This window comes from Symsagittifera roscoffensis, chromosome 2 (assembly GCF_963678635.1).
Source record: "Symsagittifera roscoffensis chromosome 2, txSymRosc1.1, whole genome shotgun sequence".
NCBI classification, from domain to species: Eukaryota; Metazoa; Xenacoelomorpha; order Acoela; family Convolutidae; genus Symsagittifera; species Symsagittifera roscoffensis.
This window is the reverse complement of record NC_087063.1, coordinates 55,845,457-55,971,390: the sequence shown is the minus strand read 5'-3', so window position 1 is coordinate 55,971,390 and position 125,934 is coordinate 55,845,457. Positions and strand designations below refer to the sequence as shown.

At 38.0% G+C, this 125,934-nt stretch overlaps 1 protein-coding gene across 3 annotated transcripts; it reads left to right on the top strand.

The window, feature by feature from the left end:
• The first annotated feature begins 39,064 nt into the window (after window positions 1–39,064).
• Window positions 39,065–111,004, top strand: LOC134839241 (leucine zipper protein 1-like). Of its 3 annotated transcripts, XM_063854728.1 has the most exons (17): window positions 39,066–39,499; window positions 43,272–43,381; window positions 44,617–44,896; window positions 46,749–47,170; window positions 47,416–47,752; window positions 69,379–69,861; window positions 70,482–70,577; window positions 97,679–97,829; window positions 100,402–100,502; window positions 101,188–101,470; window positions 105,153–105,271; window positions 107,123–107,191; window positions 107,306–107,440; window positions 108,408–108,516; window positions 110,122–110,294; window positions 110,381–110,426; window positions 110,829–111,004. In XM_063854728.1, the coding sequence occupies exons 1-17, from the start codon at window positions 39,412–39,414 to the stop codon at window positions 110,887–110,889; spliced, it is 3,063 nt and encodes a 1,020-aa protein (XP_063710798.1). In that variant the 5' UTR covers window positions 39,066–39,411; the 3' UTR covers window positions 110,890–111,004. The 3 variants fall into 3 exon arrangements, with proteins under 3 accessions (XP_063710799.1, XP_063710798.1, XP_063710800.1); XM_063854729.1 differs by lacking the exon at window positions 107,123–107,191 and having other exon boundaries at window positions 39,065–39,499; XM_063854730.1 differs by lacking the exon at window positions 70,482–70,577.
• The last annotated feature ends 14,930 nt before the right edge of the window (window positions 111,005–125,934 follow it).

Here is a 125,934-nt window from a genome sequence, read left to right as displayed (position 1 = left end):
GCAGGAAACTATGCTGAATTTTGATGCGGAAACTGAATAACAAACAGCTCATATTATTGCAAAGCACCAAAAACTCCGACTGACTTTTGAATGTTCTTGAAATTTTTTTTGGATATTGACAAACTATGCATTTTAAACCGTATTTTAAGTCGTACTTGAATTTTAAAATCAAAACTGTTTATTGAGCTTAGAACCATTTAGTAGTTCGGGGTACCTCGTAACGCTTGAAAAATGGCGTTACGCTTCAGCATCACAGTAAAAACCGAGCAGTTTGAAATATTTGGTTCAGAACGATCAGACAGTCAAGTAAAGACAATGTTAAGCGCGACCCCAACCTTTCCACTGGTGGGGACACTGTAGGTCCTGCAATCGTAAACCAAATGAGTAAAGACGCTTTTTAAAAATGGTCTGAATAAAAAAACGACACCAAAATTAAATATTCCTCACTTTCTTCGAAAGTAGGAACAAGAATAAATTGGTCTAGAACTTAATTTGGGTTTCTGCGATTCGCAGAGGACGCTTGAAGAAAATCTGTTCAGCCTATCTAAGCATAGTTCGTTTCTGTTTAATTCCACATTCGAGACTGAGTTATTATTTTGACTGAAGCCCTTCCTTCGCGACTCCCGGCTTTTTGTCTCGCGTGCAAAAACATTACTTGGTGCTACTGATGCAGTCAAAGTTGGTGCGTTTTATGATAGACATGGAGCTATAGGTCAAGCAGCAGGTCGTCTGTAATTACTTACTTGCTATGGCAGGGAATCAACAGCTCGACCTGACAATCTTAAAAAGGAAGCCTCATCTTTAAGCTAAATCCCTCTCAATCAAAGGTATCCAGTTGCTGTGCACGTAGCAGAGAAGGTTCCAAACAATTTAGTTGAAGAAAAACTTCAAAAAATAATATTATTTTGAAATTGAAAAAAATGCAGTTTTTTTGACTTTTTCATTCAAGTTCAAATGCAATTGAAGTGGGTGAAAACAGTAAGAGAGAGCGATATTTTTTATAATAAAGAAACTCTAAAAGAATTTCAGCTGGGAGATCAGCATCTCAGTCACTTTCATCTTATTAAGACCAGAAGCTGAAAATTTGCATAACCAATTTATATTGACGAATTGAAGTATTAAACGCTTTTTAAAAATATCATGAAGAATTGCATGCTTTAATACCAAGTTTTAGTATTCAATTTGAACAAATATTTTTTAATGATTATGCAGTTGTTCCTTCTAACAAAAAACTAACTCATTGCCATTTATTCTGTTTTAAAGCGTTATATGGACCAGCAAATTCACTTCCAATCAATTTGGAATAATTTCTGAGCTTAAATTTTCTTACGTGCACGGTACGCGTTAGTAAAATTGCTAAATTATGCGTATTCATAAACCAAATTGAACAATGTGGCCATTTTGTTCAACTTGGTTAACGATTTTGCCATAATTTAGCAATTTTACTTAACGCGTACCGTACGCGTCTAAAGATTAAGCTCGTAAATTAGTCCAAATTGATTGGAGGCGAGTTTATTGGTCCAAACAACACTTTACAAGAAAAAAATGGCAATAAATTGTCTGTTCGAAGAAACGCATGCATCATCACAAATTGAATATTAAAACGCGGTATTAAAGCATGCAATTCTTAAGGGTTTGTTTTTTAAAGCAATTAATACTTTGGTCAATAGAAAATGTTTTGCAAAAAATCGCGATTTGGACTAAATAAGATGAAGGTGGCTGAGAAGTTGCTCTCCCAGCTGAAATTCTGTTAGAGTTTCAGCATTTTAATTTAACATTAATAAAAAATGTCGCTCTCTCTTACTGTTTTCATCCAATTCAATTACATATGAACTTTAAAATACCTTTTTTCAATTTAAAAACAATATTTTGTTTTTGTAATTTTCCTCCGACTGCATTGCTCGGAACCTTCTCAGCATTTTGTAAAGCAGCTTGTTAACTTTGACAGAGAGGAACCTTGCTTAGTAGTAATGCTTTCACTTTAAATTTGTCAGCTCGAAAGATTGATCCCCTGCCATGGCAAAGATAGTACGTACAGGGGCTTCGGTAAAAATAAAAACTAAGTCTGGATTGTGGAGTAAAAGAGAAACTGATTAAGCTTAAAAAGGCTGAACAGTTTTTCTTCATATGTCCTCTGCGAATAGCAGAAACCACAATTAAATTGTAAACCAACTTATTCTTGTTCCTACTTTCGAAGGAAGTGAGGACCATTTAAATTTGGTGTCGTTTTTCTATTCAAATCAATTTTAAGAAAAGTATTTCCTCATTTGGGTCCCAATTGCTGGACCTACAGGGCCCCCACCAGTGGAAAGGTTGGGGTTGCTGTTAACATTGTCTTTAGTTGACTGTCTGGTCATCCTGAACCAAATATTTCCAAACTGCTCGTTTTTTACTGTGATGCTGAAACGTAACGCCATTTTTTAAGTGATACGAGTTATCCCGAACTACTAAATCGTTCTAAGTTTAATAAACAACTTTGATTTTGAAATTCTTATACGACTTAAAATTTTTTGTTCATTTTTGATTTTATCAGTTTAAAATGCATAATTTGTGAATATCCAAAAAAAATTTCAAGAACATTTAAAAGTCAGTCGGAGTATTTGGTTTCTTTGCAATGAAACGAACCGTCTTGTTATTCATTTTCCGCATCATAATTCAGCATAAAAAGCAAAAATTGAGAAGCATCGACAAGAAATTTTTCTACTAGATTACACACGATTTCGTATTTTTGAGTATATTTCAGTTGAATAATGGGCACATCAATTGCATCGTCGTCAAAAGCGTAGAAAGCAACAGAAGACTTTTCGCATCGGGACGAAGCACTGATTGTTCCGACTGTCTTTTAAGGTCTATGGAGCAGTAATAACATGAAAAAATGAATGTAATAAATAAAATGAATTTTTTTTAATTTGTGATTTTTTTTTTGTGAATGTCAACCCCCACGCGCCAAATAAATATCAAACTGATAGATTTCCTGAAACAAAATAGCATGAAAAGTGCAAATTTTTTGAGTTTAATAGGTAATAGGTAGCAAAAGTGACATTATCTAGACGATGTTGAGATTCATTACAAAATTTCCGTTTTGCTCAGATGAAAACCAAGTTCCAATAACTGTCTGGTTGAATTTTACTAATGAGCTTTTTGCTCATTTGCGAGATAATTGTAATCATGGGTATCCAACTTGCAGTATTAATTGATAGAACTTTTGCTTTTATTGGAGGTTTTTTTACCTGCATAATCAGAATCTATTCATCTGTATCGAATCCCACCTAGTTTTTTTTCATTTCTTGATTAACAGAACCCAATTAATGTTTTACTTCTTTCAATAAAAAAGACTTCAGAAATCATTTCAATTTAGTTACTGTGGTTTTTATTTGTGGTCAACTTTGAATCGTAGGGTCGAAAATGTTTTCTTTCTTTGAGATTTTCAAGCTTTCATGTGACGTGGGCCAACTTACTTATTGTTATAATTAAAAAAAGAATAGTTTTTGAGCCGGGTGTTTTTACCCGTAATGCTTCGTGCAAGTGCAACACAATATTCATGCCAAATTTATCAAATTGGTTATGTGTACTTTTCCCTATAAACAATTCTGAAACATTTTTCAATTTTTTTGTTTTGGCGACAGAAATTAGAACGTCAATGCAGAAGTTAGAACGTCAACTGGTTTTTTTACGGTGTCATAATGCTAAATCAGTGATCCAAGTCTGTTTAGTTCAAGACAGATCCTTTTGTCAATCATTTCGTTTCATTTCAGTAGCAGGTGTTTGGCCTTCGGATTGTGTGCCACCTTCGGATTTCACCTAAAACATTGTCTCGTTTGATCTTACTTAAATCAGTTGTCTCCCTATCTATTCTCTTAATTCAAATATCGAATTAGTATTTTCAACATGGCGCAGTTAGCAGGCGCAAGTGGGCGAAAAAACCTACTTGGAATTGTTTCATTTTAGCCGGCAAAACATACGGAACCCCCCATGTTGTGGGATTTTTGGCTAAATCGCTTCCAATGGGGAATGGTCGCGAAACACTCTATAAACCCGACGAACCATTACTTCGCGGAATCGTTGAACGCATCGCAGATAGCGGCTTTACCGGAAGATGTGGACGGAAAAACAGATTGGCGGCGGAACAAACCCTACTTTCGAACCTATACCTTTACTTGGGCGAAACCGGACAGGAGGAGTTGCATAAACGATGACCACATTTGGAGTTAGGAGAACCACGCTACCCGAGGGTCGTCGATGCTATGGAAGGGGAATTTAAAAAGGAGTTGAACGAAACCTACGAAGTGTTCCAGTTATTATCTAGAACGCAAAGAATCGGGGAATCATTGGAGCAGTTACATGCTGTTCTTAGTGGATTAGCAGCGCGATGTGCATTTGGGACACTGGAGTCGAGAGTGTTGTGCTGTGTGACGTCTTCATTTTCAAAATGACAAATTGCGACGTACAAGACAAATGTCGGCCACAAAAACTCCGGAAGAGGCGTACAGGATAGCTTTATCGTACGAACGAGGAAATAAGTACGCTAAACCCTACGTTACAACCGCAGGCACAGCGTCGAGTAGTACCGGAGGCGGTGGAATTAGTATCAGGTCGGAGCCGATGGGAGCGATTCGGGGCAGTTATAGAAGTAATCAAGGCAATTCGTCGGTCGGAGTTATCCAGGGGCAAGCGAACCAGGAACGAGTCAAGTCGGAAGAAACGGATGACGAAGAATCGCATCACGAAAACTCAATGAGACTGGTAAATCTGACGGCAGAAAAGCGGAACTGATCATGGGATTCCGATAGTTCGAGGGGGGAATTATATGGCGATGGCTGTGAGAACGATAAATCATACTGAACTACGAGTAGCGGAGGCGAAACTACCCATCATGATAAACGGACAAAAAACCAGTGTGTGGATCGACAGCGGCTCGCCCATTTCCATATTCACCATCAACGAACTTCGAAGAACACTGGGCGCCGCAGGCATAAAATTGCAGGAGGTCAAAGCGCATGACCAAGAGTTTCGGGACTATGGGAATAACCCAATCAACTTACTGGGAACGATGAAGGTGGAGCTGGCATCGATTGGTTGGAGTACATCAGCCGTGCTAAAGATAATTGGAGGAGCTCGCCCATCTATCACCGGGAGAGATTTGATGTCCCACTTAGTATTGCAGTTAGTGCAGAGGAAGCCGGGCCAAGAAGTGATGTCAATACAGGAGACATTCGGGGATGAAGGAGAAAGTCAATTGGAAAAGTGGCAGGACTATTTCAGTAAGCTATTTTGTAACCTATTTGAACGGTTGAGGAAGATCCGTAATTATAAGGTTCAAGCTGTATTTTTAATAACTTGATTGCGATACAACAAAAAGTACGAAGAGTGCTAATAACGTTGCAAGATAAGGTCGACGGGGAAATCGATAAATTAATTAAACCGGGGCACATAGAACGTCTGGAAGACTGTTCCGAGAAAAACTTTGTATTACCGATTGTAATCACCGTGAAGAAAGACGGGTCGGTAAATTTGGCACTGGAGGTACGTGAATTAAACCAGCAAGTACATACAAACAAGTACCAAATGCCGAATATCGAAGAGCTAATGGACGCCGTCGGTCAAACAAGAAAGGGAAATAAGTCGGGTGAAATGTTCTTCTATGCTATGGACCTCACATAGCATACGGACAGTTGCCACTAAGTCAAGATACTAGCGTACATTGTAATTTTTCTTCGGTTGGCGGACGCTCAACCTGAACGTAAAGTTTCAAAACCGGATTTTACGGCTTGACCACAATGCCGGCTGAATTCCAACGGTTAATGGATTTCATTTTTTTGGAAAATCCGCAATCACATGCATTCATTGACGACATTTTAGTCGTTACAAAAGGATCGGAAATCGAACATATAGCAACCGAGGAGAAAATTTTTAGAAAGATAGATAAGGAAAACATGTCATTGAAAGTAACGAAGTGTAACTTCGCGAAACAGGAATGCGAGTGGCTTGGACGTGAGACTAATGCGGAATTGTCAGCACCGCTAAGACCACTACTAAGCCGAAAAAACGAGTATACCTAGACAACGGAGTGCCGGGACGCATTTGAAAATTTGAAACGACAGGTAGCCAACATAGTTAAACTTAGGCATTTTGATGTGCATAAAGATATTAGGATAGTGTGCGACGGAATTCATAATGGACTGGCGGCAGTACTAGAGCAACTAAGTACTGAGGACTGGAGACCAAATTCTTTTGAATCACGTTATTTGAATGACGCCGAAAAACGCTATTGAACAACGAACTAGAAATGCTCGCGGTCGTGTGGGGAGCGGAATATTTTCGGAATTATGTGTTGGGGCGAAAATTCCAAGTAGTAACAGATCATAAGGCGCTACTTACGTTTTTGAACGGCACTAACAGGAAGAATAAGACAATTTTCAGCCGGCCAACACGATGGTTCGATCGACAAATACTGTTCGACTTCGAGGTAGAACTTATGCCAGGGGGCAAAAATTGGTTTAGGGGACTCTCTATCGAGACATTCAAACAGCGAGGTTAAGCCAGTTTAAACGTTTGACAGTATGTTTACTGTCACTAAAATTAGGTCTATTTGAAGCGCACTCGTCGGATAGAAAACTAAACTCAAAAATTGCTCAACAAGTGTAAACAATGAAGCTTCAAATCGGAAATTAGCCAATGGCAATAGAATTGGCGAATCTCGAAAAAAAAAGCCGACGGTAGAGGGTGAGAAATCATGCTTGTAACATTCGCCCAAATACTACACAGCGACGGAGCGTAGAAAAGGTACCTATTAACGACTGGCAGGCGTCAGTTACCTTAATCCTACTCGTTTTTCACCGTCTCGACCTTGCCAGTTAATTTTCTGGTCTGTTTAGGGCTAAGAAAAAAGTTACTATTTTTAGGCCATCAGTCAAACGACTTTTGATCAGCTTTCGTTTACATGCGAACAAAACCACATAGTTGAGTCTCGGATCCTCAGACTACGTGATTGTCATTAGAAACACGGCTCGAACAACCTATTTTAACATGTTTTTGTGTGACAGTTCTATTTTAAATCCATTGGAGATGGATTGACCCTTTCCTCTTTCTAGCTACTCATATTCTAAAATATCAAATTATACCGTTGTTAATTCAGACTTCTACGACATCCAAGTAGCTACAAAGTTAGTTTTAAATATAGTCCCTTCAAATAAAACAGTCTCTGGGGGACCAAGCCTCCCCTCCCGTTATCTTCCTGAGTTAACGTTCTTACCTCTTCCAATTTGTGGCACGGGAGGGTTCCGTGGAATATTCCTTCCCCACTGAAGCTTCCTTCTCCACCAATTTCCGCTGCTAAGAGTCTTATCGTGTGTTGTTGCCACGATAAGAGGCTTCGTATTTCTCGTCTCTTGTGCGATCGTTTTCCACAATATTTGTCGTTGTTCTTTTTTTCGTCGTTTTTCGTCAAAATGGCCGTCTTTTTTGTATTTCTGAGAAATATCCACTCTTCAATCGAAATTTTGAAAATAAAAATTCTAGAATATTCCTACCCTCCTTCGCAATACTTTTTCTTTAATAAGGCCTTTATTCATCTTCTTTCGTGTCGCCGGAAGGTTGCGCTGTGCCATCTGGCAGAATGGCACATACTCCCCGGACAAGTCCCCATCAATGTCCCTATTGATCGCATAACACCGGGTTATCGTCAAGTAGTGTTCCAGTTCTCTGTAATCAATCTTACAAATCGCATAAAAAATTGAAATTTATCTACTCCACCTCAACTCACTACGTGTTCACAAATGGCATCATACTACATTTCACTGCCTTTCAACATTTTCACAAAATTCGCACCATGAGGAGTGTCCTAGATAAAATTTCTTTTCTGACTACTTAGGTCGTCTTGCCATAAAACTTCTTCTCGCTCTTTGTGATTAAAAAGTGGGACGTGGCACGTCCACGCACCCGTTAAAATTAACTTAACATCACTCACCAAGTATAATCAATTATTTATGCGGTCCTTTCTATATTAAAACTAAGAAAATGTGTGGCTAGGAAAGTTATTGAGTTACTCACCCTTCTCGAGCGAGTTTACTCAATCTTACCATGTCGCCACACAGTGAAATTGTGTCTTACACAGGTTAAAAACTTCAATCGTGTTTAAATAGGTAAATATACTCACCTATGTTCTATATATATACATAAATAGTATAACTAAAATTCTCTTTCAACAATTTTAACAATTGTAACATTTTTCAAAGTTTGGTTTGACCAAACTAAATCAAAACAAAAAGTTTAACAAGTTCAATAATCAAAACTTGGTTGATTGGTTCAAGTTTTAACACACAAAGACAATCAAGTTTTTTTTCTCCTTCTCTTCTCTTCTTTGCTCACGTCCTCACTTGTTCTCTTCGTTCATAATCTTCACTCCATCGCTTCTCCATCCTGGTCTTCAGCTTCGCTGTCTTCTAATACTTTCTCCAACATGTCCATGGAGTTGCGGGCCGTGCCCCAACTCTCCTGTTCCAACAGCCTCGGTTTGCAACAAGGTAGCAAGTCCACATTCACCTTTTGCTCCCGGTTCCTGTAAAAGCTGTTGTGAAGACATAGGCTCACATTTCTTTCTAGGTCAGCTCTTAAGACCTCTTTCTTCTCATCTTCAGTTACACAAGGCGCTCCAGCTACCCGCTTCACCGCCGTGGTGACCGCGTTTCTGTGCGTCAGGAATGCTCTCTTATAGGCTCCCGGTCCTATATCTAGCTGGAAAGATTGATAGGCTTCCGTGTTCCTCGACATGTGACGCTTCGCGCGTTCATACATCCATGATGTCATCACTGCACGGAACCAAGGCATCAATCTTTGCCTTGACCATATTCTTTCAATGGCTTTAGGTATTCTCAGAACCCTGCAGGTGGTTCTGAAAAGATCCAATTCACGACTCATCTTCACGTTGCTCAGCTGCTCAGGAGTCGGCACGGCCGTCTCCTGTTCACTCGTGTTCGCGTTAGCCTCCAACCATCTCACTACCAGCATGGCACTAACCACCACGATTGACAATTGTTGATTCTGATCGGGCAACCCCGTAGAGTACAACTCCTCCACGTCCCATACTAGCATCAGATTCCCGCGTTTGGGGTACCACAACGTCTGCGCCAAGCAGTGGCAAGGATACTCCCCATGGGTTCTCACTATGCTCCTTTGGGTCCGATACCCTGAGGGTCCCAGCAACCGTTCCACCTCCATCAGAATTCTGTGTAAGTCGTCTTTCTCTTCTATGGCGGAAATTCAGTGGGTAACGCTCCACTCGCTTTCTGCTTCTGGAACTCATTCACATTACCTTCGTTCAATCTCAGAAACTCTTCACCCACTACGTCTTGCAACTCGCCTTCAGATCTCTTCGGGACTGCCCGAAAGATCTTTGCCAACAAATCATATGACCTCTCCGACATTCTGGTTAACCTCACGCACTTTGGCACAGAGAAAAGTTGGTCAATCAACACCTGCTGTGTCCTCGCATCCATCACCACCATGTGTGTAGTATACCTACTACTGCAATATGGTGCGGAGCTTGAACCCACCAGATATTTTGAACCAGTAGGTTTATGATAGGCTTCACTATCTTTCAGATTCATTTCGTTCACCAGAGCTTCTCGCCAGCCCCCGATCTTCTGCTCTGTCTGCAATGCTCCAGGGAACACTTCCACGCTGAGTGACGTCACTAGCTCATGAGCACGCTCCAGGCGCTCAAGCGATTCTATCGAACTCGTCATGCTACAAAATCCCAAGGCTGTGATCAAGTTTACATCCGTCACCCCATGACAGTCCGCGACCAACTCCATGCCACTCTTATCCGACATGCTCAATCTTCCGTACAATCGTGCCAGTTGTCGATGCTGCTCGCTCAGCGTAATCAGGCAGTGTCCCAAGTTGAAAACATGTCCTTCCATCCCACTATGTTGAGCCAAGCATGTGCCTTGCTTCAACCAATTGCTCGATGGACTTTCCTCGGATAGCTCCGTGGATGGTTGCTCTTCCGCTTCGTCAACCTCATGGCCAGCAGATGGTGTATCATGGCCAGATCATGTAAACTCGCGTCATCATCCAGGTCTAACGTGATATCCGCCGTCATGTCCCAGATTAAACCGGCGTTAGGATGAGGACACCAAGAAGGCTTCATGAGTTCCCACATCGTTACTAGACTGGTTTTCAAGGGACCGTCCCAAGAACCACAATCAAAACTCACTTGCCCCTTTAGCTCGGTAACCGAGGGTTCGACCACTCGTTCTTCCAAGATGATTCCCAGCTTGGGTTGTTCCACCATCAGCATTCCAGTTTCTTTAATCCGTTCAACCCAGAAATTGAGTACTATGACTTGCTTATAGTCGAAGTACGCTTCCCTGGCTTCTTCATTCACGAAGGGATTATACGCCAACCCCGGTATGCCCGACACATATTGGAACGACTTCAGTTTCCCTAGTGTTGCAAAGTCTTTTTGTCCCGTGACTGCTTCACTCAACTCCCGGCTCACTTTCAATTCTTTGTTGGAATATCTTCTCACTTCTTCTAACTTGCGATAGCTCTCCATGTCATTCGACTCCTTATTTGGTACAGTCAACGGCATATCCTGATATAGTTCTAGGAGCGCCCTAAGGAAGTTTCTTTCGCAATCAACTTTCTTTTGCCGAATGATCTTTATACTTTCTCCCAAAACAGGAGTGGGGATACGATCCACCACGAACCTGACAAAGCAAAGGGCATCCTTACGCTTAGCCCATGCTATCGCAGAATCGTCTTTCGAAATCAACGCTCGCAGAGCTTCCATCAACTCCAGCTCCTGTTCACGTGATTTCGAATCGTTACTGGCTTCATATTCCGCCTTCTTGATGCCCATCAAGCACCAAGCCAACCGTACTTGCAGATCAGTTCTCATGCAAGGATGAGCCAGGTACGCTGCCACCGTCGCAGGTGCATGCATCGTCTCGTCGAAGTATCTCTGGAGGGCCGCCCTCCAAGAAATTTCTAGTAGTTTTTCCAATCCGATTTCGTTCGCTTCAGAGGACATTACCGTACCGTATTCTTTCCGATTTAAGTTTGAATTCTCCGTAAGCTCTTTCAGATATTCCTGCATGGCTCGCTTCTCGCTCCAAGCCATCAGGTGCCCTCTCGCGGAGTTTCTCGCTTTCAACATCTCCACATAACCCCCTGCTGGATCTCCCATGTGGACCGATTCCGGCACAGTGACTCGACTGTACTCGACCACATCGAGTTGTCCTTCCAGTTTCAACTTGGCCATGTTGGTCCGCGAGGGCCTGTAATCTTCAAGTCCTCCAGATCTACATTGACTGATGATCTCCATCTCTAATTTAGTGTCTGCCAGGGTTCGTGCTGTTTTCTTTGATCTCACGGCTGTCGTGGTCAGACCTGCCAAGAGCATAGGGGGTATCAGATTTTCTTTTTCTCCCCCTGTCAGTGTTGCACCATCTCCTTGCCCGCTCTCGCCTGAACGACCTGCGCTCGTTAAAGAGGCCACCACTGCGCTGGCTTTCTACTTCACCACTCTCGGGTTCACGGCTCGACTTCCTGTCTTCCCTTTTAGTCGCTTCAGCCCCTTCCTGGCTCGTCTGACAGGTAATTTCTTTGCGACCTGCTGATCACTATTTTCTCCAGGACCTCACGCATGATGGGTTGGTTCAATCCCACCTTCATTATGGACTGCGTCCCATATCGTCGTATCACGTCCCATGATCCTTCCATGAAATTCACTCGGCTCCAGGTTGCCCCTGTCTTGCCTTCTAATTCACTTTGATATCTCTCCCATTCCTCTTCCGGCAGCGTACTCAGGAAGGATACCCTCATTGATTCTTCAATTTTTCTCCTCCTCGGTGACTCATGGAGCAATCTTTGCGGATCCCTGCTTCGGCATTCTCTCGCCTGGCTTATTGGGTTCATCGGGGATAAGTCGGCCGACGCCTCCTTTGTAGGGGACATGAAAGACGATGGCGTCATTAGCAATAGACTCCCATCGACTTCCCCATCGTCGTCTTCACTGAACCGGTATTCTAGCAAGTCTCTCTCCAACGCTCCTAGGTCCGTCTCACCCGGTTTTCCCATCTTTCCCTCGATGTCGTTATCGTTATCGTCCTGATCCATCAATTCATCATCACCTGCATCAGGTTTCGGCTTGGGTCCTGAAGGGCCTTGTCGTGTGTCTATGCCCGAGTCCGGCCGAGCCGGTACGGTCATGTCTCCTGCGTGATAAAACAATTCATCGTTCACCAGGAATTCTACGGACTCCTCGCCATGTGGTGCCAGATCCTCTATTGTTATGTATGAGCCTCCTCTGCTCTCCTTTGCCACTTCCAGCATCACTACTTTCACTTCTCCTGACCACTTAAGTCTTGATAAGTCATCTGTGGGAGTAAACATTTCGTTCCACATTTCAGCCGAGACCTCTGGTCTCCTGGAAGGTAGTGCCTTGATCTTTTTCCTACTCCAAGCATCAGGAAATGAGAAGTCAAACGTGTGCGCGGCTGCAACATTCCAGCCGATGAAGTGCGGCTCCATCCCTTCACTCCACTTCAGCATTCTCTTCTCTGCATCACGAGCTGCTACGATGCGAGGGGCAATGATGGGAGATGTGACTCCCAACAACATCCTCCTTATCGGTGGATATCGAGGGCATTGGTCCGGCAGCTGCCTGGACCCAGAAAGCCACGCTTGCTGGTTCTCTTTCGCGTGTGCATAGGCCTCTGGTAAGAGTGGGACTCCCATAGCCGCTCCTGTATCCTTCACTACTGGTCTCAAATTCCAAAGCTTCGGGTTAAACTGGATGTGAGAAAGGTCCTCACGGCCCATTCGGCACTTGAAGTGGTTGTTGAAATCCATCAACACCCAACCTGGCTCCGCTATTCTTCCGAACAACCTATCGTCGCTGGCCAGCCCTCTCAGCTCCCTCTGCTCTACCCAATTCAGCACGGAACAGTCCACGACCGAGACCAGGTTGACATACAACACAGAATTCCTGTATGCCTTGACTTGCACGTCCGGGAACGCAAAAAACATCATCGGTCCATACACCACCGTTACGAATTCCCGCAGTCCGTGAATCAGAGCCAACGGATCGATCCGCATCATGACAGCCAGATCTTTCAGCAAGGGCATGCCACAATATTGCTTACACTCACCCGCATCCGTCGAGCCTTATCTTCTCCCGTGACGCTTCTGTTCTGTTGCAAGAGATATTGGAGCAGGAGAGTCCTCCAGTCTTTCATCTTCCTAAGCGATGCGGTTTTCAACTGCGCATTGAACTCACGACTTGGTCCCTGGAGTTGTTCAGGGTAACGCAACAGCACAAGCAAATCACCCAGTCGACCGTAGGTCATGGCAATCAGAGTCAGGAGTCCATCCAATCTCAAATCTGCCAACGCTTGGGTGAGGAGATTCGCCGGTCCCTTCACGAAATTTTCATGACCAAATGTCACGGCCAAATAAGGCTAATATCAGGCCAATCGACAAATTCCTGATGTCCTTGATGAAACTCGCGATCAGGTTCCGGGATGCCCTAGGATAGCACGTCGACAGGAAGGATGGCGTCCATCCCCTTCCCATTCCACCCAAGATGGCATCCGATCGTTCATACTGTGCCCTCGTGGCTAGCACGTCAGCTTGGAACTTGTCCAGCGACATCGTGTTTACGTCCTGCGTCAATTTCAACATCATGCCCCCAGCTAACTCCCGGGCATCAAACAAGTTCTTCAGATACACCTGTATCTCTTTTATCACTGCCGGCGCATGCTCGAACGCGTCCTCACCCAAGGTGCACAGCCTTGGTGACAAGTACAACCATACGTTGTTGTGCGGCTTCGTGCGCAAAGCCATTGCCATGAGATCTTCTTCCGCTGATGTCATGTTCTTCCTGACTGTCTTGCCCTGCTCAATCTCGGCATGATTCATCTGTCTGAACGAGAGATCATCAGCCACCTGTTGTACTAACAGATGATCGTCATCTACCCCTGGTCTTAACTTCAGCAATCTGGCAAAGTTGGACAGCTCCAACCCCAGAACCTCATCTAGCACCAACCAAGTTGTGCTACAATCTTTGAGTCCCTGTATGGCATTCGAAATGTCAGCCCAAACGGCGGGAAGCTCAGATCGGGACGGGTAGTAATTGTCCGGGTCTACTACTCTGTTCGAGGCCGGAATTATCACGTTGAACCTCCCCTCTGCTATCGTTGTGACCATCGTGTACACAAACTGAAGGGGTTCTGGCAATGCAGCGTACCCTGGTGACAACACAAAGACCACCTTCACTACATTTTGGGTGAAACGTTGTTTTACTGCTGTTTCTACCTCAGCCATCGCCGAGAGCAATGTCATTATCGCCTCCCCTATGACCTCGTTGCTCGGGATCTACCCATCCGTCAGACGTGTCAACAAGCCCATGCTTTGCAGATGATCATTTGAGCCTGCAACCACTATCACCTGCGGCTCCATGCTGACCACCCTTCGTACACTTATCATCATGCCTATTGCCTGTCCCCAGTCCAATTTAGGCGCCGTCAAGAAAATCACGTCGGGCCAAAAGAGAGAACGGGGCGTATAGAGATAATCGGAACTGGCCACAATCAGATACTTGGCAGCTTTCATATCTAAGGGATCATAAGCTGCAAACAGGCCGTCGCCTATTGGGGCCTTTAGTTTCCCATATCTCTTGTCATCTCCATCCACCGTGGTCGTTCGGGGGTAGTCCCTCGAATACTCGCCAGGCGTCTGACCGGGTGGTTTAGCAAATTGCCTGTACATCTTGTGATGCTTGTTATTGGGCTTGTTCTCTGCCTGAAAATTGCCCTTGCGAGCAGGTGGCGTCAGTTCCCGGGCTCTTTGTCGGACGTCCGTAAGAGACCGGGTGTTCAAAGGTCCAAAGGTATTGTCCTGAGGCAACCCATTCAAGTTTGCATGCCGGAGCGTAGTCGTAGAGCTGAACTGCTCCTGCTCTGCTATCAGCCATCCACGCCCGGTATCCGATATAGTCGCGACACTCTGGGACTTTCTCCGCCAATCATTTTCATTGCGTCCTCTCGACACGTCAGGGTATTCATATTCAACTTCGTTGACATGTCCGTCTTGTACATTCCCAATGATTAGGGTCTGATCGGTTCCAAAGCAGCACGCTGCCTGGTTCAACTCCCTCCGCTGGCACGGCGCTCGTAGACGGTCCTGCTGCTGAAGCAGGGTTTGCCGTGGCTGGCGGATCGTTCCTCCTAGACACGGTCTGGGAGTTATTCCTGTTCTGAACCACTGATCTCCCGAGTCGGCTTTCAAGCGGTTGTGTTCTGGGAGGAGGAGCAGCCCTAGCCTCTCTCTTACGTTTGAGCTCGGAGCGATGGGTGTGGCTGCAGCCGTCTCCATTGCCAAGGGCCCTAGGCGGTTGACGAGGGATTCGGGCACGCTTGCCCTTATTCTACTTCCTCCGGTCGAGCTGGTCCGAGCCAGAGAACTGGTCGCCCTCGACTCCTGCTCCACTTCCCTCAACTGCGTCTGAAATACATCATTCACCCAGTGTCTCCCTCGTTTGGTGTTGCAATGTATTCCATATCTGGTAAGTGCGATGTGATCAATCATGCGCAGCATGTTTTCGAGATCCAGAAGTCGCAACTCGCCAGGGTTGTTTCTCACCAGATTACGGATCATTTCGTTCCACCGTGTCACGTTGCCATTCATGAAATCTGCCACTGTGGTGCCCACCAGCGGGTTTTGTCGTATTGTGCACAGCACCACAAACCTGGGCCTGTACTTCTCCTTCAGTTCATTCAGGAGGCATACCAACAGAGGCTTCCACTTGCTCTCCGGAGTCACTGGGGCTCTCGAGACGCCGTTGGTTCCCAGCATTATCACCAGCGTATCCAGGTGATCCTCCCTCTGGAATTCCATCATCTTGATGACCTGAGCCACTGATGCTCCTCCAAAGGACAGAGTGGTAGTCTGACCATAGACGAAGATCTCATTCAGATCCCTCACCAAACTGTCTCCTATGATCAAGTGGCGACTCCCTGGGGGAATTACCTGGTCGCTCGTAGCGGGGTTCCAGCTCATGTCATTCAGGCAGGCTCGAGGATGCTCCGCAGCTACTTGCGTGAACTGGTGACGTGTCATCAGATTCTTCCTAATGTCTACCACGCGGGATTTTTGAAAGGTTCTGACACTACCGTGCGGGGTGCTCGCTTCGAGCTATTGGATGAATGATCACGACGTTGGGAAGGAACGATCCTACCCAATGTCCGCCCAGTGGTTCGGTTGATCTCATCCATTGTTGCTCTGGCCACTTGGTTGAACGGTTCTTGGAACTGAGGAGCGAGGTAGGTGTCAGAAGGGTCCGGTATTGTGTTTCTTTGACTGGAAGCAGACGGTTGTGTCTGCTGAGGAGCCTCGGACCCTCTCGATGCACGTAAATCCAAAGCCTCGGGCCCTCTCGATGCACACAGCTCCTGTACTCTTGTCCTGGGGCGTGTGTCGCTGGATCCCTCCGAGGATTTCATTGTCGCCAGAACTTCCTGTGACACTTGGCTCACCTTTGCCATATACAGCTTCTTCAGGTGCTTTATTTCATCCTCCTTGTAGGCCACCTGCAGATCTTCATATTTCTTCTTCCATTCGTGTCTTTCTCTAGCTATCGCCCTATACTCCTGGAGTTTGGCACACAGCTCGCTCTGATCTCTCTCCTTCTTCTCCAGCGTCTCAATCGTCTCCGACGTCTGGATCTCTGTTTCACTCACCCTCACCCTCTTCGGAGGAGGAGCAGCTGTTGGAGAGTCGACCGAATGTCTGGCCCATCACGTTGTCTCTTCGCTCCGATGAGTGGCTGCGCAGGTTGGACGGGTAAGGGCATCTCACCTAGCCGGTGGTCCCTCTGTTCACCTAGTCCTGGCTCACGAGCCAGGTCGTGGCCAGACATTTCTCCACGCCGCCATTTCATCAGTCGGTTTCGACCTCTCTCGGCGGTCCCGGACTCACCGAAGGCCAACATCAACACGACTTCTGTAGGGCGATTCCCTCGAACCTCTCGTCCTAATGCATTGAGGAGCGTGACCACAAACATCGCCAGCCCCGGGTCTTCTCGTGTAAAATCACAATCGATCAGCCGCTGATAGATCTCGTCTAGAGTCGCTCCTACACTCGCTGAGAGGAATTCTATTAGTTCGTTCGTGTCAACCATTTCTTATCGTGTTGATTCTTACTGTCGTGTAGTTTCTTCATGTCTCGTTTGATTCAATGGATTCAATAAACAATTTCTGATCAATCAAGATCTAAAAAACAAGTCGCGACTTGAAATCATCATTTTTGGATTAAACATAATTCAACTCTTTAATACTCTGCATTGAAATTCTCTTCTCAATTCTGATTTAAAAATTTAGCACCAAGGTGGATCGTCCACCTGTATCTTTGTCAGGGTAGCACAAAGGAGCGCTGTCACCTTGATGACCTGGAGTACTCTAGGTCTTTTATGACACGAAACATAAAACATATCATAACAATAACATAACACATAAACACATCAACATCTATATTATCACATAGAAACAAAATCCCTAATATTGTACCTAAAACCTAACCTAATCTAAAACTTGACACCAATTCTTATCAAGTAACTTGATAAAAACCACTTATCGCCAAACGCAATTCCTAGCATATGCTCAGATAGTATTTTTTATGTAAGTAAACCTCTATGTCAGTTTCTGAAAATATCACATGTACAAGTGCGTACAACTCTCTCGGAGGTAGCTTTCCCCTATTAGGATCATATACTGGTAACGAGAGAGAGGTCACTCCTCTCTCAACCAAAAAATCCCTATGTCGAGTCAAGGCCAATACCAAGCTCTTTGGATCTACGTGTTGCCTATCAGTGGCCTTGGTAACCAGGAAACACAAATAATTCCTACTTAATTCCTAATAACACTTACAACTATCCTGTCTACAACGAAATCCTCGCCGTACGGATTGTATTTCTTCTTGTTTTTTCCTCTCTTGCTCTGGCGTCTTTCCATGGTGAGTGGAAAGTCAGGCTGTATTCCTTTGTCAATTTCGATTTGTTCCGGGCAGTCGCAGTCTTGCTCGGCATAAGGTAGAGTTTCATCGTCCACCTCTACTCGCTCGGTCAACTCCAGATCCAATGGTAGGTCGCAATCGTCCACCACCTCATTCCCGTCGTTTTTGTCGCGAGTACCCCTTTCATTCACTTCACAAGTAGGATCCACTATCAAATAGTCTCCCTCTTGCATGTCCGCTGGGATGCACCAGTCCTCTGACGAGGCATTGTGTGGTTTGATATTTTTGTAATGAGCTGCTCTTTCAGTGCTCAATCGATAAAAACGACCTCCTTGGTGCACCTCTGTTATCTGAAATGGACCACGCCATTTCTTTAATAATTTCTTGGTTCCTTTTGGTGGAACCACTTCCTGGAACACCCAGACGTAGTCGCCAACTGAGTAGGCTTTCGCATCGGCTGTCCTTTTATCAAACCTCCTTTTGCTAATTTGCACCTGTTGCGTGTTCCTCCTGCATAAGTCATTGAGGTCCTGCTGTCTTCTAATAACATCCCGCACGTACATTTGCGGTGCTGTCCTCTTCCCCTCATATTCAGGGTAGAAAAACGTCAACGGGAGCGCTTTTTCGTGACCCGTTAGCATCATGTGCGGACTTAATCCCGTGGTGGAATGCTCCGTGCTGTTGTAAGCACCCATCACTTGCGGCAAGTGCTTGTCCCAGTCATCCATGTAACGCGAGCAATAGACTCTCAGCATGGATACCAGTGTGCGATTTTGCCTCTCGACTAGGCTATTCGTTTGCGGGTGATAAGTGGTCGAGTGGGCCTGCGCTACCTGCGACCTTTTCATTAACTCCTTCGTGAGATCACCCACGAATGCTTTGCCATTGTCCGATTGGAACGTGATGGGGCAGCCATGCCTCGCTATCCACACATTTATCAAATGATCGCATGTTTCTTCCGCCGATGCTGTCATGCAGGGTGCTGCCTCCGCATACTTCGTAAAATGGTCGATCATTACCAGCACCTGATTATAGCCCGTTGCTGTCATGCAGATCTTATGATGATCAATTTGCACCACATCGTTGAAACCTGACGACTCTATTGAATGTAGGGGGAACCTTAGTTTCCTAGGATCCTTCGCCTGCTGACATGACAGGCATGCGGCGATCCACTTCTCACAAGCCTTCTTCAATCCCGGCATTCGAATCGTTTCTGTATCCTGTTATACACTTTGTCCACGCCTTGATGGCCCATCTGATCATGTGAGCGAAAGAGCAATTCGGTCTGGTACAACTGTGGTAACACTATTGAATTGTATTTATAAAGGACCTTGTCCTCCTTTTTTCGTCTACAGGCTACGATCCCGACCTTATTCAGGTACAACAAGTCGTTTCGCTTCAGGTAGAATGGATTCAAGATCTTGTAGCTGTCTTCTTCCAAGTCTCCCTTGTCAGGTGCTCCATTCTCGATCCATCTCTTCAGACTGCTCGTCATTCTATCATTTCGTTGAGCCCTTAGGAGATCCGAGAGCCTGTACCTCGCTTTCAAATACGTCTTTACCACGTTCATTTGTCCACTCATTATCTCCGGAGCATGAGCATCGTCCATCAACTTGACACACCATATCTTTTTCAAAGGCGTCGCTTCCTGCACAGATGGTTCCAGATTGGTACGGACGACCGTACCATGTGGCAGCAATCTGGTTGGGCGTTTCGAGACTGCTATCAGCTCGAGCTCGTCTGCGGCATTATCTACTACAGTGCCCTCTTCATCTGAGGTGTATCTGTCCCTGTCTGGATCCTGATGCGTTTCTCTTTCCAGCCCGCGCTACTTCCAGTCTACCAATGAGGAGTGGATTGCGATCTCTGACATATCGGAATTGGAAGTTGTTTCAGATGTGTTGTCCCAGGACTGGGGCCTCGAGTCAACACTTGAGTTGACTGATTCCCCAACTTCATATTCCAAGTTGTCTGAGATGTTTCTCGACTCCCCGGACAAAACTCTGTCCATTGGTCGCTTTGAACCCGACTCCCCGGACAAAATTCTGTCCCTAGGTGGTCTCGTCAACCTCTCCCCGGACAAGTCGTCCTGCACGGGCTCAAAGGTGTCTGACTCCTCAGACAAGTCGTCCTTGACTGGCTCGAAGGTATCAGACTCCCCGGACATCGTCTCGTCCCCGGACGACCAATCTGGGCTAGGCTCGTATTCTTCTTTTGCATCCGTGAAATGCACTCTCCTCGCGAAGCTAGATTTCGACTTGATCCTGACTTCCTCAGTGGCTTGGGTTTGATTCAGTGTTCCATATTCAGTGAACGAAGTTCTCAACAAGACCTCCTTCGGCATCGAGCTCACCAGCTGGTTGACTATCGACCTGCAATCCCGTTCAACGCCTCGGCTGCGAATGGACACTGGCCTCTTCTCTGTTCTCTCGGTGACAGTCAACCGCTGCATGGTCTCCATCCACTCACGATCATGCCTATCCACTTCCCTGTCCAACAAGTCGCGGAGCTTTCCCATGACGTCCCGCGCCACGTTCACCGTCCTTTTCAATAGAGCCATGCTGTTTATACCCAGCCTGGTAAGTTCTTGCTGTACCAAATTGGATCGGACTAGCAGATCCAACGTAACAGGCTCGCCTCTGGCTAAAAGCTTTATCTCCGCGGCCGTTTCCACTGGAAGGTCAGGGTGTCCGGGTATAGGATGCCCTGACTTGTCTAACCACCTAGTAAGTGGTAGTTTGTCGTATGTTTCCTTGTAAAGAAATGAAAACCCGTCTTTGATTTCTGGTTGGTTAGCCTGTTTCGCCTCGAGAAGCTCATAAAATTCTGTCTTTTTACTGACGCTATCTGCGTTCTGGTGCTTGTCACGGGTACGGTGCTCTATGATCATGTGGTATCCATCCAGGAGCACGATCCAACGACCAATATATTTTTGGTCCATCGAATAGGTTTTCAGTCAGGCAAGGGCACGATTATCCACACGTAACTTGAAGGGAGCACTCCCCAAGTAGGCCCTGTATTTTTCCACGAAAGTGATCACCGCAAACATCTCCGCTTTTGGTGCGCCGTACTTCATTTCAGTATCACTCAGGACTTTACTCCCGTAGGCTATCGGACGAAGAACCGTTCTCCCATTCCACTCCTGCTCCTGGTGAAGTATGCCCGAAATCGCAACCACTGATGCATCCGTGTCCAGCACGAACATCCCCTTCTCTGTTGGCCGAGGACCGGTGCCTCACAAAGTTCACGTTTGATGTTTTCAAATAAAACTTGTGCCTCATCAGTCCAAGTGAACTTTTTGCCCTTGTTTCTCATCAACCGCTGCATGGGGTATAATTTGTCAGCATACCCCTTGATGAACTCTCAATAAAAATTAGCGAATCCCAAAAAACTCATCAGCTGTGTATCTGTCTTAGGTGCCTTCCAGGTCAGCACCGCTTCAATCGCTTCAGGATCTGGTCTCACTCCATGTTTGTCCACCAGGCGGCGCAGATACTTTATGGAATCTCTGAGGATTTCACACTTAGAGGGTTTACATTTAAGACCGGCCTGCTTCATGCGAGAAAACACCTCCTCCAACCTCTCTATGTGGTCTTCTAAGGTTGGTTTTGCAGTCACGACATCATCAACATAACACATGATGAGATTCCCGCATTTCTTAGCGACGCTCGTGAGTGCTTGGGCCATCAGTCGCTGGAATGTGGCCGTCGCGTTGCACAATCCGAACGGCATCCTCTTCCACTGGAACAATCCCAGCTCGCACGCGAAGCCTGTTTTCTCTCGATCTTGCTTTCTGAGTGGCACTTGCCAGAACGCAGAGCCCAAATCCAACGTCGTGAAGAACTTCGCGTCTCCCAGCTTGGATAGCATCGATGCGGGGAATCGGGCATGCGTCCTTTATAGTCACTGCGTTCAGATAACGGAAATCACAACAAAATCTGAGTTGTCCCCCTTTCTTTTTCGCCAAGACCACGCCACAAGCCCACGGGGACTTCGACGGCTCGATCATGTCGTACTCCATTAACATCTCGATTTCCTTCCTACACGCTTCTGACTTGTGAGGGGTCATTCTTCCCTATGAGGTACCGAGCCCTCTTCTATCTCAATCTCGTGTTCTACAAAATATGCAACCTATGTCGGCCTGATGTTTCCAAAAAAAACGTCTGCGTTCCGACTTAGCACCGCTCTGAGCGAATCTAGTTCCTTGTCTGATATTTTACCCTTCAAATGTTGTATCTCAGGTAGGACTGGTTTATTCGCTGCTAACTCTGTTTCTGTCGGCCTCTCAGGAAAGTTGGAACAACTAGACAGCCCATCATCTGTTTCCGTCTTCATTGAAAACAATTTCCTAGAAGATTTCAATTCATTCACTCTCTTCATTATACATTCTTGGTTCGCATGCAATGAACATTTAGTTACATCAAACTTTTTCAAGTTCTCCACACTCTGAAAGTCTGTGTTTAGAGGCAAAGCATAGCCAAGTTTCTTTTCCCTCTGTATTGTCACTGTTGTTGCTTCTGTGTTCAATAACACACTCACACAGAGTCCGCTCTGAGTGAGTGAGAAGCTTCTTCCTAAAATAGCCGAGCTTTTACTGTTTGGATTTGGTACCAGACACAACTGTCTGTCATTGCTGAGTTCATTCAAGTTCCTCATCCTAAACGTCGCTACTACGGCTTGGTTTGGTTTTAATCTAACTTTTCGATCCAGAAAAATCGGCACCTTGGCCTGGTTAATTAAGATCTTATTAAAGGGTCTCTTTTCATACTTTCTCTCAGGATCCTTGATCCTAATCAACCCATCATTGAGATCGATCGTGACATCAAAGTTGCGCACGAAATCCCTTCCTAAGATGAACTGGTCTGATTCGTCCAAATTCTCCACTACTAGGAAGCTCATCCAAAGATGTCTTCCTCCGAGCTGCAGTGAAATGATCGGGGTTCGTCCAGTCACATAGATCGCTCCCTGATTGGCAGCTGCCAACCTGATGTTTGTCGGTATGAGATCCGACCTTTCGAAACCCATGTCGGTCCAGGTTTTGACCGGCATGACACTAACCACTGCTCCCGTGTCTAGCAGTCCCTTTACTGAAAGTTGTCTGCCTTGCACGTCCAGCACGTGTGCGGCCAGATCGGTCTCGCAACCTATATGCACCGCATCTTGTTCGAGCATCGCGTTGTGTCCGATTCGTCTAACCTTCAGCTCCTCTTGACCAATGTATATCCGGCCAATTTGATCGTTCGCATCAGTTATGTGAGCTTTTGTATAGATATTGATGCCATCCACGTTCATTAGAATTGGATGAGGGCCATGGACATCGATATAATGTCCAACCACTTTCATCAGCCTCGGACCTCCCGTTATGAGCAGCGCTCGCACTGCCCTGGAGTCCAGTTTGGGATCTTTCTCCTTCAGGTAGTCGGCATAGATGTTCAGGTGGACTAGTGTAATCTCGGATGGTTCACTCAAGTTCTTGACCACCTGGTGCCCTGCGACTGAGATAATGGACATTATTTTCGTCCTCTCCTTCGTCATGCCGAAAGTTCTACCAGATATAACGTTCAATTTTAGTCCCTGATTCCTGGGTTCCTCTTTGTCTTCTACTTTCGTCGTTTTACCCAGAATATTAAAACTTTCCCGAAGATCTGTGCTCTCCAGCTCCGACCTTACCCATTGCTCCACTTCTTTTGTGGCTAGGTCCTGTTTGACATTCTGCAGCGCTGTCCTTGCCGCCAGGCCGTAATCCACCTTGAGTGGGCTAGACGAATCTGCCTCCAGGTTCGAGGCTAGCACCTCATCAGGCAGTGTCTTTACCTTTTTGGTCGTGAAGGTGCTCGGTATCGTCTCCTTTCTCCGAGACTCGGCCTCGTTCATCAGACGTGCTCGACTGGCCTTGACACCCGAAAGCGCCTCTTCGTGGCGGGGGTGTTTCGCGTCCGCCACTGCATCCCAAAATTGTGTACAATCCGACTTGAAGTGTCCCTCCAAATTACAGAAGAAACACTTCGGACCATATTTCATGATGAGCCCTCTGACATACTCTTCGTGATCCTCGTCGGTCGCGTCGGCGTCCTCGAGAAAGTAGCCTATTGCCTTCATGTTCTGTTTGTATGCAGAACACGCGGAAACGTGATGGTCCATCGAACCACAATTCGCACACGACCTCCTCTTATCCATGTCATCGCGAGGTTTGTACCAAATGGAATTCGCACCAGTGTTTGTCCCACTATAGTTACCATAATTGCTGTAACGGTTTTGCGCCCTCGGTTTTATGAGTAAATACTCGCGTGACTTCATGCGCAAATCATCGGGCGTGGGTACCTGGTCAAGTGACAGGGTGAAGTGTGTGGCCAACATCGTCTTCAACTCCTCACTCCTTACTCCGTCCATGAACTTCGAAGCAATCGCCAAGTTTCGCTCGGATACTCTCTCATCGGGATTGCTTCTCCTCCTAAGCAATTCAAGGTCGTCCAAAAATTTATCTATGGATTCGTCATCTCTTTGACGCCTCTTTTCGAACTTCACCATAGCCTGGTGCCCTTGTACTCCAGAGCCGAAACGTTTCAGCAGGAAGTCGAATATCTTGCGAGCGCTGTCTCTCTCATTGACTCTTTTCGCCATTACACAACTCAGTGCAGTACCCTCCAGGTTGCTCGTTAGCGCGCTGCACTCTTGTTTCTTGGAGAGACTCTCTTTCTCAAAGTGTAGCTTCATCACCTCTATGCAAGTATCAATGCAGCCATCTGACTCGTCTTTGTATGACTTCGGCTTTTTCAGTGTCCTTCTTGACCTCTCTCCTCTCTCGGTTGACTTCGAGAGTTTGGTGATGAATGTTTCGAGAGATCTGTTCAGAGGCTCAAACATCGAGGCATACATCGTTGTGTCCTGTGAGACTGTAGTCAGATCTGGTACTGAACCGACTTGTGGCACAGTTGGCAACCTTGTCTCCGGGGTAGCATCTGCCTCCGGCGGGACTGGGTTCGTCCAGCAAGGCCTCGATGGGGCTGCCCTTGGCCGCTCCTTGTTTCTAGGTTCGTAGTTCGTTCTCGAGCTTTGCTGGGCTCTGGCATTGCTGCCCGTACCATCTCCATTATTCGCATGGCGTGAGCGCTCCCTTTGGTTGGAACGCTCCTGCCAATTGCTCCCATTCAGGATCGCGTCAAGCTTCCGCATCATCAAGTCAGACTTGGCATCTAACCTTTTCTCCAGGCTAGTCATCGCGTGGGCGTAGGTACTGTCATGATCGTTCAACAATCGCTCGATCTCTTTCGTCATCCTAGCCTCTCTTTCCTGTGACTCCTTGTTTGCCTGTGCCAGGCTCTCCGCCAGGCATTGATCGGTGTTGCGAATCAATTGAGCCTGATCAACCCTCGACTGTGACGTCGCGTGCGTTAGTTCATCTCTCAGATTCTCTCGACCCTGGTGAGCTCTCTCGCAACCTGATCTATTGTCTTAGTCATGTCCCGTCTCAGTTCATCCAGACCATTCATTACGCCAGCGAACATGTCACTTATGTCGCCAGTGGCCCCAAATGACGGGGTTAGTCCCAAAGAAGATGAGGTCAACTGCGGCTGCAGCCTGGTGCTTGATGACGCACCGCCTTTTTGCTTGCTCATCGACGTCATCAATCTGTCGAACGTTGATGACGCTCCCATCGTTATCCCATCTGACATGGGCCTGGTCGGCGAGGCTGACGACGCCTTCCTGCTCATGTCGTTCCTTGGGCACGGTGTGAAGTTCACATCCGGATGGGTTATCTCCGGGTAGTCATAACTGGAAGATAAACCTTCAGTTCGTAGTGACGCCATGCGCTCATCCTACAAAGACTTCCAGCTCTTCTTGGCCTTCGAACCCGGTTGTTCTTCACTGGGGCTTATACTCGACATCATTGCGTTGTTGCTCTGCTTGGCCAGAGATGAGTGGGTATTAGCCGAATGTGAATATTCTTTCCTCCACCTATGACTCTTGGTCTCCGATTTGGACATTCCCTTGAATAACACTTTCTCTCGCGGCTCGACCTCGGAACGCTCCGAGGTCTCCTCCGTCCTCTCGACTTCCTCCCGCTCGAGGTCCTCGCTTGGCTCAAAGTCGGGTCGAATAAGCGTCCGTTCTCCTTCGTCAAAGGGGTCCACAGGCGTTTCGCTCGCGGTTCCGGCTTCGGCGCTCCGCCTTTGATCGCCATCGAGATTTTTCTCGCTCCTTAATTTCATTTCGCTCACTGAAAGATCAGGTTGACCTTTAGTCGATTCGTTTTCGGCAAACACGTCGGAGGCGCTGCTAAACGAGGACTAGCTACGCCTAATTTTAAATTTTTGCGTGCTGCCCTTGCTCAGCCTGGGAAATCTTAGTAGTCGATCCTAACGAGTCCCTGCGCTGCATGCTTTGTGACAAAAAACAGTATTCGTATGATTTAATGGCGATGCACACGTACCGCAAACAAGTTCAAGTTAAATTACTTAACGCTGCCTCTTCGATCTCGTAAGTATCAAGAATGTCTCTTAGGTTTCTCAATGACAATCTTAGTGACTCAGCTAGAGTTACACACACAGGGCCAGCTCAGTATTGATATAATGCTAGCTCAACCCTGTTGTATAGTATAACAGTATCACAAAATTTTCACAAGATATAATCAACACACAAAACACAATGGATAATCAAATAAGAATATCCTACAGGTGACAGCGACCTTTTGTCAGTATCAATTTATCGCCACAAAATTTATCAAGTCACTGCTTTGTTAAAATTAAACAATCTTTGATAAAAAGCAGTGATGATTCCGGAACAGATCAATAAAACTTAGTCTTAAAGAAAAAGACTTCCCTCAATCGGAACGATCCGAAAGAACAAAGCCCAGGACACAGTCCTCTCAAGTGGGTGTGTATTTGCCTAATACACCCACCGAGGTCTTCTGTTAGGTGCCCTGCGATTACCCGAGCTGTCCTACTAAGTAGCTCAAGGCAACCTCTGATCGAAAATTTCTATAGTCTAAGAAAAAGCTCTCCCACACCCGGACTGCTCCAAGTGCACGGGAGTAGGGAACAACTTTTCTTCTCAAGTGAGTGTGTATTTGCCTAATACACTCACCAAGGTCTTCCTTTATTTGTTCCCGGATTGCCCGAACTTTCCTATTAAGTAGCTCAAGGCAACAACACAACCAAAATCACAATAAAAAATAAAAAAAAATTTTTGTTCGGGTACTTCTGATACACCCGATCTAGAATCCAAAGTTGATCACGAATTTCCGGGTCAAAATGGGCTCTTATGATCCTAATAGGCACGCCTAATATCCTAATATGATCTTAATTAAATGGATATTTTCCGTTTCCCAAATTGCCACAGAAGGTTTTCTCAAGTTTCTAACAAGGAAGGTTGTTTAGAAGGTTTAAGACACTCCGGTGGGTTACTTCGGAGGGTTGTTAAGACACTTAGCCTACCTCGGAGGGTTACTTCGGAGGGTACCTTAATCACCCAAGTTACTTCGGAGGGTCCCCTTAGATTAACTAAGGAGGGTCAATAAGATGCTTAATATGCTCCGTAGGGTTACTTCGGAGGGTACCTCCAAAATTTTCAAATTTCTGAACCTCACTTAGAAGGGCCTTCAATTAACTTCAGTGAGCGTCAAAACAAGCTAAATTTTCTATGGTGGGGGCTGTTTTAACTTCTTTGGATGATCTCGTGGAAGTTTTCCACTAAGGAGGGTTGCTAAGGGCTTTAGCTGACTCCGGAGGGTTACCTCGGAGGGTTCCCCAAAAATCAAGAAAAAAGGTTTTGCTACCGCGATAAAGTCTCCAAAAGCGGTCCACCTGACTTAAAACTAGGTTGGCTGACACGGTCAACCTTCCCAGTAGGATAAAAAGGTGTTTTGATAAAATTTCCTGCCGCTCGGAGGGTTACCTGTAATTTGGACCCTCCGAACCAACAAATTCTAAAAAAAATTTTCTTTTCCGTCACTATCAACCCAAAAACGGTTGCGGTCCAGAAAAATGATCCAAAAATTCGACTTATGATACCAAAATTATCCCAATCGGTTGGCTAGTCTTTGAGAAATTGCCAAAAACGTGTTTATACAAACGGCCTTTTTTCACCACCTATATAGGTTCTGAGAAACTTTTTCCGCAAATCCTAGTGAAAGTGCCTAAAAATAATTGAAACGAGCGTAGTAGCCCCGTACAGCACTGGAATAGTGCAAAAATTTGGATCAAAATTTGTTTGGAGACAAAAATTTGGCCAATTACTATCAAATTTGGACCCTCCGATTCCTTCCTTTTCCAATGCTTAAGTCGTTAGCTCTATCTATGGAGCTAGTCGGAGGGTTACTCAAGAATTTTTCTGGCAGCCGAGCACGTTGTGCTAGCACGCTCCTAGCACAAAAAATTTATTGTTCTAACTGTAAAAACTCAAAAACTCAATCCCCAAAACAGATTGACAAAATTCAGAAAATTATCGAAATTTTGATCGAAAAATTTTGGTTTTTTCCAACTTTCACTGAGTCTTTTCTCACGCGCTTTCTTTAGTTAGGGGGATCGAACTAGGTAGCTACTCCCTATGTAAAAGCTTTTTGCTGTTCGGAAAAGCTCGGATATCCAAAAATTTGGGGGTCTACAGTTTGGTTGAAAATCGATAATTTTCGACAAAATTGGGTGTTTCTTGGGTCTAATTAGGAGAGAAGTAATATGTAATAAGGATAATAACCTATTAGTAGTCGTTAACGAATAGTATTATACCCTCCTTTGCACCAAAATACCCGAATTAAGACCCTTAACTCGGAAATTTGTAATCGATGGAGGGTACAATCGGACCGCGCCAATCGTGCCCCCCACAACTTAAGTTTTGATGAAATAGTACCCGAATGATACCAAAATTGTTTCAACGATACCCAAAAGTCGTTTTGGATGTTGTCCCCGATGTCCTTGTTGAGTGCGGAACACGTCGATCAGCTTGCCACTCTACCCTCCGGGCACCGGCAAAATCACCATTAACGTGCTTAAATACTCAAATTACACTCAAGTGAGGGTATCCAACCCTTCACCAAAACACACAATCTTTCTATCAGAAACGATATAAATCAATCTGAAACAACAACAAATAGGAAGGTCAGATCACATCTCGTCCGGAAATAACATATAAACTGTCACTTTACATTTTTTACTGTTTTTGGTCTTTTTTGGATTTTTTTACTGTTTTTTGTACTTTTTTGTTTTCAAATAAATTTCTTTTTGGCTTTTTCTTGGTTATACACTGTTTTTTTTTGGTTTTACGCTTTCTCTTTAATTGTTTTTGGTCCTGGGACCTCGGGACAAGCGGGCTCTAGATTTCCCACCTAACCCTCCGGCCCCCGGAATTTTCGGTGTTAACTAAGTTAAAAACCTAAATAGCACTAGACGGAGGGTTCGCACCTTCCCCCTAGTACAATAACGGTCATTAAGGCCTCTAACTCTGGCATACGCCCGGAGCGGAGGGTTCGTCGCTGAAACGCTTGCTGATCATGATGGTCTTATGCCTTTGACAGGCCCACCCAGGAGCGCCATAAAAACGTCTATGTAACATTCGCCCAAATACTACACAGCGACGGAGCATAGAAAAAGTACCTATTAACGACTGGCAGGCGTTAGTTACCTTGATTCTACTCCTTTTTTACCGTCTCGACCTTGCCAGTTAATTTTCTGGTCTGATTAGGGCCAAGTAAAAAGTTACTATTTTTAGGCCATCAGTCAAATGACTTTTGATCAGCTTTCGTTTACATGCGAACACAACCACATAGCTGAGTCTCGGATCCTCAGACTACGTGATTGTCATTAAAAACACGGCTCGAACAACCTATTTTAACATGTTTTTGTTTGACAGTTCTATATTAAATCCATTGGAGATGGATTGACCCTTTCCTCTTTCTAGCTACTCATATTCTAAAATATCAAATTATACCGGAGTTAATTCAGACTTCTACGACATCCAAGTAGCTACAAAGTTAGTTTTATATATAGTCTCTTCACATAAAACAGTCTCTGGGGGACCAAGCCTCCGCTCCCGTAATCTTCCTGAGTTAACTTTCTTACCTCTTCCAATTTGTGGCGCGGGAGGGTTCCGTGGAATATTCCGTCCCCACTGAAACTTCCTTCTCCACCAATTTCCGCTGCTAATAGTCTTATCGTGTGTTGTTGCCGGAATAAGAGGCTTTGTATTTCTCGTCTCTTGTCCGACCGTTTTCCACAATATTTGTCGTTGTTCTTTTTTTCGTCGTTTTTCGTCAAAATGGCCGTCTTTTTTGTATTTCTGAGAAATATCCACTCTTCAATCAAAATTTTGAAAATAAAAATTCTAGAATATTCCTACCCTCCTTCGCAATACTTTTTCTTTAATAAGGCCTTTATTCATCTTCTTTCGTGTTGCCGGAAGGTTGCGCTGTGCCAAGACAGCCAATAAGAATGCAGAAAATTGCATACGCCACCAGTCTTGTGATAAGTTATGCCGACGGTCACTCGGGTCTTAAAATAGATTAGTTGGAGCTATCACTACTTATACAAACAGGCGGACGGAATCTATTTATAGAACAGAACAAAACAAAATTATTTCAATGGACAAACTGATCAGGAAAATTCAGAAGCTTTTACAACGACACCCAAGTATTACGAGCAGTGAGGATGATGTGTAGGAATTAACAGGAGAAGCGACCTTGAATGCCAGCGCAACAGAAACAATGAGTACAAAATCAAACACCGTCTTATCAATTCCATCAAACTTTCCCGGCGAAATATTTTCAACGGTTAACCCAGTTAATACAATTATGTCGGTAAGTCCTCGAACTTGCAAAGTTGTCTCAAAAACTACAGCATTATCAGAATTTTTCAACCTACGGTTCATTGAATCGCAATATCCCTCAGACCCCCAGATCGAAGCTATTTATCAACTTATTAAATCTAAAGACCCGGATACTGCATCAAAATATATGCCATGAATCGATATTAGGCTCAATTTGTAAATGATTTTCATATTAATGATAATTGATTTTGGATGGACGATAAATTAGTTGTTCCAAATTCGTTACATACAGCTATAAACAATCGATTACATTATTACCAACATGGAAAAAGCAATGTATTTGCGGCGGCTAAGGATATTTGGTATCTTACAAGCACAGAAATATCGCCATCATGGCCGAAAATTGTCAGGAGTGCATACTCGCCGTAGGAATCTAAAACCTATGTGTTCTAAAGGAAATTTATGCAAGATACTTGAACCTAAAGAGCCGAATGAGGCGATTCAGCTAGATTTTTGGGGGCCTATCAATTACTTACAGGAATCGAAAAAGTATGTGATAGTAGCAGTGGATAGATTTTTGTGATGGACATCCGGGATGGTATGCAAAACAAACTGCTCCGATGGAACGAGCACTGGGAGCACTAAGATTTTCACCAAAAGCAACACTAAAAATAACGCCATTCGACGCACATCACGGCAGGGAGGCCAACACAGTACTCTGAAATCTGACTAAAAAAACCATCTCTAAAAAACTTGAATTAGTCGAATGATAAAAAATCTAAATCTGCATGTTTAGACGCCGAAGCCCAGAAAACTCCGAGGCCGGCGGACTTTCATTGGGGCATGAGATCGGACAACGAGTACGGGGGGACGCCGGGCGAAATCATTCGCTGATCCTAACCCAAAGGCAGGCTGTAAGTCAGGTAGATGAGCCAACGGCTACATCCTTTCAAGGACAGGGGCGACGAAACTGGACCATCCCGTACAGTGTTTCATCGCACTGGGGATTGGAATCTAAGCAGGTACAGGAAATTGAATACCAAAATTGTCGCGGAAAGTACGCACACACTGAAAATAAATCATGGTACCTTGCTTAGGAAATCCGAGGTTGCAGTTCGTAAGACCACTACTCCGAAAAAGCGAACAACAGGGCTCCCTAAGCCGCCCACGCCAGCGGGCTTACGCAAGAAAATTGCGATTGCAGAGTCTAAGAAGCGGAAAAAATCGGTTACGAAACGAGGCAGAGCGATCACTATAGGCGAGCAAGCACATCAGGAGTCGGAATCAGACAGCGAAATCCAAACGTTGGCTACAAGAAGGATCGGCAGAAAACTGCCATAGGCACATTTGCCCGAAATACAGGCAGAACCGAGCGACGGAAAAACTGAGACCATGCGCGAAGGACGAACCGAGACTGAGCGAGCGACACTAGAATTGGCGGGAGAGCAGAACGAGGAGGCGGGCACGTCGGCGATGGGGAAGGGAGCGGGAAAGCAATTAAAAAGAGGGGAACGGAAGCAAGAATCGGTGAAGAGGACGACACACAGGAGACGACGTCGAAAACAGTACCGGCGGCGGGCGAAAGGAAAAAGCGAGCGGCAAAACAACGGCTAGTCTCGTATTCGAGTCAAGACTCGGAAAATGATACGAATTCGAGAAAATCGAGCAGAAAAAGAACGGCAGTCACGAAAATGGGTGGGGTCATGATTGACCACATATCTCGAGGACGTATTCAAGAAAAAAGAGATGAGTGAAAGGGGCAAATAGGCGACGTTCAAAAACTTTAGCGGATGAAAAAAAAAATTGGTATGTTACACAGTTAGTGCCTTAGTCTCAGTGCTTTATGTCAACTAGGATCGGCGGGACCGAGCTAAGCTTTGCGTTCAAAAACTTTCATTGAGTACTTAAATTTATCCAAATCATTACCAGTGCAGTTATTTAAATCATTACCAGTGCAGTTATTCAAATTTTACAAGAGGGTAAGTCATAGTGCTAAATCAGTGATCTAAGTCTGTTTAGTTCTAGACATTTCCTTTTGTCAATCATTTCGTTTCATTTTCATAGCAGTTGTTTGGACTTCGGATTGTGTGCCACCTTTGGATTTCACCTAAAACATCGTCTCGTTTGATCTTACTTAAATCAGTTGTCTCTTTATCTATTCTCCTAATTCAAGTATCGAATTAGTATTTTCAACAACGGTACAAAATCTAATTGCTACAAGTTTTTTGAGACACTAGTGACAGACCATTTTTTTTCCTAAAGATAATTTTGTCTTCATTATTCTTGATTTGGGGAAAAAATTAGCTGTTACGTTTAAATACCCGGGTTGACCTCCAAGGACCGAGAATGCTAATCATACAATTTCATACACTTAGTCTATGGTAAAATGCTAGTCATTCAATTTTTATACATTTTTGGGAAAATGAGTTTAATCGAGTTTCAAAGGTATTTTATTGTTGTTTTGGTATCTCTTCCTAAAAAAAAGGAAAAAATGGTATGAAAAAAAAATAAATGCTAGTCATACAATTTCCATATATGGAAATTGTACGACTAGCATTTGTTCTTAATTTTTGTGAAAAAAAGCTTTGAATAATCAATGCAACTGCTGGCAAAACATGTAAGCATTTTTTGGGCTGCTACAATTGAGAATTCGAGTTTTTTTTTGTTTTCTATAAAAAAACACTATTCATACAATTTCCATACAATTTTCTAAACGTATGGACTTGTATGGAAAGTGTATGTCTAGCAACTTCTCATATATGGAAATTGTATGACTAGTATTTTTGGTCAACCCGTGTAGTTTATTGTTAACTTGCTTCAAAGCTACCAATAAAAATTTCAAAGCTCTTCCCGAGATTGCTCGCAACTTTTGCTTTCCAAAATGAATTGCTGCTCAGGTTTTTTTGTATGATATTTGTTGGCAAAAAATATATCAAATTTTGTTTTTATGAGCAGTAGATTTAATTTAACAATCAAAGTTGGTGAATCAATGACGAGACTGGAATTTGTTTTTTCTCTTTCTCGTCGAACGCAGCCCCATCATTGTTTTTGTTGTTGCAATGGATGGCCATCAGCAAGAATTTGGGATTTTTGCTTTTTCTATCGTTTTCATATTCCGTAATTTTTTTGAACGTCTGAAAGTATTTTCATTTTTTAAAAGTGCAACAAGTTTTTGCCAGTTTTTCAATACTCATTTGCTCCAACTCTTTTTCAATTGGTTTTTGAGCTTGCTGCAAGCTTCCGATACGCGGTATATAACACTGGTAACTATCGCACAATAGTTATTTCTAAATTGGCCAAAAATACAAATTTCTTATAGTTTTAGTTATTGTTAAAATCAATCAAGCATACAACTTTTCATTTTTTGATTTTGTGCTCAAGGCATCCAACACATTTTGACTGGAAAAAAACTGCACTTAAACTGCCAGTTTAAAACTTGAATCTATTTGACAAACAAGGCTGCCGGTAAATCAGGACAAAGCTCTGAGATTCGGTATGATCCTTAAAGCTGAAGACTATGTTTTTGATTCGAAAAAGTCTGATACATAATTGTTAAAAAAACGTAGAAAAGAAATCAGTTTTGGCTTCTTTTTATGCTTATCAATTCCATCAAACTTTCCCGGCGAAATATTTCCAACGGTTAACCCAGTTAATACAATTATGTCGGTAAGTCCTCGAACTTGCAAAGTTGTCTCAAAAACTACAGCATTATCAGAATTTTTCAACCTACGGTTCATTGAATCGCAATATCCCTCAGACCCCCAGATCGAAGCTATTTATCAACTTATTAAATCTAAAGACCCGGATACTGCATCAAAATATATGCCATGAATCGATATTAGGCTCAATTTGTAAATGATTTTCATATTAATGATAATTGATTTTGGATGGACGATAAATTAGTTGTTCCAAATTCGTTACATACAGCTATAAACAATCGATTACATTATTACCAACATAGAAAAAGCAATGTATTTGCGGCGGCTAAGGATATTTGGTATCTTACAAGCACAGAAATATCGCCATCATGGCCGAAAATTGTCAGGAGTGCATACTCGCCGTAGGAATCTAAAACCTATGTGTTCTAAAGGAAATTTATGCAAGATACTTGAACCTAAAGAGCCGAATGAGGCGATTCAGCTAGATTTTTGGGGGCCTATCATTTACTTACAGGAATCGAAAAAGTATGTGATAGTAGCAGTGGATAGATTTTTGTGATGGACATCCGGGATGGTATGCAAAACAAACTGCTCCGATGGAACGAGCACTGGGAGCACTAAGATTTTCACCAAAAGCAACACTAAAAATAACGCCATTCGACGCACATCACGGCAGGGAGGCCAACACAGTACTCTGAAATCTGACTAAAAAAACCATCTCTAAAAAACTTGAATTAGTCGAATGATAAAAAATCTAAATCTGCATGTTTAGACGCCGAAGCCCAGAAAACTCCGAGGCCGGCGGACTTTCATTGGGGCATGAGATCGGACAACGAGTACGGGGGGACGCCGGGCGAAATCATTCGCTGATCCTAACCCAAAGGCAGGCTGTAAGTCAGGTAGATGAGCCAACGGCTACATCCTTTCAAGGACAGGGGCGACGAAACTGGACCATCCCGTACAGTGTTTCATCGCACTGGGGATTGGAATCTAAGCAGGTACAGGAAATTGAATACCAAAATTGTCGCGGAAAGTACGCACACACTGAAAATAAATCATGGTACCTTGCTTAGGAAATCCGAGGTTGCAGTTCGTAAGACCACTACTCCGAAAAAGCGAACAACAGGGCTCCCTAAGCCGCCCACGCCAGCGGGCTTACGCAAGAAAATTGCGATTGCAGAGTCTAAGAAGCGGAAAAAATCGGTTACGAAACGAGGCAGAGCGATCACTATAGGCGAGCAAGCACATCAGGAGTCGGAATCAGACAGCGAAAGCCAACCGTTGGCTACAAGAAGGATCGGCAGAAAACTGCCATAGGCACATTTGCCCGAAATACAGGCAGAACCGAGCGACGGAAAAACTGAGACCATGCGCGAAGGACGAACCGAGACTGAGCGAGCGACACTAGAATTGGCGGGAGAGCAGAACGAGGAGGCGGGCACGTCGGCGATGGGGAAGGGAGCGGGAAAGCAATTAAAAAGAGGGGAACGGAAGCAAGAATCGGTGAAGAGGACGACACACAGGAGACGACGTCGAAAACAGTACCGGCGGCGGGCGAAAGGAAAAAGCGAGCGGCAAAACAACGGCTAGTCTCGTATTCGAGTCAAGACTCGGAAAATGATACGAATTCGAGAAAATTGAGCAGAAAAAGAACGGCAGTCACGAAAATGGGTGGGGTCATGATTGACCACATATCTCGAGGACGTATTCAAGAAAAAAGAGATGAGTGAAAGGGGCAAATAGGCGACGTTCAAAAACTTTAGCGGATGAAAAAAAAATTGGTATGTTACACAGTTAGTGCCTTAGTCTCAGTGCTTTATGTCAACTAGGATCGGCGGGACCGAGCTAAGCTTTGCGTTCAAAAACTTTCATTGAGTACTTAAATTTATCCAAATCATTACCAGTGCAGTTATTTAAATCATTACCAGTGCAGTTATTCAAATTTTACAAGAGGGTAAGTCATAGTGCTAAATCAGTGATCTAAGTCTGTTTAGTTCTAGACATTTCCTTTTGTCAATCATTTCGTTTCATTTTCATAGCAGTTGTTTGGACTTCGGATTGTGTGCCACCTTTGGATTTCACCTAAAACATCGTCTCGTTTGATCTTACTTAAATCAGTTGTCTCTTTCTCTATTCTCCTAATTCAAGTATCGAATTAGTATTTTCAACAACGGTACAAAATCTAATTGCTACAAGTTTTTTGAGACACTAGTGACAGACCATTTTTTTTCCTAAAGATAATTTTGTCTTCATTATTCTTGATTTGGGGAAAAAATTAGCTGTTAGGTTTAAATACCCGGGTTGACCTCCAAGGACCGAGAATGCTAATCATACAATTTCATACACTTAGTCTATGGTAAAATGCTAGTCATTCAATTTTTATACATTTTTGGGAAAATGAGTTTAATCGAGTTTTAAAGGTATTTTATTGTTGTTTTGGTATCTCTTCCTAAAAAAAAGGAAAAAATGGTATGAAAAAAAAATAAATGCTAGTCATACAATTTCCATATATGGAAATTGTACGACTAGCATTTGTTCTTAATTTTTGTGAAAAAAAGCTTTGAATAATCAATGCAACTGCTGGCAAAACATGTAAGCATTTTTTGGGCTGCTACAATTGAGAATTCGAGTTTTTTTTGTTTTCTATAAAAAAACACTATTCATACAATTTCCATACAATTTTCTAAACGTATGGACTTGTATGGAAAGTGTATGTCTAGCAACTTCTCATATATGGAAATTGTATGACTAGTATTTTTGGTCAACCCGTGTAGTTTATTGTTAACTTGCTTCAAAGCTACCAATAAAAATTTCAAAGCTCTTCCCGAGATTGCTCGCAACTGTTGCTTTCCAAAATGAATTGCTGCTCAGGTTTTTTTGTATGATATTTGTTGGCAAAAAATATATCAAATTTTGTTTTTATGAGCAGTAGATTTAATTTAACAATCAAAGTTGGTGAATCAATGACGAGACTGGAATTTGTTTTTTCTCTTTCTCGTCGAACGCAGCCCCATCATTGTTTTTGTTGTTGCAATGGATGGCCATCAGCAAGAATTTGGGATTTTTGCTTTTTCTATCGTTTTCATATTCCGTAATTTTTTTGAACGTCTGAAAGTATTTTCATTTTTTAAAAGTGCAACAAGTTTTTGCCAGTTTTTCAATACTCATTTGCTCCAACTCTTTTTCAATTGGTTTTTGAGCTTGCTGCAAGCTTCCGATACGCGGTATATAACACTGGTAACTATCGCACAATAGTTATTTCTAAATTGGCCAAAAATACAAATTTCTTATAGTTTTAGTTATTGTTAAAATCAATCAAGCATACAACTTTTCATTTTTTGATTTTGTGCTCAAGGCATCCAACACATTTTGACTGGAAAAAAACTGCACTTAAACTGCCAGTTTAAAACTTGAATCTATTTGACAAACAAGGCTGCCGGTATATCAGGGCAAAGCTCTGAGATTCGGTATGATCCTTAAAGCTGAAGACTATGTTTTTGATTCGAAAAAGTCTGATACATAATTGTTAAAAAAACGTAGAAAAGAAATCAGTTTTGGCTTCTTTTTATGCTTACATGCCAGGTTGGAGTACAAAAAAAATACATTTAGCTGCTCGCATTCTAAAAATAACACAAAGTGACTAGCCTCAACTCAAATTAGATCGCGCGTTAACTAATCCAAATCGCCCAAATTAGCAATTTCAAGATTTCAAGTTTTTGCAAAAAAGATCTAGGTGGTTTTATTTTAATTTAAGATCAGGGCAACCATTTTCAGATGGTATATCAACCATTCCAAACATACATATTCTGTGGAATACTTCTGCGTCTTCCGTGAAAACTTTTTTTAAATAAAAACAAAAGCATCTTCAGATTGATTTTTATTTCTTGACTTTGAGATCGACTTTATGTTTCCAGAAAATTGATTTTTGTAAGCAAAGCTTACTCCTGCATTTTTTGTGCCTATAACTTTCACGAGGTACTACCGCTGCAGCCGAAATCGGTCATAGGCTACGGCAGACCTGAAGCTAGGGGTCAAGCTTGTCCTCACTATTTTCGATTGCCATGGCAGGAGATTGAATGCCATTCTTGCAATGATATAACTCAAATTGAAGGCCATAAAACGGTGCAATGTGCCCCTAACGCACGACATAACTCGTGCTACAAACGCGCGTAAGCTGCTTTTTAAACCATCGTCTCAGAAATGTTTCCAAATTAAAATTATTTTAGTTGTAACGCAATTTTTTTGGTTTTAAAAATATTTTTATAGACGTTAAATACCTCACTTCATACTTTAACATAGCTAGAGGTCGAAAGATATTCACAATAAATTGACTTTTTTAAAAAATCTTTTAAAAATTACAAGTTTTTTAATCAAAATTACTCTAAAAATTTCAGAGGTAGTCACGAGCTCGGACACGAGCAGTTTTGTCCGTATGTATTAAAATTATACTAAAGCTACTAAACGTGTTCCGAAACCTTCAAAACATTCAGATTTTTCTAAACAACGATTAATATCAGAGAAATAAAAACAACGTATAATTGAACTATTATATTAAACACATCATTGTAGTACAAAAGCCAGCAATTTTTCTCGTTTAATGTACAAACAGATTTATCTGACACGCATGGTAAGAGTGACTCTCAAACGTAGGTAAGATACAAACTGCGTTTGGATTAGAAGCCAAAGCTCTCATAAAAATATTCAACTGATAGATTTTGCTCACCGCATTTGCACATTAGAAAACATAAAACTATTCATAAGCGGCTCAAACAGATATTATTATCAATCAATAAAAATCAATAAAAACTTAGAAAGAAAAAACAATGTACATAGCTTTTCTGGACGATTTTTTATCTACAAACTTTTGAATATACCTCAAAATGAGTAATAATAAAACTAAAGATGGAATTCTGAAAATAACGTTAACCTCAGCTCTCGAGTCATAAAAATCTAGTTGATTACAACTGCTGCAATTACAAATATGGAAGTTTCCTCTGGAAGGTGTCCAGAAAAAGGAGAAAAAATTGAAACTGTAGCCAGCGAACAAGATTGTCGTGACGATACAACAGGTAAATAACTGCGGGTCTTTGTTGCCTAATGCTATTTCCTCAATTCTTTGTGTTTTTCCTATCCAATCTGTTTAGTCGGTCAGCCATTTCAAAGTTTTGTCAAACTTCTGACATTTTTTTTCAATTACATCGTGTTTTACATCAACTACAATATTAAAGATTCGGCTGCATCGGATTGTTTGAAATGTTAAAATTTTGAAAGCTAGTCAATGCATAAGATCAGGAGAGCAGATATTTTTTGATCAAGCAATTCCTTTTTAACGATTAAAACCTTATTAAAAGTGAATAATTTTCCAGTTTATTGAACGAAGTATTTTTTCCAACTATTCATGAAACCGACAGAGATAAAAGAACAAATGACTTCTGGTATAGCCTGATTGAAATGTTGCTGCTCTTTTGGTGTTCTGCAATGACTAATTTCAACAACACAATGTTTGACCTAATTTCTTATATCAGTTTGAAAGAAGTTGATACCTTGATCTCATAATTAAAGCTACCTTCACCTGCGATCATTTTGGACTAGGGTATGGGAACTTAGGAAATGCTAGTTTGGAAATTTTTAGGCGCGCTAAGTTTCATTTGCGCATCAATCCGCTGCATATCCAACCAATCGGTCTCAGAAATCAACCCCCTATGGAAATTTAAGGGAGCTACCTACTACATTGCACTGAAAGAGGCAAAATATCATTGCATAGCCTTGAAATTTTTGTTCCGACAATCAAAAATGACGAAAAATTTTGCTTTCGGGTGTGTTTTGGTTTTTCTTTTCTTTTCTTTTTTTACACGCAAAATCAACCACCTCAAATAATCACCGTTGTTGAGTGGTCTATCATTTTAAAGCTCTTTCAGACGTGATGTGACTGAAATTAAAAAAACTTTCGAAATGTTTCCCTGTGTTGAGAAAACTGGTCTAAAGTTTTTGACTCTTAGTTCAATTTCGAGCGTAAAACGTCATCGAAGTAACGTTTGTTATATGGAAGTTAATTTTTTTGTTATAATTTGAGGCTCACAAAAACTTGGTTTTATCATCAAGAAGTCAAAATTTGGATGTTTTTTCAGCCTCTATTTGACTAAAAAGGTTGTTTTTTGGTAAAAATATTGTACAAAAAACCATAAAAAATAATTTCTTAAATTTTTTTGTACTTTTTTGTTTGGTATTAATTTTTTCAAACAATTTTGTCAATCATGCCTAATTCGCCAATTTTTTATGCAATCGTATGCTTCTCGAATCAAAACACCCGATAGCAACGACACTATATCGAAGAAAATTTTTTTTAGAAAAATTTTTTTAATGAATATCGTCGGAACATTCTGTGGTACTTGCACAGCAGCTGGCTATCTTTGTGGCTTGCTTTTTGTGAATTGTGAAAAGACACAAAAAGACTGCTGGTAAATCAAGGTGAAGCCCTGACTTTAAGGCCAATTGAAAAAATTTCGCTTAATAAATTGACAAATAATCGACAAAACAAAACGTTTTTTTTTTTTCATTTTAGTTCAATCTATATATCCCCCCAAACGCTATATAAAATACAAGCGTTGGCTATATTGTTTTGATGGGAAAAAATTGCTGGCCTCAATTGCAATTTGGGACGTATTAGTTTACCGCTTACGCGTGTCACAAGAACGCAATATATTGAGTGTTAATTATCCCAATTGACAAAATAGCAATAACTTTGCAAAAGAATCACAAGTGAGGTATCTTTTTAAATTTGAGCTATGTATTTTAACATCTTTAAGATGGCATGAAAAAAAACGTCAAAATTGCTTAATTAAAAAATTCAAAATTGTCTCAATAAAAAAACCACCCCAAGCATAAATATTCCCTTTTTTTTCCGAAAGTCCAAAGAATATTGGAGTTCATGAATAAAGGTTTGTTATCGGAAATCGTTAAAAATGACGGCTTCATTTGCCATAAAAAAAATGTTCGAAATCGATTATTATCCATTAAAATTCGAGGCGGGGTACTCCATAAAGAGCTAAACACAAAGCTAATGACAACTAGAGTGGCGGGAGTGCAAAATTAGACACAGTTTTGTAAAACAAAATTTGAAAAAAACCTAGCAGACCGACTTTTATGCGTGATCCGGGAAATTGATCTAGAAGAACGCTGAAAAATCATTTCATTGGACTAAAATACAGCATTCCAAAAATTTCTTCAAGAAAGAAAAACAAATTCAAAAGTCAAAAAAAATTTCGAATCAAATGAGCGCAAGGCAACAAAATCATTGCTTTAGAAAAATTCCGACAAAAACGCGTAGTTAAAAAGTCAAAAATTGAATGAATAAAAAACCACTCCAAGCACACACATTACGCAGTTTCCTCAAAAGTCGGAACAAAAAAAAAATTATACCCTTTCAATTACAGTGGGTATTAAATATTGCAAAACAGCCTTGTATTTCAAAACAATGCATCTTTTTCATAGTCTGATCGACTTATGTGAGGTTTTTAGCCAACTTACCGCTAAGAAAGTAAGCAGTTGCGCACTTCAGTTTCATGGATAATAATTAATTATAATGAAGAGTTTTGGTAACTGACTTTGCGTGGAAAACAAAAATAAAAAAAAGTAAATTTCACCCGGGTACAAATTTTCTCCCCATTTTCAATGTTCATATTAATAAAAAAAATTTGAGATTTTATGTAAAAACATATTAAGTACAAAGTGATAGATTTCGCGCCTATTAACAAATCAATTATGGCATAAAAGCATCCTTGAAACAATTTGGAACGATTTCTAAGACGGATCAAATCTCGCTTACGCGTTAATAGCGCGAAATTTATCGCGCGTTAATTGTCCCAAATTGGCCGAAATGGCAGTCTTTAAACCCCCATAACTTAAGAAAAATGATCAGAGGTAAAATATCTTTTCAAATCCAAGCTCAAGAAAACAATATCTTTCGAACGATATTAAAAAATTTCGTCAAAATGGCTAGTTAAAAAGTCGAAATTTGTCTGAAGAAAAAAAAACCCATCCCGAGCACAAATATTCCGTTACTTTCGTATCGACTTTCGTTACTTTCGAACAAAAAGTCAATATAGGAAGAGGGAAAGCATATTTCCCATACTATAACCTATTTTGTACTATTTTGGGATATCCATTTTTGGCTTACTGGCCCTTATATTTTTCTTTTTCTAAAAGCACCTTTGGCGCCAATATATATTAAATTTAAGGGTGGAGCGCGCGCCAAAAAAACACAATTTTTGGTTAAAATTTTCCAACATTGCTTAAAACCGCCTTTTTTGCCTGTTTTTTTAGAACTTTGCCGGTAAAAACAGGCCAATTATTTCAAAAATTTGCTCACTTGTCTTTATAGTGATTTGAAAAAAAAGTCGACAAAAGTTTCAAAGTTTTCCAACCCCCCTTCGAGAAAATCCTAGATCCGCCCCTGGTCTTTGTAGACATGATTCGATTCACATGTCAAAAAATGTTTAAACACAGGACAATGTAGCTCCTTTCCATTTCGTGGTTGAAACAACATGGAATGATAATTTTTTGAAAAAATTTTAAAGTTAGGCAAGAGTTTCGACAAGCTTCGTATTAGTTGAAACACTCGATCATATTGTCGCGTATTTATGGAGAGAAGTTATAACTATATGTCTAATCCGCACACACAACATTTGAAATACGCCACCATCATGGAGAAAGGCAATAACATATAATTCGAAAATAAATATTTAAAAATGATTCTACTTAAGTAAAATTTATACCAATATTCCAACGAATCATGACAATTCTGAGGTCGTTATTGAACAGCCCGAATGATTTTTTTTTCAGGTGAGTTTGCAGCCGAGGACTCCAATCGGACCAATATAGTGTTCTACTGGTTCCATCAAGACGACAACTCAGAACAAGATGTAGACGTCCGCATTTTCATCCCCGAAAATGTAACTCAATTTACAAAGGAATTTATGGGGGGATACTGGGACAATTAACGAAGTCTGTTAGAAAGTATATCAAAATTGGGGACCGGCCTACTTGCACGCGTGCCGCTTAGCATGCGGCTGTTAGCGCAATCAGCATGGAGTTATTTCTCTCATTTGCAACTAAAACTTGAAACCGATGCGGGCCGTATCAAACTGAGTAACCTTTGTAATTGCGCAAGCTAATAGTTATGAAAATTTATCAGCCAGGCAGGCCCGAAAATTTTATTAGGTCTTGGAACCTAAGTCTCTGTGAACTCACATGCGTAGTACTGAGTTTTGGATCTCTTTACCTACCCCACCCCCACCCCACCCTACGGAATTTAGTACCGCATAACGACCCATATAAACAATTAAAATCAATGATCAAGCATATAGTCGCAGCGAAACCCCCTTTGCAAAAAAAGGAAATATTTGGAGAGATCCCAGTTTAGTTAAATTTTTTTTTGTTAAAACCCGTTGAAGTAAAGTGAAGTTTTTTGTTTTTCGGTTCTTTCATTTCTTTTAGGGACATTTTAGAGCATGTTAGTATTTGTTTCTTCGAAAAAATCATTCACAAATATAATTTTTCTCTTTGAAAATTGATGTTTTGCAGGCTTTTTTCAGCGGTTAAGAAATTGAATTGAAAAAAAATAGAGCTCATAATTCAAGACAGATTAGTCATGTTGCAAAAAATGCATCTGTACTCAATAATATTTCAATAGCATAGGCAGGCTCTTTATTGAACTACGTATGGCTATGGATTTATCCATGGAACGCATCCATATGTAATCTGTCGCTCAATGTTAAGACGCTTAAAATTGGAAAAGACAAATATTTAGCAATAAATTTCTACTTTTCTACTGCAGGTGGGTCAATGATTCAAACTTTATTAATTTTTTATAAACGTGTCCGATAAATTTTTAAAGACATCAGAGATTTCTTTTAAAAATTTACCAGTTTATTAGTCACTGTTTTCATTTGGAGAAAACAACAACTCTTACACAACTATGACTTAAACTCGCTTTTGTAAAAAAAAGTTCAATTTAATATTTCAAATTATATGCTATTCAGTTTTAACAAATCTGCCTGATTGTTAATTTTTCTTGCGTTTTCCAAAATAGTTATTCCCAACAAATACCGAGGTAATTTTGTTTCACTTGCTATTTAAATCCCTCCATACAAAAAATGTTTTCTTATAAATAAAATCTCCCATTTAGGACTCGTACATCGGCCTCAACTTCGACCCAGTGGGTGAAGTGTATGAGTCATTGCCCTTCCCAGTCCCAACTGGCATTCACATTGGCCAACTGCAGATACTGAACAAAACAACACAAACAAAAACAGCAGCAACAACGACAACAACAATAAGAACAGCGAATAAAAAACAGGAAGTAGAAGAGGAACTAGACTATCAGCAGTATACTCTGACGCAACACCAGCTGGCACCTTTTGAGGTAACGAGGGAAAGGACCAGGATCATTGTCAAGTCAGACCCGAGTTAGTTCCGTCCATTCGCACTGTTTAATGCCTAGTCGAAATGAGCGCTCTTTTTCCTTTTTCTCCCACATGCGTTTTTTCACAGAAAATACTGTTCGCATTGTCCGATTATTATGAAATCTCACACGCGGGCTAATTAAGCCACGACAAGCATATATGGTTTCCATAATCAAACTTTTGAAACCACTCGTTAAACCATAAAACTGAAACAAGACTGCTCGTACCAGGGCGAAGCCCTGAATGTTCCGACTGCCTTTTGGTTTATGGAGCTGTAAATAACACAAAAAAAAGAATGAAATAAAATAAAATGAATTTTTTTCTTCTAAAATTTGACTTTTTTAATGAAAATCATCGCCCCAAACGTCATGTAAAGTACAAAAGGATAGATTTCGTTCCTTGTAACAAATCAATTATGGCAAATAAGCTTCTTTCAACCAATTTGGAGCGACTTCTAAGACGGATTAACTCTCCGCTTACGCGTTAATAGCGCGAAGTACAGTGCTGATTTAAATTAACCGGACAAAACACGTTAAACTTGAAATTTAAAACGCGTTTTTCTCAAATTGGGTTGAGTTAAGGAAAAAAAAACTTATGAAGACGAAACATGCTTAAAATTTAGCAGAATTAATATGATGTTATTTGTTTTGCGAAATTCGGGTCCGAAATTTTACCCCAAAAGTGGGTCATTTTGGCTTTTATTAGTTATTCAAAAATTACGCCAAAAATATCCAGTGGGCCCCTTACGTAGCCCAACAAACTTAAGTAAGGGTCTATTCTCCAAAACATTGTATAATTTAATTTATTTTTGTTTGATAGACAAAAAAGGTCGTTTTTACTATATAAAAGACCAACTTTTTATATAAAAACATTTTTTAAACGGTTTGCAATTTTTTTCTAGAGAATATACCCTTCTTAAAGTTTGTTGGACTACGTAAGGGGCTCACTTTGATATAATTGTATCTGTGATCGATACATGATTTTTTTTGGCGTAATTTTTGATCAACTAAGAAAAACCAAATTGACCCATTTTTGGGGTAATAAAATTTTGGGCCCGAATTTCGCAAAACAAATTACACCATATTAATTCTGCTTAAGTTTTAAGCAAGTTTTGTCTTCATAAGTTTTCACCTAAACTCGACCAATTTGAGGAAAACGCGTTATAAATTTCAAGTTTAACGCGTTTTGTCCGGTGAATTTAAATCGGCACTGTATATCGCTCGTTAATTGTCCCAAATTGGTCAAAATGGCCAAAATGGCAATCTTTCAACCACTGTAACTTTACGAAAAATGATCACAGATGAAATATCTTTTCAAATTTGAGCTCAGGACAACAATACCTTTCGAAAGATATAAAAAAATTCTGTCAAAAATGGCTAGTTAAAAAGTCGAAATTTGTCCGAAGAAAAAAAAACCCACGCCGAGCACAAATGTTCCGTTACTTTTGTATCGAAAGTCGGAACAAAAAGAGCCGAAACAGAGAGTGCGTTTTGTAAGAAAATGAGCAATCTAAGATCTGTTCAGCTGTGTCCTTGAATTACTTTTGCTCTCTTGGACGCACTTTTTTTCGCTTTTTCTTAGGCTGTGTAGTTTTGACTCAACCTGAAGTAGCGAGCACGGTCTATAGATAAACTCGATCCGTAGTCGGACACTTTCTAGCCACTTCATCGCGAGTCCTAGTTGCTACTTAACTTCTGTGCTCAAAAAGAAGTAACTGGTCTTAAAAACTTGAAAGACCTATTGTAATCCGCTACAAAAAAACTTCTACGTTGTAATTTTGCTTAATATCATTAGAATCAAAACTTTTCAAATTTTCATTGAATATGCCTTGCTATGGTTTCATTTTGATTGACAGATATGAAACCGATAGAATTGCCAGTTCCAAGGTCAAGTGCAGTGACTTTGTCGCCTGGAAAGACTGAGGTCAAGTGGAACCGAACAGCCGAATCTCTCTTTGAGCCGACTTTCCTAGCTTCTCTTACAACAAACGACACTAATCACGACGATTACGACTCGGGTTTCAGCAATGAGAGACGAAGAACTTCGGATTCCAGAACCGACACGCGAGACCCTCACGAAAGCACGCTTGGATCTATCGACGAAATTTTGAAAAAGTTTTCAAACATATCGGCATTGTCGATGAACGGATTCAACGAACACGAAAGCGAGCCGACTGAAAGTTACGCTCGGCTGCCTGATATTACCATAAATGGAAATTCCGAGCAAAAACTGGATATAAAACTGAATAGCTACAGAAGCAACAGCAAAAGTGACGAAGTAAGTGAGCAAATACATCATTTTTTTCCAAAATTCATTAAAAGAACTAACACTAAAGCGGCGCTTAAAATAGCTAAAACATATATTTTTAAATTGTGCTGTATGAGTGATTCTTGTAACGACTTTTGAACGCTTGTTCGATTGAGTTTTTCACACATTGAAATAGACTTGAGACTTTAAAATTGATTAGACGCTATTTTCGCCGTTTATTTTGAAACTTAATTCAAAAGTTACTGATGTTTAAGATCGCCTTACCTACCGGAACTGCTGCCAACAAGCAGCTATCCCTCTTGGAAGAAAAAATCTCTTCTCTTGAAAAAGCCAAAAACTCCCAATCAAATGAGATCATAATCCTCAAGACGAAACTTCTCGAAGCCGAAAGAATTCTGAAAGAACAAAGAGAGTTGAACCACCAAAAAACCGAGCGAGAAAATAGGTACCAGTCGTTACACGATGAGAACACTCGGCTAACTGAGGAACTTCGCAATTTGAAGTCAGAGTGTGAGAACACTTTAAGTCATAGCACAGCTCAAAAGTTGGCAACTGTGGAAAACTCATCAATGGCCATAATAAAAAGAATGGGTATGTATTTATTTTTAGATGTTTTGAATTTGAGTTCACTCACAAACAACAAATGAACCAATTCGACACGACCACAATTTTGATCCTGAAAGTTTGATATACAAAAAGCGACAAAAACAAAATTAAAAAATTTCAAATTTAAATTTTCAAAGCCTACTTTTTCCTTGATAGCCGGTTTTGGGTTAACAGTCTCAATTGAAGGCAAAACTACACAAAATAAAATACAGTAAAAGTCGAATTAGTTGTATAGACCCAGCCTATTTGTACCCGCACTCAAGTTTAGGCGTAAGTAATCGATTGTAGCGGATTGTTATGTTGATTTGAGTTACCAAAACTTAGGTGTTCCGAAGGTTTATAACGGATTTTAATCGTGATATTTTCCATGAGATTAGAATATTTTATAATCGATTACAATTGATTATAACTCGTACAAAAACCTCTTTTAATCAACTTGATCTATTATATTCGATAAAAATCGCTTACTTTGCCAAAAATTTTGTCACATTTAATGAAAAAAAGTTTTAATCAAATACTATGGCTTACTATTTTTTGTCTATGACAAAATCTCCTAAAGTGAAATGTTTTGTCACATTTAGTTTCAATTGATTTATAAATTTTTCAGTAACTTTATCAAAGATTTTTGTTCGTAACATATGAATTGAAAACTGGGATAAAAATAATAAAGTATACTCGAATATAATTAATGATGTTTGTATAGAAAAATGGAGGGCCTAATAGTCGAACATAATTGATTAAATTGCATTATAATTTGTTCTCAAAAGAGAGACCATAATCGATTATTAAATGATAAAAACAATTTTTTCTCAATTTTAGTAAGACTGGTTTCAAAGTCATAATATAATTGATTTTCAACACTTAAAACTGGAAGCATTAGCAAGCAAGAAGACCCTGCCATAAATTGTCTTCTAAACGAAAACGAAAAAATTCAGATCAATTTTCTCGATAGTGAGATCATTTTTTTGAAATGTATTTTTGGAAAGTGAGTTAAAACAATAATAAGTGTTCGCTGTGCAACTAGCACGAATGCCGACCACGGCACTGAATTGCAGAAAAAATAATCTAAGAGTTAAAAAAATATATAACAAATTTGGTTTGTTTGAAAATAAATTAAAGCTGATGAGCTCCAATCGAATTAGCAAAGTCATATCCGCACCGAGCGCCCATGGATCACAATCGATTATATTGTCATATAGATGCTAGTTCATACCAGCATCTATAAAATGAAAAAATAATCGATTGTAATCCATTAAAAATGGATTATAATCCTAATATTTTTTATCCCAATAAAATCCATTATAATCAATTATAATCGATTATAATGGATTTTTTCGAGGGTTTATTCATGAATTTTACAATTTTGTTCAAAATGATCTCATTTCCTGTTTAGTGTAGTTGCTACGTGTTATGTTTCATAAAATGTTACATTTAAGAAAAAAATTATACATTTTTTGTCTCAACTTTTTCTAATTCATCGCAGTTTAACAATTCATTTTACCTTTAGTTGGGGGGGGGGGGGTAAAAAGCTTGAGGGGGCGAGGGGATGAAGTTGAGACATGGCATTTAGTAAAAGACATGGCATAAATTCTGCAAACTTCTCGCAAAATTTGCAAAATTTTGCAAAAATAATCGAATTTAGTTCTAAAAATGAAATGGATTATAATCAATTATAGTAGATTATAATGGATTTTCTTTTCAAAATAATCGATTATAATGGATTATCTTGGCAAAAATAATCGATTTCAGTGACAAAAATAATAGATTATAATGGATTATAATGGATTATAATGGATTATATTTGTTCAAAAATAATCGATTATAATGGCTATATAATCAATTTCGTGGTCTGAATTTTAAATCCGTAATGGATTTTAATTGATTATTTTTGTCTCGGGAATCGATTATAATCGATTAGAATCCATGGGCGCTCGGTGCGGGTAACATGAATTGAAGCCTATTGAAAGTTTTTGGAATTGAGTAATTTTACAGATTGAATACATTCTCTGCTGTCTGAAAATAAATGGGTTAAACGGATAATTCAAGCCAACTTTTTGCCCTTGGGATTGTTTTTCCAACAATTTTTCCTTAAGAAATCCAGATTGAGACGGAAAAATCTTTAATAGATACCAGATTCAATGACAAACGGGCGTTTTTGATGTGCCTGATTTTGCGCTGAAAACCCTTCCAAAGCTGAAGTTTCGTGACGTATCTAGAAGTTGGGCGGAATATTAAGAAGTCTGGTAGTTAGGCAAACTCCAAATACGTTTCTGAAAACGGGCCTGTTATACTGGCTTCAAATAATCAACCAAATTTGTGAAAAAACCGTCTTTCATTTTTTCTGTAAGAGTTTTTCAGTACTTTTGTCATCTTCATGAGCGAAGTATCTACCGCAAACGGTGATTTAATGGTAGCTAGAGTCATTCATGAACTTCAAAGAGCACACGAAAATAAACGATTGTGGTAATATATCAGTAGTAGATATTGGAGCTAAAGTGGGGGGAGGTGGAAGACCCCCATGTTTTAAGATAGGGAATAGAGCATGCGGTCTTCCACCTATGTATTAAGATTGGGTAAAGAATCTACAATGTATTAGGATATGGAATACCAATGGTAAGGTTCCATGGCTTGTGTGATGGTAAGAGAATGGTAGGAAAACAATTTTTTTTGGATTTTGTGTGAAAGTGTCTAGTTTTTTCGCAAATATTTCGGCGATCGTTATCTAATTGTTAAATATCACTGGTTAATTACGTGAAGATTGTAAAATGAAGTACTTTTTTTAAGTTTTTTGGTACATGGTAAGTCAATGTTAAGAGTTTTTGGGCAAAAACTTGGATTTTTTATCAAAACTTTTGGGCAAAAACTTAGATTTTTTATCAAAACTTGGATTTTTTATCAGATTTTTTATTCCATGAAACAATGCTGAAAGCTACTGAAACTTCGAAAAAACCAAGGTTTTTGGAAAAAATTGCTAAAATTTGGATATTCCACAATTATCACTCAAAACAATAAATTATGATAAAATTTACCCTAATGCGAACTCAGAAGCAGGTTATATGAGTTTCTGAACATCAAAGGGAAAGCTCATAATGACTTCAAATCTACTGTACCTTCGCATGTATTGTTGCGTCTGATCTAATTCAAAAAATACTTTTACGTACAGAGTTTAAAATTGAGCTCAAAATGTAATTTAATTGTCATCATATTGAGACAATGATACAAAAATTTGAAAAAAAAGCATTTTCCACAATTTTTTCTCAAATTTTTGGAATACGATAAAGTTTACCTTAATTTGTGCTAAAAAGCGGGTTATATGATGCTCTAAACTTTAAAAAGAAAGCTCATAATAGCAAAATCAATATTGAAACTTCCGGAAAATAATGAAAAGAATCGTAATTTTTGACAAAGTAAAGTAAACATGAATCAAATATATCCAAAGTTTACAATTTTTATCCTTTTATTTCGATAATTAACTGGTTTTTGTCCAGTTTTAGATGAATCTCAAATCAATCGAATAAACAAAGAGCAATACTCATTCAATTTTCTAGATCAAACTCCATGATCCAAATCCTCCTCCGTTTTTTCTCAATGATTAACCCAAATTTAAACAAAACTTACAACTACAAAAATTTCAAATCAGTGATAAAAAACGTACAATTAACTGCTAAAATTGACTAAAAACGAGATAATTTTTTCTAAAAAGAATGTTAGCTGTTGATTGAAGTTCAACAAAATCTTCATCAGGACTGATGATTATCTCCCTGTTGCTTCTGCAACATAATTTTCATGATTTTTCGGGAAAAAAGTGTCATGTTCTAAAGTTTATTCTTGTTTTCTACTTATTAAATGTTTTCGGTCTTGAACTCACTTTGCAAGAAAATTTAGTCAGAACTGAAGAATTTAGGAGAAAATAGTATCAATTGAACGAACAATTTAATGGCAGAGACAAAATTAGAACTGATAACGTCTGATTAATACCATGTATTTTGTACATGTTTTCCTTCAGGTTTCCTTGTTCAGTTGCTACAGTAAACTGTTTAAGCAAAAATACGAATTTTGGGATGTATAACCGTCACTTTTCTTGCAAAATAGTTTTTAAAGCCCTTTTTATTCTTAATTTTTGTTTTCTCAAAAATGTCCGAGTGAGAAAGAATCGGTGCTAGTTAAAGCATTCAAAAGCAGATGTAAAAATTTAGAATATAAAGGTGTATTTTTAGATTGAACTTTAACAACAAATTAAGAGCGGCTCTATTTGTTATAAGCTGGAAACCTCCGAAGTAGAAATACGCAAGGGAACCTAGTTCCTAACAAATGCAACATCTAATTGCTTCTAAGAGAGCGCGTCTAAAAAAATCGATTCAGCAAACCTAATTTTCTAATTGAAAAAAAAAATGCAGCTAACAAGAACAAAATTTTACTGTTGAAATTTTTCATGTTAAATTTTTTATAATTATCGTCTGTTTCTGCTAAAGTATCATTTTGATTTAAAATTTTCAGCAAGCTCCATTATAATTTCTCCAAAAAGGTTTCCACATCAAGTTTTTCTAATTTTTCATCCAAAATAATGAAATGTAGATCTTGGAAGCCAGTTTTTGATTTCTGCTTCATGTATCATTGTCCAAAAGAAGTCGGCGTTGGGTTTACTTCACCAAAATTATCCTCAAAACACCTGAGTTCTCATATGAATATACCTAATATATCAAATGATAACAAATTTTCCAATGAATAACTCATAAATATAAATTTTTGAGGCTTCTTATGTTGGGTTTTTTCTCAAGATATAATTTATAAGCTAAGTTTTAGTAAAATTATCTCAAAACTCCTAGTGAATTAATTTGAGTTTGTTTCTCAATTTAGTATTTTCTCTGTTTTTGTTTCATAATCGATTAGAATCCATGGGCGCTCGGTGCGGGTAACATGAATGGAAGCCTATTAAAAGTTTTTGGAATTGAGTAATTTTACAGATTGAATACATTCTTTGATGTCTGAAAATAAATAGGTTAAACGGATAATTCAAGCCAACTTTTTGCCCTTGGGACATTTTCCAACAATTTTTCCTTAAGAAATCCAGATTGAGACGGAAAAATCTTCAATAGATACCAGATTCAATGACAAACGGGCGTTTTTGATGTGCCTGATTTTGCGCTGAAAAGCCTTCCAAAGCTGAAGTTTCGTGACGTACCTAGAAGTTGGGCGGAATATTAAGAAGCCTGGTAGTTAGGCAAACTCCAAATACGTTTCTGAATACGGGCCTGTTATACTGGCTTCAAATAAACAACCAAATTCGTGAAAAAACCGTCTTTCATTTTTTCTGTAAAAGTTTTTCAGTACTTTTATCATCTTCTATGATTATGATGTTTTAATGGTGTTTTAATGGTACGCAAACGGTGTTTTAATGGTAGCTAGAGTCATTCATGAACTTCAAAGAGCACACGAAAATAAACGTTTGTGGTAATATATCAGTAGTAGATATTGGAGCTAAAGTGGGGGGAGGTGGAAGACCCCCATGTTTTAAGATAGGGAATAGAGCATCCGGTCTTCCAGCTATGTATTAAGATTGGTTATAGAATCTACAATGTATTAAGATATGGAATACCAATGGTAAGGTTTCATGGTTTGTGTGATGGTAAGAGAATGGTAGGAAAACAATTTTTTTTTGGATTTTGTGTGGAAGTGTCTAGTTTTTTTCGCAAATATTTCGGCGATCGTTATCTAATTGTTAAATATCACTGGTTAATTTTGTGAAGATTGTAAAATGAAGTACTTTTTCTAAGTTTTTTGGTACATGGTAAGTCAATGGTAAGAGTTTTTGGGCAAAAACTTGGATTTTTTTTTCAAAAATTTTCAAAAAACTTCAAAACGCGATAAGATTTGTAATAATTCGACCAATTAACTCACTAGTTAGATAATTTTATTCCATGAAACAATGCTGAAAGCTACTGAAACGTCGAAAAAACCGAGGTTTTTGGAAAAAATGGCTAAAACTTGGATATTCCACAATTATCACTCAAAACAATAAAATATGATAAAATTTACCCTAATGCGAACTCAGAAGCAGGTTATATGAGTTTCTGAACATCAAAGGGAAAGCTCATAATGACTCCAAATCTACTGTAATTTCGAAAAAAAAATCCAGGTTTTTTGAAAAAAATTGCAAAAGTTTTAGGTTTTTGGAAAAAATGCAAAAATATCAGAATTTTAGCAAATGTATTGTTGCGTCTGATCTAATTCAAAAAATACTTTTACGTACAGAGTTTAAAATTGAGCTCAAAATGTTTTTTAATTGTCATCATATTGAGACAATGATACAAAAATTTGAAAAAAAAAGAATTTTTCCACAATTTTTTCTCAAATTTTTGGAATACGATAAAGTTTACCTTAGTTTGTGCTAAAAAGCGGGTTATATGATGCTCTAAACTTTAAAAAGAAAGCTCATAATAGCAAAATCAATATTGAAACTTCCGGAAAAAAATGAAAAGAATCGTAATTTTTGACAAAGTAAAGTAAACATGAATCAAATCTATCAAAAGTTTTCAATTTTTATACTTTTATTTCGGTAATTAACTGGTTTTTGTCCAGTTTAGCGAGAATTTGACTGAGAATCTCAAATCAATTGAATAAAAAGAGCAATACTCATTCAATTCTCTAGATCAAACTCCATGATCCAAATCCTCCTCTGTTTTTTCTCAATGATTAACCCAAATTTAAACAAAACTTAGAACTATAAATTTCAAATCAGTGATGAAAAACGTACAGTTAACTGCTAAAATTGACTAAAAACGGGATAATTTTTTCTTAAAAGAATGTTAGCTGTTGATTGAAGTTCAACAAAATCTTCATCAAGACTGATGATTATCTCCCTGTTGCTTCTGCAACAGAATTTTCATGATTTCTTGGGAAAAAAAGGCCATGTTCTAAAGTTTATTCTTGTTTTCTACTTATTACATGTTTTCGGTCTTGAACTCACTTTGCAAGAAAATTTAGTCAAAACTGAAGAAGTTAGGAGAAAATAGTATCAATTGAACGAACAATTTGTTGGCAGAGATAAAATTAGAACTGATAACGTCTGATTATTACCATGTAGTTTGTACATGTTTTCCTTCAGGTTTCCTTGTTCAGTTGCTACAGTAAACTGTTTAAGCAAAAATACGAATTTTGGGATGAATAACTGTCACTTTTCTTGCAAAATAGTTTTTAAAGCCTTTTTTATTCTTGATTTTTGTTTTCTCAAAAATTTCCAAGTGAGAAAGAATCGGTGCTAGTTAAAGCATTCAAAAGCAGATGTAAAAATTGAGAATATAAAGGTGTATTTTTAGATTGAACTTTTAGAACAAACTAAGAGCGGCTCTATTTGTTATAAGCTGGAAACCTCCGGAAGTAGAAATACGCAAGGGAACCTAGTTCCTAACAAATGCAACATCTAATTGCTTCTAAGAGAGCGCGTCTAAAAAATCGATTCAGCAAACGAATTCAAAGTGCAAACTGTAACAATTGAAAATGTTTGCGAAATTTTTCAAGCAAAAGACTTCATAGTTCTACCTAATTTTTTAATTGAATAAAAAATTGCAGCTAACAAGAACAAAATTTTACTGTTGAAACTTTTCATGTTCAATTTTTTACAATTATCGTCTGTTTCTGCTAAAGTTTCGTTTTGCTTTAAAATTTTCAGCAAGCTCCATTATATTTTCTCCAAAAAGGTTTCCACATCAAATTTTCCTAATTTTTCATCCAAAATAATGAAATGTAGATCTTGAAAGCAAGTTTTTGATTTCTGCTTCATGTATCATTGTCCAAAAGAAGTCGGCGTTGGGTTTACTTCACCAAAATTATCCTCAAAACACGTTTTCATATAAATATACCTAATATATCAAATGATAACAAATTTTCCAATATAAATATACTTTTATATAAATGAATTTTCATATAAATATACCTAATATATCAAACGATAACAAACTTTCCAATAAATAACTAATAAACATAAGTTTTTGAGACTTCTTATGTTGGATTTTTTCTCAAGATATAATTTATAAGCTAAGTTTTAGTAAAATTATCTCAAAACTCCTAGTGAGTTGGTTTCTCAATTTAATATTTTCTCAGTTTTTGATTCATCCAATAAATTCCAAAATAAACCAAGTTGAACAAAATTTCACTTAAAAATTGAGTTTAGATTAAAAATACGTATCATTTCAACGAACATTCAATGATCCGATACAGAACTCATACTATAAATGTTTTGCTAAAAATCCTTAAACGATTCTTCAACCTGATAACTGTATGTTGCTGTTTCAAACCCGAGTTTCTGTAACGAAGTAAATTTTTGGTTGAGAATGATGTATATCATTATCTTGAAATCTTCGGAGATTAGCGAAAACATACAGTTTTTCATTTTTTTTAGGTCAGTTATCAATTTTTTTCTGAAACAGTCGAAAAATTAGCATTAAAGCATAACTCTTAACAAATCAACCCTCAATGTCTGCTTAAAAACGCACTACCCCAAGAACACTTTCTCGTGCAATTAACAAGGAAAACTTTTAAATGCTAACTTGACAAAACTTGATTTCAATTAGTCGATGTTTTATAAATTTCCAGTTTCTTAAAACTTTTTAACAAAGTCTCAAGCACTTAGTAGCGTATGTTACGTACTTTTACAAATTTATCACAACAAAATCTCCAAAAGCTTGCAAACAATGGACTTTCTACTGTAGATTAAAGATTTTTGGATATACTTCCACTAAAATTTCACGAAATTTTGAACTCGATTGGTGCTGGTTTATCATCAATCAGAACTTTTGAATAAAAAATAAAGGATAGCTCATGAATTGTGATGACAAAGCTATAATTTTAACTACAATTTTCAATTTTATCATTTTTGTATAGACTTTTTAGATACAGTAAAAATTAATATTCATAGTGATTTCTATCTTTTTCATAAAGAACTATTAAATTTACTTTCTCTCGGAATTTGATCGGAGACTGCTGAGCACATAATTTATTATTATGTTGACAAGAAGAATGCTTCTTCTTGATATGATAAGGAGTTCCTCGTTGCTATAAGTATAAAAGTTACAGTTCGAACACTTTAAAACACCACAGGTTCTACCACGTCTTGACGCATCTCTACCTGTGTATTTTCTGCCACATTCAAAACATAAGACTCTTTCGTTTCTATTCAGTCACGGCATCTCAAGAAAGAACTTGGGAAAAAATGGGAGATTTAAAGAGTCCCAAATTTTTCTAATTATAAGAGTTCAATAGCTTCAAAAATTAACAAAATCAAGTAAAAACAGCAAACTTCCAAACCAATTGTTTTTAACGTGAAAGAAAATCAGAATTGATTTGGCCAAGATGAAAAAAAACTATTCAATATATCAACCAATCAGAATCGAGAATTACTTTTGAGAAATTTTTAATCTATTTTGATAACAACCAATCAGAATCGAGCATTGCTTCACAGGTAATAAAAGCAACATTAACCAATCAGAATGAAGCATTCACTGATTTTAAAACTTTTTATAGATCAGAATAAAACTATGTTTGTGAAAGTTCCCAATCAATCAATTTTATTGAAAACTTTTCCAACATAACTATTATATACATTTGACACAAAAATGAGATAAATAAAATTTGTTGTCTGGTTTTTTTTTATTTTTTCGATACTCAGTTCAAATTTTGAAACTTCGATCAAAATTTTTTTGATTTATTTTTAATTCTAACCATTGAAAAAAGAATTTACCAAAATATACGTTTTAATTGTTTTATTTTTGGTATATTGTAGTATAAACAAACGGAAGTCTGTTATTAGGTTTGGATATTCGATTAAAAGATATTCGAGATTTTGCATTTATATCAAATTTAAAACAGTAATCGAATTGATGTTCGTTATCTAGAATTTTTGTTTCATTGATTCTTCCGTTGTTCTGTGTTTTTTCTGATCGACCACTCAATCTGAGTTAACTCTTCTGAATAAAAACATGGTTGATAAATCTGGCATTCTTCTTCCTTTTTATAATCTCTTCTCCATCTTTTTTTTACAAAATTATTGAATTTTCTGTGTTTCTATACAAGTTAAAACTAATACCATCTCCACCAACATCATCTCTCCACCAATCTTGTATTTTTTGCAGTAGTTCAATTTTGAAATCTGAAGAATGTCCATTTCAGACATTGAAAACGCTTTTGATAGAAACATTTTTCTTTCTGAAAAAAAAACAAACAAACTTGAAAAACTCTAATTCTTTTATCATTCTTATATTAATTGGTAATCACCAAAAAATATTTTTCCATCATTTAGGAAATTGAAGATGCCAATTAAAATCTCAAATTATGTCAAACAAAATGAAAACAACCAACGAAAAACAAAACTCGAAAGAAATTGATTAGCTTTTCAACTTTATTCTTGTTCGTAATTTTGTTCAAATAAGACAAAATTTACTTAAAATTAGATAAAAATAGTAATTAAACAAGTTTTTTTGTAATTTCTTATGCAATAACTGGAAAAGTAACTGGTAATTGGCTAATGTTTTAAGTTAATTTGGATTAAATTGTATGTTTTGTCTGACTTTTCCTGGCATATCATAGCTCTAAATATACACTACAGTGAAAAAAATAGGTTTGAACCAAGAATGTTTCAATAACCAAACATAAAAAACATCACAAAGCATTACTGAGGTTTACAATTATCAACAAACAAAAAGTCGCCCAATATTTTGGATAGTTCTGTGAATTCATTCAAAGTATAGTTGACATATGCAACTCTCTTCAAGTCTTCATTTTCCTTTGCAGTGAAAAATCGAATCTGAATGTAGGGTGGCTTGTTCACATTGTACTTCTTGATTGTGACAAACACCCTCCTCATGTTGTATGTTGCTATTTCATAGACTCTATTACAGATGTCGAGCTCCTGATCCATAGTTGATTCTTCACCAGATTTGGCCTCATTATAGGTACGAGTCCAAAGTTTTCAGCATCGTGAATAACAGTGTTCCGGATTGCCGATTTTGTTTTCCTTCTTTTTCAGTTAGATAGACTTGTTGGGACTTTCCAACTTGTGCCAAATAGTTTCTTTTTATTAATTGAATGACCGGTTCAAAGTATATTTTCCCCTTGTAGGATTTTTGGAACCAAACAAATCTCCTTAATTTTTTTTTGATTCTTCGAAAATGCAATGTCGTTGGGATTATCATTTTTTTTCGAGTACGTTCTGAAGAGCAAACTGATCAGGTGAGGAAAAATTAGAGAAATGATTTTGAGACTAAATGAAAATGGAAGTAAGCAGTATGAGTCATCGTGATTTCCATATATGGAAGTAGTACCAAATATGGAAAGATATTCCCTATATGGAAACTGCGCAGGCGTTACTACTACTATATAAATCCACCGTTTTCTACAAAAACCAATTTTTCCAATGGCAGCAGTTACGTGTCAAGCACTCCCCAGCTTTTTTTCAGATTATAATAATAAATCCTTGTTTTTGTCTGTTTCCAACGAAGTTCACGAAAACAACATAGAAACCCAAGATTATTGCGTGTCTACTCACAATTTTTTCTGTTCCTTGGGAAGTTGCAAATTTCATTTTATTTCAATAGGAGCATCTCTTAGCCAAAATCTTCGGAGATTAGACAAATATCAATACATATATCAAGAAATTGATTGTTTTTACACTTTTTACAAACACAGATTCTTTTCTGGTATTGTCACATCAAGTGGGGAAGTAATCAATCAGCTTAAATGTGGAGTTCAGCTTTATTTACGATGGAAAGGAGCTGAAAAACCACCAAGCATATCAGGGAAACGACTCGTTCGGTAAAAGTGCAAAAAACATTATCTAAGTTCTTATCAGAAGTTTGCATCTAGGCAAAATCTGCGCTCAGCATTTTTAGACATAAATCGAAAAGCTCAAAACTCAAAATATGAATCTGATATTTTCAAAATAAAAGATTGTTTTTTTGAAGGTTATGGTATTGTAAAACATTGAGCAAGTCAGTTTTTCTATTGATTTTTGATTTTTTTTCATAAATATATTGTCAGAGTTATTTTTAATTCAATTCAAATGCTGTTCAACGAATAGACTTAGGTTGCTCTTTATCACAAAATGCAGAAAATATTATCACTTTTTAACGAATATGCGTGTTTTTGAAAAAAAAACATTTCCCAGGACGCATTTTTTTCAAAATCTTTAGAAAACAAAAATATTTGCAAAACCCTAACTTCCTTTTCCTTATTGTTAAGTTATTGTTTAGAAATTATCAGTATTGATGATTTCGAATGCTTTTCCCCATCTTAATACTTTGTTTTCCTGACGTTTTTGATTTTTTACTGATCAAATTTAAAACAAAGGAATTCTTTAACTTTAGTTTTTGACTCTGCAAGAAAATTTTGCTACATTTTTTTTAAATGCGAAAAAAATTAATGAAGTTTTTCTTAAAAGGCGAGTTTTTTTGGATTTTTTAACAAGTGTGCAATAAAGAATTTGAAGATTTTTGCAATTTGAAGATGTTTGCAATCGTGGAAACATATGAAAAAATCAAATTTCTTTTTTTTGCAAATTCAAAAAACGCAACATTTTTTTGTTGAAAAACTTGTTAAATTATTGCTAAAAAGTTTTCATAATTGATGGCTTTGAGTCCTGTTCCCTATCTTAATACGTTGTTTTTTTGATATTTTTGATCAACATACACGCAAAAAAAAAGAGATTTCTGTATGATCGAATTTAAAACACAGAACTTTATTTACTTCAACTATTAACAGTTCAAGAAATTCCTGTTACAATTTTCTTTAAAATGCGAGAACACTTAATTAAATTACTCTTAATTTGCAAATTTTTCTTTGATATTCCTAACAAGCGTGCAAAAAAATTTATAAAAATTTTTGCTAGTTGCAAAAACTGTAAAGATTTTTTTAACAAATTTGCAAAATTTTTCGAGAAAAATTTCTGCATTATGCAATTTTTTTTCATGTTTTTTTTTAAAAAAACATGCAAAAATCAAACTTGCAAAAAACATGCAAAATTTACTACAATTATTAACAGTGCAAGAAATTCTTGTTACATTCTTATTTTAAATGTGAGAACATTTGATTAATTTTTTCTCAATTTGCGAGATTTTCTTTGATTTTCTTAACAAATGTGCAGAAAGAATACATGAAAAAATTTTTGCCAGTTGCAAAAACTGTAAAGGTTTTTTAACAACTTTGCAAAATTTTTTGAGAAAAATTTCTGCATGATGCAATTTTTTTCATTTTTTTTCAAAAAACATATACCAAAATCAAACTTCTTTTTCTTTTGCAAATGCAAAAACGCAAAAAATTATTGCAAAAAACTTGTTAAATTTTTGCCAAAAGTTTTCATAATTGGTGACTTTAAGTGCTATTCTCTATCTTAATACATTGTTTTTCTGATATTTTTGATCAACATACATGCAAATAGGAGATTTCTTTATGATCGAATTTAAAACACAGATTTTTAAATACTTAAATTATTAACAGTGCAAGAAATTCTTGTTACATTCTTCTTTTAAATGTGAGAAATCTTGATTAAAATTTTCTCAATTTGCGAAATTTTCTTTGATTTTCTTAACAAGTGTGCAGAAAAAATATATGAAAATGTTTGCAAGTTGCAAAAACTGTAAGGATTTTTTAACAAATTTGCGAACTGTTTCGAAAAAAATTTCTGCATGATGTAATTTTTTTCATGTTTGTTTTTAAAAAACATGCAAAAATCAGACTTCTTTTTAACATGCAAACGCAAAAAAGCAAAACTTTAATGCAGAAAACTTGTTAAATTATTGCTAACAATTTCTCATAATTGATGACTTTGAGTGCTATTCCCTATCTTAGTAAATTGTTTTTCAGATATTTTTGATCAACATACATGCAAAAAAGAAATTTTTTTATGATCGAAACTAAAACACAGAATTTCATTCTCTTTAATTATTAACAGTGCAAGAAATTGTTGATACAATTTTCTTTAAAACGAGAGAACACTTGATTAAGTTTTTCTTAATTGCAAACTTTTCTTTGATTGTCCTAACAAAAGTGCAAAAAAGTTTTACAAAATATTTTGAAAGTTGCAAAAACTGTAAGGATTTTTTAACAAACATGCAAAATTTTTCGAGAAAAATTTCTGCATGATGCAATTTTTTTCATGTTTTTTTTAAAAACAAGCAAAAATCAATTTTTTTTTTCGCAAAAACGCAAAAACGCAAAACATTAATGCAGAAAACTTGTTAAATTTTTGCTAACAATATTTCTCATCATTGATGACTTTGATTGCTATTCCCTATCTTAATAAATTTTTTTTCAGATATTTTTGATCAAGATACATGCAAAAAAGAACTTTTTTTTATGATCGAAACTAAAACACAGACGTTCATTTACTTTAATTATTAACAGTTTAAGAAATTCTTGATACAATTTTCTTTAAAACGAGAGAACACTTGATTAAGTTTTTCTTAATTGCAAACTTTTCTTTGATTGTTCTAACAAAAGTGCAAAAAAGTTATACAAAAATTTTTGCAAGTTGCAAAAACTGTAAGGATTTTTTAACAAACATGCAAAATTTTTCGAGAAAAATTTCTGCATGATGCAATTTTTTTCATGTTTTTTTTAAAAAACAAGCAAAAATCAATTTTTTTTTTCGCAAAAACGCAAAAACGCAAAACTTTAATGCAGAAAACTTGTTAAATTATTGCTAACAATATTTGTCATAATTGATGACTTTGATGGCTATTCCCTATCTTAATAAATTGTTTTTCAGATATTTTTGATCAAGATACATGCAAAAAAGAAATTTTTATGATCGAAACTAAAACCTAGAAGTTCATTTACTTTGATTAATAACAGTGCAAGAAAATTCTGTTACAATTCTCTTTAAAATGCGAAAACACTTGATTAAATTTTTGTTAATTTGCGAGTTTTCTTTGATTTTTTCAACAAGTATGCAAAAACATTATGAAATTTTTTGCATGATGCAAAAACTATTGTAAAATTTTAAACATGTGTGCAAAAGTTGTGATGATTTTTTATCTTGTGGGCGAAAATGTTGTAATCATATTTACAAAAAAAATTTTTAAATACTCACTAGTTCCAAAGTTAGTTTAGTTTTTAATCCGTGTGCAAATTTTTTATGACCTCTTGTCTTATCTCATTTTTCCTATTTGTTTAAATAAAACTACTAGATGCAAAGATATTAAAATAAAAAACACAAGACAACAACCAAAATATTTACAAATCAAAGAGCTGTAGAGCAGCTGAGGAATTTTGCAATTTCTCAAAAGAGCGCAAAACTGGTCTTGCATCCATCACCGGTGGTTGTCTTGGTGGTTCGCTGACTGGAGTTCTTGGCTCAGAGAACCCCTCATCCTCTTTGATGGTAATTGGGTTGTCCAAGGAAAGAGGAAGTCGTCGAACGGTTAGCCACATATCTAGAGCCAGGAAATTCGGGGTAGTTCATTACCACATGCTCAGCCACTTCCTCCATCATTTGCATTTCTCCAAGTTGGTTCTCTGTCATGGGTACTTGCCTCATATGAGAAGATCATTTTGAGCAAAAAATTGAGTAAAAGACACAGAGTATAAACAAAATTTTTAGTTTAGAGGGAAAATGTTGACGGAAGTTAAGTTGAAATGAAAGTATTAAGCTGTGAGAGGAGGTAGTTGACGGTAGTTAGGTTAAAAGCAAAATGGTTTTTAGATAGGAGTGAGGGGTACCTTCAACTCGAATGTGTGGGCTTAACCAATCAGAATTAGTTTTCCTTATTTGGATTGTAGTCGTGGCCAATCAGATTTTAGCTTCCTTTCATGGAATTTTTATGAAAAATCATGTCCAATCGGAAATAAAATTCCATTTTAGGTACATTTTACACATTGTCGTTTCCCATCACCAAAATGTTTTTTTTTGTTCTAGTCGTCGTATTCGATCAGAAAACCATAAAAGAAAATGTGCGTGAGTGGTGACGTCACGTCTATTCATAGAATGACGTCATGGCCATAAAAGGATAGTTGCGTAGGCGATGACATCATTGTTAGTATAAATAAGCTTATTTTATTGGGTTGAATCATTATTTTTATTTGCCAATCAGGAACAGTTAATTGAATTTTACTTCAAATTCACACTTCGCTACTTTGTGAAAAGAAAAAAGTTAGTTCTTTACTCAATTGGTACTTTAAATTTTTTAATTTGTGAAAATTTTTAAGGTCCTAAATTTTTTTTAGATAATGCCTGCTCTTATCCGAAACGAAAAAGTGAACTGTGGAAACTGTGCAAATATGTTTGTGCGTCAAAACGCAGCTTGACCTCAAAAAAAGTTCTAAAGGAGTTATTTCTTGACCTGATTGTAAGTATTCCACTTACAATCAACAAGAAATGAACTATCAAATGGCCAAGAAACATGCTCAACCAAGTTCGAAGAAGTCAATGGTTTGTTCTCCCTGTGAACAAGAGTTCCCAAGTTACTACTCTCTCCAACGACATCGGAGAGAGGAACATAGAGCAAAACAACGGAAACTCAGTGATACTGTAGCGGACTTGAACAAGATTGTGGATGAAGAAGGGAAAAATGGTGAAAAACTGAAGGAGGAACTTAGCGCTTGTCAACATTTTCTGGTGAATACGGAGATGGAAAATGGTAAACATAAGGTGTTTAATTTCCAAATGTCCAAGTTGGATACTAAAATAATCAACGATAAACTTGAAGAAGTATTCAACAAGCTCGTTTCTGCTATAAAATCAACATTGCTCTGGGGTTTGTTCTTCAAAATTTTGAGACTGGTGAAAGTCGATATTTCGACGCCTATGAAAACATTACTTTCTTTGAAAAATCCCATTTGCTATGTAACAAAGCAGTTTTAATTACAATCCAAGGAAAAGTGAAAAAATTTGATATTGTGGAGCAATGTTCCCAAAAACGTCAAAACACAAAGTGGCGATTCAAGTTGAATACTAACGTCACAATTTTTGCTGCTTGTCTCAAAAACATTCCCATAGGATGTCCGGATTCTGTCTTACCCGAACCTTAACTACGTCATATGCAAGTGAACTGTCTTTTATCTAACAAAGAAAAGGAACCTTAAAAAGATCATTTGTGTCTTTTCCGCGCCTTGGCAATGTACATGATTGGACACAAAGATCTCGACTCTCACACTTGTAGATACTTAACAGAACTTTTAACAAAGTCTGGTTATGATCCTTAAAGTTTTTTTGGAGTTTCAGTAGAAGACATAACGGTTGTCCCGGAAATTGTGCAAAGAAACATCTCTATATACAATTTTGATATCCAAGAAGGAGAATACGTAGGAGAACTAGCTCACCAAAGTAGCGGACGGAAGATTTGATACAACTGTTTAAATACTGAGATTTAACAATCATATCATTCATACAAATGATATGATATACATAGCTTCTTCAAATGTTTTCAGTGTCCAAGTTGTGACAATTTCTTCAATAAATTCGACAATTTTAACAAACATCTTCTGAGATGCAAGGATCGAGTGAGAAGTATTTACCCAAAGATTTTGTACGAGCTTTGAGAAACCGTATTTGAAAAACTAGTATGATTCAATCTACCAGTTTTTGAAGATAACAAACTTTTTAATAGCCTATCAATTTTCGATTTTGAGTCAGTTTGTGTTCCTACAGAGGAACTAAAAGAAACACAAACTACAACCTGAACTGGAAAACATGTTCCAAATTGAGTCTCTATATCATCAAATCCGATTGATGAACACCTCTTGTTGTACAACAAGGATCCAGAGAACTTGATAATTGACTTTGAAAGCAACCTCGAACTGCAAGTTGAAAAAAGTAAGCTGGAGATGACAACAAAATTTCAAGATACTGAAGTAGCTATCAGTGGGAAAATGAAAAAGAATTTTGATCAGCTAAATGAACGAGGTAAAAATTATTCAAGTTACCATTTCCAGTACAAAGAAGAACGCATTGAAGATTCGGAAGAAGCAGATATGTCAACAAAATTCTTGCGAATTCAGACAAAATCAACTCATTGATTTGAAACACCATCTGGAGAGATATGTAAATACCCTACCTATTTTTGAATTTAACAGCGGTAGATAGGATTTCAATTTGACAAGTCCTACTTAATCCCTTATTTGACTTGCGGTGAAGAACAAGAAAACCAGTCATCAAAAAGCAAACGATTTCATTTCCTTCAAGTTGGAGATGTACAATTTCTCGACATAATGAAGTTTCTGGGTGTTGCAACTACTCTGGATTCGTTTCTCAAAGCCTACAAAGCTAGCGAAACGAAAAGATTCTTCCCCTATGAGTGGTTTGACAACCCAGACAACCTTGATTTTCCCGAGGTGCCGCCGTATGAAGCCTTTTTCAGAAAAATTAGAAACAAAAATCCTCTAGACAAAGATTTTAAGGACTATGAGAAGCTGAGAAAGAGTGGGTTTGACAAACAACAAGCACTGAAAAAGCTTTAAGTCAAGACTGAGCCTCCATCTGGTTTGGATAATAACAATTACTTGACTGTGTCAAGAAAAACGGAATAACTGTGTTCAAAGACTTTTTGAAGTGGTACAACAACAAGGATGTTGTTCCAACCCTGGAATCAATGCAAAAATGATTCAGTTTTATCATAACAAGGGGATAGATATTGAAATTTGGATGTACACTTCGAAATCTAGCAAACATATGTTTACACAAATCTACTAATTACAAGTTTTATCCCTTTTGCGAAAGTGATAAAGATTTTTGTGAAAAAATACGAGAAGACATGACTAGTTACTGGTGGATTTTCCATTGTTTTCACTCAAAAAGCTGTGGTTGATGAAACAGTCATCAGAAATTTATCAAATGTTTGTATATCAATCGTTGGAAATGATGCAAGTCAGCTCTACTTATTTTCAATGTGTCAAAATATGCCAACAGGACTGTAAACGAGATGGGAGTTTGACAATAATATACAAAAACTCAAACCAGACATAATCGAACGCGCAATTTTGAGAATATGGTCAAGTCTTTTTACCAGGAAACAAGACCGGAATGTAGAAATGAGAGTTTTTTTACATCTGGAGAACCGAAAAAATCGACTGTTCTAATGTGGACGGTTATTTTGATCACTTTAAAACAGTGTTCGAAGCAATGGGATGTTACTTCCGCTTCTGTTCCTGTCCAGAAGCTCGCCCATCGTTAACAGATCAGGATATCTCACGAGGAAATAAGAAGAGAGAGATGGATGTAATAAGACGTGAATACATAAAAGAGAAAGGATACAAAGTTGAAGAAATGTGGGAGTGTGCGTGGTGGGAAAGTTTCAAAACCAATGACAAGATCAAAAATCTTGTCGGAATCCAGTTTCCTTACAAAAGACTTCTATCTACAGATTCTCTTCTAATAAAAATAAAAGATGGATTTCTTTTTGGTTATGTTCAGTGCGGTTTAGTTGTTACAGATGAGCTAAAATCAAAGTTTGCCAATTTCCTCCAATTTTGAAAAACACTGAACTTGGAAGAAAGAAATTGGAGACTACATGAAAAACTATGCAATCAAGAACGAAATGTTGAAGCATCCTCAGAGAAGGCTGATATCTATGTTCAAGCTAGAAAATGGAACAGTTATAACTTCTCTGCTTAACTTTTATTTTGAACTTGGCTTGCAGTGCACCAAAATTTACCGTTCTGATCAGTATAATCCACAAAAATGTTTCTTTAATTTCGTTTAATCAGTGGTTGATGCGAGAAGAGAGTGAGATAAAAACCTCTATCAGGAGTTGTAGCAGAAACAATGAAATTTTTGGGTATTTCCTCTCAGGGATATCAGATCATGGATAGATCCAGGCATACAATTACGAAGTATCTGAATGATAAAAAACGCATAAAGCGATCAATGAGTCATTGTTCAAAAGATTAAATACAGCTGAAAAAGAATTGTGCGTGGTGGAGTTGTTGAAATCAACCCTTGAGCACCGAGAACCCATCATTGTTGGCTTTTTCATACTTGAGTTTGCAAAACTGAGAATGTTGGAACTCTACTATAACTTCTATGACAAGTTATCTGATCTATAAAAGTTTGAAGAGTTGAAGATGGACAAAGACTCACTTTACTTGGCACTTGCTGAAGAAAACTTATATGACTGTATCAAACCAGAAAAAAAAGAGACATTTGGGGAAAAACGAGGGGAAATGACTGCAGGGACTTTTTCAAGGCAGATGCAAAAACGAATTTCTTCCCTCAAACGTGTAGCAGTATCCATAAAAAGCACGATAAGCCGGGGCTTTTCAAAGAAAAAATTAGGTGCACAGAAATGCTATGCTTCTGTAGCAAAACTTATTGCTGCTATGACAACAAGTCAGACAAGTTCAAAATCAGCAGTAAAGGTTTGAACAAACAAGTTCTAGAAGATTCTAGAGATGGACTCATGGCAAAGTACAAGAGAGTGCTCGATGAAGCAGTTAACCTCCTATCTACTAACTGAGGATTCATAACTATAAATCAAATGGTTGCTACATGCGAACAGACAAAGAAAGGACTAAGCTTTTTTTTATCCTAAAAGACAAGTTCAAGATGATAGAATTCATACAAAGCTATTGCACATATAAAAACTCATGCAACGTAGAAAATTTATAACTAGTGATGCAATGCGTTTCACTTCTTTACAAAGCAGTATTTTGTTGGTGTATTATTATAAAGTTGCGTTAAATTCAAATACGATGCAGTGATTTTTATACTTTCATTGTAATTTAATTTTTTTTCCAAAACTTGACTTCTTTTCGAAGTTTCAGTAGTTTTCAGGATAATTTCAAGTACATGTTTCAAAAAGTAAGATTGTTTATTAAATAATTAATAGGTCAAGTTATAACAAATCTTATCGTGTTTTGAAGTTTTTTTCGAAAATATTTTCGAAAAAAAACTCTCCATTTTTACCCAAAAACTCTTATCATTAACCTACCATGTACCAAAAAACTAATTACATAACCTTCATTACACAACCTATACGTAATTAACCTTTGATATTTAACAATTAGATAACAGGCGCCGAAATTTTTGCGAAAAAAACTAGACATTTCCACACAAAATCCAAAAAAGTTCGTTTTTTTTTACCATTCTCGTAGCATCACACAAACCATGAAATCCACCATTGGTTTTCCCTATCCTAATACATTGTAGACTCTATACCCAATGTTAATACATAGGTGGAAGACCGGATGCTCTATTCCCTATCTTAAAACATGGAGGTCTTCCCCCTCCCCCCACTTTAGCTCCAACATCTACTACTTATAACAAAGCCTTCATTGGCAAAAATGCGTATTCCAAGTAGAAGTTTCAATTTTTGTTCTGTTTTCAGCCTGATTTTCAATTGACTCTCATTCCCTCGCTTTAAAACTTTTTGGAGCTGTTTTTATTTTAGTATAGTTTTTTCAATTTTTTTAGAACCTTATTTCATTCAATCAACACCTGTTGCCCAAAAAAGTCCAAAAGTTTGATTATCAGAAATAGAAAAAGACGTCATTTTTATGTAGTTCCACTAGCCATGTTTTGGGTCATATGGCATAACATTTTAAAAATCATAGCATTTTAAATTGAATCATGGATCAATAAAGTACTCAACTGAAAAGATTCCCTCTCGAGTTATATATTTTTTGTTTAGAGTATCTTGAAAACGAGGTCAAACTAACTCGTAAGAGGTACGAAAACACCAAAGACGAACTACAAGAAAAATCCAGGCTGTTCGAAAAATTGATAGAGGAAAACGAAAGACTACGAATGAAACTTGGCGAACCTGAAAAACCCTCTTTCTTACTTGAAAAAATATACTCGAAAAACAGCAAAAATGTTGATTTTGCTGAGGATGCATTGCTGGCCAGTCATAATTCTAGCCAACCAGAGTCAACGACCATTAGATCCCGCCAATCACAGCTGGCACCGGCAAAAATTGGCCAATCACAAGAGAGAAACCGTGAAATACAAACGCCACTTACAGATCAAGATTCCTTTACGTCCAACAATTTGAAGTTTCTACGAGAACGACTCGTGGAACTGCGACAGAAGAATGAAAAATTGCAGGAAAAATATCATCAAGTGCAGTCAAGTTTACCCGAGGACGCGGGTGAAATGCAAAACAACATATCCAGTACGCCTATTTTTTTCACCTAGTCGCATTTGAGCTATAGTTAGGGCAATTGAGAAGTTCAGTCCAAGCTACTTAGTTATATCTAAAAAAAATAATAGACCAAAATTTAGAAGGGTGGATAGTTTGTAGCAGGCAATACTATGGCCTTCAGAGGTCTAGAATTTTAGAAAAAAGAGGCTGAAAAGTTTTTAAAAACTATAATCAAAATCAGCTGATACACCTCGGCAAAACCTATGCACGAGCTATTTTTTCCAAAAATTGGTCTTCGTCAAAAAAATTTAGGAGACAAGGGTCTTAAATTATTTTGGGGAAAGTTGAAAAATAAATTCAAAGTTTTTTTGAAAAACCCCACCCCTCGAGAAAATCCTAGATCAGCGCCTGTTTCAGGAGAATTAAATTTTTTGTCAAAAACAGCCCTACAAGTATGCCCAACATGGCATTACTGGCTGGTTTTCTCAAACGTTTATGGGATGCAGAGACTCTTCGGAAAGCTGGATAGACTTTTATACTGTTTCTGGAAATCTCAGTCAATTAATTTGATTTAAAGAGTTTTAAAAATTGGGAGAAAAACTCACGATAAATTTTTTGAAATAGCGTAAAAATTTTTGCTTGTGTTCAAGATCTCGAAACTGAGCATGAGCATTTGGTCTCGGTTTTTGACGAGGCAGATCGTGAAATAGAGAGCATGATTAACAACATAGCTCACTGTAGTGCAGGTAAAAAGACTAACCAACCTGTGATAACCCTATTCTGCGGAGCGTGTTAAGAAGAAGAATAAGATGGATAATGTAAATTTACTGTTGTTAGTTTTGTCCTGTTCTTAGTTAATAACTGATAGTTTGTTACTGCTTTTCAGTATGAGATATGAACACACTGAACAACTCAAACTTTAGTGTTGGACAACAACGCATGACCTTGACCACTTACATAATAATAACATAATAAATAGTTAGCACATATGGTTACTGCAGATGCAGTAGTTATCAACTGTCCTCAAGGTTGTGTATTACAGATGGCTGCACTACCACATTCCCCCTTGGGCAAAATAAAATTTTATCTACTATATTTAAAATTTTATAAGTAACAATAATATGAGTTTTTCCAGCTCAGTTTCTTGTGGTACCATAGGTGTATGCCTTTTATCAGTTTTTCTTCTCTATTTCCTTTTTCTTTATTTCTAATGGCACTTTCCATTGATTGCTCCATGGTTGTGTCGTATCCAGCGCGGCATACCCAAACTTTTTTCTGAATAAGTGGCGTTCCAGCAGCTTCAGACGGGTCTCCATTGGGTTGTTTTTATCAGTTTTCACATTCGCCAGACCAAGTCTGTATTGTTCTAACGCCATTTCGTTAATAGCATTCTCGTCATCCGCGGAAATATGTTTTACTGAGTGTTTCACTGGGCTGCCAAATCTTTTCGGCCCTTGATTTTTCGTGGCTCGTGTACTACGTCTGACGTTTGTGCCTCCTTGTTCATCAACCGCCGAGTCGTCTGAAACTCCTGACGGTGATCCTAGTTCGACTTCATTCTTGTCTTCCACTTTAGATTTGACAATCTCCTCCGCTGTCATTTGCAGACCTCTGTTCAGCACTTGATCGGCTAAGTTTTGCCATTCTTCCTCCCCCATGTCTTGTTTCTGGAACGCATTCAAGATTGCACCCGGTGACGTATCTCTTGTTATGCGTTTCTTAGAGGGTACACTTTTGGTGCCCGAGCTGCCTGCACAATTCGCTTGATCTCCATCTGATTGTTTTGTATTGATACTATCTTCTGCTGCTACCGCAGCTTTCTTTTTTCCTTTGCCCTTGTTTTTGAGTGTTTGCTCTCTTTTGTCCCGTGATTCCCCTGTCGGGTTTATCGCAACCTGTTCCTGTGTCTTTGGGCCCCCGAGATTGGGCTTGGCACGCTTGATTGCCAAATTTAGGCCCCCACCGACTGGTGTTTCACGTGATGTTACGACCTCTTCGCTGTTTTGAAACGATTCTTTCGTCTGTTCACTTGGTGTATTCCAGTCCTCCTCTTCGGACAGTGTGTCTTCCAAGACATCCTCATCCTTCTTCTGATGTTTGCTTTTTGGCTCCGCCAGTGGGCTTTGGGCCTTCTCCTTCTGCGTTGTTCCCTCTTTGGGTGATCTCATAGGGGAACCTTGTATCTTCGACAGGTCACTTTTTCTATATACTGCCCCTGCAGCTGTTGTCACCGTCTTTGATGACTCGGATGCAACCTTCCCCTTAAATGGCTTTGTCAGCGCTGCTCCACTTTTCCTCGTTTCGTCCCTGCGACTGAGGTTTTGGGTGTTCCAATCTGACCCCTTGGGCTTGTCTTCTACAAATCCCTTTTCCCATGAATAGAGTAACTCCTTCCTTAACTCAGGGTCAATTGTACTTGTGTCATCTACTAGTTGTGAAAGGCTGGGTCCATCATATCTGCGTCGTTCCGCGTTCCAATTCGCGTTCGCCTCCAACAAGTTTCGTAGAGTTCTCGCTCTGTTTCTCTCCTGAGTTGTCAAACTAGCTTGTTTGAATAGGGGGCTGACTTCTCTGCTTCTCTGTCCTTTTTTCACGATCTTTAGAGCATCTCGAGACTGATCAATCCTCTTCTTGAGTTGGCTTGCGGTTAAAGCTGACCTCTCCAGATGCTGTTTATCTAAATTATCAGAAAACTCTACAAATTTATCCCGTATGATTTTGAATTCTGTTTTCGGTAGTCGATTGAAGTGTGCTGCAAACGGTGATTTCTGTATGGTTTTTTGTTTTATCCATCGCAAATCCCTAATGATTGTACTAAGGCATAACTTTATTGACTTTACATTCTCTTCCAATAGCATCACCCCCAAGCGCCTTTTAATAGTTTGGATTGTCCTTTCTACTAAACCGCACCCGCGGTGGTCACCCACCGGGCAGAACTTCTGTTCAATGTTGTGTTCGAGACAGAATTTTTTCATGGCTTTTCCTTTAAATCCGGAAAACTGGTCGGTTTTTATCGATTCTGGTATGCCATGCGTATCTATGTACGACCTTAGGAATTTTATAGTTGATTTACCCCCCGTTGATTTGGTTACTTTCACCGACGGAAATTTTGAAAACCGATCAATTGCTACCAATAAGTAGATTTTCTTTCCTTTATGGTCTTCTAAAGGTCCTGCATAATCTAATTGGACTTCCTGTCCTGGCTGCGATAGCAGTGGCAATGGTTGGGAAGAGTTTTTCGGTATAATGTATTTTGCATTCTTACCATAGCGTGTACATTCTCTGCACTCTTCAGCGAGGTTTACGATGTCTTTATGCATATGGGGCCACCACAGATAATTTGATACATCAATCATTGCCTCCTGTCCCGGATGTCCTCTATGTATGCGCTTCAACACTGCTTGGCGCAATTGAGCTGGTACTGCTATTCTGTTATCTACGAGAATGCAATCGTCGACTACTGAAAGTTGGTTCCACAACGGGTTTGTGTATGGGCCCATTAGCTCAAATCCCGCCCGATCCTTTCTCTCTATTACTCGACGTAGTCGGTCCATCCAGACATCCTCCGATATGAGTTCGGCCAACAGCGTCTTATCAAATAATTTTGATAAGGTAAAGTTTCCAGGGTCTCCTACGTCTGTTAATGCGCTTGCCAGTTGGGTTTTTCCCTCTTTAATTCTTCTCGAGGTTTGAACCGCGCTCACTTCCGGTCCAAAATCGTCATCATCTGCTGTTAGATCCACTTCAATGATTGATTTCGCTGGTGAACCTCTCGGACTGCTCGTTACCATCTGCGTCATCGCCTCTAGCTCTCTGATATTTCCCGGTAGTTCTTGATCTTTACTAACTAGGTCCCAAATGGATAGCAAATTTTTCGTTTCTTCGGCATCTTTCTCCCATATCGCTGCCCGTGCAGTACAACTGTCCTCGTCAAAACTGTCTTCCGTTCTATCTAGAGTTCTTCTAATTCGACATGTTCTATGGAATGTAGTTTCGGTTATCTCAGCTTCCGCTACTTGATCGTTTTCCTCCTGTGTCTGTGTCCTACCGTCTTCTATTCTCACCGATTTCTTCTTCATCCTTCCATCCTCCATTTTTTCTGAGATTACTCTTCTGTTTTTTACTAAATTAACCGACTGTATTGCTCTGTTGAAATTGACACGAGTGTTTTTCTGTTTCAACACGTTCTTGTCTGTCAAGAAATCTGAATCTCCCCCGTTCTCGTTCCGGTCGAGCTTTGTTCGGTTTTTGACCGTTCTGTTGCTATAGCAACCACGCCTGGATTCTAATAATTTCTCTTCTCTTTTCTGTTTTTGAGAATATTCTAGAATCTTTTCACTCGGAATTTTTACATCCGTATCACTTAACCGACTGTATAAGCAGTCGAGTGCTCTATGAAAACACTCAATTGAAGTGACTACAAATTTTTCATCCAGTTTTGTTTCAGGCCAAGGTTCTCCTGATGGTTCTCTAGATAGATAATCTACTATTCCCATATCCTTACCTGGAATATGGACAATTTTGAACTGGTATGGCAGTAATCTATCCACCCATCTTGTTAATCTGGATTGATATGTTTTGTTAGACTTGTTGCCTTCTAAGGCAGATGTTAATGCCTTATGATCAGTAACTATTACAAATTCCTTTCCTAATAGGTAATGTTTGAAACGATCCACTGACCATACCACTGCTAATAGTTCAAGTTCGTTGGTAGAATACTTTTTTTCTTGATTGTTCAGGTAGCGCGACGCGAATGCGATCGGAATCCACTCATTTTTCTCCGTCTGCTGTTCTAAAGATGCACCCAGTCCACTGTGACTTGCATCGCATTTTACTCGAGTATCCCGGTTTGGGTCGTAATAATTCAGTTTAGCAATGTTTGCTACTGCTTTTTTTATTTCCTCGAACACCTCATTGTGTTCTGTTCCCCATTCAAATTTTTTTACTGGGATTTTAATATTTTTCAGTTTTTTCTTTTCATTTTCTTCACGCAATAATGGTCTGAGTTTTTCTGTCAAATTAGCTGCATTCGGTATAAACTTTGCAAGGTGGTTAATGCTACCTAGAAAAGATCTAAGCTGTTTGAGTGACTTTGGATGTTCTAACTTTAGGATAGCCTCCGTTTTTGTAATTTTAGGAGTAACCCCACTTTCCGAAAGTTTATGTCCTAGCCAATTAACTTCTGTTTTGAAGAATTCACATTTTACCAATTTCAGCGATAAGTTCTCCTTATCGAGCTTGCTTAAGACATCAATAATTAGTTTTTCATGTTCTATTTCCGATCCTTTCGAAACAATTAATATGTCATCCAAGAAACAAAACGTATTCTTAGAATGATTCAGCGTCCGATCCATTGCTTTTTGAAATTCGGCTGGCATATCAGCTAGACCATAGAATCCCGTCAGAAATCTATAGGTACCCGTGGCTTTCCCCCCTACGATGTTGAAATTGCACTGTCTTGCAGTTTGTGGATTCAACTTTAGCTGACTATATGCGTATTTCAAATCTAACACGGTGAAGAACAAGGTACCTGCTGTTTGCGCAGTTACTATCTGACTGACCCCATCTAGTAATTCTTCCACATTCGGCATCTGATACTTATTTTTGTATAATTGTCTGTTGATGGGTTTTGCGTCCAATGCCAATTTAATTGTATCATCTTTCTTCACTGTGATAACAATAGGGGCTATGAAACAATCACTGGTACATTTATCCAATTTCTGAATATGTCCTTCTAATAATAGTTTTTCAATTTCCTTTTCGACTTTCCCTTGCACATGGATCGGTATTCTCCTCCCTTTCTCTTGAATCGGGCAGAGAGGATATTTGAATGTTGTGTTCACGACGTGATTTGCTGATCTTCCTTTTCTATCAAACAGTGATTTAAAATTTTTGTAGAATTTTTCTTTCCACGGATCCGACTGTTCGCACAGCATGATATCAAATCTGGATTTTTTCGTTGGAGCGGGTCTTTGTGTAGTGGTTATGCCTATCTTGTTTTGTAGGTCTAACCCTAGTATACATCGCGTCCTTCGTTCAGTAATCAGAAAAGTAGCCTTTGGGACTTCCCAACCGGCGGATCTTATGTTGGCCTTCACCGCCCCCAATATTGCTATTGGTTTTTTATTATAGTCCACGAATTGCGCTGGTAAATACAATTTCTCGACTGGAGTAAATTGTATTTTTTCTGATAACTCAAGAATTTGTTTTGCTACTGTCCAATTTATGAATGAAATTGGACTACCGGTGTCCACCGTCATATTTATTATCTGATTGTCGATTCGGATTAAAGCCTTCAGTGACTTCATCCTTCCTGATGATGAGTCATTCCGTATGTCAATCTTTTTCGTTTCTAGTTCGTTAACCCCGCTGTTTTCTTTCATTTTTTCATCAATGTATCTGTTGATCATCTCTACTTCGCTGTCTTTCTGTTCCACTGCCATAACCTCGAATTCTTCGCATGAATCGAATGTTTGTATCAGATTACATTCTCCTTCCGAACTCTCTGTATTTTCAGTTATTTCACTGACCTGTTGTGACCGACACATTCGAGCAAAATGATTTGGTTTGTTGCAATTCTTACACTGTTTTCCCATCGCTGCACAATTTTTCAAGTGACCATCTACAAATGGTCTACCACACCTATTGCAGGGTTTTCTGTCCTCTGAGTTACTGTTGTTTGGTAACCCTCTCCCCTCTTGTTGTTTCCGTCTATTTCTTTCACGATAGGGTTTTCTATTGCTTTGATTCCTGTTACCAACCACCATAATTGGTTCTTGTTTGACTTTAATCTGTGGTCCTTGGTGAAGTGTTGCTTGTGCAGTTCCCAGAGTAGTTTTCTGAAATGCTTGAGTCGATTGTTTACTCTGCTCAAATTTTATCGCCCTTTTTAATACTTCTTCGGGAGGTAGCGTTTCGAACGTGAGTGTATCCTGTAGAACTGGGCTTCGCATTTTCGAAATAAAGAGATCTCTGACCAATTCGTCTTCCAAAGTGTCCAATGCTGACTTAGCTGCTTGTGCAGTTAGTGCTGCATGAAATGATTCTAAAGATTCTCCTACTTCCTGTGCTCTATTGAATAATTTGTACCGCTCGTACGTAATACTTTGGCATTTTTCAAAAGTTTCCTTTGCCAATCTAACCATCTCCTTAAACTGCAGTTTCGAAATTTCCACATGTGGATTTTTCTGAACAAATCTTTTCTTTCCTTCAGTCCCAAACGCAAGAAATAGTCTAGATACTAATCGCTTTTGAACTTCGTTGTAGTAAATATTGTGGCCCACCTTGGGTCCTCTTTCTCTTCGCTCTTCATTCTCAGCTGCCACTCTATCTCTCAACAATCTATCCCTTGCTTCTCTTGCTGCTGTTGCAGCAGCAGATTCGCCGTCTCTGGGTGTTTCTGGACGGGGTTCCGGCTCCTCTAATACTGGTTTGGGATCTTCCAGCATAACTTCAGGGTTTACATTTTCTTTTACTGTCACCGCCATCAGAAACTGATCTAACCATACTTTAAAATTCCAAGGTGGATCTGAGTTCGCTGTGGTCCAATATACAGGAATTCCTATGTCCGTTCTGTTATCCTGAGCAAAGAATCCTGCTGGCTGCGCCATGTGATAACCCTATTCTGCGGAGCGTGTTAAGAAGAAGAATAAGATGGATAATGTAAATTTACTGTTGTTAGTTTTGTCCTGTTCTTAGTTAATAACTGATAGTTTGTTACTGCTTTTCAGTATGAGATATGAACACACTGAACAACTCAAACTTTAGTGTTGGACAACAACGCATGACCTTGACCACTTACATAATAATAACATAATAAATAGTTAGCACATATGGTTACTGCAGATGCAGTAGTTATCAACTGTCCTCAAGGTTGTGTATTACAGATGGCTGCACTACCACACAACCTTCAGAATATATGACTACACACTTGGTTGACATTATGATTAACTAATAACTGCTTAACTTACCGATTTCAAATCAAAAACTGTGTCTGTTTATAATTTCTTTTTTTTCAGTTGATTTGCCATAAAAAGATGAAAGTTGACCATACAACTACAAAAAAGTCTGATCGCCTATAAGCAGACGTTTCATTATTTGATTTTTATTGTGCCGACCTTTTGAAAAAGGGGGAGAAACTTTGTATTCAAGTGTGTTTTAGTTTTTTGTCTTTCGAAAAATTATGTACCAAAAATATTAATGGGACTCGAGTGATATATCATATTAAATCTCTTTCAGAACGACAGAAACAAAATTTCCAAAAAAGTCTAAACTCGAGCAAATAATGCGAGCGAGCAGGCTTACAATTGCTTATTTTTGCTTAATTTAGGACGTTTAACTTAGTTTTAGTCAAGTAAAATTGTTTTTGGAATTTTTTCAAAGCGCCATTTGGGAGTGAAAGTTTCAAATATTTAAAAAAGTTTTGTTAATTTTTTTTCTTCAATTTTTGAATTTTTGTCATTTTTTTTTTGATTTCTTAGTCATTTTTTTTGAAAAAGTGGTGTTACTATGGTTGTCAGACGAATACTCCAGTTTTTTCGTTCAGACTGTTTTAAAACAACAGACATTTTTTTTTATTGTTCCGACCATTTGAAAAATGGGTGGCACTTTGTATTCGGGTGTTTTAATATCTATATCTATGCTTGGTTTCAAAATATCTATGCTTGGTTTCCGAATATTGATGTTGGAAGAAAGTGAAGGATTTTTTGTTGCGACTTCTGAAAAAAAGACCGATCATCTATGCTTGTTGTTCAAATATGTATGCTTGTCGTCCGAATATATTTGACCGACTACTTTGTACAAAAAAATCCTATAACTTTGTACAAAAAAATCAGGGTTAATTTTTTTTTTAATTTTGAGCCCTGAGCACCATTATTTTTTTTCAAACTGTGTAAAAAATCCGTCAAAATTGCAAGTTGAAAAGTAACAACTTGTCTGGAGAATAAATCACCGCGAGCACAAAAATTCCGTCAATTTCTTCGTCAGAATAGCAAGCAAAGATGGCTATCTTTGCTTGCTATTCTGACGAAGAAATTGACGGATTTTTTGTGCTCGCGGTGATTTATTCTCCAGACAAGTTGTTACTTTTCAACTTGCAATTTTGACGGATTTTTTACACAGTTTGAAAAAAAAATAATGGTGCTCAGGGCTCAAAATTAAAAAAAATTAACCCTGATTTTTTTGTACAAAGTTATTGTTGTTTGACTTTTGGAACCTGATCTAAACTACATTTTATGATTGGATAAATTAGATATTTTACCAATGTAAAGTATTTAATATTAACCAATCATGATCCATCTAACTAACAACCCACTTATTTGTAAGTGCTGAAGTTACTTGTAATTTCAGCACCAGAGAGATTTTAATTTAACTTAGAAATTAGTTGGACTCTCCCGAGCACTTCAGCAGCCGCAATAAACCAGTATACCCTAGATCTATTGAGCCTAGCAGAGACTAGTTAAACAACCTGAGACTAGATAGTATAAGAGTAAGATTAGGATCGGTATTAGACTAAGAAGTTGCACGAATCTATCCGGCCGAAAATAAGATAACGTGACGAGCAGACGGTGTACCCTATCCGAAATTACTCTATGAGTTATACACTCCAGTCATAACTCATCTGGTGCGACCATAAGTCTCGAACAAGACCTTAATAGCTTAGAATTAACCAAAATAGATTAGAAATTAGACAAAAACATTTACAAAATGTTATACGACAATAATTTAATCGAAATGTCTCTACGACTCAATAGATCAGAGCCAATATTCCGAACCATAACAGAACTACCCGGAATTGGAAGAAGACCTCGAACCAGAGACGACATACGACAAAGTAGAAACTTGCCATATAGCTATATGATAGTTAGGCAAAAACCAGAACAAACTTTTATATTTAGAATACTACTAGCAATGAATTTAGATTTTCATTTGCAAACCTAAAATTTTGAAGTCAATCCTCAAAATCATTACAGGCGCTAAACAAAATTATTAATATACAATAACGATTGATAAAAAGATCTAAGATCGTTTTCCTAAAACTCTGCAGTAATATACAAAACATGTTTGAAAAATATTTATTGAAAAATAAAAAATAAAAATTAGTAGCATGACAATAAATGGTTAGTAATTATAAATCATCCTGTTGTTCCAGCTCCATCACCTAAAACATAACAGCAATCATAAACCCACTAATATCATAAAAATACTAAATCTTTTCTTTACACAAATTTAAAACATTTTAAACTTAAATTCACTTAATTTTAAAACCAGATCATCAAGGCTTATCCTTGGATCTTAAATCATTTTCTACTTAATTAAATTTCAAATTTGATCATCAAGGCTTATCCTTGGATCAAACAGAACAACTTTGTTCTCCCCCACCCACTTAATTAGTGTCTAACGACCTCAAACGTCGATTCACTACCCAACCCTTTCTAAAGACCTAAGACTAATAGAAATTTTTAAACAAAACTAATCATTCAAATTAGGATAAACAGTGAAGAACTTCGGTTATTCATCCTTCACTTGACCCCCCCTCTTACCAGACCCAGGATAAATCTTAGACTTAGTAAGTTTAAAATAGTATCTAACGAACTACTCGCGTTCTAATTATACCTGAACCTTGTGGATCGATTTACTATTCTCCAACCCTTGAACACAATCACTACCCCTAAGTAAGATTAAGTAAGTTAACACCTTAACTTATACTAGCCACGAGAAAGTAAAAAATCATTCTTCGGAATCGATATACTTTTCTCTCCAACCCTGAACAAATAGACCCAGGTTAAGCTAACCAAAAAATCGTAAGAACTAACAGTTTAGGAAAATAGAAATCATTTAACAACCTTTTGCATCCGTCATCCTAAACCTTATGTCATTTAAAAACCTAGGAAATAAACAAACAATCGTTTTACACAATTGTGAAATAGATAACAAAAAATACGACCTTGTAATCACACCTCATACACAAACAGTTGGATACATTCGAACAAAACGACAAACACTAAAAAGAAAAATAAAAACGAAACAAAGACAAATAACACGAAAAAGATTTTCAAAAAATCGAAACGCATTTTCAGAATCAGAAACCAACAGTTTAGACGAACTTTACAAACTAAAAGAATCAATAGATAAAAATTGCCCACTTCACGATCAATTATATTTTTCTGACTCAGAAACAACTTCAAATTCATCAAAAAGAGGAAAAAGAAGAATAAAAAAGCAGTATAAACACAAACCAGTACATTTATACAATTGGAATCAACCAATTCGACACATTAATAATTACATATTAACAGTCATCGAACGAAAAAATGAGCTCAACGCACACCCCAGGTGACGAAACCCCAGATGATGATGAAATCTTTCCTTTTATAGTAGATGCAACCACTGATAGACGACAGCATATATTTTGCAAAAATTTACTATTAAATTTATTTGAACCCGGAATCAGTCCATGTAAAACAGAGTTCCCAGATGTAAAAATCAAAAGACAAATCATAGACCACTACTTAAAAGATATATGCAACATAACACAACAGTATGGAATTTACTCCATAGAATTCACCTCACCAAACCATAATCATAGAAAATATACAATTCAAACAGACGATCTTGATTTAGAATTTTCAAAAGTTTTTTCAGAATATATAAAAAGCATCCAATATCATAACTCACAAAGAGCAAACTCCATATTCACCAATGAAGTTTTCGCAATAATATATAGTTATATTTCGATATTAGAAAACGAAATCCCAATAACAAATGTCTCACCGACAGAAACATCTAAACATTTAAGAGTACGACATGAAATCACACTATTCTCTAGTTATTTAAACATTATTAAAGAAAATTTCACGAAAGACGACGTTTCACAACATACAAAACACGATCTACAAAAAATTTTGGCATGGTTCATAATAGATTATTTCACACACAATATTGATTTAATTGCACAAGCAAGAAAAAATTTTAGACCCCAAAACTCGAACGATGATACCGCTATCACAGAACAATCAGATTATGTTTGGGACCCCGAATGGTCTCATCCCGCATTTATAAGCTTCCCACAATCAATCTCAAGTCAAGCAATAAGTACGATATCTTACATAAGAGATTATGTAAAAGTAATACCATTCACCATTGATGCAACACCATTAAACTATAATACATTTTTGCCCGATACACAAAATAATAGTTTAAACTCTACAGTCATACACAACGAAAACCTCAATGGAACTAGGAATCTTACTCAACAAGATATCCAGACACCATCACACTTCATAAATGAAGAAATTGTACACACAACAACTACACAACAAAGTATTTCACCAATACGCCCAAATTTAACAACACCAAGAAATACAAATCCTTCACAAACACAGGTAACCTTACAATCAACCGTTAAACCTTCGGTTGCCCCTAAATATTCACATATGGATTACCAAACATACAGACCCATGACAATACCATCAAAAACACGCAAAACATTCACTAGAAACAACTTTGCAGACCATAATTATAATTATACACATCCATCAAAAACATATAATCAACCACAAAGAAATTTTAACCAATATACAAGATCTCGAAATTGGGATAACCCAATGACCCAACCTAATTCAATAAATTTCCAAACAAATCCTCCACAGGATCACCGTGAAAATTACCCATTTTTTCAACAAAATAAAAATAAAAAACAGTTCAAATGGATTATTTATCCTCAGATGATGATTTCTTACAACCAGATATATTTGCACCAAATACTCAAGAATATCGTAGACAAGAAATACAGAAAACACGTACAAATCATAGAAATTTTTCTCCACAACCAATAGATGCACAACATCAACAACCAATTCAACAACAAAATCTAATTAATACACAATCTTTTCAACCAATTCAACAACAAAATCCAATGACTGCACACTCGTATCAACCATCACAAATGCAAAATGAAATACCACTCCCATATTATCTCCAACAACATGAAATAACAAGAAACCAACTTTCAAATTTTTCTCAAATGCCAAATGCAGCAGAATCATTACAAATGACAATGAATCCATACCTTATGGGTGGATCATCAATAACATCAAACAAACCTTTAATGGTTTTCACAGGAACAGACCCTGAATACTCTGTAGAAGATTATTTAAATGCAGTAACAGCAAACCTGATTTTAAATATTGGACCTGAACCAATTAATACGCCACTACATCAAAACTGGATACATCGACGCACAGCGTTAATACAAACAACCTTAGATGGCGCAGCCCAAAAATGGTTTTCAGTACTACCTCTAGAAATAAAATCAAACTGGAAAAGGTTTACACAGGAATTTTCAAAAATGTTTGACTCCGAAAGAAACAAACAACAACAAAGAGTTTTATGTAATGAAATTCGCAGATTACCAAACGAAACCATCAAGCAATTAGCAGTACGAATCGAAACACTAGTTCGAAAAGCATATTCACTAAATACACACGACTATAAAAACACAAAGATGACAGAAATCTTAATGATGACCTTAACACCACAATTAAGGAAAATAGCAATAAAAAAGAGAGCATCCCATCCTTCTTCAATTCGAGAACCCGATTTAGATTTTCGAAAACTAGTAGACAAATTAGAACAAGCAGAAATCACGATGAAACTAGAAGAAACGGAAAATCTGAAATTACAATACGTTAACAGAATTGAAACGACTCCCACTAATATTAATAATATACAGGAATCAGAGACAGACCTCGTTGAAAAAATCACTGAAATACTCAATATTTACGAAAAGAACCCAAACTTTAAAGGCAAACCATCTTTCAAAAAATGGTGTAATTATTGCCGACGATACGGACATAGTATTTCCGAATGTAGACAAAAACAGCAAGACAATCAAAATAAACCTCAAAAATATAAAGAACCAAATAAATCATTCTATCAATACATGAAAAAAGATCAAAATCTACCGAACAAAACAGTCTACAGCAACAACAGTTCAGGAAAACCACTCCCGAACAATACAAATTATACAAGAAATCAATCACCATATAACTCAAGTTATAGAGGAAGATCGCCAGAACGAAGAAACACACAAAATTCATCACAAAATCACTACAATAGACCAAATAGTAGAAGTAACTACTCCAGATCAAATTCAAATACACAACGATTTGTTTCTAGATCTAATTCCCAATCAAGAAATAACAACTATCCAAACAACCAATCACGAAATTCATCATACAATAGGAATAGAAACTACTCCTATAATCGAAATAGAAGTTATTCAAACAACCGAAACCAGAATTACCCGAACAATCAATCAAGGAATAACTCATATAATAGATCGAACTATAACAGACCAAACAATAATTACCAAAACAGATCGCGAAATAATTCACAAAATCGACACTCAAGTTATAATAATCGTTATAGAAATTATTCCCAATCACCACACCGGAATAATAATAACTATAATAATTCTAATAATCGCCACAGAAGTAGTACACCTAAACATCAAAGACATATTAATCAAGTACAATCTAATCCAGAAACAACATCAGACCCTCCAGGTATTGATGACACAGTAACTGATACGTTACAACTCAATCAAATAAACTGTACATCATCAGATTCAGAAAGTGATACAGAAAACACTCTTTCTATCAATATGATAAAAGTCGAAAATGACTATGAATCTGTCATATATGAACAACCTTTTTCAACACACATATATGAAAATCAATCAGAATATCTTCAAAATTATTACACTACACCCATAAATTCCACACCAACGACGCAAGAAACAAATGAGATTAACACTACAAATCAAACCAATAAAAATATCAAAACAAAATGCTTAAATACAAACCACATTTATCAAAATATACAAAAAGAACAACCCAAAGAAAAAATTTGGACAATACCATTTCTCTTAGAAAGCCCAAGAAATAAAGAATGTCAACCACCAGACCTTGAAATAGATTTTTTAATTGATTCAGGAGCAGAATCAAACATAATAAACATCCCCACATGGAATGAAATAAAAACTTTACACCCAAAACTAACACCTCTTGAAACCTCCAGTAAGTTAGCAACAGCACAAGGATCAACATTGATAAACTACGGAAAAATCCAATTATTTCTCCTCCCCACCAGAACAATGGAGCAAAGCAAAATTTTAAATAAGCCATTTAAACAAATATTCCATATCACTGATATTAAATATAATATCATTGGAATACCATTTATTTCGAAGTATATACCAACAATTAACATACTAAATAGTAAAATATTAATCAAAGATAAATATACAAAAACAAAAGAAACATCCTTAACATTTTTTCAAAGATTAAATAAACAACCACCATTCTTTTCAAAATTCTACCCGATATTTAACCAACAAAGAAAACACTTGAAACCACTATCAGGAAACATCTATAATTTTTCAATCAAACAAGTTCACCAATATGATAAAGAACAAAACAAACAAAAATTTTATATGTCAGATTTTGAATTCAAACCTATTCACAAATTTTTCAAAATCACAATCTCATCCATAAAATATTTGAAAAATTCGAATTCAGATATCATTTCCTTACATGTCTATAACAACACACCTTACCAAGTAACATTACCTTTAGGACTTTTAGGATATTGTGAAACCAACGCTACAATATCACCAATACACGAAAAAGCCTATCGCGTAAATAATATACTCCAATTACTAGATATTTGCCAATCTACAATTCTTAATGAAGAATTATCTATAAATAATATAATAAGTAACGAAAACAGAAATACGGATTATTTCACAAAAACTCCATATTTCAAACCTACATTCAACATAAGTAACTACACAGAGGACCAACAGAAATTTTTAACAATGTTTAATTTCCAACATTCACAAATAACACAAGACGAATTCGAAAAGTTAGCCAAACAGCTAATTAAATATTCATCAGTCTATGCAACATCAAAATTCGATGTTGGAAAAATCAGTTCATCACTACATCTCCCGTTAAAACCAGACGCAGTTTTCAAAAAACAGAGAGCAAGTAAAGTACCAATTCACTTACATGATAAAGTGAACAGATTACTCGATATTTTAGAACAATACAACATTATATCACCAGTTAATAAAGAAGAACAACCAAAAGGGAACACATTTATCAACCCCGTTATCATTCTAGCTAAAGGAGAATCATTAAAAATCGTTCTCGATGCTAGATACCTCAATTCACTTATAGATGAATCAAAATGTAATTGGCCCATTGAACCAATACAAGTTATTTTAACAAAAATAAACGGCAAATACTTTACAACCGCCGATATGAATAGTGCATACAATCAAATGCCACTAGATGAATAATCACGACGTTTAACACAATTTGTTATCGGAAACCAACAATATGAATTCAACCGCTTATTCTATGGAATATCCATAGGACCAGCAGCATTTTCAGCTTTTATGAGCAAAATTTTTAGACCACTAATACTCAAGAAAAACGCAATCACCTATTTAGACGATGTTTTTATGCAATCACAAACAAAAGACGAGATGTTCAATGTTTTAGAAAAATATCACCAAATACTTCAGAACGAAAATCTGAAGGCCGCCCCCGATAAATCACACTTCTTTTTGACAAGAGTTAATTTCTTAGGACATAATATAGAAAGAAAAACAATCACTCCATTGAAATCACGCATTGACGCTATTCAAAAACTTCAACCACCAACAAATAAAAAGAAAATCCAAGAATTTCTTGGAATGTTAAACTTTTTAAGTAAATATGTTTATAAAATGCAATTATATCTACGACCATTTTATAACATCCTTAGACAACAAAATAATTTTGAATGGAACACAGAACATCAAACACGATTTGAAGAAATAAAGAAACTTTTAACTGAACAAATTTCAAACACAATTCCAGATTCAAATCAACCATTTTATGCAATGTGCGATGCTTCGAACTTTGGCATCGGTGCAGCACTATTACAATCACATAATGGTACAAATAAAATGAACCTCATATCAGCAAATTCTCGATTATTCACTCAAGCAGAGCTACGACTCTCAACTTTAATGAGAGAATGTACAGCCATAATATATACACTGGCAGAATATGAATTTCTGATACTTGGATCAAAACACCCCACAGTTTTATTCACAGACCATAAACCAATCATCTTTCTCTTTACACAAAAATCTAACCCAAACCACCGAGTTTACAGATTTCAACTAATTCTAATGAAATTTCCAAACTTACATATAATTTGGACTGCAGGAAAAAATCTTGCATTACCAGACACCTTAAGTCGAAATACACCACCTGAATTACTTACACGAAAAACAACAGTTGAAATACCCAAAAACATAAAATTCTACCTTGCAGAAAACGAAACATCACCCCGATTGGAATGCAAATATGCAGTAAAAACTGATATTGAACAATCACAAATAAATAGTTTACAACATTTCCCACTTTATTTAGATTGTCAAAATAATCATTATAAAGTTGATCTACTTGGAACATCAACTTTCAAACCAATCCCATATTCTCAATGGATAAAAAATAACACCCAACAAAAACGAACAAAACAACATACCAAATAATTGCAAGACCCACTGATGTCACATATAAAATTACCGACTCAAACAAAAAAGAAATCGTTCAACATCGAAACAACCTATTACCTTATTACCCAAAAGAATACGCACTCCGCGAATTAACTCAATTATATTCTTTCACAGGATTAAAAATCATTCAAAATGAACCACATCTGAAAAACACAGAACAAAATGATAACCCCACCGAAAATCAAAACACAAAACCAACCGCCACCAAAAACAATACACAAAACCATAAAGAATCCCCAAAACAAAGAAAAAATAGAAAAATGACCGAACAAATAATACCCCAAGAACAAATCGACAAATCAGAAAATAGAAAAACAACAAGACTCCGAAATCAACCACGTAAAAACTATAAAATATTCATCCCCCAATCTAAAATTTTAAAGAAAGTGGAATTTCAAAAGTAATTTTAACATTATACTTCACAATCTTGAAACCTCCGAAACATTTTTCATTTACATTTTTCAAAATAACATGCTGACAAGTACGCAATAATTCTAGTTCAAAATAGACCAATAGGATTCATCCAATCCGTCACTTTCTCTAACTCAAACTAAGACCAACTAGACGAATAATATAGAACTCCAGGCACATCTATAACTATAACTTTACGACCTCCAGGTCAAAAATAAGCAAACCACTCCAACTTGACAACTAAAATAAATATCACCATAATACCGTACCCCTCCCTTATCTAATAACCCAAAGATCAACAATATTTCCCCAACTCAGACCACGAATACCCCCAAAACAAATTTGTTAACTTAGCCTAAAGTAACAAAATGCACATTTTAATTAGCCTAAAGTATAAAAATCTCACCATACCCCAGATCATTTGACAAACAAAAATAAAGAAAAAGACGACCTCCCGATCACCATGAAAATTGCCCCCAACAATTTTTTACAAAACTCAACCCACTTGTCAAAAAACTAATAAATAATCCGACCACACTTGAAAATCGCCTCAAACTGCAAAAAATATTCGACCAAGAGATCATTTCTTAAATGCTCTTCTCTCAATCAGTTACTCAAATACTCATAAATCTTAAACATTTTTTTACAATACTTGAAACCTTTATAATATTTCTTTTTGATATACTTGAATCTTTTCTAATAATCCTAATCATTTTTTGTAACATTTTTTTAATTTTCTACACTATATTCGAACTATTTCTCCAACTTTCCAAAACCCTTGATTATATCCACAGGTACGATTCATATAACTTGTCTAAATGATACGAACAATTTTCAGTAGAACTGATATTTTTTTATTGTTCGTAATTTTCATAGCATTCTTATCATCCCTCATTTTGACCATATGTAAATGTATAAAGAAAGCAATCCTCACATTTGCCCTAGCAACAATCCTTCTAATTCTTTTTTTGGAAGAATATTATAATAAACACAAATTTTCTCACTAAAGTAATAATTAAAAAAACTATCAAAAATTGCTACCCAACAGTCACAAAGTCAGTCTTCACCGACATCATCCCAAGAAAACCCAACACCACCTTCAACTACTCAAAATCCTCAAACATCTACACGAATTTTTTTTCAAGATAATCCATACACTTTTGAAGAACGGCACGCTCGTTTATCAGAACCACTAGAACCAGTTCAACGACAAGCACCTCTAAGCGAACCAACATATAACCTATACCCAACACTACCACAAGAACTAAGTAGAATAAGAAATCCTAGTCAAAACCAAAATACAGTCGAAATAAATAGACAAATTATACATCCTCGACGAAACAGAAATTTTCAAACTCCCCGAGTTCATTTTGATATACCTCAATCCCCATCACAAAACACTCCAGAAAACCCCATTGGTATATTACCAGAAACCCCTACGCTTCTTTCACAACGTAGCACCTCAAGCCTACCATCAGATTACTTAGGTTCAACACCAACATCTGAACAAATACGTGAAAATCCCTTTAACCCCCCAAACCAGGCATCACGACTACCATATTGGACAACACATTCATTTACACAAGGTGAACTAAATTTAGTCAATGATCCAATAGATATTTCTACGGATACAACAACATCCTCATCACTACCAGAAACATTATCACTACCATCAACACCATCAATAAGCCAGATTTCACCACCACCTTTTAACTTAAATTTTCCAAATAATCTCGACGCCAGATATCGAGAACAATCATCAATAAATATTCCTTTAAGACTAGATTGGAATACATTTACAGCACCTCCACCATTATTTGGACAACATCAAGAAAGTAACCGCCTTCATAACTGGGCACTTAATAGATTACAATATCGCCAAGATATTCACAACGATATCCGTGATCACAATATTCAAATACTCCAACAAAACAGTTTACAATTAAAGTTTGAAATCACAGTTAAGCTAAACAATATTACCCAACATCCCTACCCATTAAACCCACCTAACATAACAGCTCAATCACTACCACCACCGTTTATAACTACTGAAGTAATATACAAATACGACAGATATACCAAAAACACAATTGGCTACATTACATTTTATAATCCATACTCAGGATTATCATACACATGTATATTCTAAAATTATTAATTTTTCTCCAACTCCTTTTTCTAGTAATCTCAAATCAAAACATAAACCCTTCCCCTCGTACAGGACCACAAGATTTATTAGTAACACATTACGATTGTGAAGAAAATGAACAAAAAACACTACACAAATATGCAATAAATCAAGTATCACAATGTGAAACAGAACCACAAGCTATAGAAACCACAAATGTAATAGCAACACTCTATTCAAAAGCCCGAGCAACAACAGTTACAGGTTATAAATTCACAGCAAAATTTTCCGAAAAGAAAGTACATTGTTCACAAGTCTCGAACGGAAACAAAAACCGACTTGACCATGAATCATTCTATCAGAGTAATATAGAACGTCTTTTACATCTCAATCCCGACGATTGTAAAAATGAATTACTTAGACTAAACATCACACAAAATAAAAACTCCGAAAGAAAGTTAGTTAACTTTCAAGTTTTTTCAGACTCTGTACATCAATCACAACTTGAAAGACACCAAGGACATATAAAACTAGACGACAAATACCCGTATAACGGCGCACACGGACGATTAACCTATGACCTACACGATAAACATTGGATACCACACATTGGTATAAATAACCCATCAAACTGCAAAGCAGACACAAAAAATAAAGGATACCAAGAAATAATGTTTTTCGATTGGAAAATACAACTCGAAAAAATACAACTAACACGAGATTTATCAGATAATACAATGATCTATCAAGGAATCCGATTACCTTGTAAAAATGATCAAGGTTATTGTGACCCTACAACACGAACACAAGCATCAATTGTTTGGTTCCCTGAAGACACATGTACAACATTTCAAGTAGCAAAAATACACGCTCGTATGATAAAATTTCACGAAAAATATTTCATACAATCAATTCCATATGAACAAGTCCATCCATCACGAAGACAAAGTTCTAATTTTAGAAACATACACAATATAGAAAATAAATTGACACGTTTTCAAATATATCAAGAAACAGAACTTGCATGTAAATATAGAAATCCACTCCATAAAACACAATACTCTGAAATATTAGTTGAATACGAAAAAGGATTCGACATGACCACTGGAAAAATAAAACTTGACCCATATGCCACAGGTCATCCTCCAAACGAAGGAACATCCTATATACCAGTTAATTTTGAAAAAAGCAACGGACAACCTGGTGGACATCTAAAACCCCATGACACCAGAAGCACACGCTTACAAGAATTATCACTAATGAATACTACATATTTCGGTAATATCCACTATGATATTCATTTAGATATGAAACTAGATTATACAATTAGCCGAATTTTTCAAGAAATGTCACTCTCCGAATTAGAAACACTACACCAACTATGCGAATTAGAACGAACACAAATATTACAATCACTTGCACTAGCAGTATTAAAAATACCCTATGCAGGATACTTATTATCTGGAAATAGATCAAATTTTTTAGACTATGAAGGAAACATCTTATGGTTTTATACTTGTACTAAAAAAGTATCACCACTATACGTTTTTAAAGATAAACGATGTTATAAAAGAATCCCTATCTTTTATAAGAATAAAGTACATTTCGTGGATACACTTTCACGAAGAACCTATTTCTGGGATACCGCAGTCCCATGTGGATCAGAAAACAGCCACAATGTAGTACAACTAAATCCTGATGAAAATAAATATTATCTTCTCACTCCATATCCCACATTAATGCAATCACTCAAAAAATTTTCACCAGAAAGCATTCGCGCTATTGCTCGAAACCCAAATATAGACTTACAATCAATAGGAATCTATTCAAAATCAGATATTCAACATCACATTAGAACACAACAATTCCAAGAATTATTAACACAAATGGACACTATACAAAGACAATCAATAGACCAAAATTTACGCAAACTTGCAGAAACCGCAGGATTTGCCGATATCTACACGCAAGACTATAGCGGATATTTTAAAGACATTCAAGATTATATATATCTAAACGGTGAAAAATACCGTCCCCAAGATATATCACCAATTAACATTTTTAGCTTTGTTACACTCAAAAATGAAATTCTCGATTTTCTAGGATGGCCCTACTACATCTTAGAAAAATTGACTATTTTATACGCAATGTTTAACTTTATTGGATTTCTTTTCTCACTTTTAAAAGGAATCTACAACACATGTGCTATACACACACAAGTAAACAGACAAGCAAGCGTAGCACGCATACTCTTTGCAGGATTTTTTGGAATCTTTTCTACATCCATAAACAAAATTCTTTTAGACGCACAAATAAAAGAATATAACACAAAAATAGCAACACGACAAAATACATACGACGAAGAACATAACAATGTAGACATAACGCCAACGGCACCACAATTACCACCCCTACCAAATAACCATCCACTATCCCTAGTCCCACGAAATTTTCGAAATTTAGCCATCACACATAATCCAAATTTTCGACTCACCACATCACAAAGTCCCATCCAACATATAAGGACACACCAGTCACAAGATGATAATACTTATGAACAAATTATTGAACAACCCCATACCACCGCTTTTCAGTCTCAAAATAATCATTTTTTTAGCCCACGATGAGCCGCCAACTTGGATCACTACACCGATCAAATTCCCACCCAACCAATCTTACCTCTCCAATCCCAATAATACCACTTTTTGCTTTTCCGCCACCCGATTTTCCATCTAGTAATGTAACATCAGGCATGAATTCCGACACTAATTCACACATCTCAGTTTTATATTCCATCTCACAACTCAATAACCCGAATATTGAAACCCTCGATGAATTTGCCGACTCAGAACCATCCCCATCCAATAATTTTCATAACTCTTCTAATTTTTCTCAACCCCCTTTTCAACCCATATTATCCAATAACCCTGACCCAATCACTTCCTCACCCTCTTATGCTTCCCAAGTTACCCCAACCTACTCCTCATTTCATTCTGACCAATCATCTCATTCTCCAGACACCCCCCGAATCTCCCCAGAGCTAGATAATTTTATTACCCTTCAACAACAACCCTACCACCTCCATACCCCAACAATAAACCAAATCTCCTCCACAATAAATTCATCCAACCCCCCTACCCCTACACCCTCTTCAAATTATACTGAATCATTAGCACCATCATCCACATCAACTGAATCTTCACTCAACACTAATAGAGCTTACCGCACTTTTAAAAGAAAGTTCCCCAACCATCCTTTCCCAGCGAAACCAGGAACAGCCCGTGAATACATCAACCATCCACAACACACTAACACAAAAGAATTTTTAGCTATCACCTTACCCTCATTTCCACAATACACCTTAAACACCCCTCACGACACTAACGAAACACGCAACTTTGTAGATGAATACGTTTTAATGCCCACTCTCTCTTGGACCTCATAATATCATTTTACTAACCCTCTTTGCTTACCTTTATCTAACACTCACATCGATATAGAGCGAAATACGGACATGCTATATCGACTCACTACACCACTAACCGCTAGACAATTTACTTACGTTGGATATAAAAAATCACTAAAAACACACACTGCACCTAGAGCTAACGAATATACACTCGAATACTATGATCACAACATCATCAGAGCTAACCAAGATCAATTCTTAGACGACGATCGCTTCGCTAATCCACAAATTACCGAGAAATTTTTCATCAAGACACCATATATATTTACACTAAACATCTTCGACCGAAAGTTTGATCACATTATTTCAGAAACACTAACAGACACACAAGCATACGAAAGTTTTAAAGAACGCTTCCAAATATTTTCACTAACCTTTCATTTCCTTGCACCACACGAACGACGATATTATGTTGCGCACTAAACAAACCCACACATATAGTTATTATCGCTTCATCCAAAATCACTTTGACCTACACACACCCTCTAGACAACCACACCATCGTTTTCAATTCATTAATTCCAAATACACTTCACCATTTTTCCTAAATTTCACATATTGCATTAAAGATACTAACCTTCATGGTATTCTTCGCAATTATGATCCCATAACCCAAATGTACATCTTCTGTCCCATCACCAAGACCTTCAACGCCGAAGAATCCCGACCCTTCCTTATCCCGCACGAGTTTGTACAACCTATAGAAATCCCAATTTTAGAATTCATCCACAACACTAAATTCAATCACAAATTATATAATCTAATCCAAAACACACCTTATGAGTTTGCAGTTGGCACTGAAGAACTAACCACTATTAAGGCACTTCAATTGCTTTGGCCACTGCTTCAGACTAAAAATATCATCCGCATCTTAGCTAAACTACTAACAACTTCCGATCTCATCCACGACATCTTCCCCCACGGTTTTTTCCCCGACGACTAACAGGTAAGTATGAATTAAATGAATATTACTAACTAATTAAAATATTAAAAAACTCACCATACTTTATCCATGTTTTCTTTAGATTTTTAGCCTTCATCCGACAATCACCTACAAAAACCACAAAAGACAAATAAAAATCGCAAATTTCATCAAACAGATTTCAAAAATTCTATTAATCTCTTACACTTATAAATTTATAAATTTAATACCAATGCAGTAAATTCATTTCTAAAATTTTCCCCACAAGCAGTAAATCTAATTATGATGAAAATTTATAACTTAAAATTCCCCCATAACTAGCAGTAAATTTCCAAATTCTATGCAGTAAATTAATAAAATGCAAATGCAGTACTAACCTTTTGATATTTTCATTCATTCGCACAGAAATTCTATCCACACTCGCACAGCTCGCCCACGAAGAATTGTTTAAAAATAATGAATTTCAGTTTCAAGTTTTCACACTCAACAACTCTAACATATAATAACATGTTTCAAACTTTCCTTTAACCCGGTTGGAAAGGAATCATATACTAAACAAAACTAACCAACGCAGCTTACTAAATACCACAAATCATAGAATAACAGCATGACTAAGAAAAGGAAACCAACGGTACCCAAACCGGATTAACCCAGTTTAAAACTGGATAATTTATTCTTTTGAAGACTATTATAAAGTCTAAGAAAGAAATAATAAAACACAAAAAAGTCGAAAGACAAACCCATACCACGAACAATTTGCTTTTTGGAAAAAGGACATAACCAACAAGACATAAGAAAAACCACAACAAACCCAACATAAAACGTTGTCACATAACAGGACCCCTCACAAAAACCGCATGAAATCATACTCCCACTCCTGGCCTAACCCACCAGGAAGGACGTCCTGAGCATGCTCTATAGCCGGCCTAACCCACCGCGCTACATCCACGCTTTGTGACCACACCTCTATTTTTAATAAGAGCTACTCAAGGGTGAGTAACTCTTCAAAATAACCGAACTAAAACAAAAAGCTTTTGTGAAAACAACTAACTAAAATCATAATTAAAAAATATTAAACTAATAAATGTTTTATAAAATGTAAATTACATTATGCAATACATAGATCACAATACAACACCAAGGACGAACATCTAAAGACAAAACGACCCCACTACACTCGAGAGAGAATGGCCAACCACAATCGATATGCCACTCACAATCACAACTCAAAGGATTTAGAGTACGACTTGACTTCGCAGAAAAGGACTTCATTGAACTAGACCAATGACCACCTCGATGTTCAAGTATACGTACAGCTCCGAGTAACCAGGCATCCCCTCCACGCACAATCTCCACGCCATTCCCGAACTAGATCAGACACAAAAGAAGTTCTCCACGCAGAACAGAAAAACCTGACATAGCCAACCATTCTGAAATCAGATTTGAGTTTGTTGCAAAGACTTAGTCGTTATCACTAGAAGACACAACGTCTTATGTCTCTAACTCCAGCTTCCTGGAACTTCTTTAACAAAGAGGAAACGGAAGAAAATGATGTTCGCCAAGAACCAACGTCCATCATCCATCCTTCGAATTGCAGAAGAATTATTCTAAAAAACTCTGTAAAACCCGGATGGGTGGAACCTGATCTAAACTACATTTTATGATTGGATAAATTAGATATTTTACCAATGTAAAGTATTTAATATTAACCAATCATGATCCATCTAACTAACAACCCACTTATTTGTAAGTGCTGAAGTTACTTGTAATTTCAGCACCAGAGAGATTTGAATTTAACTTAGAAATTAGTTGGACTCTCCCGAGCACTTCAGCAGCCGCAATAAACCAGTATACCCTAGATCTATTGAGCCTAGCAGAGACTAGTTAAACAACCTGAGACTAGATAGTATAAGAGTAAGATTAGGATCGGTATTAGACTAAGAAGTTGCACGAATCTATCCGGCCGAAAATAAGATAGCGTGACGAGCAGACGGTGTACCCTATCCGAAATTACTCTATGAGTTATACACTCCAGTCATAACTCACTTTATTACTACTTCGGCGACTATATTTTAAACTGATATTTATTGCGCAATATATTTTGTCCTGCTGACGCACAAGCGGCAAAATAAGCATTTCAAATTGAATTGGGGCAAGCAATTCAGTTTTATTGTACTTTTAGCAGTCAATTTTCCTCCCACAATCCATGCTAACAACTACAAAGGCAGACATTTAGCAATTTCGTATTATTCAGACCAATTAGTGTGGCTCAATCTATTTTAAAAGTTTTTCAAGCCAAAATAGCACATATTGCCGCTTACGTGTAAATAGCACAAAAGTATCGCTTGTTAATTATTGCAAATTGGCCTAACTTGCTGTTTTTGAACCCCCATAACTTTAAGTAAAATGATCACAGGTGAAATTTTTCAATTTGAACTCAGGACATCAAAAAGTTTTAGAGGGCTTATAATAATAATATAATAAATTGTTTCCAAACGATAGTTACAAAGTTATTTATAAAAGTTTATAAATACAAATTAGAATCGTTTGGGAGAACACCATTAAGCCAACAAGGCTTAAAACATCTTGCCTGGTTAAAAATGCCTACTTACTAGTTAAAGTTCGAAATGCAGCTGAAAAAAAACCATGCCAAGCTCAAACATTTTCTGTAACTTCTCCAAAATTCGAATCACAGTTCGGTTTTAGCAAAACGTTTCATAAAAACCATTTCTTTCGAACTAAAAAAAAAAGGCTGTGAATTCAATAGTAACTAGTCATAAAAAATGCATGCCGTTAAAAGTATTAATCGTCTAAATTTAACCTGAGCGTATTTTTGGAGCAAATTTCAATTGGCTTACGCATTGATAGCCGGGCTGTTGCGCAAGTACAAATACCTTCCCATCAATACCTACGATTTAAGGAAAAAATGAAAAAAGTTTTCTTAATAGTTGAAACTTTTTCATATTTTTTGTAAATCTATTTTTTTCTTTTTAAAAGTTCCATCTCTTTTATTTTGATTGAAGAGCCGTTGAAATAGATTTTAAAAATCAAAATGTGATGCTAAGTAAATTACCGTAAATAACCTACGCTAATAAATCAGTGAAATAAATTGATGGTTGTTTCAGTCTTCCATAAAAGAAATAGAAAACTTCATTTTTTGTCAACATCTTTTTCAACACTGACATTTCGGCACTAACTCACTGTATTTTTGTTCAGACCACGTCACTTAAGAATGTGGTCGGAACAAATATATTCTAGTTTGCTAAACATACTTTTTAGATTTTACGCTTCAAGAAAAGTTCACGCCCACAAGAAGAGCTCGAGGATCAGAAGACAGCGAAAGAGACTTAACCTTGAGAGAATTGGAGGAACTGCGAGACCATCTGGCGTCCGTCAAAGCCCAAGTGAAGGGTCGCGAGGAGTCTAACGGGTGAGTTGGCCATCAAAATGGCTATACCATTATCTTCTTTCAAATTGAACTGTTTGGAAGTAATTTTTATTTTAATTATAAGAAAGAAAATTAAATTTCCGGAAATTGAGGTGTAATTCTGGTACGACTGTGCGCTTCAATTAAACAAGACTGCTCGTATCAGGGCGAAGCCCTGATAGTTCCGACTGCCTTTTAAAGTTTATGGAGCAGTAATAACAAAAACAACATAAAAAAATAAAATGAAATAAAATAAAATGAAAAAAAAAAAAATTTCGCTAAAATTTGAAAATTTTTCTATTAAAATCATCCCCTTGTAACAATTCAATTATGGCAAATAAGCTTCTTTCAACCAGTTTGGAACGATTTCTAAGACGGATTAAATCTCCGCTTACGCGTTATTAGCGCGATCATTTTTCGTAAAGTTATGAGGGTTTAAAGATTGGCATTTTGGCCATTTTGACCAATTTGGGACAATTAACGCGCGATATAACTCACGCATATCGCGCGATAATTGTCCCAAATTGGTCAAAATGGCCAAAATGGCAATCTTTAAACCCTCATAACTTTACGAAAAAATGATCACAGGTAAGAAATCTTTTCAAATTTAGGCTCAGGACAACAATAGCTTTCGAATGATATTTTAAAAATTCCGTCAAAAATGGCTAGTTAAAAAGTCGAAATTTGTCTGAAGAAAAAAAAACCCACCCGAGCGCAAATATTCCTTTACTTTCGTATCGAAAGTCGGAACAATAAATAAATAAAGAAAGAAAGAAAGAATGAAAGAAAGAAAAACGGAAGAAAGTATTTATTTCTTCAGTATATGTTTACAGCAAACAATAACACCAAAGTTTTTTAAATAGAAAAATAAACAAGACTGCTCGTATCAGGGCGAAACCCTGAGTGTTCCGACCGCCTTTTAATGTTTATGGAGCAGTAATAACATTCAAGATACTAAATGAAATAAAACAAAATGAAATTGTTTTTCTCTAAAATTTGAAGTTTTTTTTATGAAAATCATCCCCCCACACGCCATATTAAGCACAAAAGGATAGATTTCGCTCCTTGTAACAAATCAATTATGGCAAATAAGCTTCTTTCAACCAATTTGGAACGATTTCTAAGACGGATTAACTCTCCTCTTACGCGTTAATAGCGCGAAATATATCGCGCGTTAATTGTCCCAAATTGGCCAAAATGGCAATCTGTAAACCCCCGTAACTTTACGAAAAATGATCACAGGTGAAATATCTTTTCAAATTTAAGCTCAGGACAACAATACCTTTCGAATGATATAAAAAAAATTCCGTCAAAAATGGCTAGTTAAAAAGTCGAAATTTGTCTGAAGAAAAAAAAACCCACCCGAGCACAAATATTCCGTTACTTTCGTATCGAAAGTCGGAACAATAAATAAATAAAGAAAGAAAGAAAGAATGAAAGAAAGAAAAACGGAAGAAAGTATTTATTTCTTCAGTATATGTTTACAGCAAACAATAACACCAAAGTTTTTTAAATAGAAAAATAAATTATATATTTAATATAACGAAGAAAAATCCTGGAGAGGATAAAGAAGAGAGGAAAAGCATACATGACGCCCATTTCGAGCCTGCCATTGCATATAATTACAGTCAATGCAATTTATGGAATAAAAAAATCATCCAAAAATATTAATCATACCAACCATTTTTAAAAATTTAGAGAAGAGGTCAAACCTTGAAAAAATGGCAACCAGGGCACAACTTCAACCTCATTGGATTTTCATCTGCACTTTAATTGAAACAAAAAATAATCACAAGAACCATAAACATTTTGTTATTGTAAGAAAATTTCCGCCAAAGTTCAAACTGAGAGACCATATCGCTCACAATAACAAAAAAAAAACTATAGTCACTTATTTGCAATTGAAAACAAAAGAAAATTTGAAAAAATTAATCAAAAAGAAAAAAGTTTTCAGAAATACCTATAAAACATTGATTTCTCGAAATAGACAAGCTTTCAGAGACCCAAAATTTCAACCGCGGGATATAGTTAGTTTCTTACTAATTTTTTGGCAGTAACCAAATTTCACTTAAGATATTAAGAAACCTGACCCACGAGGAATAAAGAGCTGCTGGTTTTATATGTAGATCCTTATTTTTATTTTAAAAACACTCAAAAATATTCCCCGTTTCTGATTGCCCCATTTTGGTACTTTTAGCTACGATTTTAATGACCGATCAATCTGAAATTGTCTAAATGACGTTTTTGGTGCCAATACATACAGTTTTCAAGGGGTAGCGAGCGCCGAAAAAACGGGATGTTTTGGTAACTTTCCAAAAGGTTCACAAAAAATTTATAGTTCGAAATCCCAAATACTTTCAATATGCGGCCCGGTAGAGCTCGAAAAAATTGACACAAATTTGTTATCAACCTCTCTCCCGCTAAAAAATTTCGGCGCACGGCCCCTTAAACCAGAGCAATGTTAGACTGTTGATACAGCCTGTTGTCAGGCATTTCCGAGCAACAATACTGAACAGTTGTTTTGAATGCCGTTGAAATACAAGCCAAAAGCTCTGCTCTTACTTTTCATTTCCAGGATGTCTGAGAAGAGCCGAAGTGGTGTCATAGGAAGACTGAAAAAGCCTTCAGAGCTGTTCGCCTCACTCCAAGCACAACCGGAAACGATGAGCGTTCAAGGTGTGATTTTATTCACAACATTTTTGCTTTCGAGTTTCACTTGATAATTCGGCTGCGATAGTGGTACCAATTGCAGTTCTAGACCAAAAAAAAGCCTGGAGTCGCAAAAAGTACTTACCTCAAAAAAAATAACTCAATCTGGGATGTGAGGAGATAATAGACATTGACTATGCTTAGACAGACCTGATAGCCTTTCATAGATACTCTGCGAATCGCAGAAATCTCATTTATTATAATTATTTTTGGCGTGTGCTGGTTGAATTACTACGATGAGATTGGAATTTTTGACCGAAAAGATCTTTCAGACCGCTTTGTATGAAATCCAACGCTCAGTCATCTTCGAAAACTTCGAAAACGAACGAATGTCATGAAGATTCTTGAAAACTTATCAAAGATAGCAAAAACTAATTTTAAAAATGTTAATTCTTCATCAATTTGTGAACAGTCCGAAAAACCATAAACATTTTCTCATAAATTTGGCACGGCAGCTCAACCAGCGAAAGTGAAACCTTAGAAAAAGTTAAACCTTAGAAAAACTTTCCAGTGATGAAGAATTTTCATTGGAAGAACCATTTTTATTGCCCTTGAGCAAGGCCCCTGAATCACGAGCCATTTTTTAAACAAAAAGACGTACTTTCGTACTTTCCTTTCTTTAAATTAAGTATTTTAACTGGGGTTCTTTCAGCAAACAAATACTATGAAAGTCAAAATGGGCACGCAGAAAATCGCCGAGAGCAGAGATCCAAAGCGACAGACGACAGGCTGCCGAAAATGAACGAAAAACTCTTCGTGGATACAAACCACAAAATCGAAAGCGGCGACGGTGATGCAACAGACAATCTTCTTACTGCGACTTCGGCTATTGTGATTAGAGATGACTTTGGGGTTGCCTACGGTAACGTAAACTCCGCGAAAGCCACTAAAGTTAAGCAGTGTAAACTGAGACGCACCCGAAGTACACGGCCCAGGTAAGCACCCAAGCTTCTTTTTATGGTTTTTCTGTGGATTTATCTGTTTTCTTCTACTCTCTTATATTGGGAAGGAGCTGTAGCATAGATAGGTTTATCCGCCCAATTTTGACTGCATCAAGAAATTTTGTTAGAAGGAGTTTGCTATCATATTAAAATCTTTTCAGCCATAATTTGGATTCCAAAAACTTGAAAGGTCTTCTCAGTGTCGAGAAAGCTTGATCTAATGTTTTCCGTATTTCAGATAAAGTAACTCAAAACTTGATAACACACTGCTCTACTGCTTACTAATTTTGTTACAATTTCCTGCGTCATTGAAGCTGATATTAGTTTTGTTTCAAAACAAAATTTTAAAAGAAGAAACGTTTTATAACTTTCGGAAAAAAATTTGTGCGATTTTCTGAATCACTTTGAAACCTAAATCAATGTGGTCGGGACATTTTGTGCTTTTTGAACATTACCCGCTATTCTTCTTTGTTACTTTTTTTTTTAAAAAACGTCATATTTGGAAACTAAAAGCTGAACTGATACCGACCAGTAAGATATCAGTAATAATAATGGTAGAGCAAAAATCTAGTAAAAAATTTGGGGAAGCCAAAGGAATCAGAACTCCTTGTATATACAAAAATTGAATCTCCCTTGAAATCTGAAAAAAAAAAACAAATTTGACGACGCCTTCAGTTTGCTCCAAGATCTATTCACAAAAGTTTAAGGTATTTTCTGAACAAAATACAAACACAGAACAAACGTTAAACAAATCCATAGAAAACAAGTAGAGGCATTTTATGCGCAAGTATCAGACAAAGTTCCGCCATCAAAAAAAATCTGAAAAAAAAACGTTTTTTTTTTGCCTCCTTTTTTGTGTGTTGAGTTGGTCTGACTGAAAACCTACAACTTCAGTAAATAGAAAAAGTACCTGCACTTGACAGCAATTTTCAAATATATATCTCTCGAGAACAAAAAAACATATAAGACAATGCATAAATTGCTGGAAAACATTTCAGTTTTTTGCCGACTTTTTTGTGATGTTTTGTATTGTATTCCAAAAAGACGCTAAAACAAGTTTCGAAAACGTTTTCAATGGAATATAACCAGTAGCGGATTTAACGGCTGGGGTTTTTTGGACTCCTCCGCAGGAATTAAACACCGACACAACCCAAAGGGTCCACCATTTAAATATTTTTTCGAAAAAAAAAAGTTTTTCAAAGGGAGCCTTGGGCGCCGTTCCATTTGTAGTAGAGGTGTGAAAATACAAAAAGTTTGAAAAACTGAAGGTGTGAACGTTAGTCCAGTTTTGAGGCCTCAAATCAGACTTATTTTAGACTCGAGGCTAGCAGGTATCTGAAACCTGCCTCATTCATAGTATATATACCCCGTTCAAAACCATCTTGCTCATTCTAAAATCTTCTTCGCTGGATTTCACACTGAACTCTGGACTGGACCTCAACAATCAACTTCAACCTCCCAGATGTCAAAGCAGGCTGCTCTCAAGGACTCAAAGCTTCTGGCTTCAAGATGCTCAAGGCCTTTCTCACAGGTCGCCACCAAGTCAGCACCCTCATCCAATGTTACTACTCCTGAGCCTGCCAACCCTGGACCGTCAACTCCTGACACGCCCATACCTGGACATAAAAAGCTCTTGGAGCCACTGACACCTTTGGCCACCACAAAAGATGAAACTCCGGATGTAAAGTTTGCACTTCTGGACAGTCCCAGCAGACCCCCACTGCAAATCTGGCCAATTGAAGTTGTCACCAAGCAAGGAAGGACAGAGAATAGATCACTTGTACCTCAGCAGCTCGTGAAGTGCACTTTTGTAGTCTACTCAATGATTGAAGAGGCCTATTCTGGCGCTTTTTTTCTGCTTTGCTGACATCGAGGAAATAAAGAAAGCTGACAAGTCGTCATAAGTCCCACTAATCGGACCAGCGTTCAGCTTGTTTTCCCGCATTATCACTCTCCTCCGTGGCTCATCTAAGCCATCGGGTGCTTTTTGAGCCCACAGAAGAAAGACGTTACCCAGTGTCGGCAAAACAGCTATTCCCAGGCTCTGATACAATAAGATGGGTTGAGCGCTGTCTTGAAGTTCCATGATGAGCATGATGCTGTCTTAACGTTCCTTCAGTTTCTTCCAGCCGTTGAAGCGACACCTCAAGACATCAGTAACTGGCCGGGTGAAAGTTGTGCTAGGGGTTGCAGTGCGTACCTTGCTGGAATCAGAGTTATAATTGCACGGATGAAAATAAAGCATGTACTAGCTGCTACAAAAACCACCAGTGTTACTCTCCAAAGCTCAGTTCTGGAACTACAAGGCCCAGCTCTGGCGGGACGGTGGAGGTAGTGGTCGCTGTTGAAAGATTCATGCTGACGCTATCAAAGTTGGTGATAACGAAATAAAGTATCGGAGACGCCGGCATCCTACGATCATTTCTGTTCAACTGCCTACCTGCCTTTCATCGACGCCCTACTGTTAGACTTACAAGAAAGTTTCTTAGCGGCTGCCTCGTCCTGCTTCAAAATGTGCAAGCTCCTTCCTCGCTGGATTTCGGACAAAGATGCAACTAAAAAAGATTTTGTCGATCTGTATCAGAACGTACTGCTGAATGGCGACATTGGGAGCGAGTTCCAAGTCTGGAGGAATATGTGGCGCTTCCCTTACAGTGATATACCAGAAAGTTCCAATGAAAATCTGTCATAAGTCGACAATGCCAATCGTGTACGCCCTGCTTCAATTTGGAGCAACCCTTCCAGTATCAGTTTGAACTGCCGATCGCTCCTTCTCCAGTATGAAACTGCTGAAGAACTACCTTTGATCTAATATGAAGGAAGAGTTCTTATGGCAATTAGTTTTAGTATATATCCCCAAAAAAGTGGAAACAATAGTTCATGATATCATAAACAGATTTGCCGCAAAAAAACTCAGATTCACTTTTGTATGAGTTTGTTTAAAATTTGTTGACTTTTAAATTCACTTTTTGTTACTGTTTTTTCCAAAATTTCGCCTCCACTCAGAAAAATCCTAGATCCGCTCTTGAATACAAGTAAGTTTTAATTGTTTAACTTGAATTAAAAGACTACTACTTCAAACCTACTATGAGTTTAGTATTTTCGCTTTTTTCCCGAATCGTTAAATAAAAAACTCAAAATTTTACACCGGTTTTTCTCTACACTGAAGGGTTATCAACAACTTAAAATTATCAACATCAAATAGGTTCAAATATAGGTGCACAAAATCATTAACATCAGCCATTCATCAGTTTTAATTGTTTTTCAAAAGAAGAGAGCTTAATGAAACTATACAAGTCGTACATTCAGGCTTGAGTTTAGTATAAGGTTCTGCTATGAGATTCTGACGCAGTTTCTCAAAACTGACAAAAATAGAGGGTATCAAAACAATAAACTAATAATTTTGCTTTCTCTCAGAGCAAACAAGATTTTTTCAGAAGCTTCTTTATTAAAAAGTCTGCTCTTTTTGAAGAATTTCATTTTAACGAATTAACAAAACCTCCTTTCTAAATCATACGTAATGATTTTTTTTTACCGCAATCTATATATATAATGCCAATCGCAGTGAAAATTACAAAAGCTACAAATTTGAAACCGGTCTTTAATTTTGACGTCTCAATGAAGATAAGTTCCTTTGCAAAAAATGAAACGACAATATTATACAATATTTTTCTAGGAACATTCCTCAGAGAAGGGAGCGTACTTCTTCATACAGTGGATCCAGCACTAGTTCAGAAGACTCTGGAAAACGAAGCAGCAATCGGAAATTCACCAATGGCTTCGACGCCGACCAAGGTAGGAATATTTTATTAGAAAAAAAAACCATAGACTTTACCGGTAGTTTTCAATTCAATTAATGAAAGTTCTGATAAAAATTTTCAGTCCTAATTGCATACTTTTAATTTTTTTGAGATACGCATAGACAGTTTTATACAAGTGGAGCAAAAATTTTAATTGAGAAAGAGAAACCGATCTATTGTGACAAAGCGTAGTGCTTTCTGAAATTTCGGATGACCCGCATCCAGTTTATCAAGCGTTAATAATTGGTTACACTATGATTTAAGTACCAGTTTTATGAAAACTGAGAAAAAAATCGAGTTTAATCAATGAAAAATTGATTATAACCTCTTTGGCTTAAGCAAAATTATAATACATTTTGATCAATTTTAACCGATTATTAATCCATCCATTTTCCGATACAACTGTTATAATCGGCTATTTTTATCCTTTTATCCCAATTTCTAAATCAAATGGTTTGCACAAAAAATCCATTATTTTTGATTATAATCGATTATTAATTTTTCCCTTTTTTCTTCGACCTTGCATCTGAAATGTTTATATTATACGCTTTTTGTAGACGATGAATTTTGTGAAAAATGGGAAAATTTTTTTGCTGTGTTCAAATCAATTTATTCTTAAACGTTTTTTTTTCATTTTTTCTCAATTAGAGTAGTTTTATGATGCATATTTTACGTTTTTCAACCACCAAAATATCAGCACTTTGCTTTAGTTTCATGATTATTTGGAAGACATATTTTTCACCTACCGTGGGAACTTTTCAACTAACATGAAGGGATCTCTAAGAAGCTTTTGTTTCGTGGTAAAACTTTGTGTTTAGATAAAACAAAGTGTGACAGGATCTCTCATTATAGATATTTTGATTGAGAGAAAAGCTAAAACGTTTTTTTTTTCATTTTTTCTCAATTAGAGTAGTTTTATGATGCATATTTTACGTTTTTCAACCACCAAAATATCAGCACTTTGCTTTAGTTTCATGATTATTTGGAAGACATTTTTTTAACCTGCCGCGGGAACTTTTCAACTAACATGAAGGGATCTCTAAGAAGCTTTTGTTTCGTGGTAAAACTTTGTGTTTAGATAAAACAAAGTGTGACAGGATCTCTCATTATAGATATTTTGATTGAGAGAAAAGCTAAAACATAACGCGTAGATCTTCTTGTGTAATAATATTTGACAGAAAAAAGGATTATAATCTTTTATAATAGATTATAAGAAATTATAAAAGATTTTCGGAAAAATTATAATCATTTCTAATTGATGATAATTTTTTATAATGTCACTAAAAATAATATCAAAATAATGGCTCATAAATTATTTAAACAGCTAAATTCGGCGCTTATAATTATTTATAACTTTGATAAAAGTGCAATTATATCTTTTTTATCTTTTTGCTGAGTGCAGGGAACTCAACAAGTTCTTAAACTTGGCAGCGTACCCTATCATTCTAATTTCAATTTTGAGCAGCTGTTTATATACGTCATTACGATTATCAGAGGGCCGACTGTGATTGATTTTTCGATTTCTTGCATACTCTTCCAGAACACTATGAAGACATTAAGACCAGTAGAGGGTTTAGGGGGTGGGGGAGGGCGTTTAGACGCTTTTCTTTCTCGAAGTTTTATCTCACACCCAAGAGGTCCCGCCTTTGGTACTATTTAACGGCATATAGTTTTAGCATATCGGCCTAAAATTTTTTGAAGGCTGCCTTCGGCATCATCTCATAGTAGCTTTCAGGGGGAGTGAGCGCCACAAACTGGCTATTTTTGGTCAAGCGTTTTGGAAAAGTGCCCAAAATGCGGACACTCCTCTCCCATAATGTCATTCTATATTTTCTTTGTTTTTCAGAGGAATCTTCAAAAAGTCCGCATGTGAACAAACCGACTCAGCTACTGGCAGCATATGACCAAGAAAAGAGTTAGTATCGTTGCATGATTTGTTAATAGTATGAAGTGCTTCAAACGTTCTCTTGTTGCCTAGGATCCCCTGTTATCATTATTTCCACAATAAAAAACGCCTCGTTTGCTTCAGAAGCGAGAAGAGATAATCGGGATGTGATTACCGAGGAACCGAATCTGTTCGGATTCAGAGCTGAGAGTAACCCGAATGATTCAAATGACATGCGTTTATCAATCGACGTCCTGTCTAGCTACCGCAATGACGATGGTAAGTCATTTATTCAAGAAACTCTATTGTGGTGCTATTTTTGTGCTAACTTCTGTTGTTAGTTACAAATACGGATCATGGCGTTCCGTGAATAATCAAACCACCTCTTCTTAGACAGGCTTATTTGCCTTTCATAGACTTTGGCGAATTGCAAGAACCACACTTGTTTTTACCTTATTCCCCCAAATTTATTCAAAGCAGCTACTGCCGATGCAACATAAAAAATGGGAAGCCAGTCAACGAGCAGTTTGGTCTAAGAGAGCAAAAAGGGTCTAAGTGCAGAAAAACAGACAAACATTGATTTACACGAGCTAATCGGTGAAAACTATTATTAGAATCAACAATGATACCAAAAAGTTAACAAATTATACCTTAACTAAATAATTTCAACGAATTGATTTTGCATTTCAAAATAAAAAACTTGATAAAATAATTCAATTTATCAATTTACACATAATCTATTCGTTTGTTGGGTAGTATTGAAAATTCTAATACTTGCTTTTACCGATTAGCGTATTGAAATGAACATGTTTCTCCTTTTTCTGCTCTTGGACAATTTGAAAAAAAAATGATATATATAGGACATGAAGATTTATTATTTAAAACAGTAAACTTTTTGATTATCTGGTGCCCGAAGTGTTAGATGTTTCACAATTGTATTTGAAATCTTAGTTTTACCAAAACGGGCTCGGGTAACCTGGCCAGTGGAAAAATGATGTCAAAGTCTTGCAGGGATTGCCCTGGACTTCCTGGAACATCTTAAGAGTCCAGGCCTGGACTTCCAATTTTTTTGGTTGAATTTTCAAATTTTCATTTGTTTTCGAACCTACCCGAACACAAAAGGAATCAAACAGTTTTCGCAAATTAGAAAACCAATGGGTTATTTGTCAGAATTTTGGAGAAAAACTGCATTTGTAGATTCAACAATGATAGTAAAATAATACGCAGGTTTTTTTTTTCATTTCAGCAGACAGATCGATCAGTCATATTTGGAATCTCCCCTTGAATCAGAAGCCTCTTTCAAGCAATGGATCACGTACAGGAGGGTCTACCCGACAGACCAGAAGCTTCTGCAGGTAAAAGTGAAGAAATCTAAGTGAAAAAATCTAATCTTATGCTATAACCTGGATACAGGGGGCGGATTTGGGGAGGGGGCGTACACTCCTTTTATGACATCCAATTTTGGTCGACCAACCCTTAACAACCGACCACCTACTCGCAATGACAAAAATGGATAAAAATCGATTTTACACAGCAAAATCTAGAGTTTAACGTAAGAATAGAATCGATTTATCTACCACCTTTTTCCGAACGATAATCGATTCTATACAGATAGACTCAACTTTTTCGCCAAAAGTCGAAGAAGATTTTTCGCCAGAAGATTTCAGCAAAATATTCGATTTTTCTATTCTATAAAACTCTAACCATAATCTGCATATAATCAGTTTATTATTTTTATACGATAAAATCTATAGATAATCCGTATATAATCTGGATAAAATCTGTATAAAATTGGTAGCATGCATAATAACTATGGGGGTTGTAATCATTTCATTTTTGATCATTCGAAATTTAAATTAATGATTTTTTTTTCACAAGTTTAACAAAAATTTGTAATCAGATAAAATTTTCCTGAGTGTTAAAGTGAGCTTAATTCACTCGAGGAAAACTGTTTACCGCAAAAAACAAACTTCAAGAGATCCATCTAGAATTTTGTAGTCTTAGGGTTTCCGCGGCAAAAGAAGTCATTTTGTGCAGAAGTTCCTCAAAAATCATTTAAATGATCAATTTTTTCATCGCAATTTTAGTAGAAATTATCCATGAAAAATTAGAGAAATTAACATAGAGCAATTAGTTTTGACAGCAACTTTTTTCCACAATAATGATTTTAAAGTTTTTCCAGATCAAACTTCAGTACAAAATCATTGAAGAGCCTACATTATAATTTTGTTTCAATATATTAATATTATATGGTTGGTGATAATGATGAGAAAATCAGTATATAATCTGTAGATAACCTGCAGATTATCTGTAGATAATCTGTAGATAATTTGTATATATTCTGCTAATCTGGATACAATCTGTAAATAGTGTGCATGCAATTTGATACAGAAAAAAAACACAGTTTTAGAGTGTTTTGGTAAGGCTTATATGAGGAAGATATACAGTATAGAACTTTTGCAAAACAAAATGCATTATAATCGATTATTAGAACTACATAATCGAAATTTTACTATATAAAATTTACAAAGAAATGAAATCTGTATATTTTTCAGTTGATAATCGATATTTATCCATTTCTGTCACTGCGAGTAGAAAACGATGTGCAAATCTCGTTAATCTACAAAGATCGTGTGTTGACCGTTTAAGTTGTTCGACGACGCGATTATTACAAAATTTATTTCCTTATTGCCAACGTTAACTATATAATAAATTTGAAAAGATACAAATAATTAAAAACAGCAATCTATCAGTTTTGAGCAGTTTTGCATGCGATTTGAAATTTTAGATGAACTTGAGAGATACTTGCTGTCTGAAAAGTTGTCTTTTACATGCAAAATTTGTCTGAAGTGGGTCATTTGCATTTTTAAATAATTTTTTTGTTGCATCTTTTGCACGTCTCCAACTTGAGGGCTTCAGCTCAGAGTGTTAGTCTTCTGATTCTATTTTGCTACGAACAGGCCGCCTGAAAGTGGGAGGCCTTATGTTCCCAAGACACCCTCCGACATGAGTGTCGGGGACAAGATCAAGTTCTCGAGGACAGGCGGCAAAATCAGCCAGGGAATCGTCAAATACATTGGCACTCTTCCGTCCAGAAGCGACTATTACCTTGGGGTGGAATTAATAGATGCAGGTTTAGAAAAACAACATGTTTACTTTATCAATTTAAGCATGCTGCTATGCTGATTTATTTTTGAACAACTTCTCATGATGTTTCAGAAGGAAAACACGATGGAACATTTCAAGACCATCGCTATTTTACATGGTAAGCTGTAAAAAGTATCTCGAAAACCATTTACCCAAATTTTTACTCGACAGAACTTTTAAGCGAGGACAGCTTTTATGATTTTCCCATTCTAGATTTTAACCCTTTTTTTATTGTAACACTGACCTTCGCAATGCCTCACCCTTTCTCCCACGTTTTACTTGACAGTCATGGCCAAAAGGGACTTAGTCCTTAGTTGGTGTTAAGGAATGATAACAAATTTAAAAAAGAAATAGTGAAAAATGATCGTAGAATGCATTTAAGTTACCGAATACATTTAAGTTATATGATGTAGCTCTCTAGAAACTTGTTGCCAGAAATTTATTTTGGGTCCCACAAATCAATAGTTATAATAACCCCCGCCCCCTTGTTTCATACCCTTCTTGTAAAGTTTTGTTTCAGTGTGAAGAACAAGGGGGTGTTCGTCAGCTTCAAGAAGATCGTCATGTGTTACACTCAATAGCCAGCAAAAATTTCTACTTTAACTGCTAAAGAGATGTAAACTCACCGAACATGACTTTGATTATTTACTATTTTATCTATTTGCTATTTTTAAATAAAAATTTGTTATCTATTAATCAATTTATCAATTAATACTCCTCCAACCAACACAAACTTCAGGACTTTCTATTTTTTAATATCTGCAGTTTTTATGTGAGAAAAAAATGATTTTTTGAAAATCATTTTTAAATCAATTTTCTTAAAACTTCTTTTCTATGATTTTTTGATGGTATAACGAAGAAACGATTCATTCAAATATCTAAGATACAACGATGTATTCAAAACTTTTGAACAGTTTTGAAGAAAATTACCACAGACAACACTTTGATTTTTTGCGACATATTTTTTTTGAAGAAAACAAACAAACCAAAAAAGCTGTTTTTGCAATTTTGTTGACCCCCTTTCAATTCGCTCCTATAAAAATGGAGAGCCAATTCAATATTTCATCTAGTCATCTCTAAGTTGCTTTAAAAGTTCCATAAGATCATACCATTCACTGTTATTGTCTTACTTTTCGAGAGCTGTAGGGAAAAGTTGTTGGTAAAGTTTATATCAACCATAAACTCTCCTGTCTATATAAAAGAGCTATGAAAAACTACCTCTACACAACAGTGTACTACAAGAATTCAATGGTGGGCCTTCTTGTTAATCATTTTCAACAATGACTGGCACTGCAGTGTTCAATGTCAGCGAGTTTTAGATATGCACTAGGGTGACGTCCCGTTTGTACAAACGTTCATTTGATTTAAAATGGAAAAATGTTTTTCTTGTTGAAAATTTTTCAACATATCAATCTGATTGCAAATTTTAAGTCAATGAATAGCTAAATCAATTGTTCAATGCTCAATTGGTTGTAATTTTCTCAAAAATCATAAATTCAAAGAGCAATAAAGGCTAAGTAATTAACGATGCAGGTGCGCCTGCGTATCGTGAGTTTTAAAACAGCGGGTGGGAAGTTTTTTAAAAAAAAATATCGGTTCGACCCCACATGGACATAATTTGACTTTTGCTACAAGTTCTTATTTTACTGTCGGCTGTGGTTGCTCCAAAAAGCCGTTCAAAAGGTTTTTTTTGGTCTTTTAGTGATTACACATCTGATTTACTTTTTTGTCTTAAGTTTTGGTTATGAAGACGTAAATTTTTTGATTTAGCATTTTATATATTTCAATATCAATCAAATAGCTGCGATAGTGAGACAGTTTCTATTGTGCCTTCATAAAGATTTTCTCGTTTTTGCCTTGTTACAAAAAATCTGCTCGACCTATGTATCAACTGTGCTCGACGAATGTTTTGACTGTGCTCGACGAATGTTTTGACCTTGCTCGATCTATTTAGTGTTTATGCTCGACGTGTTTTTCGTTTTTCTTGGACGAAATTGGGCATGTTTCGACTGTGCTCGACTTATACTTCCACTGTGCTCGAAATATGTTTCAACTTTCTCGACCATCAAATAACATAAATAAAATGACAAAAGTTATAATATATGCTTTTTAGTCGGTTTTTTGTGCTGCTTGATTTGAAAATAAAATATTTGAATCTGTATTTGAAGTTGAATAATTCAAATTCGCTTTTATATTCTTTACAAACCTGGGCCAAAACTGTTGATTTTACGAGAGAATAAACTTTTTTTTGCACAATTTCCAATTTAAGGTAAATTTAAGGCTTGAAAAAAAAATTGAAAATTTGAAAAAATAGGTTCTGCTTGACCTATGTTTCGACTGTGCGCGAACTATATTTTGAATTTCTTACCTACATCAGGTATTTTTCGACTATGCTCGACCTTTTTTGACTTTCTTGGCCCATTTTTTTACTCGTTCGACCAAAATTGGGTATGTTTCGATTTTGTGCCCGACTTAAAATTGCTTTTCGACAAAGGAATTTCAGTCAAAAAAAGCACCTACTCGACTTTCAAAGTCAAAACATAAAAAACATAATTCGAGCAACTAGACCCGTATTCTCTCATATGAAAACTGATTGTAGATTCAGGTACCCAAGTGAACAAAGAGAGGTAAGTTGTGATCGAAATTCAACTGTACTGGATGATTATTTTATCATCAGCTTGTAAGCAGGAGATTTATGGCACCTGTGTTCAGAAGCAAAGAACTGACAAAAGGGGTAAATGCAAATGACAGCGAGCTAGCGATTAAACGGAGAGTACTTTCTTAACAATTCGAAATTTGAAAAATTAAAATTAGTAAAATGAAAAAAAAAAATCAAGGATTAGCTTTACTGGAGGAACGAATAGTATTTTCAACTGCCGGTGCTGCTTTAATATGTAGAGGGTTGGGGGATTCAAGTAATTTGAAAGCCAAAACAACAGAGACACTGCGTCTGACTGGCGTTTTGGATGAATAATAGTTCCTTTGATCATCCGTTAATTTTTACAGAAAATTGTTGCCTTTATCAAACTTATTAAAACTGAAAGAATATAAAAAATCCTTTTACAAAAAAGCTAGAATTTCCAATTTGATTTTTGAAGTCAGGTCTCTCAGACAAAAATCGATTCAAATGTTAGGTTAAGGCTCTACTATCTTGCATTGCGATTTTTCTTTTGGAAAAGAAAAGATTCCACTCGAATCTTACGTAAGCAATCATCTAGTTTGGCCCATCGGAAGCTTTGGTTTAAGAAACCAAACTCGAACTAAACAAGTGGTTGCAGTTGTCTCCACGACTTGGAGCAATAGGAATGGATGCGTTCAAGACAACTCCACCGATTGTGACGAATTTTACGATAGATGAAATCAATGACCCACAGCAAAGATGGTCGGAATTAGCACCGACAGGAAGTCAGAGATCCAGTGACAGGTGATCAAAACATGGATGAACCTTATATGGATCAAGGGCCAACTGGTAAGGATAACGAGATAGAAAGGCTCGACAGATGGAATCTGTAGTTCAAACTTTGATTTGCTCGATGACGAAGAAGATCAAATAGAAGCAACGGCGAGAATGAGTAGCCAGGTGGAGGACAGCTTTTCCATGCTGAATCCTCCGGCAGCCTTTTCGAAACTAATTGATCAAGTGCCAGAGATTAGCTCTCCTGGCAACATTGCACAACAACAACTGGATAGAGAAGGTTGCATTGAGAATCGCCCCTTCAGAGGCAGATTGAAAATACAGCTAGGACACTTTTCCCGGGAACTTAAGGAAGAGGGGGGAAGTGTATATGAGGGCAAAGCTGGTTGTGGCCTAAACAGAGTGGCATTTAAGAAACAGGTGTTGTCGATAGAGCAAAGCTACGGGACACCATCAGTTCTGGAAACAGGACTGAAACGACCAGTAATGCTCAAATTTTTAGGACAATTGGACGAATGAGAGGGACGAATGAAAACTTAACAAACTTTAATCGATCAAGATATCTCAGTGAAAAATGTGTGACACTTGCGAGAAATGTAAGAGAAGTGACATTGTGAATTTACGTTGTAAAACTTTTTGGAATAGAAAAGATTCCACTCGAACCTTTTGTAAGCAATCATCTAGTTTGGCCCATGGGGAGCCTTGATTTAAGAAACCAAATCAGAGTTTGTAGACAAGATGAGCTGGGCGACTGTGGCAACATCCTGGACTCTAACTTTATCTGGTCACGGAACCCGGGTCGAGATCCCACTCAAAAACCGCTCAAGATTTGAGCGGTTTGAGCGGTTTTCCAGCAAGATTTTAGTGGTTTGAGCGGTTTGGGCGGTTTTTTTTGGAAAAACCGCTCAAACCGCTCAAATCTTGCTTAAAAAACCGCTCATTTCTTGCGGTAATTTTTGAACAGTTTTTCAAGCAAGATTTGAGCGGTTTTTGAGCGGTCTTCCCGGGTCGAGGTCCCAGACTCAGCGGTTCTCTTCTCTGCAAAACTCGAACGAACACGTTCATCCAGGGGCGACCAATATGTAGTAATTTTCCAAAAAGTGCCCAAAAACAACATTGTGACCAGCTCCTCCTCCCCCCCCCCCCCCACCCAACAAACCTCCTCCCTAGCGTACCCCCTCCCCCTCCCACCAACGTATATACCCCCCCCAACCTGCCCCCCCCCCCCCCCAAATGAATACCCCCCCCCAACGTACCTACCCCCATCCCCCCAACGTACCCCCCCAATGTATCCCCCCCCCCCAACGTATCCATCCCCCACGACTGTTTGCTTTGAAAGACAGTGAGTTAGGCTGGCTATAGAGTCTGCTGTGTGTGACTCTATGCGGGGAACTATAGAGTCTGCATTGTTCCCCGCATTCTTATAATCGATTATTTTTGTTATTTTGTAGAGACTGACAATAAATCCTGACAGTATATTTGTTGTGACAGTATATTCAGTAGAACAAATACAGCGAATATTAAGTTTCCAGCAAGTCCGCATAGACTAACCGATAAGGCGTCTGACTGCGAATCAGAAGATTGCGGGTTCGAATCCCTCTGTGATCGACTTTTTATTATTAAATCTTGCGCGGTTTTTTTAGATAAACCGCTCAAAACCGTTCAAATCTTGCGCGGTTTTTGAGCGGTTTTTTTAGATAAACCGTTCAAAAACCGCTCAAACCGCTCATTTTGAAGCAAGATTTTGAGCGTAATTGTCTAAAAAAACCGCTCAAACCGCTCAAATCTTGCTTCAAATTAGGTGAAAAATCTCGACTCGGGAACTCATCAAAGCAGTCACGGAATTGTCATTAGTCGTGATCTTGGCATTTTTCATCACGTGTGGAGCAGAGTTTTTTCAGAAGGAGCCTGTCATCTTAATAACAGAAGGGGTACAAAGTCTCAGGCTTGACAACATACCGACATTGCCAAGACTTGATAGATTGGGTTAGTTCAAAGCTCTAACTAAGCTACCTGAACAAATGCAGGAACCCGTCAAAAGTTCGTCAAGGAGAAGGCAACGGCGTTATGCACTACAACAGAGCCGCTTCGAAAGCGGAGAAGGTGGCACGATCAAGTGAAATCAGGATGTGCGACGCAGTTTAGGCGACCTATGACTTCTGACTATTTTGTACATGGCCACAAGAATTGACCCTCTGTTACTGATGAGGGGAACTAGTGAGCTTGTGACTGTAGTTTACGTGTGCAGCAGTAGGTTTTGCGGTTGCAGATCATAAAAAGTAAACGTAGAGAAGTTCGAAAAACTCGACTTGAAAGAGGTGGCTATTATAGTCCTCAGCAGAAGGAAAAAAATTCAGACCATTCGGAAGGCTGCTGACTAAAAACGCTCTAGCACCCTTTGGGTTTTAAATTGTCATAGTGTTGCACTAAAGAGACGCAAAAAGGCTGCAGGTGACCTGATTCTGCCGAGTCTCAAAATATTTTAAATCATTGAACCACAGAAAAGAACATCGGAATTAGCACCGACAGCAAGTCAATATCCAGTGAGAGGTGATCAAAACACGGATGAACATCATATGGATGAAGGAACAACTGGAAAAGATAAGGAGAATGAAGCCTCGACTGATGGAATGTCTAGTTTAGACTTTGACTTACTCCATGACGAAAAAAAATAAATAGAACCAACGGCGAGAACGACTAACCAGGTGGAGGACATCTCTTCCAAACTAGATGTAAACGTGGGTGAATTCACAATATGTCTAGGCCGGCCTTGCGGGCTATTTCACACCGCCACAATAAGTTCCCTTTGGCGCTGAGGCCAGCGGGGCAACCGATTCCCAGTACTGTTCACAATCGCAAAAGGGTTGATTTGGTGGTTGGTTGCTCTGTACTGTACTGTGCTGCTCGCCCCGTGATTCGTGCTCTTCCGACTGTCTTGTCCCGTCTACTCGATACATTCGCAAGAATTTCCAATGTTTATTTAATTTAGATGATTATATGTCCATTTACAGAAGGCTCTGAGTGGCCAGGATATAATCTGATTATCAAGTCAAAGGGAGGGTCTACGATTTATCGGCCAAATTGCCTAATTGCAATTAACTTCCAACTAACTCCACTAACACTAATTATTCTCTCTCTCTAGAGAATCTCTGACGAGATCTAACTATCTACTGGTCTCTTACTCGAGAACCAATTACTTGACTAACTAGCAAAAATTTTTCTCTCTAACTAACGGAGAACCAACTGCCCTTAATAGTAGCTTACACTGTTCTGACTGTTAAAGGCTCTCCAGTACCCTCCAATTCCTTATCTTTCTTTACACTCAGTTTTTTTCTTAAGTCACGCCTTTCCCTATCAGTCCTGACATCCGCCTAAATCACCCGTCCGCACATGTCTAAGGCTATATCCGTCCCCCTGTCAACTCCGCCACGTGCCAACTTCGGTTTCTATTATCAACCTTTTCACACTTATTAGATACCTGGTATGCGGTAGCTGTCACAATTTGACCAAGCAAACAAAAGTCATACGATTCTAATCAACCAATTCCTGAACTCTGTGAATTTCAGCTCTCGAGTTCAGCTCAACCTCCAAACCATGCTATGTTTACTCAGTAATCCTCCCAAGGTCTTCATTTTAATTATCCCGTTAACGTTCCGACCTCCCAAGGGTAGGGGGACACGCTTTTTAAGGGTAGCTAATTCACTTCAGGCATCTGAAATTTCTATCTGTACTCTATTCCAATCCTGACTTTCTAGCTATAAGGGGAACGTTGTTTGTCTATTAGGGGTCAAATCAAACCACAAACTTCCCGAGAGCCAAGCAAACTTCCCGTCCATTCATACTATTTAGGAAACCTAACTCTCATGCCGTTGACCTATTACTATCAATTTCCTCTGGGACTACTTTTCTTTAGTCTAGTTGAATTGCTATTTATAGATCACTCGCCAAGCTAAACTGAGCCCAATGTTTACCAAGTCCACTTTGAATTAAATCCTCTACTCCAAAGTTGCAATGTAAAAGCTAAATCTCTATCAGCTTTTGCTCTAGTTCCCGATATATAAGTTTTCCTCCCAACTTTTAGCAAGACGACCCATTCTTATTTCCAGGGGTTAAGCTGGGGGAGTACACCACTTTCCGGTGTTAATATTAGGGCTTTCCATGCAATTTTGGGGTCAAAAAGCCCAAAGGTCAACTTAAGGTCAACTTAAGGTCACATAGGGGTCAAACGGGGTCAAACTTCTATATTTGGGTTCAGAATCCCATGGGGGTCCTAACTATCATGTTTCATACATATCCCATTAATACTTCACCAGTTATACCGTTTCCAAGGTCCATTATCACTTTTTCCGGGAAAAACTATTAACACCCGAAGGAGTCACCGGAGGGCTTTTACTCGCTAGGGGCCTTTTTTTGGGGTCCGTATCTCATGTTGTACATTGCCGCAATAAAAAACTTGTGCCACGGTTCATCATTTCGCGTAAAATGCCTATTTCCGGTCTAAGAGGGTTTTTTTTCCAAGTGGTAATAGCTTCCAGTACAACCGCCGGATTTGGTTCAAATTATAATACAAGAAATATCTTGCCAATACCTATCATTCCTCCAAGTTTCAGCTCCCTGCAATCATTGGTGCCTGAGAAACGACTTTCGGAGTTTACGGGTGGGTTTGTTTACTTAGGGCATAAAACTGAAAGTGGGGGTCTCAGGGGTCTGGAATTCTAAACTTAAGCTTCCCTTAACTTGGCCTACAACATACTAGAATTTGAGCCTATTCCAACAGCTAGTTAGCGGGTTCTGATAGAGCCACTTACACTTCCGGGACCGTTATCACTTGCCCCTCAAGGGTCTGAGGGGTCCCGATTTTTGTATCCCCGGGTCAAATCATCTCTAGTATCACTCCTCTGAATTTCATAACATTAGCTTTCTTAGTTCCGATTTGGGGATGGGGGTTCGCCGATTTTGTCAAATTTTGTTTTCTGGCATAGGAGGGATGATATCTTCGAAGATTAAACTATTTCGAACTTTACCCTTTGTTTGCTCTACTGCTTAACTTAATGAGGAATCAATCTTATGTTCAGGTTACTATAGCATGTAATACAATAGAATCACCAATTCTACAGTCTTCCTTCTAGTCTTTTATTCTCCCGAATAATGCTAAAAATAACTCCTAACAAGGCCTAATGATAAGTTACATAACTCCTCGCTTCGCCGTGCTCCCTAACATTTAGTCATTTTCCCTCCCTTCACAATTTTACCCTTGAAATATCGCGGACCCAACAGTTAGTCCCCGTTAAATAAACATTGATGTAGCACAAAGAGTAACCTAAGAGGGGACGTAACTGAATTAATTTTACTCTTCATGGTACGATCCAACTCTTTCACAATCATAATCATCACTATCAATTGTTATAGCTAGTAATCTGCACAACAGTTCAGGTGGGATTGCACTCAATGTAAATAAGCGCCAACTAATGAGATAAAAAAGAGACAGTTTGCTAATGTAAGTTTTAACTCGCAAACTCGTCGATTCCAAACCGTACAGGTGGTCTCCTTACTCGAGTTAGTCGACCGCCATCATCTGCAGTTCCAATTTCCATCACCGGTTTGGCAGCCATCACCTCGCCAGCTGGTCTGTCCTCCGCTCCACAGGGTAGATTCGCTGGCTCCTCTTCCCTTCTGGCCTCCAGCTCCGTCTCATCGTATGCCTCATTCGCATCTTCTTCCCTCATAGCCACTTCCCGCATCATTCGTGGTGGATCAGCGAAGTGTTCAGGCATCGCCCGAATTCGCACATTTCTCCCGGGCGGATTGTGGCTCGACTGCTCGATTTCTCACAGGTAACAATCTCACTGGTACATCTCGTGGGCCTGGGTCATGGCTAAAACCATCCCCGTTGTTCGCCTACAACAACTCATCTTCATCAAACATCTCCGGGTCATCGAAGAAGTTAACCGACCGATAGGGTGTCGGTCGCTTGCTGCTAGTAGCCTCATCTGACTGTGCCGTCTCTTCTTCGAATCGCTTCAGCATGTTGAAGTGCAAGAACTTGACTTTGCTGGGAGTTGACTACTTTGCCATCTTGTAGTTCACTTCAGACTTTCTCGCCAGTACAACATAAGGTCCTTCCCATGGATCAAAGTGCTTACTCGACTTGAACTTTTCCTTCGCCCACACCCAGACTTCATCTCCAGCTGCGTATGGTTCTCCATGAACTTTCTTCCAGTACTGATCCTGTTGTCGTCGTTGATCCATCCCGAAGATTTCTCTGGCACTGCTATGAGCATCTCGGAAGAGCTCATCTAGTTCCTCTGCAAAACCATCATTCGTCAGCACTTCGTCGTGAGGTTTCGCGTAGAACAGGTCAATGGGGTACTGGCATTCCTGACCATGAACCAGACTGAATGGCGTCGCTCCCGTCGTCCGATGAATAGTCCTGTTGTACCCAAAACTCAAATACGGCAACATCGTATCCCACGTCTTTGGGTTCTCCGCACAGCATTTTGGAATCATATTCGTCATCTTATCGTTACATCGCCCTGTCAGCTCTCTAACTTCGGGTTTGTATGGCAAAGTCGGGGTTACATCAATTCCCAAGAGTCTGCACATCTCTTGATCAGTTTACTGCCAATGACTTTTCCCTGGACCGTACTCAAAGCTTTGGGAGTTCCAAACTTCAGTACCCAATGTTCCACAATTGCTTGAGCCACGTCTGATGTATCTGTTGATACAAGAGGGACTGCAAACGCATACATCGTGAACATGTCCGTCATCGCCAATACATGCTTCGCTCTTGTCCGCGTCGCCATCATCATAAGACCCAATATGTCCACTGCCATCGTACTGAATCTGATTCCGGGATCAAATGGGGCCTGAACAGCAGCTCGCTTCCTTTTCCCACTGGCACTGTGTGCTGCTTGGCTTAAGCACCACTGGACTTTTCTTTCGACATCCGTCCTCATCGTCGGCCACCAATATCGTCGTCGTATCTTCGCCAACATCTTCTCGGTTGCAAGCTGTCCTCCTCTGGTCTCCATTGAATCAAACTGTCCGAGGATTTCTTTTCGCACTGCTGGTGGAACAACCGTCAAAAGTGTCGGCTTTTACCCATATCTCTAGAACCATTTCTTGTAAAGTATTCCTCCCCGAATACTCAACTCATCCCACCTCGACCAGTACGCCAACGCCTCAGGTCCGTACTGAATTGCCTGGCCCTTCGGAATAGGTTTCGTTCCCAATGAAGGCATATCGCTCATCTCGTCTGCTATTCCTGCCCAGTAGAATACTCGCGCAATCGCTTCGACTTCTTCCTGCATTGTCGCAATCTCTTTGTTCGTTCGTTCCAATCGAATCGTCCACCTCTTTCTCTGGAACCACTGCAACTATCTCTGTTCGGCCTCCTCCACGAGTTCGTCTCATAGCTTCATCTAATAAAACAGGCCTTGGGCACCCGTACATTTCGTATTCTTCCACTTTCGTTTCTTGAACCACAATTATGCTGTGATAGTCATAACTTGTCGGCCACCCTTCCAACATTTCGTCGGGAGACTCCACTGCCGCTGTTATCTTCGCAATCAACCTCTTCCGCATGTCTGTTCTTGGATTATGATCTCCTTTGATCTGTCCGCCCGGTTCATGTGGCAGAGAAGGCCTATGAGTCAAGTGCCGTATGGGTACCATTGAAACTTCTCTCGTCGCCGTCCACAAGAAATCTTCTCCGCGACTGAACACCAAAGAGCACTGATACTCTTTCATCAATCGTAGTCCTAGGACCATCTCGGTTTTCAGTTTCGGGACCACAAGCGCTTCGATTTCTTCGGCAATGTCGCTCAACTTGAAGCGAGTTCTGACAACTCCGTCGACCGCTATTATTTGTCCGTCTGCTGTCTCCAGTCGACCTACCTAGCGTTCCATCGTCGGTGCGTCAACCATCTCCGCGCAAAATCTGTCCTTATGAGGTCGGTGGTGGCTCCTGTATCAAGCAGCACGTCAACATGGGTTGCGCCTACGCAAGCATTAACGACTGCTCCGCGTGGATCGCTGACATCATGACTGATCTCAATACGCTCGATGCGCGTCCGCGAACTCTGTTTCGTTTCCAGTTTTGGATCGCTCTCTCTGATCCTTGGTAGTCGCTCGAATAGCGATAGAACTTGTTCCTGCTCCAATATCTTCTCGCTCTGCCCTTCTCCATCATTATTTGCATTCGTATCGTAACGCTGGCAAGACTGAGTTCCTGTAGCTTGCGTTGGCCTTTCCGCCTGCTGTTTTTTAAATTCGGCCGGGAAAAATCCTCCTTCGAACTTGCCTACTGCCCGGCCCTTGGTAGTTTAAATGGTTAGCGCTTCTTTGGGGACATCCTTTTGCAATGTGGCCCACCTGTCTACAATTAAAACAACCACCCTGGGTTCATGGGTTGTTTCCACTCTGTCGCCCATTTGGGTTCATAAAGTCGCGTTGCTGATTCTCTCCCCGTCGGGTTTGACTCTATGGCTTGGGGTTACAAGGATCAACGAACCTACCTATCATTGCCGTTAAGTTCTGCATCTGGGCCATCATTTGAGCCGCCAGATCGTTCTGGCGTGATTTCTGCATCTGCTTCTGCAATTTCACTGCATCATACCTCAAACTCTGGACATCAATTTGCTTCGCCAGGTTGTTCTGAGCCTTCATCATTTGCAATCTCGTCAGCTCCGTCCGTATCTGTTGAGTCTCGGCAGTCAGCGTATTGTCTCCGCCCGCCTCAGTCGTCAGGTCTTGAACATCGTGCACCGACCGAACTTGATTTGGCCGTCTCCGACTCTTCATCCTGACTGTTTTGCGTGCCATATCTAGAGCATGTGCTCGGGCCACCGTCTGGTTGAAATTCTCGAGGTTTTCTCGCAGCAGCAATTGCTGAAGCTCGAAATCACACAATTCATCAGTGAAATGTTCGCGGTTCATGTCGTCTCGGCCTTGAGCTCCCAGGTTTGTATTTGCAACTTAACCCAAGTATCGCACTCGTCTTGCAAAATCTCTCAAGCCCTCGCCTTCCTCCTGCATGAGGTTCTTGAGTTCAGCACTCGCAGCTGATTGTGTCTGAAAGGGCATCATCCTCTGATCGAGTTCCGCGAGCATTCGGCCTAGCGTCGGCTTCTCGAACCCGTCATTTTCCTCTCGAAAGTGAGCTGGCATATTCGTGAACTCATCCAATGCCCAGCCTGTCAGACAAGTCGGCAGCACCATCCTGGTCTGCTCATCGTCCCATCGATTGGCGTCTGCTATCCAGGCAAAGTGATTCCTCTAGTCTGCCCAGTTCTGATAGGTACTGGAAGAAAACGATCCGGCCGTTTTGTCCCGAATCCAAATACGCATTGTTGTATGCCCAGCGCGTTCGCTGCTGCAACTGCCGCTTCAGCAATCAGCCGCCTGTCCTGTTCTTCCATATCGTCAATTAGCAACACACACTGTGCAACTGCAATCCAGAATTCGCCCACTCGGGAGCGCCACTGTAAACGTGGGGGAATCCACAATATCTCTAGGCCGGTCTTGCTCACTATTTCACACCGCCGCAATATGTTCTCTTTGGTACTGAGGCCAGAGAGGCAACCGTCTCCCAGTACTGTTCACAATCCCAAAAGGGTTGACTTGGTGGTTAGCTGCTCTGTACTGTACTGTGCTGCTCGCCCCGTGATTCGTGCTATTCCGACTGTCTTGTCCCGTCTACTCGATACATTCGCAAGAATTTCCAATGATTATTTAATTTAGATGATTATATGTCCAATTACAGAGGGATCTGAATGGCCAGGATATAATCTAATAATGAAGTCAGAGGGATGGTCTGCGATTTATCGGCCAAATTGCCTACTTGCAATTAACTTCCAACTACTCCACTAACACTGAATATTCTCTCTCTAGAGAATCTCTGATGAGATCTAACTATCTACTGGTCTCCTACTCCGAGAACCAATTACTTGACTAACCATCAAAAATTGTTCTCACTAACTAACGGAGAACCAACTACCCTTAATAGTAGCTAACACTGTTCTGACTCTTAAAAGCTCTCCGGTACCCTCCAATTACATATCTTTCTTTTCACTCAGTTTTACTTAAGTCAAGCCATTCCCTATCAGTCCTGACATCCGCCTAAATCACCCGTCCGCACATTTTTAAGGCTATATCTCTCCCCTGTAAACTCTGCCACGTGCCAACTTTGGTTTCTATTATCACTCTTTTCACACTTATTAGATACCCAGTATGCGGTAGCTGTCACAATTTGACCAAGCAAGCAAATGTCATACGATTCTAATAAACCAATTCCTGAACTCTGTGAACTTCAGCTCTCGAGTTCAGCTCAACCTCCAAACCATGCTTTGTTTACTCAGTAATCCTCCCAAGGTCTTTATTTTAGTTATCCCGTTAACCTTAGGGCTTTCCATGCAATTTTGGGGTCAAAAAGCCAAAGGTCAACTTAAGCTCACCCAGGGGTCAATCGGGGTCAAACTTCCATAATTGGGTTTAGAATACCATGGGGGTTCTAACTACCAAGTTTCATGCAGATCCCTTTAATACTCCACAAGTTATACCATTTCTAAGGTCCATTATCACTTTTCCGGGAAAAAAGCTATTAACGACGGAAAGAGTCACCAGAGGGTTTTCACTCGCAAGGGGTCTTTTTTCGGGGTCCGTATCTTATGTCCCTTGCCGCAAAAAAATACTTAAGCCACCGTTCATCATTTCGCGTAAATTGCCTATTTCGGTCTGAGAGGGTGCTTTTCCAAGTGCTAATAGCTTCCGGTCAAACCGCCGGATTTGGTTCAAATTATAATACAAGATGTATCTTGCCACTATTTATCATCCCTCCAAATTTCAGCTCCCTGAGATCATTGGTGGCCGAGAAACGACTTCTGGAAGTTACGGGTGGGTTTGTTTACTTAGGGCATAAAACCGGAAGTTGGGGTGTTAGGGGTCTGAGGTTCTAAACTTAAGCTTCCCTTAACTAGGCTTACAACATACTAGAATTTGAGCCCAAAACCGCCGCTAGTTTCCGAGTTCTGATAGGGCCATTATCACTTGCCCCCCAATGGTCTGATGGTCCCGATTTTTGTATGCCCGTTATCACTTGCCCCCCAATGGTCTGATGGTCCCAATTTTTGTATGCCCGGGTCCAATCATCTCTAGTATCGCTCCTCTGAATTTCATAACATTAGCTTTCTCAGTTCCGATTTGAGGGGGTTCGCGCAGAAGAAAGAGTTTAAAAAATGAAGCTAGGGGACTGAATTTACAACTACTCCACAAAATTACAGAGCAATTGGACGAATGCTAGTGTGGTATGAGAGTGGGGTACGAACTTTAATTAATCAAACCTTCAGAGTGCAAAATTGCGTGACACGTGCGAGATGTGTAAGATATATAACACTTACGAGCTGCTTTGTATTATTTTTGCCGTAGTTTCCACATTGATCATCAGTGAACTGGCATCGATACTTGGAAATAAATTCATGGGACATGCTGTCTGAAACTTCAGAGATATTAGAAGAAAGCTGCTAAAGCAATCAGTATACACGGATTACAATACAGTGGATGGAAGTGATGAGATTGAATTTTTTCTGATGGAAGATGAAAGATGACATTGTAAGTGGAGAAGCATCATGTTGACACACGATGATTTTTCTAGTCATTAACCGTCTGGTACAGTGAAGCATCTTACAAGCTTACCATAGGGGGTAACCTTGTAACGTTATTGCAAGAAAGGAACGAGAAAGCACCAAAAGCACAAGCCCTTATGGCACTGCTAACTGTCAGAACCGATTTACAAGTTAGACTGACCTGGTGTATAACGGACTTCTTCAGGACTGTGTATGAATATGATGAGAGAAAGAGGTTGAAAGAGAAATGAGTATTCTTGATGATGGCCCTCAAAACGTTGGTGATGAATAAAGGAGTATGATTGGCGTGTACAAAACGGCGAGACTCTTGTTGGAACAAACATCAGTACCAGCTCTGTTCATATGGGCAAAACGTTGCAGGAAGTTCAGAAACCCAAACGTCTAAAACTGAAAGAACCAGTAGAATTGGAGCCTTCGAGGAAGAAAGACAAAATGAGAAAAAAGAAGAAAAATAGACGAAACAACCCATTCATAAACGGAGACGTGCGTGCTTTCTGTTTTTACTTGTACTAAATTGATTCTGTTACTGAATTATCAAGGGTGAGAGATATAGTTTCTTGCGGGTCCAG

Coding starts and splice junctions, on each gene's coding strand:
- LOC134839241 (XM_063854728.1), top strand. CDS start 39,412: ATGGAAGTTTCCTCTGGAAGGTGTCCAGAAAAAGGAGAAAAAATTGAA. Junction 47,171..47,415: donor GCAACAGCAAAAGTGACGAA/GTAAGTGAGCAA, acceptor CTGATGTTTAAG/ATCGCCTTACCTACCGGAAC. Junction 100,503..101,187: donor GGAAACGATGAGCGTTCAAG/GTGTGATTTTAT, acceptor GGGTTCTTTCAG/CAAACAAATACTATGAAAGT.